Source organism: Hippopotamus amphibius, chromosome 10 (genome assembly GCF_030028045.1).
Source record: "Hippopotamus amphibius kiboko isolate mHipAmp2 chromosome 10, mHipAmp2.hap2, whole genome shotgun sequence".
NCBI classification, from domain to species: Eukaryota; Metazoa; Chordata; class Mammalia; order Artiodactyla; family Hippopotamidae; genus Hippopotamus; species Hippopotamus amphibius.
In genome coordinates, this window is record NC_080195.1 from 65,543,152 (window position 1) to 65,687,330 (window position 144,179).

Here is a 144,179-nt window from a genome sequence, read left to right on the forward strand (position 1 = left end):
CTTTTGCTGCATTTTATTGGTGCGAAGCCAGTCACAGATTTCAGCTGTACCTAGGGAGAGAGGACTATACAAGTGCATGACTGATTGGGGGTCACTTTTGGGTGTGCCTGCCATAGATGGTAATATCCACACAGCTCTTTGAGGCTTAAAAGAGATATAGACATGAAGTTCTTGGTCCATACATGTTCTCCTTATATAGGAACCACTGCTGTGTTCTGCTGACATGTCTAGTAAAGAAAGGTTCTTATGAGGCAGTAACTGATCTTTTGACCCTGCCTCATCTCCTAGACTCAATCCAGAGCAACCAGTGAATATACCATACCTGTCTTGACAGGTGTCACATGTGTTCCTTATGATGAGTTTATGTTGATATCTCAGTCTGGAGTGACTCTCACTAAAAAAACATTTAAGAACTATAAAGAGGGAATAATGACAAAGTACTTCCCCTTTCTGCTCCTGACCTCCTCCCTTAACACACACCTTGATAATGTGTGTATATATCTCTCTCCAATGTTCGGGGGCATTATGCCATTCTCTTTATACTCTGAGACCCTCTTAAGCATTTCCCTTGTGTCCATTCCCCTTAGAAAAAGAGTCTAGTAGTATATGAAACTAACAATAAACTTTGTTTCATCCCCACACCACTCCCTACTCAGGGCTTTGCACTTAGACTATTTCAAGATATTCCTTAACGTGTTACCAATGGTATTGGTAAGAAGTTGCAGACATTGTTTCCTTAGACACTAGGAGATTCAGTGCTTGTATACAGATAAAGGTAAGCAAGGAGAGACTGAGTAAGCTTGGAAACATATCTTTTCCTAGCTGAGCCTTCAGATGAGAGTGCAGCCCCGTCTCACTGGATTCCAGCCTTGTGAGAATCTGTGTTGAGGACCCAGGTAAGCCATTCCTGGACTTTTGAGCCATAGAAGCTGTTGCTTGTGATAATGTTTTAGTATTGTGCATAACCTGTGGGTCAGGATCTTCATCACAAGGAGACCTTACCACAACTCTTAAACAATAGGAAACTTTATCCTGTCTTTTTATTGTTCAATGTAGAGCTTATGTTTCAACATACAAAACAATTACGTGACTTTAAATGAAGTGTTCGGTGTCTAAGTTGACATTTCTTATGAATGCACTTTTCTGGAAAAGGAGCTGCAAATAATCACTCTTAGAAGGGTAAATCAGTGTTTTATTACACTCCACAGCTTACAAGGCACTTCAAAATGTATTCTTTCCATCCAGATACCATATATAAAAGATGTTTAATCAGTGGTTCTCTAGTTCTGTGAATTTCTCTTAAGATACTTAAGATTGTCAGATGGCAAGTATAAAAATACAAATAAAAATAGATTTCCTTAAGGTGTATTTTCCAGAGAAAATGGGTTAAATATATTTTAACCTGTAGTTTAAATTAAATTACAATGGTTGTGAGAGTAAATGCTCCATGACTATTTAGATGGTATTGGTAAGAAGATGTAGACAGTGTTTCATTTACTGAAGTGGTTCTTGTATTAGAAAGTTTAAGAAAAACTGAATTAGAATAAAGTTTCCAATGTCTCCTAAATTAAAAATATCCAGGAAATAGATGTTTAATTGGGCATATAGTGTTTTATTTCAGCATTTCAGGGACTGTGAAACACAAGTAGGTGGATTAAGCAGCTTTGGCATGTTCAGATACCAATGTAGCCCTTGGCCACCTGCAGAAGATAATCTATCAAGCATGAAGCCTCTCATCAGGTTGTGTTTCTGTGTGTGACAGGCAGTCTTCATGGCCAGAGGGGAAAATGGGCTTAGTTGAATCTTTTTTCATGGCTTGAATCAGCCTCACTGAAGTGAATCAATTTTCTGTAAAAATGAAAGTATCAGTTTGATGAAGATTAAGGTATTTCTCACCTTTAGCATACATTGGATTAAAGGGATGAAATGGGATGTAGTAAGCAGTATGGATGGCTGGACAATGAATGGTACTGTATGGACAGCTAAGGGTCCCACTTCTTACTCTCTACCCCTACCTCCATGTCTAAACTGGAATACTTAAAGTGAATAAAACTTAACAATTCAATTTAAATGAAGCAAAAAACAAATAGATAATCCATGAACTTCAAACCAAGACCCAAGACTGACTACACAATTTTGAGTGCGCATTGTAAAGTGAAAATATAGAGCCCCTTTTCCAAAAATTATTGAAATTTTCAAGATAGCACAACAGAGCATTAAAATCGCACTGCCTTTCTGAGCACGGACTCAGATCTCACACTGTGAAGCTGGCCCTGCGAAGGTCACCCCCTTCGACTCTGCAGTCTCCCAAAGGTCAGTAGCAGGGTTGTCCCTGGGGTAGAATAAACATGTACTTTCATTGCACATTACAGGAAAGATGGGACCCTGGGAGGCTTGGAGAATGCACTGTTGATGTTACCTGTTAGCTGGTTCCCCAAACACCTGAGGTTCTTATGTTGGCTCTGGCTGTCCGGCCCATACACCAAATCCACATGCACTGTTCTGTGTTTTCTTCTTTTTTACCATTTGATACTTATTTTAATCCAAATATACATGAATTAAAACACTGGCAGGCAAAATGAGTTTTTTCCCTTTCCCTTTGCTGTATCCCATATATGGCCCTGGACCTTCAAGGAAAATTCTTATTTTTGTTTGTTTCTTGAAAGAGGCTACATGGTCATATCTTTATGAAATGTCGTAAAGTGTAGTCATGAAATCACCATCTTTGGAATCAGACTTGTATAAGTTTTATGACAGGTTCTTCCACTTCCCAGTTGTTTGATATTTGGCAAATCATCTGTCTTTCCTAAGTCCCTATTTCCTGTTGTAAATGACGATAAAAATACCTACTTCGTAGGCCTGTTTTGTGTATTAAATGAGATAGTGTTTAGAAAGCCAACTGCCTAGCTTATTATAAATACTAAAAAAAAAAAATTCATTTTTGTATTATAATTTCTAATCATACTTTGCAGGAAATATCAACTAATTTTATCTTGACATAAAGAGTTTAAAATTCAGAATCATAGAATTAGAGAGAACTTCATAGATTTTCTGGTTTAGTAGCTCTTAAATTTGTTGGGCTCATAGATCCCTTTGAATTCTGATATAAGTCAGTGGACCCTCTTTCTCCCCATAAGTTACATATGCTTTGAGTATTCTATTTCAGGGGATTCTTTCTCTATCTGAAGCTCAATGTTGAAACCTTTGAATGCAGTTTTAAAAGAGTGTATCAAACCTTATAGTTAGTTTTCTATTCACAAAACAGTGGTGGGGTTATCCTCTAAATATCGAGCTCCTAATATTTAAAGCAACCCTCTTTCCTGAACATGAGTCTGTTTTTTTTTCCTTTGCCACAGAAATGCTGAGCACAGCCTAGAGATTAATGAGGACATCAGATAATAATGCGATGTTTTATTTCAAAGAAAATCACTACAATAACATTACTTTCGAATGCCTCTGTCTTCTGAGAGACCCTCAGTGCTGTGAAGTTCTCTCTTTTAAGTGACTACATCTAATGTGCCGCTGCTCACAACACTAGTGATTTTATACCTGAGCAATGGAGTAAAATAGCAGCTCAAGTTTTGAAAAGTAACCGAGCTATGTGGGCTTTTTGCTATGACCTAAGGGTTGTCACATTGATCCGTGTTCCGTTTTTCCTTTTTTGGTTAATTAATTCTATTTATCTTTGTTTATTTATTGCTTCCTTTCCTTTTCCTCTTCTCACATTAACCTTTGGGCCTACTTTGCAAGACATTTTAAAAAGTAACCTGAGTGACTAGTTCCTACCTGATTCCCAATATTTGAATTTGACTGTCCAGCATTTATTCCAGACACTTTCCTTCTCCTTGGCTACATCTACCTTCTCTTATCACACAACATACTGCTGGTAGCAGCAAATGCACTGATACTTTCAAAGAGACTGTGAAAGTAAAATAAAAAGAGAATAGAAAGGCGGAGTTCCACTGTCACTTAGGCTCACAGCCTGGTTTTCATTTTGTTCTTTGTCTGGTTTTGATTTGACCCACACAGGTTCCTTCTCATTCCTAAGCACACATTCCAAGGTTTATGTTCACTGCTGAGAGATGCATGTAGAGAGTATGCAAAGAGTAACTTCCAAAGGGTAAGCCCAAAGAGGGCTGTCAAATTTCTCTTTATGGATATTTTGGCTCCAAGTCATTCTCCCAGCTCTAGATCAAGCTGATGTTGAAAGGTAGGATATCTTGATTGTTTCCACATTTCTTGCAATGATACTGCAAGGCAAAAATCCAGGGGGAATTGAAACGTCATCCGTCATGTTCAGCCGGGATGAAGTTGTATGACATTTAAAGTGTTGGAGCAGTGAAAGTGTCTGCCAACCTGGAAGTTTTTAATCCCCATTTCTGAACACTTACGGAGTTGCCAAGCTAATCCCACAGTGCTGGTGCCCTGTCTGCTGCTGACATGCCATCTGCTCTTGTTCATATTGGATGTGATCTGATGGGAACCTCAAAGACCTTTTTGAAGTTAAGCCTTATTTGACTCCTGAATCATTAACTTTCACCCAGAGTCATCACATTTTGCCTTCTGCCCACACAGGTTTTGTTTAACAGGAAATTAATTGACATGTGGCAGGGAAGAAATGCCATACTGATGGAAAGACACTTCCAGTTAAGTGCATACTTTTGCAGGGTCATAGAACTTTGACAGAGTTGCCCAGCTTTTCATTACTTAGCATGTTTGTGTAACTTATCCATATTTATTTTTAAAAGTTGTATGTGAGCTTGCTCAAATTTTTAATTGCTTTTCCTCTTAGTAATAAAAAAGGAGAAACGCTTCTCGTATGAGAAATGTCATCCGTGGGAAGAGGCATTCACAGAAGCCTTGTCAGAGCTGACCTCAAGAGGAAGCAGAACAGGATCTGATCTAGGTTTTAGAAGTTGATGGAGTTGCCAGTAGAAATCATTGTACTAATATAAGTCCCAAAAGCTTGGCCTTTCAGCTGCAGATTCACTCCTTTGGTGTGAAAAGATTTTTAGTTTTCAAAAGTGCAGCTATTAAATCGCAAGTTACCATAGAAAATCTTAGGCAAAATCTGTTAAGCCCTTAGTAGAAAGCCAATTATTCAATCCTGTAGGGACAGGACATGGAATGGGTATCAGCATGCGGAGGGTTGGAGGGCAAAGTAGTCCTGAAATGTTGAAGGTGCAGAAAGGAAAATCATCTGCTTCCGGATTTGTTAAGATTAGACTCTACTTTTAACTGTAGTACTTCAGTCAGAGAGGGTGATGAGATGCACAGAACTGACCAACAGCTGTCTTTGCATTTAAATTACTGATAAATGCTTGAATGTTTGACTGATGCTGCTATTACTGTGTCCTAAGTAAATTAAATAATTAAAGTATTCTCAGAGCTCTCTGCAATGTACACAGCCCTTTCACAATTAAAATTTTAATTTTTGTTATCAGCCTGTATACATGGAGAACACCTGTTACTCTCATTATCATCTACAAAGGGATCATTAATATTGCACATAGCAAGTATGCATGAGCGTATGGTACTTTATAAGCAAGTAATCTTGGAGAATAAAACTTAAGTTTGAGAGCTGAACTACAAATAGATAAAGTAATTTATCCATAGTTACATCAGAGATGTCTGTGTGAAACATGCATTTTTATCTTTATTAGCTTTAATTTACGTGGCTTAAAATGTATGAATCATTTATGGCAACCCCATCGCTATGATTGTATTTGAGCATATAATTTAAAAAATTTCTAATAATATTTAAAGTCATTTGCTGGCATGGCTTTTCTATTATAAGTCAATAAGGGAGATGGAAGCATGACAATATATTATTGTTCAAATAGGGAAATAACACACATGGTATTTCATTATGGCAGAGAATTCTTCATGCTTCCCTTATAATATTGCTTCCAAGACTATATCCCTGGATAGAAGAATAATCTTAATCTTACTTAAGCCTTAGGACTATAGGGTACATCTATTTTTCCTAAATTTGTTTTTGTTGGAACATGAGGAGAGAATGATATATTCATGATTCCAACATATTCTTAATCAAAAATGTCATTACGTGACCTGGCCTACACTATTTTTTAATTATTTTTTTAAATATGAAACTTACTGCAAAATTAGAAAACCTATATCACATTTAGCTTTATATTAGTGAATCTCATTTACCAAAAAAAATGAGAAAAAGAATTTGTAGGGCAAGTGGCTGCTGTCAATTGTAATAAAGTTTTTTTAATTGTGACAGAGTGAAGCAAGTGAATTTAGAAAAATAATGAGGACAACCTAATATTACTTTCTTCCATGTTGTTTTCTTAGAAAATCAAAGCATTTTTAGAATGTAATCTTATAGCATAGAATCCAGATTCCTACCAAAAGCTCTCAATAAAATGTAATTATTCCTTTCAGATTTGCATGGTTACATAGTGAGTCTTCTGGTTTCACCAGTGGTATTTATCTGATGATGCTTAAATAATTAGCACCCTTTCCTCACAGGATTTTGACTATTCCAAACCAACAACTCTTGAATGGTCAGGACACAAAATTCTTCTTAGAAGTTGACTTAAAATTCTATGCAAAAGACTAAATTTTTATTTTTCTGTGGCCTCTCAAAGACATTTGAAGGATTCTGGTATTTGTGAAGAATTGGTAAAATAGGATTTCTACAAAGGCAATAACAATCAATTAGTAAGTCTTAACTTTTCATGAATTGGTGCTAAATAGGTTCGTCTGTTCTTTTGAATAAATTGAGGACTTAGGAGAATGTAAAAGTGAAAAATGTTGTATAAATCTCTTACTTTATCAGTGGTTGTCCATGGAAGAAGCATTTTCCTGTTTTTCATCAAAAAGCATTCACTTTAGCTCTTAGAGAAGAGTTATAAGGTTAGTGGTGTCAGCTGTTTCACTGGGCATTCCAGGAGGGGCTGCGTCTGAGAAACATCTCAGGTAAAATTCAAAGCCCTAAACATAAGCTGGTTAGAGGTTGTTCATGGCTACTAGAATGTGGTTTTCTGTTGTTTTTAAGGATAGAGTTGTAGAGATGGTATATTGTTATAGGAAGTCAGTGGGTTTAAGAATCTATGGCACTTAAAATCTAAAAGGCTACCGCTGAGGTCTAGGCTTTCTATCTCACAAATATAACCTAGAACAGTTCACTAAATCTCTCTGAGCTTCAGTTTCATCCTTTCTAAAATTCATACTTATGCTATTTCAGGCAACTCGGGTATGAGATATGCTGGAATCCAGTTACACCAGGACTGGGAATATGTTTCAGTTATTCATTTCTGCATAACAAATCACCTCAAAACTTATTGTCCTATAGCAATACAATTTATTTTTCATGATTGTGTGGGTTGACTGAATGAGTTTACTGCTAACCTGACCTAAATCATTCATGTTGCCTCTGGCTCTGGGATTGACTAGGGGCAGGGCTCAGCTGGGCTGTTAGCCAGGGTGACTCAGTTTCCTCCACAGGACCTTTCCATGGAGCTAGCTTGGGCTTTCTCACTGCCTCCTGAACTCAAGCCGTGTTCCAATAGGGAGAATTTTAAGAATGCAAGAATGTATGCTACAGTGCTCCTAAAGGATAATGTTGGAAGTCCTACAGGGTCCCTTCCACCACGTTTTATAGGCAAAGAAAGTCACAAGGCAAGCCCACATTTAAGGGGAGAAAAAAGTCAGACCCACCACAGGATAAGAGGAGTGGTCTTGCTGCAGAAGGTATATATGGAAGATATTATTGTGATCGTATTTGGAAATAGTCTATCAAAGGAGGAGAGTGCTGAAGCTGGGACTTGGACGTAGGATGGTGCTGAGGAACACAGAACCATGATACTAACCTCCCCTGCAAAGGAAACCTGGAGATTCAACTTGTAATATCCAAAGTCCATGCCTATGCAGAATTTAATGAGTCGTGTTTAAGAGCATGGATTCTAGAAGCGAAAAAACCTTTGGGGTTAAAATCTAGCTCACAGTTTCCTGACTATTTGATTAAGCTCATCTGTGCCTCAATTTCCTCATCTATAAAATGAAGATAACATTTTCTATCTCATAGAGTTATTTTGAAAATTGAATAATTACTATATGTAAACAGCTTAATATAGTGCCTGGTAGCCATAGAAACCGCAAGAATTGTTCATCCTCCTCCTCATCATCATTGCCGTAGTCTAGGTGCACTTGCTGGGGGAGGCTGGTGTGAAGTTAGCAAGAAATTTCAGTCATAGCTACAGATGGGAATTCAGGGGGCATCTGTTACTTTCAAGAAGTCAGTCTACGTTCTTCAGGGATCTAGCTGGGGAGCACGTGAGGGGACACATACCGAAAAGAAGCTGACTTCTTGGGAGGAGATCTGACAGGAGGTAGGTGATCTATCAGTGTCTGGAGTGTAAGGCAGGACCCTGATTCTGGGGTCATAAAGTAGAGCACCAAGTAAACAGGAAGAAGTAATAGAGGGGAGCCCCCTCATGTGCACACACTTGTGAACAGGGCCAACTCTTGGCTGCAGCTTTGTAAGGACAAGGGTATGTTGGGTTTTTCTCAGACTAAAAACTCCATCAAGGTACAAGTGAGTCTTGGGACACCAGGTATCTTGGCTGAATCGCTGAGTCTAATATATATAACTTAATTCCAACCTCCGATAAAAAAGACTTTTACATCCCACTACTGTTGGTTGGCTCAGGAACTAAACTCAGTCTTGGTCTGTAAGTGGGGACCATGAATGGATTCAGCCCTGGAAGCCAGGAAGAGAAAGATAAATGCGGGGGCTGTGACACAAGGCTGACATTCTATCTCACTGGATGGTTATGATTTTCAAATTTAACAGTGTATATAAAAGAACCTTGTAAATTATTATCATCAAGCATATTTCCAGGGGCAAACAATTTTTTAAAAAACAAATGTACCTGACAAATTTTCAAACTAAACATCGGAGGATATAATCCATGATATCATGTGTGAAGTCTGAGGTCCGTGTCAGGCACTCTGAGGCAGGCGGGAGAGCTGAAGCGGCAACAGTGTGTAAGGACAGAGTTCGGGACTTCAGCAATTATGAAGGAAAAGGTGACGAATGCATTGGGACTAGAAGATAAGAACCTGAATGCGTGGGCGGATCTCTCAATCGTGTGTACAGTGGAAATATGACAGCAAATCCCAGGATGAGGTTGATAATCCCTCTGCCCTGATTTTAAGCAGTCTTTCTGATGTGGATGGATGAAGGCTCACAGGTGTGTGCTGAGCCCCAGAATAAACTCTGCAGGTGCTGGTGATTGCAGTAAAGGTCTAAGTCCCTTTAGAGAGTCCTCAACGGCTGAACAAATGAAATGATTTTGAATGCTTCTGCTTGCTACAGGGAAATGTATAAAAAGATGGCATGATTTCATGCTCCTTTGGATAGCTTTTTAAAAGAGACCTGGGCCAAGAAAATTATTCTCCAAAAGCCTGCTAAATTTTTATAATGGAAACAAATTTCTTTCTTAATGTAAATAACAATTCTACTTTAAATTTTTGATATGAGAATGGAGGTTTTTAATCACCCTATGTTTTAACATTGGGGCTTTCTGTGTAGCTAGTATCCAGCAAGGATGTCACTGCTGTATTATTTTAAAATAAGAAGGTTTTAGAACTGACCTTCTGTTCATTGTATCTATTGTTTTATATTGTACTGAGAATTAGTCAAGAGTGTGGTGCCAAATTACTTATTCCATGAGAAAACACGAAGTTATTTAAGAAAATGAATTTTATGTAAAGGTGAAACTACTAAACAGTTTAGACTGGATCCAAAAGACTAATTTTCCTCTGTATTTGCTGATCTCTGCTTCTCCTTACCTCAAGTACCAAGAGAATGATTCCGCTAGCCTAATCATTCCTAGCTAAATTCAAATAATATTCTAGAAATGAGTTGAGGTGAAAAGTTAACCAGTTCCATGATTCTTTTCCCCCAAAGTGCCATTAATTCAGATAAAATCAGTTCCAATTTTGGAATTCTGCCCTGTGTTCAGAGTCATCTCTATAATTGCAGTATTTACAATGAAGTTGTTCCAAAAGTAAATTTTTTTCATAATTTTCCAACTTTATGCAGTGTCTCTAGGGGAGTAAGATGTTTAACTCCTGAAGGCCCTGGGAGATAGAAAAGCGAAATGCAAAAACCACAGACTAGCGGGCAAGAAACAGAAGTTAGTTAATGAGGTAGCAAGAGTGAACAGGGTGGGAGTTCAGAGGGATTCTGAAAGGAATCATTGAACTTTAATAAGATGATGAAAAGGCAACTTGACAGAAAAAAAAGTTTGTGAACCATTCTTCTGGGTTATACAATAGAGTAAGCCTATGAAACATTCATTTTTTTTTCTAGAAAAAAACCCTGGTACTTTTCCATTGAAATAAAATTATATTCTCCCCATCAGAATATTATTGGCCTAAAACAGGTATATTCTTTTCCTATGCCCAATGTTAAATTAGACCAAGTTTAAATTATGAAAAAATTATTTTTCGGATTTGATGACCTCCTGTGAAAAATAGTAAGCTATTTAAATGCTAAATTTCAAATCAGAATGGCCTTAACAAGATTTGTGTCTCCTATAAACCACACTGCAATCAACAGAAAGACAAATTAATAAACGTTAAGCCCTGTTCCTTATTTTTTAGAAGCACATAATTCAAGTGCTTTATCAACTCTTAAGAAAATACTTAAAAAAAAACAGAAAAAAACTTTTTCTGCCTTTATGGTATGCAATCAGTATAAAATGTAGTCATGGTATGTCTCTATACCAGGGCAAAATAATATCATATTGAAATGAATGGTTTCTCTTTGTTGCAGAAAAGAACTGATCCCACGAGAAACCAAGCACAACACTCAGAGAGTTGGAGAACTCAGGTTTATTGAGCCGGCGGACCCAGACGAGCTAACGCTCCAAAATTCGGGGGCCCCGTTTCAGGGGAGTCTTCTCCTTATATAGGTTAAAACATACAGCTCTAATTGGTACAAACTGATTGGCTACAAATTACTATAGGTCACGGGCAGTTACAGAGCGCTGGAGTTGCCATGGGTTACACACCTAGTAGGGGGTCCTAACAGGAACTTGTAGGAGCCGGACATTCCATTCCTATCAGGACTAAGGTCCCAATTTGCATTCTCACATTGGTTGCAGGTTGAAGTTAGGTCACTTAACAAGTCTATGTGCAGCAAAGGGTCTCAAACAAAGGCTTGGGGTGGGTGCCTGAGAGCTAGACATTCTTCCCTTATCTGATCACTCTTAGTCATTCATTTTACTGTTTAACTGAGAGTGGCGAGCAGGCCTTTGCAAGATAGAGAGTAAGAAATTACAAGTATGGAAGTTTCAATTTCCTCATCATCTTTGCCTTATGTAATAATAAGCACAGTGTCCTCACTATGTGCCAGGCACTGTTTTTAGTGCAGTGCTAATATAACTCCTTGAATTCTCATAATCTCCCTATGAAAACAATATCATTATTATCTCCATTTTACAGATTAAGAAACTGAGGCATAGAAAGGTTAAGCAATTGCTGGAGTTCATGCAGCCCCAAAGTAACAGAGCAAGTACAGAAATCCTGGCAGTTTGGCTTCAGAGTCTGTGTCCTTAACCCGTGATATTCTCATGCAGCTGCTCATAGAAAATATACCTTGATAGATAATACAGTCTGAAAATGCCATTGATTAGGTAGGAGTCCTAAATGCCAGAGGGAATCCCAACTATTCTTTGCCTATTTTCATTTCTACCTGTATTTTCTGTGGTCATTTTAACCTCAGAATTTCTAAACTTCAAGTCATCTTGCCACCCACATGGGTTCCTTCTGTATACCCATATTGGATGATGACTCTGTAGTTATTGACACCTGAGGTAAAATCTAGGCGTTATTCCAGAATTCTACCCAAGCCCAATGTCTACATCTAATTAGTTATCAAATTGGACTCTTCCTAAATGTTCTCAAAACCAGGCTTTTCCCTCCATACCTTTGCCATATTTATAGCCACTTTTCAGGCTTTTTTCATCTTATAATGAGACAAATCGTGACCTAAATAGTCTCTTTGTTTTTAAATTTCCTCTATTGTAGCCATCCTTCACTTTATTGCTAATGTGATCTTTAAAAGTGTTTATCTGATCATGTTTCTCTTCCAGTTAAAGAACTTCCCTCCCTCCGGCTTGCATTGCCACAAAATACAAGGCCCTTTCTGATCTGGTCCCTTTCTTATCTCCTGCTACTCCCCTAATCATACTTATGATGTATCGAATACCAAGCATCATGCATTTTTTAGCCTCCTGTCTTCACACCTGCTATTCCCCTCTGCTTGGGACATCCTGCCCACCACTTGTCCTCTTGGCAGACTTGTATAAATGTCTAATAAATGTCCATCTGAGGTGTCCAGCAAGCCTGCTGTAGCCCGGAAGAATTAGTTATGCGTTGCTGCTACATCTGTGCTTTGTACAGCCTTCTGTTGCATTTACCACAACTTATTGTAATTTTTTTTTTTACATTCTGAGTTAGACTCTCGTCTTCTTAAGGGGACAGCAATTACCAGGAGGTCAGTAAATGTCAGTGCAGTAAATTTGTTATGAATCTCTATTCTAACTCACTGTGAAAGGTTTTATGCTGCAGAAGATGTAGAAATTTGAGAAATAGTGCATTCTAACACAGAATGATGGCTAAAGGGGAAAGATGGTAAGATAAAATAGATTGGAAAATTAGGGAAGAATGTGATGTTTTATTTAGATGGAGGAGGAATCAGTCTTTATTTGAACTAAAGCCATTTTGTCTTCTAAATTGTCAAGATGTTACTTTCAGTATATTAATATCTGATTCATTAGTGTTCTACCTGGGGCCATCTTGACTTGACATTCTACTATGGAATGTCATTTGGTTATACATGTTCACACTCTGGTGTGAACAGAGTGCCAACAGTAAGTCAGTTGGGTCTCTTTTGTCAGAAATTTCAATGCTGGCATCTATTGTCCCTCAAGTTTTATCTTTGCGCTTCTGTGTGTTGCTATTTATCATCCAGAAAAATTCCTGTCATTTGGCAGATAGAAATAATTTTGTACATGCACCATATTAAAAAAAGTAAAAAGTAAAGCTAAAGATATTCGGACCCTCTGTAAGAGGTTTTTATGTTTTCCTTAAAAAACTTTTTTTTTTTTTTGTTGGTCAACGACTATCATGTTTTCATAACCACATCCTGACAGTTGGGTCCAGCAAAGAAATGGTTTTAACTTTGCTGGGCAAAATAGGATAATTACAAATATGTAGGCAAATTGCAGATTATCCCACAGTTTATAATACAAATGCTTAACTATATTTCATAGACTTCAAGGCTGGATGTGACATGATGTTTAAGAGAGTTTGTGTTGTGAATCATAATGTATTTATCAGAATTCAGAAGTACTGTATCTAAACTGTTAGTTGATCTCCCTTTGAATGTAAAAAGGCTTGATTCCATTAAGGTTAAATGTAAGCAATTTTTTTTTTTTTTAAATCTTGTGATCCCCATTAATAGATGTTTCAAGGAGTTTTAGAAAAAGAAAGGTGGGGGAAAAATTTCCCCAAATGGGAAGAATTATCTTCTTGGTAATAATTCTGTTCTATGTAATTTTCTTGGCTTCTCAGGTATTAACATTTGTCCTGATTGCTTACATACATTTAAAGATGATGATATTAGTTTTAAATTTTCTCTTCCATTTATCTATTATTGCATAAAAAATCATGCCAACACTTAGTGGCTTAAAACAACAGTCATTTCTTTTTCTCATAAATCTTCAGTTTGTTCAGGATACAGCAGGACCAACGGTCTCTGATCTACAATTTCTGGATTGACTACAACACCTACAATGGGTCTGGGCAGGCAGCCCTCCCTCCTTTTAGAGTTAGAATTTCTAAAGTGTATTTCCCTGTGTATTTTGTCCACAATGGTAGTCTCAAGGTGGTCAAACTTTTTACACTGCAGTTCAGGTCTCTATGAATGAGTGTTCCTAGAAAGCAAGATCTTTTACGACCTGGCCTCAAAAATCTGTAACTAAGTCATCTCCTCTACTATATTTTATTGGATCATACATGGTAAGCCCAAATTCATTGAAGGAGTGGTCTGCACAGGGTAAAATACCAGGGGCATAGATCACTTGAAAATAATCTTGGAACCAGGCTCACACATTTCTATAGCCTTCCTCCGCTTCCTTCTCTTCCCTTTTCTCCTCCTCTTTTTCATCCTTCTCTTTTCTTTCCCCTTTGGTATTATTTATGCACGGTAGAGTTTTGAAAAATGTTTATGGTGACATAATCACTGCTGTAATCAACATATTGAATGATTTCCTCACCCAAAACATTGCTATCTGTCTCTTTGTACTCAAACTCGTCTCCCTACTTCAAGCACCTGACAATTAGGAATCTGTTTTCTATCCTTATAGTTGTCCCTTCTCCAGAATGTCATAGAAAAGGAATCATACTGTATTTAGCTATTCGAGACTAGCTTACATCATTTAACATAATTTGAGATTCACCTTTGTTGTTGCAGGTTTCAGTAGCTTGTTCTTATTTATTGTCGAGTAGTATTCAATCATATGAATATAATTTTTATTGAAATATAGTTGACTTACAATATTATATTAGTTTCAGGGGCACAACATAGTGATTCCATATTTTTATATATTACAAAATGATCATCACTATACGTCGTTACCATCTATCACCATACAAAGTTATTACAATATTATTGACCATATTTCTATGCTGTACTTTACGTCTCTGTGACTTACTGATTTTAGGACTGGAAGTTTATACCTCTTAATCCTTTTCACCTATTTCACCAATCCCCCCACCTCCAACCCTTCTGACAAGCACTAATTTGTTCTCTGTATCTATGAGTTTGCTTCTGTTTTGTTATGTTTGTTCATTCTATATTTTTTTGGTTCCATGTATAATTAAAATCATACTGTATTTATATTTTTCAGTCTGACTTATTTTACTTAGAATAATACATTCTAGGTCCATTCATCTTGTCCCAAATGGCAAGATTTGATTTTTTCTGGCTGAGTAATATTCCTGTGTGTGTATCACAAATATATATATATATATATACACACATATATATGTATGCATGTATATCACAAATGCATAATATATAGTACATGTTCTTTATTCATTCATCTATTGGACATTTAGGTTGCTTCCATGTTTTGGCTATTGTAAATAATGCTGCAGTGAACATTGCAGTGCATATATCTTTTCAAATTAGTCTTTCCTTTTTCTTTAGATAATCCCAGGAGTGGATCATATAACAGTTCTATTTTTAATTTTTTGAGGAACCTCCACATTGTTTTCCATAGTGGCTCTACCAACTTACATTCCCACCAACAGTGCACAAGGATTCACCAACACTCCTTAGCTTTTGTCTTTTTGATAATAGCCATGCTGACAGGTGCAAGGAGGTATCTCACTGTGATTTTGATTTACGTTTCTTTAATGATGAATGATGTTGAGCATATTTTCACGTGCCTGTTGGTCACTGGTATGTCTTCTTTAGAAAAATGTCTATCAGGTCTTTTTCACTTTTTTAACTGCATTTTTTTTATATTGAGTTATATGAATTTTTTATATATTTTAGATATTAACCTCTTATTGGACATATCATTTGCAAATATATTCTCCCATTTAGTAGGTTGCCTTTTGTTTTGTTGATCATTTCCTTTGATGTGCACAGATTTTTTAGTTTGATGCAGTCCTATTTGCTTATTTTTGCCTTTGCTGCCCTGGCTTGAGGAGAAAACTACAAAAAAAAAATGTTGTGAAGACTGATATCAAAGAGCATACTGCCTGTGTTTACTTCAAGGAGTTTTATGGTGATTTTTATCCTTCATTTTGTCACACCAATTGATTTGCAAGTAGTGAACCATTCTTGCATCCCTGGAATAAATCCCACTTGACCATGGTATATGAGCCCCTTAAAGTATTGTGGAAATCAGTTTGTTAATAATTTGTGGAGAATTCCTACATCTCTCTTCATTAGAAATATTGGCCTGTAATGTTCTTTTTTTGCAGTGTCTGTGTGATTTTGGTATGAGGGTAATACTGGCCTTATAGAATGAGTTTGGAAGCATTTTTTCCTCTTTAATTTTTTGGAATATTTTGAGAAGGATAGGTATTACCTCTTTGCTAAATGTTTACTAGAATTCTGCTGTGAAACTGTATAGTCCTGATATTTTGTTTTTTGAGGAGTTTTTTGATTACTGATTCATATTCATTACCAGTAATTCATCTGTTCAGGTTTTCTATTTCTTCCTAATTCATTGGGAGAGTGTATATTTTTACAAATTTATCCATTTCATCTAGGTTGTCCAATTTATTGGTGTAAAATTATTTGTAATAGTCTCTTATGAGTATTTGTATTTCTTTTCTTTCTTTCTTTCTTTCTTTCTTTCTTTCTTTCTTTCTTTCTTTCTTTCTTTCTTTCTTTCTTTCTTTCTTTCTTTCTTTCTTTCTTTTTGGGCTGCATTGGGTCTTTGTTGTTGCGTGTGGGCTTTCTTTAGTTGCAGTGAGTGGGGGCTACTCTTGGCTGTGGTGCATGGGCTTCTCATTGCAGTGGCTTCTCTTGCTGCAGAGCATGGGCTCTGGGCACACAGGCTTCAGTAGTTGCAGCACATGGACTTAGTAGTTGTGGCACGTGGGCCCTAGAGCATGAAGGCTTCAGTTGTTGTGGTGCACAAGCTCAGTGGCTTGAGGGCTCTAGAGAGCAGGCTCAGTAGTTGTGGCACAAGGGTATATGGGATCTTCCTGGACCAGGGTTTGAACTCGTGTCCCCTGCATTGGCAGGCAGATTCTTAACCTCTGCGCCACCAGAGAAGTCCTGATTATTTGTATCTCTGTTGTTTAGGTTGTAACTTCCCTTTTATTTCTGATTCTACTTCTTTTGAGCTCTCTCTTTTTCTCTTGATGTGTCTGGATAAAGGTATATCGATTTTATTTATCTTTTCAAAGAAACATCTCTTAATTTCATTGATCTTTTCTATTTTTTTAAGTGTCTATTTCATTCATTTCCCCTCCGGTCTTTATTATTTCCTTCTTTCTCCTAACTTTGGACTTTGTTTCTATTTTTCTAGTTCCTTTGGTTGTAAAGTTAGATACTTTGAGGGCTTTTTTTGCTTGTTTGTTTGTTGCTTGAGGTTGGCCTGTAGTGCTATGAACTTCCTGTGTAGAACTTCTTTAGCTGTGTCCCATAGATTTTGGAAAGTTGTGTTGTCATTTTCATTTGTTTAAAGGATTTCCTCTTTGATTTCTTCTTTGACCCATGTTGTTTAGTTTCCACGTATTTGTGTTTTTTCCAGCTTTATTCCTGTAAAAAGATTTCTAGTTTCACATCATTGTGGTCAGACAAAAATGTTTTATATGATTTCAGTTTTCTTAAGTTTATTGATATTTATTTTGTGGCCTAGCATGTACTCTATCCTGGAGAATGTTCCTTGTGCACTTGAAAAGAATGTATTTTGTAGTTTTTGATTGCAATGTTCTGTACATATGTATTAATTCAATCTGCTGTAAAGTGTTATTTGAGGGCAATGTTTCCTTATTGATTTTCTGTTTGGATCATCTATCCATTGATGTAAGTGGTAAAAGTCCCTTGCTATTATTGTGTTACTGTCAGTTTCTCCCTTTGTGTCTGCTAATATTTGCTTTATATATCTAGGTGCTCTTATGTTGGGTGTATAAATATTTATGAACGTTATATCCTCTTCTTAGCTTGATCCCTTTGCCATTATATAATTCCCATCTTTGTCTTTTTTAATAGACTTTGTTATAAAATCTACTTTGTCTGGTATGAGTATTAATACCTCAGCTTTCTTTTCATTTTCATTTTCATGTGATATCTTTTTTGATTCTTTCACTTTCAGTCTGTGTCTGTCTTTAGAACTGAAGTGAATCTCTTGTAGGTTGCCTATAGATGGGTCTTATATTTTTATCCATGCAGTCACCCTATGTCTTTTGATTATGATATTTAGACCATTTACATTTAAAGTGATTATGGATAGGTATGTACTTATTGTCATTTTATCAATTGTCTTCTGGTTGTTTTTTACTTCTCTGTTCCTTTCTTCTTGGTTTCTTCTCTTGTAGTTTGATATTTTTAAAATGTTATGTTTGGGTTCATTTCTCTTTATTTTTTGTGTATCTATTGTAGGTTTTGTGGTTACCTTGAGGTTCATATATATTGTCTTATATATATACCAGTTTATTTTAAGCTGATAGTCACTTAAGTTTGAATGCATTGGAAAAACACTGTATATCTACTCCCCACATTGTGTTTAAAGTTTTTGACATCATATTTTACATCTTCTTACTTTGTGTACTTATTATAGTTAAAATCAATTTTATGACTTTTGTCTTAACCTTCATACTGGCTTTTCAAGAGGCTGATTGACTACCTTTCTATATATTTGCCTTTACCAGTGAGGCTTTTTCTTTCATATATTTTTTTATTTCCAGTTATGGACTTTTCTTTTCTGCTTAAAGAAAACTTTTAGTATTTTTTGTAAGGATGGTTTTGTGGTAATGAACTTTTTTGGTTTTTGCTCCTCTGGAAACTCTCTTTTTTTCTCAATTCTGAATGGTAATCTTGGTGGGTATAGTAGTCTTGATTATAAGTTTTTCCTTTTAGCACTTTGAATATATCATCCTACTCTCTTCTGGCCTGCAAAGATTCTTCTAAAGAACCATCTGACAGCCTTACATGGGTTCCCTTGTATGTGACTGGTTGTTTTTCTCTTCCTGCCTTAAAGCTTACTCTTTGTCTTTCATTTTTGCTATTTTAATTGTGACATGTCTGGTGTAGATCTCTTTGGGTTCACCTTATTTGGGATTCTCTTTGATCCTGGACTATTTCTATTTCCTTTCCCAGGTTAGAATAGTTTTTGGCCATAGTTTTTCAAATAATTTTTTTGCCCCTTTCTCTCTCTGGTCATTTCTAGGATCTCTATAATGTGAATGTTAGTGTGATGTTGTCCCAGAAGTCCCTTAAACTATCTTCATTTTTAAATTTGCTTTTTGCTTTTCTGATTGGGTGATTTCCACTATCGTGTCTTCCAGATTGCTTATGCATTCTTCTGTATCATCTAATCTGCTACTGATTCCATCTAGTGTATTTATGATTTCAACTGCTGTATTTGTCAGCTCCCTGATTGGTTTTTATATTTTTAAAATCTTTGTTGAAGTTTTCACTGTGTGCTGCCATTCTTCTCTTCAGTTCAGTGAGCATCTTTATGACCCATTACTTTGAACACTTCATCCAGTAATTTACCTATCTCCCTTACATTAGGGTTGCCCCCCACCCCCACCAAGGGATTATCTTGTTCTTTCATTTGGAACATATTCCTTTGTCTTCTCACATTGTTTGACTTCTTTGTTTCTGTGAATTAGGCAAGTCTCTCAGTCTTAAGGCTTGGCCTTGTGTAGAGGCATCCCCTATGTAGATAGAGTCTACCTGGCAGCTTTTCAGGCTGGCTGGTTCTGGGGTGAGTGCAGGCTGGTGCAGGACTCCCAGGCATGGCTGGCCCAAGGCTGCTTTTTTGGGATTACTAGAACTGGAGCATGCTAGGGTCAAATGTTGCCTGGGTGGGTTGGGGCTGCCTTGGTTGGGCTGCTGGAACTGAAGCAGATATGGGCCAAGTATGTGCTGGAGTGGCCTTTGCAGTATGACTAGCTTACCAGGTACTTTTCAGACTGCTGCCTCTGCACTGGTACTTGGAGTGAGTGTGTTTGTACCTCAACCCTTTAAGTGTGGAGTCTTAGTTTCCTATAACTCTCCAGCTGTCCCAGATATAAGCCCTGCTGGTTTTCAAAGCCAGATGGTATGGTAACTCATCTTGCTGGTGCTGTTTCCTAAAGCTGAAATGCCAAACTCCTCATTCCTTAGGGAAGACCTCATATTTGTGATATCCTGACCTGCATGTGGGTCACTGTGGTAGGAGTGTGGGTCCTGAATAGAGTGCATCTCTATCCCTTCTACCTGTCTCAATGTGTTTTTTAAGTTATATTTTTAATTGTGGAAAAGCTGTTCTGCTAGTCTTCTGGTTTTTCTCAGAAAGATGTTTTCTATATATAGTTGTACTTTGGGTTTGTCTACGGGAATAGTGAGCTCAGGATCTTCCTACTCTACCATTTTGATTCTATCCTTGGATACAATTTTTTCATTCATCCCCAGTTGAAGAACACTTGGATATTTTCCAAATATTAGTGATTGTGAAAAAAAGCTGCTGCAAGAGTGTTGCTTTAACAAATGTCTAAAAATATGGAAGTTGCTTTGGAACTGGGTGTTGTGTAGAGACTGGAAAAATTTGAAAGTGCATGGTAGAAATAACCAACATTACCTTGAAGGGAATGCTGCTAGAAATATGGATGTTAAAGGTGATTCTGGTGAGAGCTTAAAAAGGAAACAGGTGAGCTATAGAGAAAATCTTTATTGACTTAGAGAATACCTATATCATCAGCAACAGAATTTTGGTAGAAATATGGGTAGAAATATTAAAAGGCCATTCTGGCCAGGTCTCAGAAGGAAATGACAAGCATAGTATTAAAAACTGGAGGAAAGGCAGTCTTTGTTATAAAGTGGCAAGGAACTTGGCTGAATTGTGTTCTAGTATTTTTGAAAGATAGAAATTACATACAGTGAAATTGAATGTTTAGCTGAGATTTCTAAGCAGTGTGTTGAAGGAGTGGCTTTGTTTCTCCTTAACACTTTTGTAAAATGTGAGAAAGAGATAACTTGAAAGAATTGTTTTAAAAAAAAGCAACCAGAACTTGAAAATTTGGGATATTCTCAACCTATCCGCATTACAAAAAATGAGATAGCATGTTCTGAAGGGAAGACTAAGAATGTGGCTGAATGACCATTGATTAGGAAATCATGAGTGTGACTCATAGATTTAATCAGCCATCTCAACCAAAGTCAGGAATGGAGATGGGATTATACCAGCAGAGACACTGTCCATTTGAACTAAAGGAATAGAGAAAAGGAAATAAAATAAAGTCTGTCAGCTGTCAGACTTCTTGGATTCTTCCAGACAGATCAGTGGAAGTATTTAGCTGCAAATACACTTTATCCTTCAAGAAAAGTAAATAATGACCCCAAAGTTAATTCACAGATTATTAGGGTTGCCACTCACCACAGGTACAGGAAGCAAGATTGATTCCTCTTTGATTCCAGAGGGTGGAGCCCCACCTCTATTTCAGCTGACTGGGAAACTATCACAGAAGGCTGCATGGGTGGGTTTATGACAGAGAACCATGGGGGTGGGGATGCTCTAGTGAACCAAAGGAGTGGTGGGAGTAATGCTGTTACTCCAGTGCCACTGGAGGGCAGAGCATCAAACCAAAAAAGATTATTCTCAAACCTTAAGATCTAATGGAATATGACGTGCTAGGTTTGAACTTGCTTGGAACCCACTACCCCATCTTCTGATTTCTTTCTTTTGGAATTTAAGTGTCTATCTTATGCCTGTCTAACCACTGTATTTTGGAAGCACATAGCTTGTCTGGTTTTACAGGTTTACAACTAGAGTGTAATTTTGACCCAGGCTGAATTGTACCTCTCTTCTCATCCATATATGATTTAGATAGGACTATGGACTTTAATCTTTAGAGTTGATGGTGAAATGAGTCAAGACATTAGGGATGTTATGATGGAATGAATGTATTTTCAAGAAGAACATGAATTTGGGGGGCACCTGGGATGGAATGTTATGAAGTGAATGTCTGTATTCTCCTAAAATTAATGTGTTGAAGCCTTAGTCTTCAGTGTGGTTGTATTTGGAGAAAAAGACTTTAAGCAAGGACTAAGGTTAAATGAAGTCGTAAGGGTGGGGCCCTGATCCAAAAGGATTAATGTTCTTATAAGAAGAGACTAAATCTCTTTCTCTTTTTCTCCACTGCCCCCCCCCCCCCACCAACCCCAACAATAAATATGCACTGTGGAAAGGGCATATAAGGACAGAGAAAGCCAGCAGACATCTGCAGGCCAGGAAATAGACTGTCATCAGAAACTGAATTGGTTGGAAACTTGATCTTAGACTTCTAACCTCCATAGACTTGAAGGCTTAAACAATGTTCATTTCTCACAGTCCTAGAGGATGAGAAGTCTAAAATCAAGATACTGGCAGATTCAGTGCCTGAGGAGAGCCTACCTCCTGGTTCATAGATGGCCATCTTCTTGCTGTGTCTGCCCATAGCAGAACAGGTGAAGTCTACCTCTTTTATAATGGTACTGATTCCATTCATGAGGGCTCTGCCTTCCAAAAGCCCAACTTCCAGATATTATCACATTGGGGAATAGAATTTCAACATACAAATTTTGGGAGGACATAAACATTCAGTCCATAACAGATCTTGTGTTGGTATCATACATAAGAAAATTTTGACTAACCTAATATCACAAATTTTTTTTCTGTATTTTTGTTTGTTTGAGAAGCTTGTTAATTTTTTTTTAAAATTTTTTTATTTTTTTTTGGGGGGGTACACCAGGTTCAATCATCTGTTTCCATACACACATCCCCGTACTCCCTCCCTTCCCTGACCTCCCCCTTGAGTCCCCCCCACCGTCCCTGCCCCAGTCCTCCAAGGCATCTTCCATTCTCGAGCTGGACTCCCTTTGTTATACAACAACTTCCCACTGACTATTTTACAGTTGGTAGTATATATATGTCTGTGCTACTCTCTCGAGAGAAGCTTGTTAATTTTAAGTTTTACATTTAGATCAATGATCCATTTCAAGTTATTTTTTGTATATTTTACAGGATAGAAAGTAAAGGTTATTTATTTAACATATGGATGTCCAGTATTTCATGCATTATTGCTAAAATTACTAGCTTCCTCCATTGAATTATCTTTGTATCTTTGTCAGAAATCAATTTTTCTCTTATGTGTGCCTCTATTTCTGGACTCTTTGTTCTGTTTCATTGACTTTTATAGCTCATCATTTGTCAGTACTACATTTATTGATTACTTTGGCTCTATAGTATGATTTATTTATTTATTTATTTATTTATTTATTTATTTCATGTAGTTGGATTGAAAGAATAAATATTGTCAAAATGACTATACTACCCAAATAATCTAAAGATTAAATGCAATCCTTAACAAATTACTAATAGCATTTTCCACAGAATTAGAACAAAAGATTTTACAGTTTGTATGGAGACACAAAAAACCCCACATAGCCAAAGCAATCTTGAGAAAGATTAATGGAGCTGGAGGGATCAGTCTCCCTGACTTTAGACTATACTATAAAGCTACAGTAATCAAAACAGTATGATACTGGGACAAAAACAGAAATATAGATCAATGGAACAGGATAGAAAGTCCAGAGATAAACCCATGCTCCTATGCTTACCTAATCTATGCCAAAGGAGACAAGAATATACAATGAAGAAAAGACAGCTTCTTCAATAAGTGGTGCTGGAAAAAATGCACAGCACATATAAAATAAAGAAATTAGAACATTCATTTACACTGTATACAAAAAAAAAAAAAAAAAAAAAACTCAAAGTGGATTAAAGACCAGATAATGTAAGACCAGATGCAGGACCAGATACTATAAAACCCTTAGAGGAAAACATAGGCAGAAAACACTGACATAAATTGCAGCAAGATCTTTTTTGATCTACCTCCTACAGTAATGAAAATAAAAACAAAAATAAACAAATGGGACCTAATTAAACTTAAAAACTTTTACAGCGCAAAGGAAACCATAAACAAAACAAAAAGACAAACCTCAAAATGGGAGAAAATATTTGCAAATGAAGCAACTGACAGGGGATTAATCTGCAAAATACACGAACAGCTCTTGTAGCTCAATATGAAAAAAACAAACAACCCAATCAAAAAATGGGCAGAAGATCTAAATAGACATTTCTCTGAAGAATACATACAGATGGCCAAGAGGCACATGCAAAGATGCTCAACATCAGGAATTATTAGAGAAATGCAAATCAAAACTACAGTGAGATATCACATCATACCAATCAGAATGGCCATCATCAAAAAATCTACAGACAATAAATGCTGGAGAGGGTGTGGAGAAAAGGAAACCCTGCTGCAGTGTTGGTGGGAATGTGAATTGTTACAGCCACTATGGAGAAAAGTATGAAGGTTCCTTAAAAAACTAAAAATAGAGCTACCATATGATCCTCAATCCCACTCCTGGGCATATATCTGGAGAAAACCATAATTCAAAAAGATACATGCACCCCAAGGTTCATTGCAGCACTATTTACAATAGCCAGGACACAGAAGCAACCAAAATGTCCATCAACAGATGAATGGATGAAGAAGATGTGGCACGTATACACAATAGAATATTACTCAGCCATAAAAAGGAACGAAATTGAGTTATTTGTAGTGAGGTAGTTGGACCTAGAGTCTGTCATTCAGAGTGAGGTGAGTCAGAAAGAGAAAAACAAATACTGTATGCTAATGCATATGTATGGAATCTTTAAAAAATGGTAGTGATGAACCCAATGGCAGGACAAGAATAGAGATATAGAGAACATAGTTTTTTAGAATACTTGTCAGAGTGTTACAACATATGATCATCTCTTATTCTGGTTCTGCTTATTATGAAATTCTAAATTCTTAGAATTCTTTTTGTTTGGTTTTTTTTTCTTTTATTTAAAAAAAAATTTTAAGGTCTTATAATCTTTGATTAACTGCCAGACATCATGTTAGAATAATAAAAGTGAAGGTCAATATATTTTATGCCTGGAAAACTCATGCCTCTTCTATCAAGTTGTTAGTGAGGTATGGGATTGAGTGACTCTAGTCAGCATTTGAACTGGATGTGTGTTTTATTATTGCTATTATTATCCTTAATGCACCACTTGTTTTAAATTTCTTTAGTTAGGGCTGATTTTGTCTTGTTTTTAAGGTTTGGGTTATGTTGTTGACTGAGTTTTCTTGGTATAAGTACTCTATCCTTAGCTTTCAGCTATTCCTGCATACTTGTGCCTGAACTGCAGGTCGCTCTCCATGCTCTTGTCCCATCCCCTACGGCAAATTACTGTTGCTTGTTGCTGTGTACTAGGATTGTCTTGGGTCAGGATTTTCCTCTCTTTTTTTTTTCCCCTAATTCAGCCTCATGCTTGTGGAAGCCCTTTGTGCCTTGGCTTTGGGAACGTGGTTTTCTTTGCTTTCCAAGTCCTCATTTCCATGACGGTCAAAAACTGTCATATTTGTGGTTTATCTTGATAGAAGTTTCCTTTCTTTCTGCTAGCAATAAGAAATCACAGCTTGATATCAATATAGGATTCTGGGCCCAAGATGTTTTCCTGCCAGCTTGATTTCCTGATATCTTCTAGAGTACAGAGCTTGTTTTTCTATCTTTTCCCCAGCTACAAGGTCTTTGCCTGTGCTCTGGGTAGGACAGACGTTGCTGCTCTTTAGTCGGCAGGCTAAAAGCTGCTGCTTCGTAGAAGAGAAAGGTCTAGAGAAATACACAGTGTTTAGTTAGTTTCCTCCCAGCCCCAATTACCTCTTCATACCTGCATTCCTCGTTCTTGGCCCATGTCCTACCCCAAATCTTTCTTGGCTCACTTGGTAGATGCCTATGAGAAAGTTTTGCAAATGTGTGGAGATGTCCCTTTTGTCCCAGATTCAACTATTTGAAACTTGTCTACACTTGGACTTTGGCAGTTAAATAAAGTTTTGGCTATTTTTTCTTACCTGTTTAAATGGTGGGTGGTGTCTCTTTATTTTGTGCTCTACCACAGATATGACAGTTTTGGTACCTTGTTTCTTCTTGGAGGAGCTTGTCTCCCTTTGGAATTTACCTGGTTAATGGGTGCCTTATGACTTTTGCTCTCTGATTGGTTCAAGAAATTGTGATTTTGTGTTTTTTCAGCTTTTATTCATTGTGGTGGGGGAAGTAACATTCTTTGCAGGATTTTACATCTAAGCAGAGGAGCTAGTTTTATATCTATTATTTCTTGACCTATTATTGGGTGCAGATTCAGTGGCCAGAAGCTAAATCACATAATAAAATTATGGAAATATTGAAGGTAAAGAATTCATTTACTTAACTGTTTTCTAACATGATAAAATAAAAAATTTTATTTAAGAGGAGTCTATAATATACAGGTCTAAAATCATATTGATTATTACCATACAATTACATGTGTTATAAGTTCTACATTATAGATAATTGCATTTACAGGGAGGTTAAATTATTTCTTTACACCTGGTCAATGTTGGATCTTAAATTTAAATCCAGTGATAGAGTTGAAATTTCAACTTATATCTTTATAACTTGGAATTGTATGCTTTTTTTTTTTTATTATTGGCTCTGTTGGGTCTTCGTTACTGCATTCAGGCTTTCTCTAGTCGCCGTGAGCAGGGGCTACTCCATTGCAGTGTGCAGGTTCCTCATTGCTGTGGCTTCTCTTGTTGCAGAGCATGGGCTCTAGGCACACAGGCTTCAGTAGCTGCAGCACGTGGGCTCATTCATTGTGGCTCGTGGGCTCTAGAGCACAGGATCAGTTGTTGTGGTGCACAGGCTTGGTTGCTTTGTGGTATGTGGGATCCTCCTGGACCAGGGATTGAACCCATGTTCCCGGCATTGGCAGGCGGGTTCTTAACCACTGTTCCACCAGGGAAGCCCCATGGAATTGTACGCTTTTTACTTGCCATAAGACCAATAAGTTTCTATAAATGGAACTAAGTTTGTGGGACATAAATATGTAATCATTTTCATTAAAAAACAAGGAGAGAAAACATATAAGCAAATAGCAAACAATAAACATCATGAGTACTATATTAGTGATAAGAATAAAGTGCTTTGGAGATACAATTTAGAGTGCTGTTAGTAATTCTACTTGGACATGGATGAATTTACAGTGAAGGTAATATTATATTTAACCTGTGTCTTGAAGGACTAATAAAATTTTACAGAGATAAAATGTTCTGACATGCTTTTGTTTATGCCAAAACATATACATGTACAAAGTAAATGTTGCATCCAGGAGGAAGTGGAAATTTCAGTGTGGCAGGATGCAGCATGTGTAATATAATTTGGTGGATATAAGACTGGAGATGGGGCTTTCTAGGTGGCACAGTGGTTAAGAATCCGCCTGCCAATGCAGGGGACACGGGTTCGATCCCTGCTCCAGGAAGATCCCACATGCCGCGGAGCAACTAAGCCCGTGCGCCACAACTATTGAGCCTGCACTTTAGAGCTGGTGAGCCACAATTGTTGAGCCCATGTGCTGCAACTACGGAAGCCCACGCACCTAGAGCCTGTGCCCTGCAACCAGACAAGCCACGGCAATGAGGAGCCCGTGCACCACAACAAAGAGTAGCCCCCACTTACTGCAACTAAAGAAAGCCCGCGCACAGCGAAAAAAGAAAAAAAAAAAGACCCAACGCAGCCAATAAAATTAGAAAAAAAAAAAAAGTTAAAAAAAAAAAAGACTGGAGATGAAGAATGGGACCATATCACTAAGAGCTTTGATGCCAAACAAAGGTTATAATAGAAGAACATTGGAATGTGGCAAGCCAAAGGGGGACAAAATCCGTTGCATGTTTAGCAATTTGCTGATGGGATTAGTAGAAACGAAGAACAGTCATGTTAATTGACTGGAGATAGGGGGAATTACTAGCAGTCCTTGAAATATTCCAGATGAGTCCCAAGCTAAGGGAAATACAGAGGAATTGAAGTCGGAGATAAAGTTACAGGGACTTTTCTCAGGTAACATTTTAGACAAATTGTTGGATAATTCACTGAGACAGTAAGAAAAGAGGGAGTTAGTAAAACTTGGGGTCATTTACAACTTAGGAGATGAGTCAAAGGATTAACTGAGATAGCGTGTTTAATATTCAGTGGTACTAAAATGAGGATAACTTGTAGATAGCAAAATGGGGTTAATAAAAGATAGTAGATACTGTATAATTCTGAATATATTCATAAAATAGTACCAACATATACTTATTGGTCACCTGTTGAGTGCAGAGAAACCGTTCAAGGTAGTTTGAAAGACACAAACATGTCCCCACTCACAATTGTACCCTCCAAGTATACAGTTGAGTTGGGGAGCTGACAGTAATGTGTGATTAAAAGCAATACTGGGAAACAATAGAGATGATTTTCCAAGGTGGTGAATGATTAATTGCTTAATGATTTACAAGATTTAAAAGGAGAGAGGTTAATTAGCGGTGGCCAGGAAGAAAAGTAATAGAAGTTAGAGGAAGTACACAGTATGTTAGCTTTCCTCAGGGGAAAGGCAAATAGAGTAATGTGTGTGTGTGTGCGTGTGTGTGTGTGTGATTGTATAATGAAGATTGAATTTTAAAATGCTGGGTTTAAAACTGCCACTTTGGGGTTTGCTGGAAGTTCCAGTGATTGGGGCTAGAAATTGGGCTTTGTATTTCTTTACATTGACTAAGGAACTTGCTGCTCTGGTTTGCTCTTTTACTCATGCATATATAAAGCAAATAGCTACCCTTTCCTTACAGTGTAACCTTGAAGAAGAGAAGTAATCAAAATGCAGCTGCTTCCAACCAAATGTGTTCTGTTTAATGATAGAAGTTAGGTTTATCTTATGCAAACCTGTATCCCTGCTGAGATAGAGAAATGAATTTTTTCTTGAACCTGGATGTATGCTATCCCATGACTAAAACTGTTATTTGTCCTTGGGAGATAGTGTTCTTTTACATCCGAACATTTACTTGCGATTGTTGGAAGAACAGATCACTCCAGGAAAGATGTGTAAATCTGATAGTGTCTTCATCTCATAATAGAAGAAATGCTGTTAGCCAGATTGAGGCTGTCACAGTCCAACTTGTGCTGCATTATTAGTATCCCACATGCAATGCTGTGTAATATTTTAAAAGCCAGATACATATGATTTTCTTGATTCCAACATCCTATTTTATAGGTGGAAATGGGAGTTTCCCTATAAAATAATTAAAAACTCCCTCTCTTGAGAAGGGTTAAATTCTGGAGTAAGAAATGTTGATGTCTTGGATTAGAGAAGAATTTCTTTTTGTTCTAGGATGGAAGCAGCATTGTACTGTGACACTAAACTTTGATGGAGTCTGAGTTGGCTTTCCTTGTGTCAGTTTGCTGAGAGCTAGGCTGGGACATAAGCTATTCTCGCAGCTTACTTTTCTTATCCCTTTAGTGAAAGTATTTTAAAAACATTATGGCTCGATCCAGGGCATGCTTTGAGGAATGAAAAAAGCAGCTTGTTAACAATACTTGCATTGTGTGAGTGACAGGAGCTTTATTTAGGAAGCCACTTTCGAGTAGCAGGTTTGGGGAGCATCTGTGGTCCAAAACAAAAGTGATGAGTGGGAGGGATTTGAGGAGTATATGTGCATGTTTTATTAGTCTCAGAAATTTTAAGGTTTTCAGAAGTGGAGTGGAGAGCTCATTAGAAGCATGGACTTCCTGAAGTGCGATGTTGCCTCTGTGATTGAGTACTGATGGAAAATTGAAAGTCAACAACATCTAGGATATGGTTACAGAAAAATATAAAGCTTTCTTACAACTGGCCAAAAGTTCAGGAAACTCTTTTTCCACTAACGTGGCATTCATACATAAAATCATATTATAGTCAGTTTTTCTTACAAGCATCTCTTAAAATGGAGTGTGCTCAATAAACCATATGAGATGTTTGTAATTATTAAGGTTCGTGCAACCAAGCAATTAACTTCAACTCACTCCCATTTTAAAAAATGAAAAAGCAGCACATAATAAGGGATTATGGAAATGAAACAAAATACTTGAATAAATTGAAATGTCAGAACCCAGTATTTTCCAAAACCGAAGTATGTATTCTTCAGGTACTCAGGGGATTTTGTAGATGAACCCGATATTAATATTGGTCTCAGTGAGACTGTTTCAAGTGTTTGCTTTAGCACTTCAGGAGACTATCTCTGTATAGAAGTGATTTAATTAATATTCTACATCAGAGTAAATAGCATTGGAAATGAGAGATTAGTGGTGGGTGTGGTGAGTCACTGTATTGCTCTAACCCTTTAAATGGCACAAGTATATGATAGGATTATTAATGGTCCTTGAAAACTGTTCATCTCAGCCTTCCTGTTTAGTGATACTTGAGGCCACAATGTTTTGATATGTATTATTCAAACCCTTTTGTATTCATCCTGGCTTACAGCCTACTATCTGCAATGTCTAAGCTAGAGATCTTGTTGGTTAAGCAACCTCTTTGTAACTCAATTTTCCTTGATTCAAAATGGTGTAAATTCTGCTTTACCATAGTCTTAAGAAATAATGAAGTAGGGTGTTCTTTCTATGCCATGGACTTGCTTAAACAGCAGGGAAATTCTTGGGGATAAAGTTTCCCATAGCTTGTTTCTTTTACCTCAATTAATCAAACTATATGAAAACAAACATAAAATCAAAAGCAATGTTAAACTAGTATTTTTATTATTCATTAACATTAGCCAATGTGTAGAATTGTATCTAAATTAAATGAATGCTTAAAAATCAAACACAGTATTAATTTATTAATTAACTAGTCAGTAAGTAATTAAATTAAGTAGTAATATTGAGTCTACTATTCTCCAAGTGCTGGGTTGAGTCTTGAGGACATAATGGTGAACAAATGGTGATTGATCTTACAGTTTAATGGAAGAGACAAACATTGAACTAGAAATTGGAAGTGAAATGTGCTTAAAAAGTTGAAGTAAGGGATAAAATGGAAACAAAACAATAGGGTGAACCTAGTATGAGAGCTCATTTAAGGCTCCTCTGGCAAAAGTGTAGAGTATTTACAGGCAGAGAAAACATCATGGATAAAAGCCCTTAGATAAGAGGGGTGGGGAGAAGAGTAATTTCAAGAAACTGAAATAAAAACAGACATTGTATTTACAGAAAGAGTAGCATATTATACATGCTACTGTTGCTATAAATATAACACATATATTGCATTTTAATAAAAATATGGATTACATATAACATATATATATATAGAGAGAGAATGGAGAAAAAAAGGATTTGTAAATGCAGAATCATGTATATGAGGATAGGAAGGTTTTGGCCTTTATCTTATTTATTCATAGGAAGACACTGAATGATTTTTAAAATGTGAGTGACCTGATACAATTTGTATTTCAAAATATCTTTCTGGATACAATGTAAAAAGAAGATTAGAAGTAGGAGAAGTGAATACTTATTAGGAGAAATGATGGGGACTTAGACTAACACGGAGGGATGGGAAAGGAGAGGAGTGGAACATTTTGGGAAATAATTGGCAGGTGGAATTGAAAGGACTTGGTGATAATAAGTTTAGTTCTGATCATGTTGTGTTTTAAGGGCCTTTTAGTTATGCATGGGAAGGTAATAATTTAGAGTTTGTATATATAGCTCTGGAATAGAGTAGAAGGAAATGAGCTTCAGATACAGATTTATAGGTTATTAGCTTATTTTAGTTGGTTACGGAAAAATGTATAGAGTGATAAGATAAGAATGTCTAGGAGTGAATCTAAGGTACACTAACTTTGGGGTCACCTGGGAAAGAAAATCTAGCACAGGAGACTGGGAAAGAGAAGCTCGGAAGAAAACCAGAAGAATATCTCTATTGAGGGAAGAAAGCATTTTGAGAAGTTCAAGTAGTCTAAATAATGCCGTGTATAAATGCATACATACTTAGTAAAATGCTACTAGTTAGGACTGATTATTGGATGTCAACGTTAAATAAGTATCTAATAACTACCTCCTTTCCATATTTATCTAAAATTTTAATACCTGTATTTTGAAAACATCCAATCAATTGCCATAGCTACTTCCGTAATATCTATTGCATTTCTGCTCTTGCAGTTACTTCACCATCTCCAAACTAATCCAGTACTTTACTATGATTTTCCAAGAACCCCTCACCTAGTTCACTTATGTCTCATCACCCTCCGCTTTAATGTTATCCTATGTACTAAAGGATTAGTTTTTCTAATTTATCATTCTAATTTTACCAGTATCCTTCTCATAAATCTTCAATGGCTCATTTTTTGTTCAATTTATGATGAATTTCTATGTGACAGGGGCACAGGGATATATAATAAATTATAAAGTTTTAATTCCATTGCAAGTGGCTGTATTAAATAAAATGGTAGGAGAGGCCTCATTAAGAATTTGAGATCTGAGCAAATATTTGAAGAAGATGAGGTAGGTAATACAGTGGAGAGTCGGGAGAAGCACATTCAAGGAAACTCTCATAAGCAGCAGTGTGCCTAGAACATGTCAGGGTTAGTAAAATGGCCCATTTGGCTGGCAGGAGAAATGCAGTAGGATTTCAGGCTGTAAAGGTAAGGAGTTGGGTAGATGATGCGGGCATTGTAGGCCATTGTAAGAAAACTTTTCTCTGTGATGGAAGAAAGTGTGGTGAGAAATAAGATGATTTGCTGTAAGCATTAAAAAATCACTCTTGCTGCTGTGTTGAGAATAGATTAAAAGACTATGAAGGCAGGAGTAGTTAGGAAGCTTTAGAGAAGCGCGACAAAGTGGTTTATATTAAGTTGGCAGCAAGGAATGTGGTTGGAAGTAGTCAGATTTCAGATGTATTTTGAAGGAATAGCTAACAGAATTTGCTGATGGATTTTATGTGCTATATCAGAGAAGAATGAACTAAAATTTTCTTTGCTCTCTTTCTCTCCCCCTTCCCCCCGCCCCCCCCCCCTTTTTTGTTTGCTTGGGTAATTGAAAAGTTGGAATTGATATCAACTGTAATGGTAAAGGATGCAGTAGAGTAAGTCTCTGGCATGGAGCTGGGAGATTATGAGTTCAGTTTTTGATCTGCTGAGTTTAGGGTCTTTTAGATTTTAAGGTGGAGATGCCTAGTAAGCAAATGGATTTAGGAATTAGAATTGGGAATGAGATGTAGATAATATATATAGATTAGGGAGTTTTTAGCGTACACATGGTGTTTAAAGCCACAGACTAGATGAGATTACCAGAGGACTGAGCATGACAGAGAAAAGAAGATGGCCTAGAAGTGAGCCCTGCGTCATCACTACAACATTAAGTAATCTGGGAGACAAGGGAGAACCTAAAATGGATAAAGAAAAGGAGGAACCCATGAAGCAAAAAGTGAAAGAGGTTAGAGTCCTGGAAGCCAAGGAGGGGGAAATTATCAGGAATTAGGAAACAACAGCTATATGAAATGTTGCGGATTGGTCAGATAAGATTGGGACTGAGAATTGACTTTAGGATGTAGCCATGAGGAACTCATTAATGACCTTAACGTGCAGTTTCAGTGGGGTGATGGAGGTGAAAAAGTGCTCAAAGTGGGCTTAAAAGACAATAGTAGGAGATGAACTAAGGAGACCTTACTATGGCAACAATTTCAAAGAGTTTTGCTGTAAAAAAGCAAGAAATGGGAGAGCAGCCTGCAGGGATAGTGAGGTTGACATGTTTGTATGCTGGTAGGAATGATCCAGCAGAAAGCACAAACTTGATGTGACAGGAGTGGAGTAATGCTGGAGTTGTACCTCTAAATGAATGAGAAGGGATGGGTTCTAGTACCTGGATGTCCAGGTACTCTTCTGAGTGCCCTCCATGTGTCAACTCCATTCATCCTCATGCAATCCTATTGGAGAGTTATTAACTTCCCCATTTTACTCAGGGTCATAGCTAGTTAGTTAGTGGTGGAGCTGGGGTTTGAACCCGAGCAGATTTCCTTCAGATCCTGAGCTGTTAAACCCTGACAGCTGATTTCTTGTCCTGTATGCAGGACTGTAGCCCCTCTGACCCTGCAGGAGCTGAGTTCCCCGTCTGCCACTGCCTTTTCTGAACTGGAGCCCAGCGTGCTTATGCGTGGTTCACTTTGACTCAGTAATGTGTAATTTTGTTACATCTCTTGCTTACAGAGATAGTTACAGTAGTTTTAAGGTGTGTTTTTCTTTTAGGATTTCACTTTTTATTTTTATTCATTATTGCTATTTGTTTGGTGTAGAAGGATGTATAAATGAATTGACTTACTGTGCCCCAAAGCTATATGTTTAAGAAGAATCTTAATGACATTTACTAAACAATTTAGGAGATATTGTTAATTCAACTCTAAATTCTTATTCCATGTATTTGAATATATTGGCAAACTTCCGCATAGTCTCACCTTACCATTGAACTTCTATTATTTTTCTTATGTTGCCATATTTTCTCTTTTGTTTTTCATTCCTAATATTTTGCTCTACTCTAACAAAATTTGCTTAAATTTTCTTATGTTTAGCATCAGCTTTTAAAGCTTTAGAGAATGCCCTTTGTTTTCTGAGCTGATAATCCATGTTCCAACACCTTATTCAACACTTTAATCAATAAATAACTTTCTAGGAATTCTCCCTGGATTCACTCCATATACCACACATATAATGTCTTTCATTGTTATAGTAGATTGTTCTCTTCTGACTGATAAATTGTAGCTGTTCTCTAGGTATATTCAGTTTTTTTTATATCCCATGAATAACTTTTAGTTTCTTAGAGGGCTGGAATATTATATTCTGAAATTTTTAAAAAGTACATTCTTTCTTGGCAGTGATAACTATGTTTTGGGTAATAATTTCTACTCAAAAATATACATCAATAAGGTAATCCTTATTTTATCTGTAATGGGGATAAAAATTATAATAAAAACCATAAAATGAGAGGTGAATCTTTTAAGGAAGTGGCAGATAAAATTCAAGGGAATATTAAATACCTAGGACTGCATAATTTCAATTAGTCATTCATTCATTCATTCATTCATTCATTCAACAAATATTTTTCCTTGAGTCCTAGGTTCCAGGCAGTGTCCTAGGCACTATTCTAACTACTTGAACATGATTATTGAACAAATCAGAGTAAGATCCCTGTCCTCATTAAGCTCTGTATGGATCCTATGGGAAAAGAAGATGATGTAATGTCAAAATCATCTTAAGAAGTGAACCTGGAATAAATAATACACCTATCAGCAAAACAAAAAATTACTTTTTTTTTTTTTTGATAGCTAGTACTAAGCCCTAAATTTTTGGTGAAGAGTTAAGTGGTCTACTTAAAAATGTGAGGTGGTTACTGTAGGGTGGGGACCTGTACGGGGGGAAAACAAGGAGTTCAGGGATGAGGGTCAGGTATTATCACACTTTCACTGACATGTGAGATACCCAAAATGCCAACTTTAGAGAGGTGCTTTGAGGTTCAATGGGAATACAATTCTTAACTTTTATTTGGGGGTGCTTAGATCATTAAATTATACTATAGTGTTATTTACTTTCTCTTTGCTCCACCTTCGTTCCTTTTTTCTCTTTCCTGCTTCTTTAAAAATTGGCTATTTTTTGGGCTTCCTAGGTGGCGCAGTGGTTAAGAATCTGCCTGCCAATGCAGAGGTCATGGGTTCGATACCAGCTCCAGGAAGATCCCACATGCCATGGAGCAACTAAGCCCGTGTGCCAAAAAAAAAAAAAAAAAAAAAAATTGGCTATTTTTATGATTCAATTGTATCTTCTTTTTTAGCTTTTGATTAAATTCTATCATCTATCATCTATCTATCTATCTATCTATCTATCTATCATCTATCATCTATCTATCTAGTTGATCTAGGCCAGTGGATCTCTGACAATAGTGGAGATCTTTTTGTCTGTCACAACTGAGGGACACTACTGGCATCTACATGGCAGAGGTCAGGAATCCTACTAAACATACTGTAATGCAAGGGCTGTATCTGGCTCAAAAAATTATCTGGCTCAAAATGTTAATAGTGCCAAGGTTGAGAAAGTATTCTCTAGTGGTTACAGTATAGATACTTTTAAAAATAGTTTTTAAAAGTTATTTATTTTAAAATTGAAGTATAGTTGGTTTACAACATTTTAGATATATAGCAAAGTGATTCAGTTATCTATATTCTTTTTCAGATTCTTTTCCCTTATAGGTTATTATAAGATATTGAATATGGTTCCCTGTGCTACACAGTATGTCCTTGATGTTTATCTATTTTGTATGTAGTAATGTATATATGTTAATCCCAGCCTCTTAATTTACCCCCCACCTTTCCCCTTTGGTAACCATAAGTTTGTTTTCTATGTCTGTGAGTCTATTGCTGTTTTGTAAATAAGTTCATTTGTATCATTATCTTTTAGATTCCACATATAAGTGATATCATATGATTTGTCTTTCTCTGTCTGACTTACTTCACTTAGTATGATAATCTCTAGGTCCATTCATGTTGCTGCAGTTGGCATTATTTTATTCTTTCTTATGGCTGAGTAATATTCCGTTGTGTGTGTGTGTGTGTGTGTGTATATATATATATATATCTCACATCTTTTTTTTAGAACTTTTATTGAGATACAATTGACATACAATAAACTGCATATATTTAAAGTGTACAATTTGATATTTTTTTCTTATTAGTAATGTATATATGGCAACCCCAGTCTCCCAATTCATCCCCCTCCGCCCCGGCACTTTCCCCACTTGGTGTCCATATGTTTGTTCTCTACATCTGTGTCTCTATTTTTGCCTTGCAAACCGGTTGATTTGTACCATTTTTCTATATTCTGCATATATGTATATCACATCTTCATCCATTCCTCTGTTGATGGACATTTAGGTGGCTTCCATGTCCTGGCTATTGTAAATAGTGCTGCTGTGAACATTGAGGTGCACATATCGTTTTGAATTAGAGTTTTCATCTTTTCCAGATATATGCCCAGGAGTGAGATTTCTGGATCATATGGTAACTCTATTTTTAGTTTTTTAAGGAATCTTTATACTTTTACAATATACTTCTAGAATTCATAAAAGTCTACTTTCAAATATTATTATAATATTTCAAGTAAAGTGTAATGTTGAGATTTCTCATTATTCATGCTCCTCCCTTAGAGGCAAACAACCAATTCTGCCTCCTTAAAAACGTTTCCTGAACCCTTCTCTCCTCCCCCATTGCAATGAATCCTGCTTGTATCAGTGCAGGCTCTTGAGCATGTTAAGGTATCCTGCCTCTCTCCTGCTGGCAGATGGCTTTTGCCTGTTAGTACAGGCCTAACCCAGAGCTGATTGATCTTGCCAAGTGTCATGGCAAGTCTTGGTGAATGGGAAGTCTTCAGCTCCTTCCCTAATAGCAGACTTATCTTGTATGAGAGAAGTTTCCAAGATAAGGGCGGTTTCTGTGCCTGTCCCGCAGTGGCCACTGGTCACCAGTTTGTACTCATGAGAGTCTGGAAGCATGAACGGTGCCTCCAGGTGCTGCTACTCAGCTCTCAAACCAACGCCAACCCTTAATGTCCACACCACCCAGATGGCATTCACAAGTTTTCTGCTTTGCCACTAATTTCCTGCGAGGACCCCATGGAGACCTGTGAAAAAGACCTAGAGAGTGGGTGAAAATTCCCCTTGTATGTGAGGCTCCCAAGTATTCTAAACTGTTACACTAGCTCACACTGAGTCATTATTAATTTGTTAAATTTCAGTTGTTTCCTTCTTACTTGCTTTTATGGAGACTACCTTCTCCCTCTTTTCCTATCTTGTACTACCCATAATGAAACCGCGTGCTTTACTTTACAAAGGGGCTTGTTTCCTTTTGAAATACAGTTTATCAAGTTTCCTTGTGGCTTCAACTCTGTAAAGGGCTCCAAAAATTATGATTTGGTAAGTTAGTAAGACTTTTCTTGTTAGAGTTTTAAGGTCTTATTTAGCACTAAGTAACGTAGCATTGACATACATAAAGCAAGCAGGGCACAGGGTAGTACAGTCTACTCAGCCAATAATCACAGCCTATGGCAGAACTGCGGCATGCTTATGGCTGGCTGATGGTTCATTATTTAAAGGTAAAACCTTAAGATGTGAGTATTCATTGTGGTCCATGAATATGCAAACATATGCACCTATACATCAAAAGTTTCCCAGCACAGTTCTCACCATTTCTACATCTCATGAACTTTGTATTTTCCTATTTGATTCTATTTTATTATTCTATTCTATTCTATTCTATTCTATTCTATTCTATTCTATTCATGTAATGTTGATTTTTACCTGATAAATTGATTTCCCCACCCACTAATTAGTAAAATTATAGTTTATAAAACATTGTCTTAAATTATGTTTCTAGAAGTGAAATAATTGTTTCAAAAGTATACATTTGTATCGTCTCTCTTTTAATAGATAAAGAAATTTAATAAAATTTATTAAATTTTATTAAAAGAGAGATAGTATGAAAAATCTTTGCCTATTTAACAAAAATGATGACAGGAGGTACCTGAGGGAAAGGAGTAAATGCATCAGAAAGTGCTGAGATCAATGCACAAACATGGAATGTCTGTCTATCTACATCTATCTGTCTATCTATCATCTATCTATCTATCATCTATTTATCTATCTATCTATCATCTATCTCTCTCAAGTAATTCATGCATGTAACAATTAAAGACAAATAGAAATGTTTAATATAAATAGTAAACTTCTCTCTTCTCTCTTTTCTTTCCTCATCCCACTAACAAAATTAATTATTGTAATGCCTTTAATGTTTTCTTGTGTACCCTTCTTAAAGTTTTGTATGCAAGTTCAAGAAAAGGCATATACACCTTTTATATAGATAGTATCAACAACTCACTTTATTTTATATAATTTTATAACATACCTTTGTTCCCTCAGTTAATCCATCTTAGAGATACTAAACACTTATTTATTTCCTTGTAAACTTCTGCCTTTTTGATTTTAAAAATGATTTTAAAAATAAATCATTTTCCTATTTAAGGATATTTAGGTTTTGTTTTTCAGTTTTTAACTCTTACACACAGTGCCACAATCAATAACCTGTCTTGTGTATATTAGGCCATATTTTTATTTCAGTCTTCCCATCAGATAAGTATTTAATGATGGAATTACTAGATGAAAAGCATATGTATGTTAAATTTTGATATTGGTATATTGCCTTCCCAAAGGCTGTCTCAGTTTATTCCCCCTCTGACTATATGTGAGAATGCCTCATTACTCAGATCTCCATCATATTCCTAGCACTGCACTTGCTTTGCTGTGACGAAACACTCTTGTTTGTAGTATTTATTATTCTTTTAACATTTGACTTAGTCCTATTTAATAATATAGTGTGTATGTGAGAATGAGTGTATGTGTGGGCATTGTGTGTTCAGTGACTTTTCCCATCAATATTTCATGGCAGCTGAGCTGTAATATTAATTGGGGAGGTCACATTTTATCAATGTGAAAAAGTTTTAAAAATCTGAACAAGTTTCAAAATTTTTATTTTTTCTACAGTTTATATATATGTTGCAGCATAAAAATCACCCCCAAAACTTAGTGACAATATTATTTTCAATAATTCTGGGCTGACTGGTTAATAGGATAGTTCTATTACTGGTCTTTTTAGAGATTGTGTTTTGGGGGGGTGATTTAAATTTGTTGAAAGGAAGTAATGTGTACTACATATTATTAGTGGGTAGTAATGTGTACTTCTACATATTGTTAATGTAGAAGACAAAAAGGGGACAAAAACTAATGTGGAGAAAGAAAATTAATGAATGTGGATACTTTGGATACAAAACCTGATGATCAAATAAATGTTTAAAATATTTCCCCAAGTGATTTATTTTTGCTTATATTAACAACAATGTGTTACTGAATCTGCTCTTATTGACAACATGGTTTGTATAAGGTTCCCTTTGAACAGCCTGATGGCAACATCTATAAATGGTCATGTGTCTCCTTGTGTCCCACCCTAAGTACCCCAATATAGTTCTGTCTATTTAGTTATTATATCACCTACCATCTTTACTCCAAAGCACTTTGTGAACAGAACGCATTCAATCAAATGTAGGCTAGGATATGCAGCTCTGTTGACTAAGCTGATTCTTGAATTTCTCTCTAGGGCACAACCTTAACATACAACCTGAAACAACATTTTGCTATTTAATTCATCAGCAGAAAAGTAACTATGCTGAGATGAAATAAAGTTAGGACTGCCTAGGTTAACATGGACATTCAGTATTGATAGTGTTCAGAGTTTGGGTTGCTCAAATGCTCTTTTAAGTAAGGAAATGTAGGCCTGATGTTGCCAAATTCATGAATTATAATTGTAAACATACATTCTTATCCTGTGGATGGAACTTATGCTGGTGGCTACAGGGTAGGGAAAAGAAGAAAATCAACACTGGTACAGTAAGTCTTGACACCTCTTTGATGGACAAAGTTAGAAACTCAAATCAGGGTGTTCAGTATTTGAATCAACATAGCTCAGTTCTTGGATGCCCAGTCAGTGCTACTAACACTGCTTTTTGGAATTGCATTATTCCAGCTGGAGAGTCTTCATATCAGCTTAGTCAGGGGCCCATTGCCCTGACATCTGCTCTCATCCCTTCCAAGTATTTACATAGCTTTGCATTTCCCTCACTTTGGGAAGACCGAGCCAATTTTTTATTAGCTTCTATTGTTTCCAAATGTTCAGCACTGAATTTAATTGCTCAGCGAGGGTGGTTTTAATACTTGGTACTAACTACTATCAGCACTATTCTGTAATCTCTTTCTGTTTATTTGCCCCCCCATGCTCTTTATTAATAAACTTCATATCTTGCAATGAAATTATTAATTTAGTCACCACCTTAGCAGCATACCGCAAAAGAAGAGAGAGCTGGTGTTCTATATTTCAAGAAATAGATCTTGAAATGAAAGCCCTACTGTTCAACTGATATCTTGCTTCTACCCCCTGCCTTTGTACTTTGTTATAGACAAGTGGCTCTACCATATATGATTCTTCATCCTAGACCGTGTAAGCCTGCTGTAAGTAGAAGCCCACTAAAATACAGTGTGATGGCAACTTCAAAGAGAGGATTGTATCCTGCTCCCACTGAGACATAATATAAAAGAAACATATGTATATATTTGTTTCTTTTATATATACATACGTGTGTGTGTGTGTGTGTGTGTGTGTGTGTGTATGGAGAGAGAGAGACAGAGAGGGAGGGAGAGAGAACAACAGAGAGTGAGTGCACGCTGGTAAGATGATAAGACTTCGCACTGTCCTTTCTGAGGTTCTACTGGGTGTAACGGGAACCATTTAAAACTTAATGCAAGTCCATTGATTTTTTTGTTGAATATGAGACTACATGCTTACCGTCATCTCTGGCTCTAATTCCTTTCAATTTTTTACTATAGTTTTCCAGTTGAAGTGCTAGAATAAATTAGGGAGTACCAAACAGGCCCTCTTAAAGTATTCAAGGTTTAAGAGAGAGATCTGAATATGAACTAAAAACACTTATGGTGGACAATTTCTGTGTCTACCTTATCCTATGTTTATTGCTCAATCATTTAAATATCTTATTTTTCATCTGTCTCCAATACATTCCCCGATGTAGGGTAATTAAATTACACTATTTTGACCACTTCATAACTGTGGCATAACTCTGTACCTGTGGCAAAAACCTTCACTCTAGATACCTTATTCATTAGGCTTTCTATTTTGATTCTGCCCAATATTAGTATAACTTTTTAATTAAATTTCATGCTAAATGACTATCTCTATCAGATAGTTGAGAATAACAAAATTGTGATGTATCATACAATTTTGAAATTTAATAATTAAAAAACCTGGAAATGCATTTTTTTTTTTTTTTTAGATTCAAGAGAATCTAAAACCCCATTAGGAAACTTTCTTTTGTCTAACTAATGGTGTATAAGAACAATGAGAGTCATGGGTGATGGTTCCTCTTGGAAGAAATCAATTACTATCTCATCCATTCTTTCCCTGTGGGAATAGATTGAATGTCAGTACAACTCCAGTTGGCACAAAACCTTGCAAAATGTTTCCCTTTTCTGGCTAACATTTGAAAACGTTTCAAGCGAAAGAAGGCACTGACTCTGATGTTTGTGTAATTTCTTTCTGTCTTCTGGCCTTTCTCTCACTGGATTACAGAGGCAATGCAAATTATACTGGATTAATATGATTCAGTTATTATACTCTGAAATGTTTAATTTACCCTCATTTTAAGAATTTGAGAAATATTGAAATTTTTTTCTAAGCTGATTTGAAGTCCAATAAGATAACTCTGAAGTAAACTTAACATTTTTAATTTGGGTGAAAAATTTATCTCTTGCTGATGGGGTTGGTGATGAAAGAGAAATGACAAATTAATGTCTCTTATTCTTTAATTGTTATAAAAGCCAGCAACCTGTCTTCCTCAAGCTTGGCCATAGGCTAAAGCTGTAATGCTAAAATCATAAATATCCTGTTTTGGGCACAAAAATGTCCTAAAACAATGGTGGGGAGGGGCATTAACTACTCTCTTACCTTACACAACAATTTGGTGTAGGTCCAACTCAAGCAAGCTACCACCTACTTCTCCCTGGCCAAAAATATGCTCCTCAAAGACCATGAAGCTTCCCACTGAACTTCATGTGATATTTAAAACCATTCCAAGTAACGGTAAAAAGCTAAAAGGACTTTACATGTTAGAAAGATGAATGAGTAAAGGGGATGCAAACTGAAGTACTGTGAGTAGGTAAACTGGCGACTAGCTATGTTGCTGAATAAAGTCATACACACTCAACCGAAATAGATGAGACTGCTCTGGGTCATCAGTTTGCAACCTCTGGAGAGTAATCAATGTTTTTAAGGTACCTTTTAAGAAACACTCATCTTAAAAGATTCCCCAGGGAGGAGGGGAAACTTCCATTGTTACAAGTGTTGAAGAAACTCTGGACATAATACCTCTTCCTTTGCAGATTTGTAACGTATATCAAACACATTAAAACACTGGTGTCTCAATGGGGTACATTAATATCATAGGGCGCACACGATAATTCTGTAGCAGGTAGGAAGGAAACTTGAGAACATTCTTTAACACTTATTTTTTATTATCTTTTAATTTCATTTCATTTGTGTGCTTTATAATGTATATAACATTATCACAACAGTGCATTATTCAGCTTGCATGTGGATACATACACTTCTGTTACTGCAAGCGCGGCCTCTCTGTATAGAAGCTTTTTTTTCCCAGTGTGCTTCCATTTACTGTATCTGCTAACAGGGCAATGATAATGCACTGGGCTTTAGCGTGTGTTTTGCAAATTCAATTATTCCTGGAAACTCTTGATCAAAGAGGACATAACTAAAGCCAAAGTATCAAGAAGTAGAATTTTTACCTTACTTGCAAGCTAGCAAGTTAGTCTACCAAATATTAATGGATGCTGTTAAAAGATATGTAATCCCTCGGAGATGAATGATGGCCGGAGTAGCCAGAGTGTCCGCATTTTGGGGTGGGGCTGGTGGCAGTCCTCTAAGACCCGGTTCCCACAGGCAGACATGAGGAAGGCTAGATAACAGCTGCACACATCGTGAGCTGCCGTCAGGAGGGGAGTCCTGAGTGTAGGGAGTTTGGATCTTTCATAGCGGGCAGAAGCATGCTTCCACTTTGTTTTGGATAAAGACACCACCTCCGTCTTTCAAGGCTGTTCACTATCCAAACATCCTTGAAAAAGTGATCTTGAATTAAAGGCAATCAGTGCCTCTGCTTGCAAGATATGCAGAAACGTGGAAAATGCATGGAGAAATGTCTCCCATGTAAGCTGTGCTAATGGGTTTGGCTTTACAAAGAGTAAGCCCACGTACCTGCACCAGCCAATGATCTCTTTCAAATGCTTCCACACAGGATCATCTTCATGGGTCCACAACCAGTGCAAACACACAAAGCCCTATGCTCAGAAACCAGACTCTGAACTATGGTTTAATGGTCTGTGAGTGCTTCTCACTCTTGTCTTGAAACTCTTAATGATGTTCTCTGAGAGCTTATGTTTTATGAATGAAGTCCTATGAAATAATGGAACGCTTGCCAGGCCCCTGGAGTCTTGGTTTATACGTAATCCTGTCTCTTGCCACCTCCCTGCCTCTTGGGAATGGGCTCTATGCCATCTACTGTCCCTGACACCCCATAACCGTGCCCAGCCTCCCCACCCAGGAAGGCCGTTCCTCCCTGTCGGGGGCAGTGACTGGGCGGCGACTGGGTTGTGTTAGTTGGGGGGTGGTGCTTTGTTTGCGGTTGCCCTTCTCCCCACACAAAGGCCTGGGGTGGGTTGTAGCCACAGCTGTCGCACTCTAGGCTGACAGTTACATGTGCATGCCGGGGGCGGGCAGGCTGAGATTATGTGCGGGTGGGAGGAAGCCCCTAGCGCACCCTTGATCCAGTGCATCCTGAGCACTGAGGTTGCAGCCTTGTGTGCACAGGGGTTGAAAGATCCTGGATACTGCCTGTTCACCCTGCGTGGGGCAGCAGGCCTGTGGGAAGAGAAAGTGCCTGGATTGACTTTTCCAGAGAACCCCCCACCCCCACCCCCCCACCCCCGCCTTCAGGGTGCAACACATCAGTCTAGCAGCAGGTGCGAAAAGTTGCCCAGCATGTCCTGAGCCACAAGCAGGGGGCCCTAGGCACAAGTACGTGTGTGCACTGGCCCCATGAGCATCCTCGTTCCCAAGGGAGCACTCCCTCTGCTGACTCCATGCCTGGCAGGGCATCTTTTCTGCCTTCCAACCTTCCTGAGTCTAGTTTTCATTGTCTTTCCTAGTCATTTTGAGATACCCTCCAGGGATGAGCTCTGGAATACAAATTGTATAATTTTGGTAATTCTTTAAATGCTTAATGCTTTTATATTTCCGGTTAAAACTGGCATTATACAATATAAAAAGAAAGGCTTAAATTAAATGCTAGTAATTTAATATTTTAATTTTTATTAGAGTGACAGTATATAACAAAGAATATACATAATGGCAAGCTGAGAGAGAGACGGCAGAAGAAAGGAAAAGTTTATATTTAGTACCTTTAGTGCTTTTTTTTCCTGCTTTTGCAACAAAGGTCCTTGCATTTTCATTTTGCAGTTGGCCACTGCAATTTATGCATCAAGCCCTGCTCACCCAAGGTATCCCTGCTTCACCTCATCTGATGCCTTCGCCTCAGAACTCAGTGGATTTGAAAACTGTTAGAGGAGGTACCCCTACTCTGCGTATGTACCATACACTCTTTTTTCCACTTTTTACAAGGGATGAGGAGCGCCTGCTTCTTTTCTATCGAGGGGATAGTCCTGCAACCTATCCCTTTCATCCTGCATACATTACTCTTGTTCTTATCAGGGACCTGCCACTTAGATTTATCCTCTCACCTGAATCATGAAATCTTCACATTTTTCACTTCTCCTTTACGATTCATACAAACATGCACCATTAACTTTAACGTGTACAAATCACATCACATGCAAAACAGGAAAATTTCTTCACCCCACCACCCTGCTTTTAGCTGCCCTTTCATTTCTCTGCTCTCTTTGGCTACAAAAATTCTCAAGAGTGGTGCACACTCACTACTTCCCTGTCTTCCCTTCAGATTCACTCATCTTCCCATTCTACTCCTGCTACGGTCTGCATACCTACAGTGAATTTTCTTATTAAATTCCCAAATGATCCCTTAATCCCAAATTCAGTGCTCACTTATCTAGTACCCATCACACCTGACTTCTCAGCAGCATTCAACATAGCTGATGACTCCTTCCTTTTTGGAATTCTTGGTTTCTGTGACTTCTCTCTCTTGCCTCACTAGTCATCTACCTTGTTGGCTATTGATCAGTTTTCTGCTGACTCCTTCTCCTCTACCAAAACTTTAAATGTTGAAATGCATCAGAACTACATGCTACATGTCTCTCTAATCTTTTCTATTCACTCACACACCCTCTCTCTCATATATATATTCTCTAGTTTGCATCTCCAGATTATATATCTAGTGGCCTCATCTCAGATGTCTAACAGGCATTTCAGGGTTAAAATGGTCAAAATGGAACCCTTGATTTTCCCCAAGTGTGCTGTGCTGTCTGAGCTCAGTAAATGATATCATCATCTAATTCGTTACTCAACCCCTTGGTTTATCTTCCCTTTAACTTTCACATGCTGTCCAACAGCTAGTACCACTTTCAAACCTATAAACCTAGTTGGAATCTGTTCTCTTTTCTGTCTGCTCAGATAGCACCATAGCCTGAACTACTGATACCTCCTACCAGCAAGATGCTTGACTAGTCTCATTTCCATACTTGCCCTCTGCAAACCTGATAATAAGCGGAGTGATTTTTTAAAAACATATATTATATCAGTGTTTAACTGTTACAATGAGTACCTTGGCTTTGTAAGATCACATACTGCTCGGTGCCTGCCTGTGTTTCCAAGCTCATCCTGTATTATTTTTCCCAGCATTTTCCAGGCACACTGACCTCCTCATTCCTCTCACAGGCCACAGAGTTCATTTTCTTGAGAGCAGACACCTTAGAGGACTGGCTCATATCTGAAACAGTACTAGGAATATAGTATCCAATAGGTGTTAAATAAATAAATACCTTATTTATCTTTCCATTTATCTATCTTTTTCTAATATGAATTTATTAAGTACCCCCTTTGTTATTATTTGAGGATAAATTTAATGTTTTCATATTTAGAAAATACCACAAAAATCTCTATGAAACACATACTTTCACATACAATAGTGTCTGTTTTTAAAGTTGTTCATTTCATTCCCTTAAACAGAAGCACTTATTTGTTACTTTAATGTTGCGGTTTGGTTCCTTCCTTTACACTATTAGTGTAATTGATTGGTAGAATCATGGTTGTGGGAAACCATATAGCTTAATGGAATTCTCGAGGACCAGGAATTAAAATCCATCTGATGTTACACCTCTATTTTTCTTGGCCCTGTGCACATCCTTATCTAGAGAATGGTATTAGTGTAATATCTGTATCAGGAATGAGCAATTTTGTGAAGCCAGGTATTATGTAGCTCTATGACACTTCTGGTAAAATGAGGGTGAGTAGCAAATATGAATAGGCTAGAAGCCCCAGAGCGCTCAGATTTTCATCTGATCTTTTCCATTTTGGAGATTCTGATATTAAAACATTTTCTCTGAGTAAATTCGGATGCTCTCTAGAGGACCATTCAGTTCCATTAATAAGATTATCAAACTGTCTATTAATCGTCTATTGATTAGGACCACCAAACGAATGGGTAGAGGGCAGTAGAGTTTTGGGATACTTCAGAAGTTGACTGAGCTAAGTTATGCCTGACAGTGGGGCACACGGGGCAGGACTCTTTTTCTTTTTTTCTGCCAAGACTAAATGCACTCATCTTTAAGTCTGTCTCCTCTGGGAAGCCTCTCACATTGCTCAAGTCTCAAATTCTCTCATCACAGGGATTATTGTGCTGCAGCAGCTTTTCACTCCTCGATCTCCTCCATTAAGTTATAAACTCTGTGAGGACAAGAACTATATATGCCCTGATGATGGCTATTTCCCTGTTGAGTTGAATGAGTGAATGAATGAATGGATAGATGGAATTGAATAATGAATGAATGGAGTGTCAATGCAATAGTTCATGATCATCTGAAAGAGCAGCGTGAAGGTATACAGGAACCTATGAGAGGTCTTCTTTCATGTTTGACCTCTCTTATTTGAATCAGGTAAAGGGAATTTAAAACACCCTGGAATGATATTTGTTGCTTATTTGCACCCCGTATGAGGCTGTTTGCTGGGTTTGACAATAATGAAAAAGAAAGAGAGAGAAAGGAAAAAAGAAACTTCATAATGAAATTCTGGCTCTATTTCTTAATGTATGTTTATTGGTTATGGTTTATAAAATTAAGAAAATAATACCTGTCTTGAAAAATACCTAGGTATGGAGTTAGTAAAATTAGCAAAACATTAGCCATTAAATTAATAGTAGATATTATCATTATTTGCTTATACTCCTTGGATGGCAATTTGTGAAAGTTTTACAACAATATTAAATAATCAGACATTTTTTCATCCTTTTTCCAGGACTTAATTCATGCTTAAGATAAAACAATGATTTTTAGAACAATATATAGAATAAAGCAATGATTATTAGAATACTTCCAATAAATTATTAATTATCAAGCATTTGCATATTCAGATATTCTTTGGCAGGACAGTTTTGTTTTGCTTTGTTTTTTAATATCAGACTTCTAAGTTTAAGTTTCAAGGACTTGAAGTTAGAATTTTTAGTTTCAAAGGTGGTCAATATCTTACCTTTGAAAATAGAATTAAGTTGGTGTTGCTCCTTCTAAAAATCACAAAGGTATTTAAGTAATTTAGGATTCTAGACAATGGCTCATTTTAACACCTGCCTGCCTCTTGACTACATCCTTGTGGTAGATATTATCTGCCATGCTGATTACATGTCTTTTTCTAATCTCACCTCATTTCTTCCATCTCCTCAATTTGCAGACAGAGATTATGCTACATGAGGTAATCTGTTTTGAAAAAAACAAAAAGCCATTGCACTCAACCCATATGCACACCATTTCCCCCCTGGAATTAGGTCTTTCATACTTACTTGAAATAATCATATACATTAATATAAACAGTAGATTTTAAAAGAGATTAGGCTCTTGTTTCATGGATGGTTAAATGGTATTGTGATTTTTAAAACTGGCTTTTCAGAAGTGAATCACTGCTTCAAACATAGGTAAGGTAGAATTGAACAGAAGTTATTACCCTCTGAAAGTTCATTAGTGATTTTGGTTCAGTTTATAGTTTTCCTATGGACTGGTGCCCAGCCTCAAATATTACATGTAGTTTAGCACTGCTGATGGGAGCTTCCCCTGAAAGGGGACATGTGATTGGTCTCTCTAGTCTAGTACTAGAGAGCCATCCTAACTTAGGGATGAAATGCAGTTGAAAACTTTTCTTGTAACTTTTTGATAATTCCATAATACATAACCTTCTCAATTCAGTCCAGTTAGATGAAATAAATACTTCTGTATCAATAACATGCAAACCACATACAGGTTATTAAGTGTGAAGAAGTACTATTCAGAGGACACTGACCATCAAAATCACCACAGTTTTTTGTTTCGTTTTTAGGATGCTATAGTCTTCAACAGACAGTGGAGATATGTATATATATAAAATACCTCTGCCCTGATTTCTCTCCACACAGGGTAGTCTGAGCTGCAGTTAAATTTAAACAGGCAGAATTGATTTTTACTTGGACACTGGTGTGTTAATGAAGGTTCTTAAGATCTGTCAGAGTAAGTATTTCTTTTGCAAAACATATAAAAGAAATACTTGTCTTGATGTTTATCAAATTTGAATGAAGATATTTGTTCAATAATAGCACCATACAGGGGAAAGCAGAGGTCAAACATAATTGAAAGAGTTAACTTCTTTATTTAAGAGTGGGTATCATTATTGCTAAGTGTTCTCTGTGTGAATTTAATTTAGCAGGAATATCTGACACCACTCCCACCTTCCCACCCTTTACGCCTTTAAAAAGTTGGTAATCATTTGTCAGATCTGTGTTCCAGCCCATCCGTGCTTCAGGGGCTGGATTCATGATTCATGGCCGTGTGTGTGTGTGTGTGTGTGTGTGTGTGCGCCCGTGCACGCGCTCACGCTTATACATGTGCATATGTGTTTACATGTGTATGTCCTTTGGTTTTTGTTGATCCTATTGGCTGAGTTGATAATGGCGTCTTTGCAATGTCTTTATTCAGATTGTGTGTGTATTGGAGTCCCTCAGGCACCTTCAACAACGTCTCAGAGTCAAACTATAATCACTCCTGAGCTTGCTGACCTAATTACAAATCTTTATACATATCTTTGCTAATCTGTTTGGTCATTTGCTTTGTTCTGCTGCATTTTTCGCTTCCTCGTATGCCTCTAATTTTTCTCCAGTGTTCACACCCATATTTGGGCTGAAAAATCTTTATGCTGAGGTTTGTTCTTTCCCACTCTCTGAATGAGGTGAGGATATTTACCCCAAATTTGAGGAAAACCCATCTTGAGGTGGGAAAGTTTTGGCTTTATGCGGTATTACTAGGAGCAGTTATTGTTATAAAATAAAAAAGAAATTTTTGGGGTACATTTTCTTGCCCTTCGTTTTGTTGTTGCTCCTTCATTTAAAAAGCAGTATATTAATTGCAGAAAAAATTGAACATAAAAAATATAAAAGCGAAAGTGAAGATAGCCCATATACTCAACTCCTTGCAGGAACCCCTATTCACTATCTGCTATACTGCCTTCTGATCTTTTCCCAGTACATATAAGTGCTGGTTTGTATATATTTTAAAACATTTAAATAAAATGCATTTGTATATACATATACTTATGTGTACATAGACTTATACTTGTATCCTGGGATCACAGTGTATATATGAGGGTGAGTCAAAAATTATCCGCATTCTGCTTATATTAAAACTTCTGTTGGCCATACTGTCCTATCAGTGCTTTCCGTTCAAGACTATTGTCTCCCCAGTCACTGCTGTGCAGGTGTGTTACATCAGTTCATTTGTAAATGGTACAAGCAAAAATGGATACCCCACTTGTGATTTGCATGAAAGAAGAGCAGCATGCAGTGGTTCATTTTTTGTGGTCTGAGGGTGTGCATGTCCACACACTTCCACCCACACTGTTGACACTCTGCAAAAACTTGTTTTGAGGTGTTAAAGCATCCTCCCTATAGTCCTGATCTTGCTCCATCGGACTTTCACCTGTTTGGTCCCCTGAAAGCAGCCCTATGAGGAAGAATATTCACTTCTGATGAAGTGAAGACAGCGGTGCATTCATGGCTCACAGCTCAGCCTAAAACATTTTTTAATGAGGGACTATGAAAGCTTGTTGACAGATGGACAAAATGTATTGAAAAGCAAGGAGATTATGTTAAAAATGATGTATTTGTCTTTTCTAAAAGTTAATTGAAATAAATTCTACAGCCAGAGTGCGGATAATTTTTGACTCACCCTCATAAAAATTTCAAGGTAGATATTCTATCAACTATATATAAATAAATGAAAAAGTGTACAACATGTATCATATGATCTTCGTGAGTAAAAGAATGCACAAGGAATTTTTTAAAGATATAAAACAAACCACTGTAGAAAATTTTACTGTTAGTGTTTGTAAGAAATTTTATAGAAATCCTTATAGTTTGATTTACTTTTTACAATGAATATCTATTACTTTTATAGACAGAATGCATAGTAAAGTTGTTTCTATTTACAAAAACAAATCTTCACAACCACTTATGCAAATAATATTTTAAAATACTTTAAATAATTCTCAAATTCTAAATAAATATTTCTATTTCTTTATCATATTGTGAATAATTCCCATGTCATTAAGTCTTCTTTAAAAACTTTATTTTTAAAACTTCCTTACTATAAAATGAAGCATATAGTTGTAGAAGCATGGTAATTATGGTCAAACTTAAAGAAAGAAACTCAGCAGTCTTACCACCCAGAGATATCTTTCACTGTTAACATTTTCTTCTCTTTCCTTCTAGACTTTTACATACATACACAATGTTTTAAAAATAAACACTAGTATTATATGGTACAGCCCATTTTGTAACCATCTTTTAAATTTATTTTGAATATTTTTCTGTCATTATAATTTTTAATGTAAACATCATTTAAAATAACTGCATAATAATCTAATTCTTCATGTTTAAACTATTTTGCCAGCCAAGTCAAGGCAACAGTGATTAAATCTTCTATTCACCCGCTGGCAAAAATATCATCTTGCAAATCTTAACTACTTGCTGCCCATTGTGAATTTTGTAAGATCCAGAGGAAAAAGGAGAAAAAAAAATTAGAATAGATCTTTGAATATTTCCCCCTTCTCTCTGCAGTGTTGAGTGTTATACAATCTTATTGTCGTTATTTGTATTACAATATTTATTCAGCCATAAGAGTATTAAATCAATTATGGATTAGCTGGTTATATCTATTCTGTTATAATTTTATTCCTTTCCCTGTTAAAAAAGTCCTTTTTACAGAGATTTAGAGACAATAATAAAACAACATTAGAGTTGAATGACAAATTGTTAACAAGATAAAATGTGGTATGTGTTTGGAAGAAAAAGAGCTGATCATGAAACCGTAAATTCTTATTTGAACTTTAGGTTCAAGTGTTTCGAAGGGAATTAACCTATGAATGCAGTAGGGAAGTAGTGGAGGAGAGTAGCCTATAGAGGTGAGGTTGAGGGTGGGAACAGCAAAGGGGTGGTGCAGTATCTTAGGAATGTAAAGATGGGACACTGTTACCACCTGTAAGATCTGAGCCCTGAAAGGAGTTGAAGGAGGGCCAGATCCAGATTTCATGAAGATTGAATCTCCTATCATTTTGCTTGTCCTCCTTGAAAGAAAAATGATTACAAAATTATGACTATAAATTTGGATGGGAAAGTGAAGGGAGTATTTAGAGTGAGAAAACATAACAAGTTACAAATTATAAAGTGCTAAAATACACCGCAATCATCACAAAACCCAGAATACTATCCTAACATGTTTATTAATGAAATTTTTGACAGACATCTATGATCATTTTTCCTACATCTCTGGTGGCATACTCTTTGATTGCTTTTTCACGTGCTAAGTATTTTGTAATACCATCTTCTATGGAGAATAGAAAGATAATTAAATCTTTCCTCAGCAAGGTTGATACGAAATTGTTCTTTATTATTGATAAGTTTAGAAAAGTTTCTTTCTGCTTCATAATTCATTACTGATAATGTCATGCAATATTTTAGGTTTGTTGTCAAATTTGAGGAAGCCTCTGAATTTATCAAGTGTGGACAGGGAACTTAAAGTTTCTTTCGTGCAATGGCTAATCTTAGATACTCCTTGAATTACGACATTCATAAACCACTCTGCTATCAGTGTCACAGACGCCCTTCTTAGGGCATATTATGTTACCTTCATTGATGTAAGTTTTCATGTCAAGTCAGCAAGAAATTCGAATCATTTTCCGATGATTTATTTGTAGATTATTTGTAAAACTCCTCAAACCTATCTATTTTTTCTACTTGAAATGCCTCTCTTTCACTTAATGACAGCTTTGGTATAATCTAAAATTTTTCTGTTATTATAATTCACTTCCTAGAGTTAGAATAATTTTATTCATTTTCTCATTTTGTTGAGAAAGAGTATCTACATATAGTAAAATGCAAAGATCTGGACAGTCAGAATTTTGACAGACATACATCCATGTAACCAACATCTTGATTGAGATACGGTTCATTTCCATGAGCCCAAGAATTTTACTTTTGTGTCTTTTCAGTCAATCCCCACCCTCACACTCTTGTAGGCAACTATTCTCATTTCTAACATGATAGATTAGTTTTGTCTATTTTTGTATTTAACATAAATAATGTCATACAAGATTTTTTCTTTTGTTCATGATTTCTTTTACTCAAAATAATGTTTTCAAGAATCATTCATGCTGTTACATGTAACAACAATTCATTCTTTTTTTTTTAATTGATAAGTAGAATTCCATTGTACAAGACTATTTATCTGTCTTCTTTTGGTGGGGATTTGAGGTGTTTTCACATACAAACTATTATGGATATATTTATCAAGTTGTTTCAACACTATTTGTTGAGAAGTCTTTCCCCATTGAATGAACTTATCTTTTAGATAATCAATTGACTATTCATTTAATTATTTGCCTGTGCTTACACTAATTCCACATTGTCTTGATGACTGTAGCTTATAAATAGAGCTGCTATAAATATTTTTGTATACTTTTTTAATGGATGTATATATTTAGTTTCTGTCTGGTAAATAGTGGAATTCCTGTGTCATAAGATAGGTTTATGTTTAACTTTATAATAAAATATATTCACTCATTAACGCTACTAGTATTTTGTAGGTTCCTTATGATTTTCTGTACAATGTTGAGGGTACCTGTTAGTAAAGGGAATTTTACTTCGTTAAACAATACTAATAATGAGTGAAGTTAATACTTTTGCCTCATTCCCTATTTTAAAGAAAAAATATGCAATATGTCATTATTAAATATGATATTAGCTGTAAGTTTTATATAGATGTCATTTATCAGGTCAAAGTGGTTCTCTTCTATTTCTAGTTAACTAAGAATCTTTTTTTTTTCTTTTCATTAATGAATGTTGAATTTATCAAATAGTTTTTCTGCATTGATTGGGATTATCATATAGTTTTCTCCTTTATTATGTTACAGTATACTGGGTTGAATTCCACCCCCCCTCTGCCATTCATGACCATTTGGAACTGCAGGATGTGACTTTATTTGGAGATGGGGTCTTCATTGATACAATGAAATTAAAATGAGATTATACTGGATTAGGTATGCCTTAATCCAAAGACTGGCATCCTTATAAGAAGAGGGAAATTTAAACACAAAAACAGAAAAGAGCATTCCATGTGAACATGAAGCCAGAGATTAGAGTAATGTATGTGCAAGCTGAGGGATGTCAAAGATTGCCAACAATCACTAGAGGCTAGGAGAGAAGTATGGGACAGATTCTCCCTTCAATAGTAACCGACCCTACTTGACATCTTGATTTTGGATTTATAACCTCTAGAAGAACTGTAAGAGATTAAATTTCTGTTGTTTTAAGTCACTCAGTTTGCGGTACATTGTTATAGCAACTCTAGGAAACGAATACAGATTTTGGTATTAGCTTCCCACAGTATCAGTTCCCATTCCCTCGAAAGTAGACTGTGAGATGGATATTTGTGTACAGGAATTTTTTTTCTGAATCAACACTTGAGAGAGAGTAAAGGAGGCAGGATTGATCAGAGGAAGAAGTTGGACTTTGATGCAGTCACTACAAAAGCCTCACCTGAACCCACAAGTACTTCCAGAGTAGAATGACTTTTAGAATTGTCCCACATTAGGGAAAGGAGGCTGGGATTTTATAGTTTTCCTCATCAATCACTCACTTCCAGCACTTCAGGGGAACGACTGCTTCAATCCAGAGGCGGTTGGGGAATCTGAGCAGTACCCCAGCATCTACTCCTTGCACTATTTGGATCCATCTTTTTTGTATTATTTCTGGGAGCAGCTCCTTCAGAATTCTGGTGGGCCTCTCTTCCTGGGAGGAGGATTGTTTGTGGCATAAATTAAAGCCTCTGAAGCCGAAGGTAATATGAGACTAAGGTTGATATTCTTATTTCATTATTTATTTACTCGGCTCTCCGTCCTAGATGTCCCTTATGCATGGTTTGGTTTTTCAGAGCATAGTCCAGGAGAAATTTTAGCCCCTGGTTGCTGTTTTCTTCTCAGATTAAGGCTATTGTATTTGTCCATATACCATTTAAGTGGGGGCAAAGAGATAAAAAAGACACCCAGTTGGATCATGTAGCTCTAAAATATACTCTTCCCATCATCTATTGTGTATCCACAGCCCTACCTGCTCTTGATGGACAGGGTTAATTACACTTGCCATGTAGTGACTTCTTTTCTTGCATGCTGGTATTTCAGCACAGAGCCTAAAGTGCTCAGGTGATAGCCATAGCTTGAAATTTGTTTGTTTATTAATTAATTAATTAATTTATTTATTTATTTATTTTATTGGCTGTGTTGGGTCTTTTTTGCTGCACACGGGTTTTCTTTAGTTGTGGTGAGTGGAGGCTACTCTTCGTCGTGGTGCGTGGGCTCCTCATTGCCGTGGCTTCTCTTGTTGCAGAGCACGGGCTTTAGGCGCCTGGGCTTCAGTAGTTGCAGCACATGGGCTCAATAGTTGTGGCTCACGGGCTCTAAAGCACAGGCTCAATAGTTGTGGCTCACAGGCTTAGTTGCTCCACGGCATGTGGGATCTTTCCAGACCAGGGATTGAACCCATGTCCCCTGCATTGGCAGGTGGATTCTTAACCACTACACCATCTAGGAAGCCCCATAGCTTGAAATTTGATGAAATTATTATTGTGGTTTCCTGACGGAACCATTCTTCTGAATATCAAGACCTAAGCTCTAAAAACCTAGAGTTGTAGGATGGAAGTGCAAAGAGTCACTGAGAGTGGTGGTAAGTGGGACCATTTCTGATTCCACACATTGTTCTCCAGCTCCTATCTATTGCGGATACCACACCATAAAAGGATCGTTGATTAGAGTACATACTGCATCCTGGAGGAGAGTACCCATCCTTGCAATATATCATCTTCAAGCTGTGCCTTTAAATTCTGTTCCCTAGTTTAATAGGCCAGCAGCTTTGGATGTTACAATATATGATAGGATGAGTGGACACCATGGTCATATACCAGCTTCCAAACCTCCTTTGCTGTAAAGTTGTCTCTATTATTGATGCAATGTTATATTATGTGGGATCCCATGTTTTTAGCTCAAATACTCTGAAAGCTCTCCCACAGTGGTTCTGTGGGCAGGATAGGCAAATCGATATGTGGAATATATATTGAGCCTAGTAAAAAGAAATCTCTGACCCTTCTAGGATTGAAGGTGTTCAAGGAAGCCAACTTACTATGAATTGACTTAGTTGGGTTATTTTGAAGGATAGTGGTGTATCAGTGACTCAGCAATGGTCTCAGTTGCTGGCAGGTTGAACGTTAGGCAGCAGTGGTATGTAGCTCAGAATTGGTGAGTGTGAGCTCACAATGTTGGGCCCATATATAGCTTCCATACCTGCAACCAAGTGCTTATTGTGCTAGCACTACCGAAAGACAAAGGCTAACTAATGTTAACTGACCACGTAAAACCATTTAGTTGTGTTTGACTCCTCAGTGAAGGATGTTCTTTGGGTGGGAATTAATATGGCATACAAAGATCTTCACGCTTTGTGCCTATTCCAATGGGTTTTACATTAATCTATGGTAAGAGGATTATCTATTTGCTTATACCCTGAAATCTCTTATGCCCTAGAGAGCATATGGTTGAAAAGAGCACCTATGGATTGGGTGTTCAGGTATGTATGAGGACTATTGGATGAGGCTGTGGTGGCAGCATTACTAGTGAGATAACCACCTCGCCCATCTTCTTCTACTTTGTTTTTTGGAGTCCCACTTTCTGCCTGGGACGCAAACAGGAAGAACCTAGTTTATAGTGTTATTTTGTTTTCCCATTTTATAAGAAAGAATAATTATACATGGAGGGGAATAAAAGGTTACCAGGATTTCAAGTTTCGTTTTATGCTTTTTGCTTTTAAGCTTAGTGTCTGACCGATCTTTCCATGTAACTGAGTAGCATTAACTAGTAGAAAAAGTAGTCCCTCAGCTTGTGAACTGGGGAGCAATTATCACCAAGTGTAGCCAATATAAATATTATAAATTGAACCCCAAACTACTTCCAATAAGAGGAATAGTGGATGTCCTTGTTATGTCTCTGTGTGTGTCTTCAGAGGTGAAGAGCAGAAAATTTCATCTGTGTGAACTGGAAAGGACATTAACTATAACTTTCAGTTTATGTAACACCTTGCTCCTGAATTCATACTCTGAGTATTCCAGAGATTAAGAGCTGAAAAATGTTCAGAAAGTAAGCAAAAGAGACCTATTTGCATAAATACTGTTTCGTCAGAGGTAGACTTTCCAAGAGATTACTTCAGTCACATGCTCAGGTCTTCAGGAAACCTGATTTGGTTCTTGTCTGAGCAAGCCTAGAGTGACTCTTTTAAGGCTGGGTGGCCCTCAGGTATGACACATTGCACTATATCCAGACCCCTTTTACAATGTTATTATCTCCCCTACTGGTTTAATTTATGTATTGAATTTTACTTTCCAGGGTGCAATATGGCTAATTACTTGATAACTGCAGAACTTTATACATGAAATTTTTGCTTCTATAATTTGTGGCATATTAAGTATAATAATGTACATTTAATTTCCTCAAAAAAAGATAATTATGCTAATAGAATTATTTGAATAAAAATTTGTACTTTGTGCTGGATTATGATCTCTACCTACTAATTTATATTAATACAAGTCAGTAAGGAATTTTTAATAAGCCACTTCAGTCCTGGGCAGGCAGGTCTGGGAACATCGTATAAGCTCCCCCCCCTCCCTTAACATCCTGGGGAGAAAGGGGTGTCCCACAGTTCTGGAGGGCCAGAATTCCTATTAGATAAAGGTTCATGGGGAATGTTGTCTAGCTCTAAATTGTAAAACAGACAATTTGGGTGTATGGACTTTGGTGGAGGGAATAAACTAGTTTGTGGACATCTAAGAACAAAGACAGGTTCTTTGACAACAATTTTGTTTTCGTTATAAAAAGCCATCAGGAAGCGTGTGAGCGTTGTGTGGAAAGAGGTCTCAACTCTATTTCAGTATTTAAGGAAGAGTGGTTTTTAAGGTCACATTCAGGCTTCTAATAGGTTCTACATCACCATGGTAGAGTGTGGAGTTTGAGGGAGGGTGGAGATTAACATTAAGAACCAAGTACTTTGGATGGGTTGCTGCCATTTTTATTCATGTATTCTACATGAGAATTATCATTTTTTTCAAACTCCCATTGCTGTTATTTAAAAAATAAAACTACTCGTTTAGGGAAACATAGACTTCTAAGTCATCATTAGATTTGGAGTGTACAATTAATATGCTTGATTGGAAGACCAGTACTGATCACTAGTCACTGGAGCACTCATCCTCTGGAGGCAAGTTTGGTTGGATTTTATTGCTGCGTTATTAAGTGAATTTGGTTTGTGCTTAGAAACCCATGCCTATTTGTCCACTTACATGAATGCCATGACTAGGGAATGTGTAAATTTGCTCATACTTTTCTTTTTTGTTGTTGTTAATGCATTAAAATCTAGTGGTTTGGCAAATCTGCATATTATGTGCCCATTATGGAGTCTGCTAGTTGCCAGGTGCTTGTTACTTGTGATGGATTCTATGGTGGTAAAACCAGACTGGATGTCTGCCTGCATGGAGTTATTGGACATGCATTATCACAAATTTAAAGGGCTTAAAGTTGGAACTATGCACTATTTTTTCTGTCCATAAATGTAATAAGCTATTAGAACAACATCCAAACAATACAGAACTATAAAGAAAGAAAGCTTTGTATTAGGGCTACACATGGAGGTCATAACTAAGAGCAGGGATTTGAGATGTAGAATCAAAAAGATTCAGGTACACATCCTGCCTTGAACATGTATTAGTTCTGTGTCCTTGGGTAAGTCATTTTCATTCTCTAAGTCTTAGCTTCATCATCTTATAATGGAGACAGTTTTAATAGCTACCTAATAAGGTTGCTGTGGGAAGAAATGAAATTTTATATGCTTTAAGAAATGAAATTTAAAATTTTATATATGCTTATATATATATATTAGCAACACCTAGCACATAGTAGGCAAAGCATTCAATAATTAGTAGCTATTAATAATATAATAGTTGATGAACCACCTTAGTAACTCTCGTAGCAAATGTAACATACAGATACATCCTTGCATTTTTAAACAAATTATCTACCTCAACTCATTAGAAATGTATTACCCAATTTGTGGATAAAGCTCAAACCACTGCAAGAATTTGAAAAAAAGAAATTCCACCATCATGGTTCACTTTATTATGTAGAAGGTGCCACTGTGGTTCTTCAAAAGCGGACAATATGACTGGTGACTTTAAAAGCTTCAATTTTCTATAGGTAGAAATAAATTTTAGAATCAGAATGGTGATCAAAGACCTTATTTTCCAGATGAGAAAACAGGCAGAGAGATAAGAAAAGAAGGATGCTAAGACTTGTTTTGTTTTTTTCCCAATTATCTGTCCATAATTTAAAATTTGGAAGAAAAATATAATTTTCTTCAATACCCTTTAGACATTTGTTTAATTTCATTCAGTGCTCTTTAAATGCACAAAAGGTAAACCCAGGAAGAGTTGAGGTAAATCTGTGTAAACACAGTATGAATTTTAGTGACATTCTCATACCACTTGCTTGTGCTATTAAGATGTTTTAAATTTCGCCTCTTGTTCATAGGAAAACTCTTCCCTTTTACTCTTTGATGATATTTACTTTTGCTTTTTTTACACAAGATTTCCTATAAAAATCAGTGGTGGCACCAAGCCAAAATCTGAGACATTTCATGAAAGTAAGACTCATAGAATGCATTCTCAAAGTGTGTAGTCAAAATCATTGTTCTCTGATGAGGGATTTGGTGCTTTTATGTCAGCAGTGTTGGCCTTTCATCCTGCAAGTTCAATAATCTTTTTCATGAGTTTTGGCTTGTGTACCTGAGGACTGTTTGCCTATAAATTACATTATAAAATTAATACTACATTAATACTGAAGACAGTTGCTCTTGTGCTTCTGGGCCTTTGTGCTACAGTGAAAGCTAGTTATATTGTAGCTTATGGGAAATTCTGGGCTTTTAATAATATTTTCTTTGTCTAATGAGCTCACAAGAGATGTTACCTGTACTTTGGAAAATTATGGGTGTTTTATTAATTTTTCCTCTAAATTAGCCTACCTGAGGTTACTTTGTCCTTGGACAGTTAATTGTTCCTTTCTCTGTGTTGCCATAACACTCTGTTCACACCATTATTTTAGCATAGAACATTGTCTTGTAATTATATGTTTACATTATTTGTCTTCCCCACTAGACCTGGAACCAGTTTAAAGCAGAGAGCTAGCATCCTTTATTGTTAATAGACCAACATCTAATTTGGTGAGGATCCAGACTAGGCTTGGTATATGGTAGCACCATGTACTAATACATATTCCCAGAAGTTTGCTGTATTAGATATTTGTCATGAGTCTGGCTAAGGTTTTCATGGTAATAGGGTATGTCAGGAGAGATAGCAAGTTGAGAATTAGTATTTATTGAATGCCTATTGTTTGCACTATTTGTAAACTATCTCATTTAGTTGTCACACTAACACCTACAAAATAGTAGCATCTACGACTTAATTTTTAACATAGGAAGCTTTTACTCAGTACAGTTTAGAAATCTTCCCAATTTCATCAGGTCCTGAGGAATTAGGGCTTGAAAACATAACTTTAGCCCTCCAAAGCCATTATGCTATTATACAATCTTCTGGGCAGACATAAAGGATCAGGTCAAGGTTCAGGAGGGAATAAAAGAGTTAAAAACAGAGCCAAGAAACTTTCTAAAAGGACAGGGCACATCATAATCACAAGGAAGTAAAGTTTTACTCATAATATAATGGAAGGAAAAGGAATGTTCTATTTCAGGTCTTTAATGGCCATTTGTTCATTGATTGTTTGTTGCTGACTATGTGTCAAATATTATCCTGGGATATGGAGATTAATAAGAAATTGTCCCTGATTTCAAAAAGAGTTAACTACTTTCATGGAAGGAGATGGATGTTTAGTCAAATATATTTCTTGTTATAGGCATTTTAAGTATCTATGACAGCACGTGAAACAATATAGGAACGTATTTAAAAACATGAACATTGACATCAGACAGACCTGGATTCAAGTTCTGACCCCGTTATTCAAATAACTATAAAATCTTGGGCAGATTAGAAACACTTAGCATCAAATTCTTCAGTCGTAAAATCAGGAAAATAATATAAATTCACTCATATGACTATTCTTAAGCTTAATTTAAATGTATATCTTTTCACGTGAAAAGTGCCTATTATTAATTATTACTGTGTACAGAGTATACTAGGTAAACAAAGTTAAGTAGGCACTTACTAGGTAGACAAAACAGGAAAGAACTTTCAAAAGCTGCAGCTTATGAGAAAGGAAGGAGGTGGTTTTAGTTTTATTTTCTTTAAAAAAAACAAATGAAAGATTAGGAGCTTTCTGATAAGTAGCACACATTGGAATTATATAAGTTTCCCAAAGGCCAAGTCCCCTGCCAAGGAAATAGGAATGACTATGAAGACTTTTTCATATAACTAAGCTTCATATGCCTACATTTAGTTTGAGGATGACAAAGCATTTCTAGTTAAAATATTTGTAATCTTCCATGCATATAGAATTTAAATAAAATTGCCAGCAACTGTGTTGACAAATAGTATTCAGAAGAGTTTGTTTTTTTTGTTTTGTTTTGTTTTGTTTTTGCCCAGGAAAGTACAGAATGAACTAAATATTTCAAAAAAGAGTAGATAGTGGGTAGGTGGGCATACATTAGTCCAGTCATATCATGGCGTTGATGTGGCTGATTACCATGTATTCAAAATATCTATGATTAAACACATGCTTATTGAATCTATAAACTGTCTTCATTAAACACAATCCATTTTGTAGAATCCTTTAGATATGTATTTAGTACTTGATGCATGATCACACATTCACACTAATTTAAAGTTGAACTTGCAATGTAACCTAGTGCTGTTCCAAAGGCAACATGAATGTCCATCAACAGAAGAATGGATAAAGAAGATGTGGTACATATATGCAATGGAATATTACTCAGCCATAAAAAGGAATGAAATTGTGCAGAGACATGGTTGGACCTAGAGACTGTCATACAGAGTGAAGTGAGAAAGAAAAAAACAAATATTGTATAAAATTGCTTGTATGTGGAATCTAGAAAAATGATACAGATGAACTTATCTGCAAAGCAGAAATAGAGACACAGACATAGGGAACAAATGTATGGACACCAAGGGATGAGTTGGGAGATTGGGGTTGATATATATGCACTACTATGTATAAAATAGATAACTAATGAGAACCTACTGCCTAGCACAGGGAACTCTACTCAACGCTCTATGGTGACCTAAATGCGAAGGAAATTTAAAAAAGAGGAAATATATGTGTATGTGTAGTTGCTTCACTTTGCCATACAACAGAAAGTAACACAACAGTGTAAAGAATTATACTCCAATAAAAATTTTTAAAAAAGGCACCAAAAGAGTTACCATGTTTGATCAAGCAAAGCAAATATTTGGAATTCTTTTTTAGATGTCATACAATCTTTACTTGAAACAAGATGATCTTAACAACTTAGTTCTTGAATCTGGTTGATGTCTTCTCTGACCTTTCATAAGGTGTCTGTAGGAAGATCAATTCATGGACTTCCCTTAGGAGTTAGGCCTATTGTCCAATTGTTCAAAAGTATTAAAAAAATCTTTTTTCCCCCAAATGTAAGTTCAAAGTACCTTTTCTTTAGCTCTAGGGCACTGATCTTTTCCCTGCTATATTCGGAGATTGTGAATAACTCCCTGACTTCATTTATGTTTTTAACTTGAAGTTGTAGACTGTGATCAAGTGTCTACTAGTCATTTTTTGTGTGGCCTCCTAGAGAGATATGGTGCCCCCTCAGTATTTCTCTACTTTTATCAATCAACCTTTTTTGTCAGTTCTGCTACCTTTTCCCCTCCAGGTTTTTCTGTCCCTTTCATTAACCCGCAGGAGTTTGGTCTGTACCACAATATCCTTTCTGATTGTCACGCTAGGACTCGGTGGCTCTTGCTATTCATCTGCCACGCGGTCCCTTTGTCACGTAGCACTTGTATTGTAGCTCTACCAGCCGCATGTTTTTCTTTCTCTGTAATGCTAGTGATACTCAGGAGTTGGTTTAAGTGCTCACAGTCACATTCCAGAGCTACTCAGAATTACGTCTTTTCCTCAGGCTAAAATTCCGTTTGACCGGAGAAGGGAAATAGAGGTGATTTCATGCTTCTAAACTTGTTCCTTAGGTTTTATCGGGGCTGAGTTTGGAGGACCAGCAGGTTTCATTACACATTAATTGAAAGGGGAGATTTTTAAAATGATCATAGATTATTCTTTATGAATTCTCTCTTAGACTGTCATACATTCTGAATTTAGTAGATATTTGTGCAGCAGTTTATGTTCATGTAGTGTGTATAAGGCATTGGGTCAAATGCTGCAAGAATTAAAATTATTGGTAGGAAAACTGTTTTTCCATTTATTTATTAATTGTTTTTCTAGGGATGAAAATGTATTTGGGCTGATGGAGCCACATTCCTTCCCTAGTCAACTATGTAACCAATGCTACATTTGTTTGAGAGGTGGTATGTGAAATGGATAGTAGTCCAATTTAAGGCTCTATACCTGTTCAAATCCTGAATTCCCCACTTGTCTGACTTGCTTAAATCTTTTATTTTTCCTCTGTAAAACTGAGTATAATAATAATACCTATCTCATGATATTATTGAAGGTTTTTTAATGAGGTCATCTTTGTAAAACACTTAGTGCTTCCACAAAGGAAACACTCAGTAATGCTTGCTTTATTTATTTTGTGCTTGTAGGGGACACCTGCTATTTTGGCTGCCCAGAAATCATATATTCTTCTTACATGGAGGAGATCCCCAAATAAAAAAAAGCACAGAGGCCAAAAAGTCTGGCCCAGAGTGGAAAGAAGGGGGAAATAATCGCTTTTCTCACCTCCGGAAGTACAACCCTGTCTCCTGGGATTGACACAAAAGCACATAATAGGTTATAGATTGGTATCTGTAGTCACAGCGGAGATTATGAGACAGCAAAGTGAAATACCCAGGCCTGGCGGGGGATACTGTAGGGTTACACCTTTGTAGGCAGATGATTTCTTGGCTTCCTCAGACTCTCAACTGCCTCTTCAATTCAGAGAGACCCCCTGGTTCTGTCTGAGTTTCCTGTACCTTCATGGAAACTCTGAACAGACAGTAAGCCGGTGCAATGACAGGACTCATCTCATTCTTTGTTTTGTCTCTAAGGAATTGTTGTCCTTTGTTGCCTGCTGTCTAGTGTCTTGAATACCCATTATTTTTTCATATATCTTGTCTGTGTATTTTAGATGTTTCAGGTGGGAGGGTAAATCTGTTCTCTGATAGTTTTTCTTGACTGAAGTGGAAGTCTTAATCTAGTTTGACTCGAACACACAGATCCAAATCAAGGAACTTGGGTGAGACTAGGTTGTATACTGATGCCCTTTGTTTCTATCCATGTTCTGCAATATACTCACAAAAAATGACATTTTTGCACGAGCAGAATAGGTTTCTGTTGTATAACTCAGGTAACGGGAGGTTTTAAAAACTGGTGAGTATGGCCTCAGTTCTAATTGTGGGGCTGTATTTGGGTCTGTATTCCCCACTTAAATGTTGGGGAACTAGATTTGAAGTTGATTTAATAAATATTTCTTTCCAAATATTCATCTGGCATTCTGCCCTCCTTCCTTTACTGAAGAGGGTAGCTAGGTGATAATTTTAACTAATATATTTATTATTAAACATTTTATTTATACCTTTTCATAGTGATATGTTGACTCTATAAAATTGTGACAATACTTTGAGCTATTGATATGGGACATGAAGGGGGAACGTAGTTAATGTCATGGGTGCCACTGGAGGTTTCAATGAACATGACTTGACCTGAAATACAAAGTCATCAAGATGCTGACTGTGGTGTTATACCTGGTGTAGCATTCTCACTCTTCCGCTCTCAGACTATGAGGATTTTGTTAATCATTCTGTCTCTCACGTTCCTTATGTGTTTAATGGGGATCATAAGATTATGGTGAAGATGACATAAAGCTCAATAAATGGTATCTGTTATTATTTTCCACTCCTATTCCATTCTTATTTAGGAAAAATTATAAATCTTTCCACAATGTCACTCCATGGCATATCAAAGTATGGCTGCAAATTCCTTACAACAGCTTTGAGGTATTGCTGCAGTATCAAGATTACAGTGCAAAACAAGACCATGATCTTGATACTCCTCACTTATTTCTTTTTCTTTCTTATTTCTTATGTAGAAATTCTACCACACTAACGAATATTTGCTCTGTGTTGCCTTCATTTATTCATCGCATGCCTATTTCAAAGGCTCTTCAAACTTCGTTTCTCTAGCAGACACTCTTTCCTCACAGCTCACCAAAATATATCTCTTCTTTCATTCAGCTACTTCCTAAAATTGTATATTTTACCAAATACTTCACCAGCCTCTGCTAAGTTGAGACCTAGTAAATGATAAAGTTATCTCATCATTCATCACTTTTAATAATGTGAACGTCACTGATTTTTATATGCCTACCATTTGGTCTCCATATTTTAGTATTTTGCTTAATTATTTGGTTTGTTTTATTTCTTTAAAAATTTTTATTGAAGTATAGTTGATTTACAATGTTGTGTTACTTTCTGCTGTATAGCAAAGTGAATCAGTTATACATATACATGTGTCCACTTTTGTTTTAGATTTTATTCCCATATAGGTCATTACAGAGTATTGAGTAGAGTTTCCTATGCTATACAGTAGGTCCTTTTTAGTTATCTATTTTATATATAGTAGTGTGTATATGTCAATCTCAGACTCCCAATTTAGCCGTCCCCTCTTCCCCCCCGCCGATAACCATACATTTGTTTTTTACATCTGTGACTCTACTTCTGTTCTGTAAATAAGTTCACTTGTACCACTTTTTTAGATTCCACATATAAGCGACATCATGCAATATTTGTTCTTCTCTGTCTGACTTACTTCACTCCGTATGACAGTCTCTAGGTCCATCCATGTTGCTGCTCAGCCATAAAAAAGAATGAAATAATGCTATTTGATTTATTTTAAACACAGATTACTAAATATGTGTTTGTATAGTGCTATTTTAAAATAGGATTACAGGCTTTGGTAATTTTATTTAAGAAAAGCATTCTAGTTTAAAAATTCCATTATGATTTCCTTCTGTGTCTACCTCTATATCAGAAGATGAATAACAGTGAAAAAAAAAAGGCTGTGATGGAGCTTATCCCACTTACTTATTTAACTATTTTTTTGTTCTTTATTTAAGGAAATCTAGTTTGAAGAGAAACTGCATTTTCATTGAAAAATAATATTGAATGCCTATTGCTTGCTGTAGTTTCCCATGTTTTTTGTCATCACTCAGATTCTATAGGGTAATATATTATTTATATATTCATAAAAATAAAAAAATATATATTTTATTAGTCTAACCCAGTCTCTCCAAATAAATAAAGCAGCAATTAGAGCAAGAACAACAGAGCTGTCTAAGCGCTACCAGAAAGTAATATAGAGTCAATTGGTGTACACTCAAATCAAAACCAATGCATATTTGGAAATCTGAAACAGTACAAACTTGAAAATACATAAATTTGAATGTTTAATTGACTTACATTTATGCTACTTTTGTACTTCCATCTTATGTGAATTACGGGTTTTCAAAACATAGTGTTCCCATACTCTATTTTCTGTCATTCAATGAGGAGTCTTGGCTAAACCTACTAACCAGTATTCCTGACTAGCTCTCATTATGCATCTACAGTGATATGTGTTTATGGGCCATCAGCTATTCTACCGAATAATATTTTATGAAAGGTTGTATTTAAATAGACATTCTTGGTATTGGAATGTACTATAGCATAGTTCTTCAGAGTTCTCTATCAAAAACTAAGTATTACTGAACCTTTATTGTAGTATTTAAGACATTGGCCTAGGTGCCAGAGCAAGATGAAACATGACCATTGCCTTTGGGAATGGAAAGTCTAGTTGCAGAGGTATGGAGACACGTCTAAACAAGTGAAAAATCATTCTTAAGTTATTCAGTATCTACTACGTGCCAGCCACTATTCCAAGTATATAAGATATAATAGTAAATAAAATAAAGTCCATAGAATTATATTGAATGGAAGATAATATCCTCAGAAAGAGTTTAACTGGTTATTTGGAAATGAATTAAGTGATTATCAACACAAATGTATAATTAAGAAATGCAATGTATGGATTCACATGTATGTTCAACAAAAATATAATAAAATGCCGTCCTAGGACAAGTGTACTTTAAAATCTGAGATTTTAATTATCTACTATAACTATTTTGACTATGTGTGATTTTCAACTTAAATAGATCTTAAATTTAGATAAGGAAACAAAGTTGATATAAAACAAACAGTAGAATGTTTTCTTTAAATAGTCATTGGCTTTTGAATGTTTAATTTGATCATTTAAAAAATATATCCATTCAGAGATTCTCTGAGTCCAGCAGCCTTACCCAGGAAGTAGAGTGTATCAAATTTGAGAGTCAGACTGATATTGGCATTTAATCTAACAAAAATTGATTTTTCTCATTTGTAAAATGGAGATAATGAATACCTAGGTCATTGGGGGATATTCAATGAGATAGTGTAATTTATCAGTTTTATATATTATATACTATGAGTTGTAATCCATACATAAAATACCTATTAATATTATTAAGATCTTACATGTCTGTCTTGTAATTTGAAGATCTTAAGGTCATTTTTATAATGCTGATCAAAGCCACTCTAGGTCACATGAGTCTGTACCATTTTTCCCAAGAGATGAGTATTAGGAAGAAATTGTTATTTGTCATATACAAAGTAAGAAAAACAGAATCTCATCCATTAAAAGACTAATTATTAGCTCACATCCCTAATAGGTACTATTAATTAAACTTTTTTTATGAACTATGCATTCGTACTTAAATAATTCTATGAGGTAAGTACTATTGACCTTGGTTTAAAGGTGAAGAAACTGAGGTTCATAGTGCTTAGATGAATTTTGTCCAAAGTCACATCGCTAATAATGAGAAAACAAATATTTCAATCTAGTTTTAATTATCTCCAAAGATTATACATAAAGTTCCGAATTGGAGAGTGTGATGGATACAGAAATGCACTACCTTAGTTCTTCTGATGAGCAATATGTTGTACCAGCTGCTCCTTAAAGGATCCTTCAGTGGCGGAGAACTCTGATCAGGGCAGAGAAAGTTCCAGGATGGCCCACATTCATTGACTGATGGGGCAAAAATTATTCCACTATTTTGACCCAACTGGAGACAACTCAGATGGGCTATTTTAATCTCAAAGCTTCTTGTGTGCATGGTTGAGGTTCTCAGTCTGCCCATATTATAAACTGAATTTCTTCTCAGCCTGATCTTGATTCCTCCCTCACTTCCTGCACTAGTGTTGATTCCAAGAATCCTCCCTAAGATATTCTAAACACTAAAGTCAATCTCAGGTTTGTTTCCTGAAGAATCTAACCTGCAACTTGGAAGGTCAGTTAAAGAATGGTCTTTTGGATCCCTTGGACTATCTCATAGTATCCCAACTAATTTTATTTTATTTTTTCATTTTGGAAGAGATGCTTTAATGCTAAACCGTCAAATCACATTTATAAATTCCTTCTGACTACTTTCTTTCTATAGATTTTGATCTGATAAAACAAGTGACAAAATTGAAAATTTTTTATTTATGGTTAAAAGTAAGTGAAATAAATTTTGTACTCTGAAATAGATATCTTACAAAAAAGTCTCTTGGTGATAACATACTTTCAAAATGAACAGTATCTGTCTGTTTTGGTGTAATAGATGGACTTTTAAACTAGGGGTTGGAAAGGCTGAGTTTTTGCTCTACCCATTAAGATAACTAGCTGAATAACATAGGGCAACTCTACCTTAGCATCTAATCTCCAAAAATAGAATGTTTTTGTCTGATTCTTTAGGTACCTTCCAATTCCAAGAATATTTTGGTTTTTTATTTCTGGTTGATCTTCAGAATTTTTTAGCATTAAGCCTCTCTATTTCCTCTAGTCTTTCTATGAAGCAGTTAATGAACTATATAAACAATTACTTAAAATTACTAGTAGAATTTTAAAGGAAGCCTGCAGTGAATCATTTACAGTGTAAATAATCACCTCCTAATTTATGTGTTTTGTGAACTCAGATTTATCTAATGGAATATGTTACTTATTCTAAGAAAATTTGACCTTTGCCAGTGGGGTAGAGGTAACTTCTAAAAACTGTCACTCTTTGGAATGTAATTTTAAAGGTGAAAAATGGCACCATATTGAGGTCACATTTTTAACATTTTAACATTCCTCACCAATAAAAATTCTCCAGTTTTTGTCACTGAGAACACTATTTCTTAGTAAACTAAAATCTTTAGAACTTCTGAGCCGTATTCAACAGCAGTTAGTTATACATGTCCTTAAAAATAGCCTTGATATCCTTAATACCCTCTGAGAACACAGAGGTACACAGAGGTTTTATTTTCATAGCTTTGGGAATAATGTACACTCTGCTTCATTTCTCCAAATAAAACTATGTTAAAATTACTTATTTTGCCAAGTTATGTTGGAGGAAATATTTATCCTACCTACTAATCTGGGCTCATGCTAAAATATCAAAACCGATGATGCATTATGAAACATAAAAGTTTAACCAAAGAAAGAAAGAACAGATAATGCAAGAGAGACGCCTCTGAAGGAAATGTGTTGTGTATTATGGATTATGTATAAATTCCAAATCTTAAAAATTATAATTTCCAGTGTGTCTCTTGAGTACAGTGGTAGAGTATAAAAATTGCTTGTTAAGTTGTAAGTCATCTATCTAGATAGTCTCAAAAATCAACTCTAATAGTTTCTGAACCTGGCTACCTCATTTTCTTGAAGTTCCTAGATTGTCCTCATCAAAATTCATTGTTTCTCTTTTTCTCTCTCATGGAACTTTGTTTTCATGTCTGTTGCACTCAATTTCTTCTCTTTCTATTACATGTAGTTGTTTATATTTTCTCTTCCCTTATTAGATTATAAACTTTCGAGATAAGTTTATTCACCTCTGAATCCATGAACATCTTATTGTACAATGATGAGAGTAAGCAAGTATTAGTTGAAAATGGGTTAAATGTAGTCTGAACATTTCCATATTCTGCATTAATTTTTTATTTTTAACTGTAACCTTATATAAACAGACAATCAGAAAGAATGTAACACCACTTGGCGATGGAACATTTATAGCAATGAAACTTGTTCTAAAGAATGGAGAATGTTTTAAAAGTTAGAACCCAAACTAAATATGAGTATGATGTTGGAGAAGTAAGAGGCAGAACCATTTTATTGTAATTGTTATTATCACATTGTAGATGATTTAATTCTTTATCTATAATTTTTAGAAACAAAATCTCTGAAAGTGAAAACATATTTTCAAAATCCCAGTAGAACTCTTTGGAATTTGGCATATTGATTCTGTGATTCACCTGGAAGTATGAAGAGGCAGAAAATAAACATAACTGTTATTTTACCTGTTCACTGAACAGGCTAAAATCGGAAGGATACAATTAGGAGTATCTCCTTTCTCAATGTTTTCAATAGCTTCTCTTGTATTTTCCTTTTCCATCCTGTAGCAGAACATCTTGTAGAGCTCTGTACTTCAACATCAATTGCAGAGCCAAAACCATCTCATTCATATGTAGTCTTATATAAGTAAAAAATCTTACAAAGTGTCTTATTAAAGAAATCTAGTCTTATATAAGTAAAAACTTCTACTCCTTTCACCAATTTCACCTTGTTTTACCCTACCCTCCCGCTCAGAATAGTGTAAGGGGTATTATCTGTTCTGCTTTTGTCCACTTCTGCTAGACTGCTTCTGACTCCTGCAGGACTGGGAAGGAATAGGAGTATTAGCAGAAAAAGGCAATATTGGTGGTATTGGAATTTTGTGCTGGGCACCCTTTGTGTGGCAGGTGCTGGTACACTGTGTGTCTTTGATGTATTTTTGTTGACTCTTCTGAGGGCCCCCTTATTAGGAACTCCCATGGTGCATCCTTTACATGGGTGATAGGACTTCTTGATTAAATTTCTGCTATGGCCCTCAGCTCCTACACTCAGACTGTATGCCCTGAAGAAACTATCTCCTGGGGTCCTCTTGACTCAGCAGTCAGCCTCCTTTAGCAGGGTTATTGCCAGATTGCTTATATCCTGTTGAAGTTTATAGTATAGTATAGTAATTATGACATTGAAAACTACATATTTTTGTGATAAAATAGAATGATACTTAGTATAACATGATTTATTTTGTGAAAAATATGCCCAGTATGACTTTAAACTTGTTAAAAATCCATGTGGATGTTTGCACAAACCAGTAAAAACTTTTCCTTAAATATATTAAGAATCTTTAGCACTGAGCTTACAAATGGCTTTTATTTTCTTCCTTGTGGTTTTCCACATTTTCCAAATTTTCTTCGATGAACATTTATTGTTTTGGTAAAAAAGAACAAGAATAAATGTCTTTTTTAAAATAGCTCTGTAGAGGATTCTGAAGTGAAAAACAAAGGCTATTTTGAAAGTTAAAGTTGCTGCAGTGTCTGATAGAGGCAACAACAGCACCAGAAGGAAAAAAGAATAGGTGATGCTAAATCATAGTTTAGAGGCAATTTCTATAGTGGGTGTAGTGGGTTGAATACTGTCTCCCCCAAATTCACATCCATCCAGAACCTTACAATATGACAGTTGGAATAAAGGTCTTTGTGTATGTCATTAAGGTAAAGATCTTGAGATGAGATCATCCTGGATTCAGGTGGGCCCCAAATTCAGTGATTGGGGTCCTTATAAAATAAAAGAGAAGCAGATTTGAAGCTCATAGAGCCATGGACAGAAGTCATGTGACGATGGAGGCAGACATTGGCGATATGCAGCTGCAAGCCAAGAAACACCAAGGGTTGTCCTCAACCACCAGAAACTAGGATATAGGCAGGAAACAGACACTCCCTCAGAGCCTCCAGAGGGAACCAACCCCACTGACACCTTGATTTTGGCCTCTGGCCTCCAGAACTGTGAGATAATAAATTTCTGGTCTTCTAAACCTTTAAGTTTATGAAGATTTGTTGCAGCAGCCATAGGAAACAAATATAGCAAGAACCAGGAGCACATCCATTGGTTGATCAGTTTCTACTTTGGATTTACTTCACAACATCTAAGGTAGTATTCAAGAATATGAATATAAACTCTAAAAAACATGGTGACTGAAAAATTATGACTAAGAGAGAAGTATAAAAAGGTTTGCTTTATGTTCTTTGTGTTGGATATGCAGAAATAAATACGGGAGAAATGTAATATGTGAATGATATTTCCAGAAGCTGTCTTCTGCTCTCTTATTATGCCCTCACATACTGTGTAGCAAATGTTGTGGGTGGAGTGGGTGGATTTTTTTGTTTTTTGGGTTTTTTATCATTGAAATTTTATTTTTTTCTTTTCTTAAATCCAAAAAGGCAAGTTATATTTTTTTCAAGTGTTTCCTAAAAATGTGAATTGGACTCTATATAAAATACTTAAATCAGGGAGCTGCTTAAAAAAAAAAAATTACTGCTTTCCACAACATTTGCAATGGAGAAGCAGAGGATGGTAATAAATACCTGCTACTTTAGAGCATTTCGATGTATTGGATGGAGTAACAAAATATATTATGAGCCATAATGATTATTTCAAATAAATTGTTCTCCACATCTAATTTTTAGTTTATAAACAAGCTTTGGTTTTCTAAATCTTGGCCCTGGTAAATGATCCTTAGGGTCCATCCAAATCAAGGTGCACAGTGATTAATCATGAAGTCCAGGGTCTATTGTCTGGAAAAACTAGAGTTCTGCAGCTTGAAATAAGATTTGTGCTGAATGAGGGGTGTGAAGAGATATAATGTTGATATTTAAGATGTAGTATATGAAATCCTGGGTCTCTGTTTATTTCTTTGCCCTGTCATTGCCCGCTTTTAACTGAAAAAGAAGGAAGAGAAAAATAGTATAAATGAAACTTTAATTTATTAATGTGATTTGAGTTTAATGAGACCTTAATAAGTTATTGATATTATTTAGTTATATATTTGATATGATATTCATGATATTACTTATTATTGGAATATATCCTTTTTATATAAGTATTCTTTATTTTATTAATGTTGGAATTAATTTGTAATTTATACCTTGTTTTTTGCTAAAGAAGTTCTAAATGACTTTACGAGATTAAAAATCACTACTGTGAAGTTAAAAAAAAAATCAGAAACCCTTTAAAAGAGGAGTTTGTAACCTAGTGTTCATAGTTATGATATTTGAAGTCCCTGAGTGTTTATGTTTAATTTTATATGTATGTGCTCATTAATCAGGGGAGAGGCTTCATAACTTTGATCATGTTCTCAAGGTATTAGTAGGCCCAGAAATGTTAGGGACCACCACTTTGGAAAGGGAACAAAGATCATTGTACCAATAACCCAGAATGGTTAGCTACAAGTCATTGAATTTTGCTTTCAAAATGCTTGTAAACAAAGTAAAACACACACAAAAACGTAAATGCTATATATAGTTCATGTATAATAAAGAGGTACAATTTCATTTGTAGAATTTTTTCTAATACTAAGTTTCAAAGGACATCAATCATATGGCTGGTTCTGTAATAAACATAACAGAATTTAATTTCCAAATATCTTTGACAGCAGGATTGCAAAAGATATGAACACTTTAAATTGATGTTTCTAGTGAAATAGAATGAAAGAAAAGCTGAAGACATAGCTTTATATCTTAACTGTGAAGGCATGGCTATGTGCTGGGGCACAGGGGAGTAAGTAATACAGACCAGATGTAATAATATAGGAATATAGCTCCAGCCTGGAGAAATGGAAGTGTAACATATATTTTAGATGAGCTTCCTCAGATATCAGAGAGAGCATGTGGTGAACGTCAGTCATTGCATTGTTGAATTCTTTGGCACTGGCCTAAAGAGAAATTAGTTAAAGAGGGATCATTTATTCTAAGAACTTGATATTAAAATGACATTATTTATTGCTTTATGTCATGACGAAGAGATCATCTAAATATGCATAGGTATGGGCAAGAGATGTACCCTAAAACAAGATCAAACTTTTCTCAAAAGTGAATGTTTTATCTCAAACACTTGGACAGTGACTCAGTGCAGATGTTAGACTTTATATTTGGGACTTACTAAGCTGCCTTAAACCATTTAAATCATAATTATGGGCCTATAGGATATTTACTTTTCACAGAACAACATATTGATGGGTCCCCCAGTATATTTTTAATGATTTTATCTATATAATTGATTTAGGCAATTGCAAATATTTAACGAAGGTGATATAGGTTTAGCATAGTTGTAGCAAGCATGTTTTTCTTACAGTGTTTTATTAAGGATACACTTAGTTTTTAGTAAATTTTTTCAGAATAAATGACATTCAATCTTTGTTCTCTTAGAGGTGGATGTGTATCCAATTCATCCGATAACCATGCCAACAGTTATATTCATATACTTATTCATCACTGTTTCATTCCAGAGAGATACAAGAGAATTTACAAAGAGCTCTTTGTATATTGTTTTAAAAGGTGGTAGGGGAGTCTCTAATATGTGCTACTTCTCCCTCTCCAATGAGAAAGCCACGAACAAAATAATTCTGAAAGCTGTTAGGATTTTAAAAATATATCTTTCTCTGCATTTGGTATTTTTATCTTCAAAACCTCTTTTGTTTTGTTCATTAAGATATTATAAAGAAAACATAGGGAAAAGCTCCCTGATGTTGGCCTCGGCAATGATATTTTTGGATATGTCACCCGAATCTCAGGCAATAAAAGCAGAAAATAAACACACAGGACATCAAACTAAAAGCTTTCTCCACAGCAAAGGAAACAACACAATGAAATGGCAACCTATAGAATAGGAGAAAATATTTGCAAACCATATATCTGATAAAGGGTTAATATCCAAAGTATATAGAGAACTCATACAAGTCAACATCAAACAAACCAAAAAACTTGATTTAAAAATAGGCAAAGGACCTAAATAGACATTTTTCCAAAGAAAACGTACAAATGACCCACAGGTACATGAAAAGATGCTCAATATCACTAATCATCAGGGAAATGCAAATTAAAACCACAGTGAGATATTACCTCACATCTATTAGGGTGGCTATTATCAAAAAAAAGCAAGAAATAACAAGTGTTGGCAAGAAAGTTGGTAAAAGGAACTCGTGTACACTTTTGCTGGGAACATAAGCTGCTACAGCTACTATGGAAAACAGTATGGAAGTTCTTCAGGAAATTAAAAATGGAACTACCATATGATCCAGTAATCCCACTTTTGGGTGTATACACAAAGGAAATAAAGTCACTACCTCAAAGAGATATCTTCACCTTCATGTTCATTGTAACATTATTCACAATTGCCAAGATATGGAAACAACCTGTTTATTCCAATGTACAGTGGAATATTATTCAGCTATAAAAAAGAATAAATCTTGCCATTTGTTACAAGGATGAAACCAGAAAACATTATGCTAAAGAAAGAAGCCAGAGAGAGAAAGACAAACACAGTTTGATGTCACTTACATATGGAATCTTTAAAAGTTGAACTTAGAACCAGAGAATAAAATGATGGTTGCGAGGCACTGAAGAGTGGGGAAAATGAGAAGAGGTTGGTCACAGAGGACAAAATTTCAGTTCTAAGATTGAAAAGTCCTGGGAATGTAATGTATAGTATGGTGACAATGGTTAATGATACTGTATTGTATATTTGAAATTTGTTGAGAGTAAATCTTGTATTCTCACCAAACCAAAAAACAAAAACAAAACCAGAAACAAAAACAAAAACCAAATAGGTAACTATGTCAGGTGCTGGTGGATGTGTTCATTGGCTTGATTGTGGCAGTCATTTCACAATGTATATGTATTTCAAACCATCACTTGTCTACCTTCAATATATATAATTTTTATTTGTCAGTGATACCTCAACAAATCTGGAAAAAAGATATTATACAAAATTATATATACATATAAATGTATTCAGGCCAAATAACTGTTTTACCCTATATATATGTATATATATATACACACACACATCTATGCAAATGGGTAGATATTGAGTATTTATTTACATGGTTATATTGAGCACATACCATGTTTTATAATCAAGATCAAAGTTGTGCCTCACTATGAATGTCAAAGATAGAATTATGAGAAAAATATAATTTAAAAAATCAGTACATTGACAATGCCAATACTAATTATAATTTTGTCCCATTTAGTTGGATGATCTTTAACCAATGTTTTACTTTCCTTTTATGTCAATTTCAAAAGCAATAGATTCAAATGTCCATAGGTTAGTTAAATGAACCAGAAATGAAGAAAATTATGTGAACCTTTTAAAAATATTTCCAAATATATACAGTTTGTTATGTGCTGTGTGAACACACAGAGAACAAATGGGAATATATTTATCCCATAACATGAAAACCTAAGTATCATTACATGAAAATGTCTAAATATTGTGCAGAGCACATGTAACAGAAATCAGAACACATACAAAGTATTACTACTCAAAAATTCATAAAACTGCTAACAGAAAGTTCTTTTCCATCTTCATCTAAAATGCGACTCCCTGATGACTCCTAATAGCTGCAGGTAGTGTTTGGAAAACAATATTTGCATCTCTCAGCTGGCTGCCATGACAATGTGCAGAAGTTCCAACTAGTATTGTGTGCTAATGACTTTGTCACCCACTGGTTACCATGGCATCAGAACCTTGAAGTGCGTATGTAAGTAGTCGCACAGATTACTGCAGTGGGATGAATAGATTCCTCATGGACCCTGACAGGACAAAGGTTAAGATGCCAAGCAGCCATACACCCCTGCTGATCCACTAACAAGAGTGAGTGGATCAGCAGGGACCCCATGGTAGAGTGTTGATGAGCCTAATTGGCAACAGATGCTAGATTCTTGGACACAGAGGATGGAAACAAGTAAAAGAGAAGGAAATGAAGACTTGAAGGTACACGTCATCCCAATTACACCTTCATGCTGATGAACCCACCGCCCCCAACAACCCCTGAACACTTGCTATTGAGGGACCAGATTGGCGGTCAAAAGGTGTTACCTTATCCTTCATATCTTTTGATCTTCTAATTCTTCAGCCACACAAAGAGATATATGGATTAGTTAATTTCCAAGATTCCTTTCAATTTCGCATTCAATGTTCACTCCTGATTTTATTGATTCTTGTTGAAGTTGGCCAAAGTCCTGAAATTTGAATCTTGAATAATGCTTTTTGTTTGTTTGTTTGTTTGCTTGTTTAGAAGAAAGAATGTTGTAATAGAAAAAGCCTGCTTGTTGGAATCAGAAAGACAAGGATTTTAGCCTTCATTCTGTCTATTGGTATGTATCTTGAACAAGTCTCTTCAGTTTCTTCATTTGTAAAGTTAAGAGAATAACATCTAACTTGCAAGACAATGGTGGAATAACTTAATATTCCTACAATACAGCAAAATTTCCATGAACCTATTTGCAAATGGAAGGAGGGAAATTTAAGTATAAGTCAGAAAATATATATATTTACATGTTACACAAAGAAGATTCTTTACTTAAATGACTAAAAATACTATAATTTCCTTAATTGTACCTTACCTCTTTGGATCTTTGATGGTATATCCAAGCTTTCATACCTATGCTTTAATTTTCTTCTTTTAATTCACATTTAAATCCACATTTGACAAGCTTAAGTCTTCTGACTGAAGTTTTTTCACACCTAATGATTTTCACATTTGGCATATCTGATGATTGCAATCATTACCTCAATTATATTAAGTTTAAGAGACATACCCTTTATCACTAGCACAACACATTCTTTTCTGTTGTTTTATGGTTGCTTACAGATAATATAGCAAAATACAAGGATGGTAAATACTGAAATGTTTGTTTGTCTGCTGGCACAAAATCCTGAATTCCTTGTGCAGAAGACATAGGGATGCGAGTTATAACATGGGAAAGTTGAATGGTATAAAAACCAAACTTAACAAATATCAAGTACCTATAAATATGACATATTGCTTATATTGTGAGTCACTTTTTGATAAAATAATTTTCCAGTTTTTTACTTTGCAATCTTTGAGTAAATTTGAAGTATTTAAATTTCTTCATTTACCAGGCTATGAAAAATGTCATAAGCTAGTGGAAAACCTAAGGAGATTTAATATGTATTTACCTGCTTCCTGTTTTCTAAAGTATATATCAAAATCATTAGTTTCTCTTAGGCTATATTAATGTGGAGATGACTAGAAGAATTTTAAATTTTTCTTATTTATAAGTCTTCAGTTTAGAAACAAACAAGAAACAATAGAGAAAGCACAGACAAGTAATCTAGAAACAATTCCTATTAACATTTTGGCATGTAACTCTCCATTTTTTTTTCTTTATAACCATGCAGTAACTTGTTGAGAAAGTATGTGACTAAACAATATTGTCACATTTGTGAATTACGTGACACAGGATATCCAGTGACAAATGCTACTTTTTAAAGTTATTATTTATTTTGGCCATACTGTGTAGCATGTGGGATCTTAATTCCCTAACCAGGGATGGAACTCGTGCTCCCTGCAGTGGAAGCACAGAGTCTTAACCACTGCACCACCAGGGAGGTCCTGACAAATGCTGTTTTGAACCCTTTCAAAGAAGATGCTGGTAAAAGAGGATCACTGACCCAAGATTAGGAACTCATCTTTTACCTCCATTGATTCTGTTCAGTAATCTATGTAGTTTTTAGGCAAAAAATAATAATTTCTATAACTTCATAATAATGTTTCTAAAGCTTCAGAGTTAATAAATTATTTTATAGTAGTTGATCCAAGTATGAACCATCCAATTTAGAACTTTTTTAAGTGCTAAAGATACCATCAGATATCTTCTGTAGCTATCAGTATGGAATTAAAATTAGCTTTGTACATGAAAAAGTATACAGTCATGATTGTAAGAAATAAACAGAAGATTTCATGAACAACAAATGTGTCCCATAATTTAACATTTAGATGAGTTAACATTAAATGAATCAGAATCACAGATGGGGCCTTTATCCCTTTTGAAAGTATGTTTTAGTTAAAACCTTAAGAGTAGAAATATTTGGCAAGAAATTGGTTGTTACTTTATCAATCCAAACCATACAATCATTTGTGATGCTTGATAAAGACATAATTCTATCATCTCTAATGAGGTAGAATTTTTAAAAGTGGAGCTTTTGAGGTTGAAAAGGCAGCTGCTATGTATCTCTTACGAATCTTTACTGTGAATTCATTATAATGGATTATTATGAAGTGACTGGATGAAAGCAGCAATCTAACTGGGATGAAAGCAGCAATCTGGCTTGTTGAGAAGCTCCCTCCTCCTATAATCATCCTATGGAATTTAAACCATAGAGGAGGGCTAATGTCTCATTCAAGTGCAGATTTAAGTACTCCTGAGTGATGGCATTTGGTGACATCTAATGCTGGCTGTACCTCCGTATTTAGATTTTCAAAGGGAGTGTAAACTGTGGTACTCATTTGCTTTTACTATTTCCCCTTCTCTTCTCATTATCAACACAGTAAATATTTTGTAGGAGTAAACAGAGCCCAGATGACAACAGCTGGGGATAGGATTTTAGGTGATACTTGGAACTGAACTAAGTATATGCTAGGATTTAAAATATGGTTATTTTTAATCATGTGAAGTCAACAGGATCATTATTTTAGCCTCTTCACTGACTCTTTGAGACAGAATAATTTAGTTAGTAAAAAAATATATGTATACATATTTTTAAACTAGGGACACTCAAATATCTTAAATACTTTAAAATTTCCCCATTTAAAATTCTTTTTAACAGAAGGATTAAAAGCCAAATGAATTGAAAAGGAAAACAAGAGTTTTCATAGTTTTCTAGTTAAATTGACATCTCCCTATTAAAATGTATTACAGAGTCTGCAAATGCTTATGTGGTCTAATCACTTAGAAACATTTCCTTTGTAAAAGTGTAATAGTGTAGGACAGGCACAAAACATCAGTTCTTGATTATTCAGTTCAATGGGGAAAAAAAGAATATAGAATGCAAAACATTAAAATATATTCCGTAATCTTTTAAAAATGCTATAGTCACATTTTTTTTTTCTTTTTAGGTTATCTTCCCTATTATTGTAATCCCTATATACACTGTAGCCTACTGTCTTAAGGAAATCACTTTGAAGAGGAAATTCATAACAATTAAAAAAAAAGTATCTTCACATTTTATTTACATTTCTAGAAAAACTTTGTAAAATCTATTTGTTCCTCTCCCTGTAGGTGAGTCAGTCTCTAACCACTCTCCCCAAATCTGTCTCTGATCTCAGCCTACCCAACTTTAGTTATTTCTCTCTGCCCTTTTCTTTTGCCTCTACTTCTCTTTCCATCTTTCAATCAGTCTCAGCTCTTTCTAACGCAATTTCCCAAATCCAAATCCATGCCTAGGGCTCCCTTCCTTTAGCCACTCTTCCTGACTTGACTGTGTCTGTGTGTGCACACATACACACATGTGCACATTTAGAGGAAATATTTGGTCATTGTCTGTGAGGTAATGATAAAATTTCCTTTAGCAGATATTAAAGAAAATGAGGCTCTGAATATTCCTATCTTAATCATCTTCTCCATTTCAAAAAATACATTTTTCAAGGAAATATGGGTAGGTACATACCTAATATTTTGATATGGTCTCTTTGCTCACAGTTGTTTTTCTCCCTTTAAAAAAATCTGGCTTATTTAAGTTGGGTTTAAAATCAAACTATAAACTTCAGGTCTAATAAAAAGCAATGCCAAATAAACTATGTATTAGATGCCTCTGTTTGACAATGATAGACATTCAAAAATAGCTGTTGGATACATAAAAAAGTGAATGAACAGATGACATTCCCTCTCTATTTTTGAGATTAACTCCAATTCCCAACCTGTTTTCTGATTATTCCCATTCCTGGTCTATTATTCATTTTAGAGATAAGACCAACATAATCAACTCTGTTTGCATACATTTTCAATGATTAAAACAAGTATGTTTACATTTTGTTCTGCATCAAATAGCTATACAAAGATGTCTAACTATATGAGTGTCACAGTTAGCTTTGCATCTGGCCTTTTAAATCAGGCCAATCCACTTATATATCATATGTAAATTTACCTTTAAGTAAAAGCTGCAGGATAGGTGAGATCTTAGCCTTTTGTTTAATGTCCACTCTTCACCATTTTCTCCCAACCTCTTGGTTGAAATATTTCACTGATTACAGAGGTACTATCCTGAATATGAATCCTGGAATCTCTTTTCTCAAATTTAGTGACTACATGAATTTCCTCCTGGCATTTTAGACTCTAGATTTTTTGAAATAACTTGTGGATTTACCTAATCATTTGAACTTGAGGTCTTCTCTTGTCTACACTTGAGTTGTATTCCAGTGCCAAATACCTTCAAGTTAACTCCTGGCCTAAGTTTCCAGGGACTGAGTTTATACAGATATAAATAGAGGAGGGAGAAATAAGCAAATAAACTCTGTTTCTCTAGAAATAATAGGGATGGTTAAAGGTCTAAAATTCACTCCATATTATGTTCAAGGTGGAGTAACCACATAAGGGCAAATGTGAGTTGAGTATACTTAGCTTTTATTGGCAAAAGTGCCAATAGTGGTGATGTAATGATCAGGATGGAGAATAAATCCATATTGAGGAAAGAGGTAGTAATAATATTACTTTCCATTCTTCCATGCCAACATAACAAACATAGTGAGATTAAATGATTAACCAGGAAACAAACCGAGGACTGTTACATGTAGCAGAATTGTTTAATAGCGTGTGACATAGAACCTATCAGTAATAATTTCTGATCAATGAGCAAGACTAAGTAACGTTACTTGACTAGAAGCTTTAGTTTTCCAACCCCAAACTCCAGAGTATTTTAGAACTCACTACCTCCAGCCCTTAAGCCACAGCAGGCGACATTTTGCAGCCACTCTTAAGAAAATAAACAGGTACAATGTATATTTTCCAGTATTAAGTTACAAAAGATACCTCCCTGAGATAGAATCTAAGACACTGCCTGTATGTGTACAGTAGAAAGTTAGCCTTGGTAGCAGCCAAGTTATAGGAACTCAGTTAATAAAACTCTAAGTTTAATATATAAACTATAAAGATGTAAAGAATAGATTCCTGAGCATCTACTGTAACTTCTATTGTGCTTCAACTGTATGTATTCAACTGTTGGTGGTTACATTTTTAGTCCCCGAATATAAAAAGTTCTTTGTCACTTTCTTCATGATTGAAGGAAGACTGACTTTTTAAAATACAGTTTCTCACCCCACCCCAAGTAATTTCAGGAACCCCAAGTGCCCAGTGTTCTCTTCTAATTGTCGCTCTTTGCTTTTGAGTGTAGATAGTTATGTCAGAAGTTCCTAACATTTCCACAGTGGTGTCCGCTCAGCTAGAACACTGCTGCCTTCAACATTGCCAGTATTGCCAAATACGTCCTCACCTTGTACATATGCATGTCACTTGAAATAAACCATGCCCAGTGCCAGTGGAACCAGAAGCAGGTTCTTGTGCTTCTGTCACGTATGTTTGTGATTGGTGCTGCTGAGAAGTGAAAAGGAGAATTGCCTTCTTTGTTACTCTTCCTTGAGAGCTGGAACAGAAAACTGTGGGAGGCTCAGTGTGGCCAGTGGTTAGGTGATGGAGGTTCTTCAGGTACTTTCACAGTTAGTCAGGTGTGCTGCAGTCTCAGTTCCGCAGAGGTGTAGTTCCCAGCCATAGCACTGCTGTCTTGATGAGCCCAAACTCAAGTGGTAGTGGAGTACAAATCTGCTGCATTCTTTGAGAGCTGGTGTTGCTAGAGGATAAATTCAGTCCCCATCATTGTCACTAGATGTCATCCGTGGACACGAAGGCCTGACTTGTACATAAGTGCTCTAATGAAGTAAGGGGAAGGCTTCAACTTTCAAAGTCTCATAAGTGCTCCAAGTGTTACAGATACAAGTATGTCGGGGCTCTTTTAACAGCTCTTTTGTTTTGTTTTTGTTTTTGATAAATTTATTTATTTATTTATTTATTTATTGGCTGTGTTGGGTTGCTGCACATGGGCTTTCTCTATTTGCGGCGAGCGGGGGCTGCTCTTCATTGTGGTGCACGGGCTCTTCATTGCGTGGCTTCTCTTGATTGGAAGCACAGGCTCTAGGTGCGTAGGCTTCTGTAGTTGTGGCACATGGGCTCAATAGTGTGGCTCACGGGCTCTAAAGTGCAGGCTCAATAGTTGCTGCACACGGGCTTAGTTGCTCCGTGGCATGTGGGATCCTCCTGGACCGGGGCTCCAACCTATGTCCCCTGTATTGGCAGGCAGACTCTCAACCACTGCACCCCCTAGGAAGCCCCATAACAACTCTTTTCAACATCTTTTACAACAAAATAATGCTACCTGTTTTCCCAAAGGTGTGGATTTCATGCTGGAACAGGACTGCCTTTCACGGTTAGTCTCAATCTTTGGCCTTGTCCTCAGGCTTTGTCACTGTATCCCTCCTGATAAATGAAATTTCTCTCAGTACATTTTGCAATTTTTCCTCTTCAGAGTATCCCAGTCTGGTAAACATATGTGTATATGTCTGGATATCATTGTGGAAAGCCTTCAGGCCCCGTCTCCTCTGCCTACCCCTTCAGAAGGAAGCTCAGTTTTTATTTGATTTAAGTCAGTTCATCCATTCAGTGTATTTATTCATTGTTCACTTTGTGCCTGGCAATGATGGAGGCATAAAGAATATAAGAATTTATAAAAAGAGAAATTTGTTAACTCATATAGCTTTCTCTCTACAGTGATAATAGAATAAACAAATAAAAAATAATGTCAGACGGCAGTAAGTAGTAAAGAGATAAATAAAACAAGTAGGACTACACGTTGCACTAGGAGTAAGGATGATTATAAGTTTTACATAGAGTGATCAGGGATAGCCTGTATGTGAAGGGTGCATTCGAACCAAGATGTGAAGAAAATGAGGAAGTGGGCCAAGATATCTGGGAGGAGATCATTCCAGGCAGAGAGTACAAAAAGTATACAGTCCCTCAGGAGGAAGTGTCCTGGGTGGCTAGAGAAGGAATAGACATAGACCTGAGATCTAAATTCCACAGAACAGCGACTTTTATGTTCCATCGCCAGCGCAGTCAAGATATCCATTTATAATGAAAGAAAAAAGAACAGTTGACATAATCAATCTACTGCAAATTAATGTGGGACATAGATGGTAATCAGCACAACACGAAGAGCCAAAATAAAGAAAAGATGCTGAGACAACAAGGTAAAATCTGGTGTCTTACCATATCTGGCAAGATTAAAAGATCATGCAGCACTAACATATATTTACATTTGAAAGCATTGGCCCAAGTTCTCTGCTTAATAAGCATTGTATGCAGTACATGGAGTAGCAGTCTTAGAAGAAGTAAATAATTCTCAATTGATTTGGTGTTTTACTTAAGTAAACAAGTTTTATCAAAGATAGGAACTTTTAGCAATGAAAATCCATGATAAGTACATTCAAACTTTGCTGCTTTTAGTAAATAACTAGAACAAAATAAAACCTGGCAACATTTTCAAAAGTGGTTTTAAACAATGTGTTACATTTTGATGTGGCCACTTTAGCACACCTCTCTTGAAGTGGAGTCATAGTTCTTCATTTACCATATATCTCATAGGTGTCTATTATGTGCAAGGCTTTGTTATAGGTGCTAGGGATATAGCAATGAACCAAATTATATCCCTACCACATGTGCTTGTGGGCAAGGCAGACACATGTCCAGTACTAAATTCTATAAAGAAAAAACTGGGTAAATGGGTAGGTAATTTCCATGGAAAATTCTTTGGGAAGGCATACCTATTAGAATATGCTATAGTAACAATCAAACCTCCAAAGTGTAGTGGTTTTAAAAAACATAAGTTTCCTGCTCATATTATATGTACATTGTGGGTTGGCACCAAACTCTGCTTATTGAAATCATTCAATGATCCAGACTAAAGAATCAGGCACCATCTTGCATGCTGTTTGTCATTATGCTAAAGGAAAAAGAGTCCTGGAGGGGCTTGATCTAGGAAGAGGCATGACACAGCTCTCTTCTGCTTGTAACTCATTGTCCAGGACTAATCTCATGGCCCACCCAATCACAGGTAGCCAGAAAAGGGCAGACCTAACTATGTATTCAATAGTGCTAATAACTACCAGAAGGGATGTCAGACAAAGAACTTTTTGAGAAGGCGACATTTGAATTGAGACCTGAAGGAAATGAGGAAATGAGCGCTAAAGAAGAAGAGTCATAGCTAAAAGAAGAGTGAGGAAATTAGAGAATATTTGGTTTGCTCAGAAAAAGAGTTAAGACTTCATCAAAATGAAAAATACAAAATGAAAAGACAAGCTACATGTGAGGAGAAAATAATGCATATCTAGTAAAGGACATAACATCCGGAGTATACAAACAGCACTTATAAGTTAAAAATAAGAAGCCAACCCACATTTTTTAAAATGTGCAAAAGATTTGAGACACTTCACCAAAGTAGATGTAGCAATGGTGAATGAACACATAAAAATATTTTAAGCATAATTAACCGTTAGAGAAATGCAAATTAATGTACAATGAGATCACGTATACACTAGAATGGCCCTAAAAACAACAACAACAACAACAACTAACAATACCAAGTGTTGCTAGGTTATGGAGAAACAAGACCCTTATATTGTTGCTTGTGGGAATGTAAATTGGTAGAGTTGCTTTGGAAAACAGTTTGGCAGTTTCTTAGGTGAACATAACACTTATCTTATGACCCAGTCATTTCATTCCTAGTTTCTACCAAAGAGAAATGAAGAACCATGACCTTACACAAAGACTTGGATGTTAATAATCATATCAGCATTATCCATAAGAGTTGAAAGTTAGGGAAAATTCAGATGTCCATGAAGTGGTGAATGGAAACAAAAAATGTAAAGTATAGCCATAAAATGCATGCTAATCAGCAGGAAGAAGGAACAGACTGTTATGTGCTACAGTATTGGTAGGCCTCAAAAACCTCAGGCTAAATAAAAGAGGCCAGGTACAAAAGTTGATATAGTGTATGTTTACATTTATCTTCAGTTACCAGAAAGGGCAAAACTATAGATGCAGAAACTAAATTAGTGGTCTCTTTGGAACTGTGAGTGGGAGTAGGAATTGACAACAAACGGGCACAAGATAACATTTTTCTGGGGTGAAGAAATGTTCTAGGACTAGGCTGAGTTGCACAGTATAAATTTACTAAAATTGTCAAAATGTCTACTTAAAGTCAAAAAGAAATGAAAAGGAAGGGAAAGGAGAGGAGAGGAAAGGAAAGGAAAAGAAATTTAAAAAAAGAAAAAAGAAAAGAAGAAAATAATTATGTTTTTTTTTTTAATAGGTAAGCAGTGGATTTATTTAGAGAGATACACATTCCATAGACAGAATGAAGTCTGTCTCAAAAGGCAAGAGCGACCCCAGGACATGGGGTCGTCTTGGAAAGTGAGAGCAGCTAAGCGAGAAACACGCTCCACAGACAGAGTGCGGACCATCTCAGAAGGTGAGAGGCCCCGAAATAGGGTGTGGTTAATTTTTATGGACTGGGTAACTTCATAGGCTAATGACTGGGAGGATTATTCCAACTATTTTGGGGAAGGGGCAGGGAATTCCAAGAACTGGGCCACTGTCCACTTTTTGCCTTTTATGGTTGGCCTCTGAACTGTCATGGTGCCTGTAGGTATGTCATTTAGTATATGGTCATGTGTTATGATGAGCACATGATGAGGCTCAAGGTCCACTGGAAGTCGAATCTTTCACCATCTTGGACCTAGCTGATTCTAAGCAATTTATGTCATATCCTCAAGGGCTGTGTCATTCTTTCAGAGGTTGTGCCCATCCACTTTCCCTCCTGTTTCAATCGCCCCCTCGGAGATTTTACTCCCATATTCTTATGGGAAGTAGCCGGGTCAGAGTCCATCTTCTGTAACTGCTTCAAGGCTAAGTAGGGGCATTGACCCTGCCTGTCAGGGAGTACAAATCTCTGGATGCCTGATTCAGGGGCCCCAGGGGCAGAACAGCTCCTTATTTCAAGTCTGTATGGGCTGTAATCTTCGCATAGCCATCATCTTTATGTGGAACTGTTGTAACTGCTTCCACGGCCTTCCTATGAATCTTCTTGGTGAAGTTCTTTTTAACAGCATCACAGTACAACAGTCACTGTCTATAAATGACAAAAGACTTAAAAGGCATGGTTCGATGTCTGATTACAGTGTAAGCAGATAAAGAAATTTGGTTACAATAACCAGAATTATGAATGATTATATTTAACTTAACACACCAAATAATCCTAGTAAAATATTTCTCTTAGAGACAACCCAGGGGCCCTCTAAAGCATCCCAAAGTTAGCTGGAAATCAAAAGAATTTTAATTAAAATTTGATATTTGGGAAGTTTGTCAAAAATGTTTAAAACACTTGGTCAAATAAGATCATAGGTCACTGTGAGACAGTACTTATTCCTTAACATGTAGCTAATTTTTTTTAAGTATCAATAAAGCTGCATTAAAATGGTCATGTAAAGTTTCCTTATTCATCCTTAAAATGTATTCTTACTTGGGACTATAAACTGTTACCCCATACCTTCATGATAGCCATGCAAAACATGTGAGCAGTATTACGCAAATGGACCTTAATTTTTATAATGTATGATGTATAATTTGGTTAACAGTTTAGTACTCAAATACACACTGAAGTCTCTGAGTAAACTTTCCCTTCTCAAATTTGAAGTATGATTTTCTATTACAATAAGGCATTTTATTTTTGAGGTATAATTTCAAAGTAATTTTAGGTAATTAAAATATTGAATGGTAATTTTGAAAATTGTGTTAAAGAAATAGTTATATCAATTTATCTTTGCTTTTTATAGCTTAAACTTATAAAGCTAAACATCAAATCTTTAAATTTGGGGGAAACAAATTTAGGAAGAAACAAATTGTAAAACTGGCTTTAAGTGTTTTCAAATTAGAGTTTTTACAATCTCTTCTATTCAGGAAATTAAGGTGATAGAAAAGTTCGTATCACTAGCAATTACTACAAGTAAGAAATTTTATTTGAAAGTTTTTCCAAGAACTTTAAACTATCAACTCCATATCTAAATGTTCAACTATTTGTTTATGTCCATGTAGTAAATGCTCAGTGGTACTTTTATGACTATCCAGAAAGTCAGTTTCATTCTTTATAGAATACAAACTCTGTTACCTAAAGCAAAATAATTGTCCCCATGACATTCTTCTGATTATTTTGCTTTTCTCATAATTGGTTTGCTAATTTTTGGAATTCATCTAGCAAGAATAGTTTTGTAATTAAATAAAAAAACACTCTCTGGAGTAACAGATATACCTCACCATCTCAGAGGCAGAAGATAACATTTTGTTTCTTATTTAAATACCAAAGCAGTTGTTAATGATGAGTCTGGAGAAGCTCTCTTCTAGTAACTGTTTCATTGAGCCAGTCTCTTTTCTTGTATCTATGCCATTTTTCTTCTTGCTTGTCAGGTAAGCGGATGAATCAGAAAGGCTATGGAGGACTTCCCATGAGAGGTTTATCTGGGCCAGATTGAGAAAATGTGCATGTCATTACTTTCCTTTCCATAACTGGTCAGAACTCACTCATATGGTCACAAATAATGATAATTTGGTTCTTTGTCCAAAAGTAAAAGGAAATGAGCCTGGTAAACAGCCAGGCTCTACCACAATTAATAAAAGAGATGGTATGTTACTTTTAGATATCTAGAGAGAGAATCCACATTTAAAAATTACTCTGTTCAATGCTGGATCAGGATGGGATTCAAAATAGTCAATAGTCTTTCACCCTATCATATCTTTCCTCTGTCCTTTTTTTTTTTTAAAAAAAACAATAGCTTTATTGAGGTATAATTCACATACCATAAAATTCACCCTTTTAAAGTATGCAATTCAGTGGCTTTTGTTATATTCACAATATACTAAATGTATCCAATACCACTATCTAATTCCAGAACAAATTCATAATTTCAAAAAGAAGCCCTGTACCCATTAGTAGTCACTCTCCTGCTTGTCCCTGTTCCCAGCTGCTAGAAACCACTAACTTACATTTTGTCTATATGGAATTGCCTATTCAGAACATTTCATATAAATGGAATCATACTTATGTGGACTTTTGTGTAAGGCTCCTTTCACTTAGCATGTTTTCGAGTTTGATCCATGTTGTAGCATGTATCAGTACTACGTTTCTTTTTATGGCTTAATAAAATTCCACGGTATGGACATACAACATTTTTTGTATGCATTCATCAATTTATGAATAGTTTCCATTTTTTGACTATTTTGCATAATGCTGCCATGGACATTTGTGTTCAAGATTTTGGGTACACATATGTTTTCATTTCTCTTGGGTGCATATTTAAGAGTGGAATTACTAGGTTACATAGTAACTCCATATTTAACTTTTAGAGTTTTATGGAAAACTCTAAACTGTTTTCCATAACTGTTGCAACATTCTGCATTTCCATCACCAATGTACAAGTGTTCCAATTTCTCCATGTTCTTGTCAACACTTATCATTCATCTTTACGGAGTTAGGTATCCCAGAGGGTTAAAGGCATATTTCATTATGCTGTTTATTTCCATTTCCCTCATGCCTAATGATGTTTTGCATGTTTTCATATCCTTAGTAGCCATTTGTATACTTTCACTGAAGAAATGTCTAAGTCCTATATATATTTAAAATTGGGTTACCTATTTTTTTACTATTGAGTTTTAATGGTTTTTAAAAATATATTCTGAATATGTCTCTTATCAGATATGATTTGTAAATATCGTCATCCATTCTGTGAGTTGTCTTTTTGTTTATTTTATACAATTTTTAAAGGGTACACTCCATTTACAGTTATTCCAAGACATTTGCTATATTCCCTGTGTTGTACAATGCATCCTTGTAGCCTATTTTACACCCAATAGTTTGTACCTCCCACTTCCCCACCTCTATATTGCCCCCTCCCCCACACTGGTAGCCACTAGTTTGTTCTCTATATCTGTGAGTCTGCTTCCTTTTTGCTATATTCACTAGTTTGTTGTATTTTTTAGATTCCACATATAGGTGATATAGTATAGTATTTGTCTCTCGCTATCATACTTATTTCTTTTTATTTTCTTGATGGGTCCTTTGAAGCACAAAAGTTTTTAATTTTGATAGAGCCCAATTTATCTAAGATTTCTTTCTGTCACTTATGATTTTTGTGTCATATCAAAGAAACTATTTCCTAATCCAAGGTCAGGAAAATTTAATCCAGTATCTTCTAAGAGTTATATATTTTTAGCTCTTACACTTAGATGTGTATGAATATGAATCTATTTTAAGTTAATTTTTATGTAGAGTCTGAGGTCAGGTCAGTTTCATTCTTCTGCATGTGAATATCCTTTAGTCTTAGCACCATTTGTTGAAAAGATTATTCTTTCCCCATTGGATAACTTAGTACCCTTGTTGAAAATCAACTGAACATAAATTTAAGGGTTATTTCTAGACTCTTAATTCTACTTCATTGGTCAATATATCTATCCTTATGCTAGTACCATACAGTCTTGATTACTATAGCTTTGTCATAAATTTTGAAATCAAGAAGTGTGACTTCTCTAGGTTTGTTGTCCCTCTCCAAGGTTGTTTTAGGTATTTGGTGTCTCTTGCATTTTTACGTGAATTTTAAGCTGGTCAATATCTGCAAAATATTAGCTGATATTTTTATAGTAACTTTTTTGAATCTGTAGATCAAATTGAAAAGTATTGCCATCTCAACAACATTGGTTTGCTACCCATGAATATCAAATGTGTTTTCATTGATTTTGGTTCTCTTTAATTTCTTTCTATTGTGTTTTATAGTTTTTGTACTTTTGTGAAATTTACTCCTGAGTTTTATTTTTTTGATGCTATTGTAAATGAAATTGTTTTTTTAATTTTAGTTTCAGAACATTCCTTGCTAGAATATAGAAATATAATTGAAATATGTGTATTGATTATATATTCTTCAACTTTGCCAATCTCATTATTAGTTCTAATTGTGTGTGTGTATATGTATGTATGTATTCCTTAGGATTTTCTATATATAAGATTATAGGTAGAGATCATTTTACTTCTACTGTTGCAATCTGTCTTTTATTTCTTTTTCTTGCATAATTTCCTTGGTTGAAGCCGCCATTGCAATGTTGAATGGAACTGGTGAGAGCAAGCATCCTTGTTTTGATCCCAATGTTAGGGGAATGTGTACAGTTATTCATAACTAAATGTGATAGCTGTAGGTTTTCCATAGATGACATTTATTGGGCTGGGGAAGTTCTCTTCTATTCCTAGTTTGATGAGTTTTTTCTCTATTTTTATGTTTTATTTGTTTTGGTTGAAGACAAAAAAAAATTCTATGAAAACCACAGTTTGCTGAGCTCTAAAAGGAAGTTAAACTTTGGGTTCACTTTTTAAAAGACTATATATGCCTTAATATACAGTACTTTGTCCGCTGTGTGGCTGTGTCACCATAGCCATGGCAACACTGACTTTCCCAGTTACTCTACCAACTTCTGTGCTTAATTCACAATGTCACAACATGCTAAGCACTGTGCTCTGAAGAAAACTTATCATGGTACATAAAAAATTTTAACTAGAGTGAGGGGGTTCAAAATGGTGGCTAGGAAAACACTGAACACACCTCTCCCCCCCACCCCCAACATGGTAATGTGCAGTAGGGAGGGTATCACAGAGGCCCCCCCGTGCAGATTTGCCTCCCCTGAGGCACAGCAAAAAACCACTGGTTTAAAGGGCACCTAGACTATATGTGAAGGAAATCCATTCACTAACCCTAGAGTATTTGCCAAATGGACAAAGGACTACTAGTACTCTCTCTGAGGTTGGAGGTGCCGAAGAGTGGATTTGTGTGTGTGTTCCTTCTCCATCTTGATAGCAAGAGTCAGAACACGGTCCAGGTGCTCTAGCTGACCTGACAAGGCTGCCTCAGTGCACCCAGGGCCCTGATCCACACCGCCACAGCTATCCCCCTCCGGTGGCCCTGGCATAGCGTGCCCCAAGCCCTCCAGCCTGTACCCGCTCCAGCTCCATCTGGCCAGCCAAAGCTGCCTGGCACATGCAGTCTACACAGGAGACATTCCTACACAAAGCCATGCCTTCAATACCAGGAGGGGTAGCTGTTTTACCTAATTAATAGAAACAAATCAAAAGTGTCAAACAAATGAGGAGTCAGAGGAATATGTTCTAAACAAAAGAAATAGATAAAACCCCAGAAAAAATAGCCCTAATTAATTGGAAATAAGTAATTACTTGATGAAGTGTTCAAAGTAATAGTCACAATATTTGTCAGACTCAGGAGAAGAATAGAGGAAAACAATGAGAACTTCAACAAGCAGTTAGAAAATATAAGAAAGGACCAATCAGAGCTGGTGAATATGGTAATTGAGAAAATGAAAAATACACTAGAAGGAATGCACAACAGATTAGATGGTATAGAAGAACAGCTTGACGAGCTGAAAAACAGAATAGTGGAAATTACCCAAACAGAACAGAAAAAAAAAAAAAAAAAATGAGAGAGAGAGAGAAAGAAAAAAGAAAAATAAGAATAGTCTAAGGCACCACTGGGACAATATCAAGCATATTAACATTTGTATTATATAAGTCCCAGAAGGAGGCAAGAGATAGAAAGGGGAAGAAAACTTATTTGAAGAAATAATGGCTGAAAGCTTCCTTAACCTGGGAAAGAAAACAAATACAGTAAGTCCCCTACATATGAACAAGTTCCATTCTGACAGTGCATTTGTAAGTCCAAGTTGTTTGTAAGTCCAGCAAAGTTAGCCTAGGTACCCAGCTAACACAATTGGCTGTGTAGTACTGTACTTTAATTAAAGTTTATAATATTTTTCACACAAGTAATACATAAAAAACAAACGCAAAAATAAAACATTTTTAATCTTACAGTACAGCACCTTGAAAAGTACTGTAGTACCAGCTACATCACCACTGTTTTTATGCTTGCTTCCGGACATCCTGGGCTTGAAATAAAGATACTGTACTACTGTACTCTATACAGTACTATACAGTAAAGCACAACCACTTGTAGAGGAGTCACACATGTGACAGTGTATGCCAGAGAAGTGAAGTAACTTATGTGATGGGACACGCAAACCCACGTTTGAATCTTTGAAAGTTTGCAATTCGAAGGGTTTGTATGTAGGGAAATTATTGTACTGAAGCCCAGGAAGCACAGACATCCCAAACAAGTTGATCCCAAGAGATCCACAGAAAGACATATCAAAATTGAAATGGTAAGCGTTAAAGATAATTTAAAGGGAGCAAGAGAAAAACAAGTAGTCGCATACAAGGAAACTCCATAATACTTTCAGGTGATTTTTCATTAGAAACTTTGTAGTTCAGAAGAGAGTGGCATGATACATTTAAATTGCTGACGAGGAAAACTTACAACCAAGGATACTATACCCAGAAAAGTTATCATTCAGAATTGAAGGAGATTTAAAGAGTTTCTGAGAAGAGCAAATACTAAAGTAGTTCATCACCACTAAACCAGCTTACAAGAAATCTTAAAGGGTCTGTAAGCAAAAATGAAAAGGCAGTAACCAGAAATAAGAAAATATACGAAATAAAAAATCTCATTGGTAAAGGCAAATATACAGTAAAGGCAGTGAAAAAGCGACTTAAAAAAGCTAGTATGAATTTTAAAAAATAAAAGTGGTGAAGGCATATAACTATATATATGTGTATATGTTTATATATATATATATAGCTTAAATATAGTATTTAAGGAATACAAAAAAATTCTTAAATGTAAAATGTAACATCAAAAACATAAAACTTGCGGGGGAGTAAAAATGTAGTGCTTTTATAATGTATTTTAACTTAAGTGACTGTCAACCTAAACTGCTATATATGTAGATTGATATGTTTGAACCTCAGTTTGGGTTATTTACCAATCTTTTAATCAGTAGATATAGTCAGGGGATTAGAGAAATTTGATTAACCTGTCTTTGACATATAGTTTCTATAGTTTCTGGAAAATAAATTCAGCTTTGACTTAAAGAGGTCTGAGAATATGATGGAGTAGTTCCCCAAAAGAAGTATTTTATAGTAGAAATAAAAAGAAAATAATAGATAACCATTATTTTGTGATAGGAAAGCAATAATTACGTTTTTGTTGTTTTTTAAAGTCTTAAGATAATGAAAATGTAAAACCAAGTATCTTATATAGTTATTCTTGCTGAGGTCACCTAGAGAGTTGGACCATATAATGAAAAAATGATCAAGACCTGCTTTCAGGAATGAAGATTAAATCATTCCAGAAGACCTTCCCCTGGAGGAAACAACTAACACACTAGACATAGTGCAAAAGCAATACCTGAAGTTACCAGAGATGAAGAGAAGCAGTTGGACTCTGGTGGGGGATTCACACTGGCTTAGAAAAAATAGAAACAGAGAACTTTGCAAGAGAGAAAGAAAATCTGCCGCCAGCAGTCCTGCCCAGTAAGAAATTCTAATGGAAGTTCTTTAGGATGAAGGAAAATCATATTAGATTAAAAAGTACAAGCAAAACAAAGCCTGTAAGACAAAGAGAAAAATCTGAGATGAGACCAGAGCTGTTGCCCTGTGTACACAGGCACATGAACAAAGGCTGGCAGACTCTGATGGGGAGTGCACATATCCTTGGAGGAATTGAAACGTGGGCTATCGAGTAAGTTCTCTGCCCTAGAACTTTTAGTCTAGGGATGATCACACTCTTCGTAACATGCACAAGAGTGGATATAACAATAATAATGTGTGTATTTTCAATGACAAAGCTTCAAAATATATCGAGCAAGTTTTGACAGAATTAAAAGGAGAAAGAAAGAATTCCACATAGTTGCTCTCTTAGCAATTGAAAGAACTAGTCAAAAAATCTGGAAAGACTAAGATGTTTTCAACAGTACTACCGACAACAGTGATTCAATTGATATTTATATTTAAAAAAATACACTATACGACAAAAGAACACACATTTTCTTTAAGTGCACATTATATGTTACCCAAGGTACAAACATGCGTAAACTTACCATAATACTTTTCTAAAGTTTGAAATTATACAAAAAATTTTTACTTACAACAATGGAATTTAACTAGAAACAGTAATAAGAAGATAACAAGAAAATGTCAAATATTTGGAAGCTAACCATATACTTTAATTATGGAGTCCACAAAGAAATCATAATTTAGATTTGAAAGATCAGAAATAGAAAGCATTAATTAGAATACTGTGATATAAATAATAATGAAAATATGATGTCAAAATTTGTGGGATAGAGATAAAGTAGTGCTTTGGAAGAAGTTAATGCTTTTATTTTTTAATTAATTTTTATTAGAGTATAGTTTATTTACAATGCTGTGTTAGTTTCTGCTGTACAGCAAAGTGAATCAGTTATACATATTCATATACCTACTCTTTTTTAGATTCTCTTCCCATATGTATAGGTCATTACAGAGTATTGAGTAGAGTTCCCTGTGCTATATAGTAGGTTCTTATTATATGTTTTATATATAGTAATGTGTATATGTCAGTGCCAATCTCCCAATTTATCCCTCCCCCCTCTTTCCCCTTGGTAACCATAAGTTTGTTTTCTACATCTGTGACTCTATTCTGTTTTGTAAATAAGTTCATTTGTACCATTTTTTAAAATTCCACGTGTAAGTGATATCATACTATATTTGTCTTTCTCCATCAGATTTACTTCACTCAGTATGACAATCTCTAGGTCCATCCATGTTTTTGCAAATGGCATTATTTATTTCTTTTTCATGACTGAGTAATACTCCATTGTGTATATGTACCACATGTTCTTTATCTTTATCATCTGTTAATGGACATTTAGGTTGCTTCCATGTCCTGGCTATTGTAATTAGTGCTGGAGTGAACATTGAGGTGGATGTATCTTTTTGAATTGTTATTTTCTCTGGATATATGTCCTGGAGTGGGGTTGCTGGATCATATTGTAGCTCTATTTTTAGCTTTTTAAGGAAGCTCCATGCTGTTCTCCATAATGGCTACACCAATTTACATTCCCACCAACAATGTAGGAGGGTTCTCTTTTCTCCACACCCTCTCCAGCATTTATTGTTTGTAGATTTTTTTATGATGAAGTTGATGCTTTTAAGTGCCATTGATAGAAAGAACAATCTCAAATCCATGATTTAATCTACTACCTTAAGAAACTGGAAACAAAATAGCAAGTGAAACCCAAAATGAACAGAGGAAAGTAAACAATAACAAAAAAAGCAGAAACCAATGAAATAGAAAAAAGGAAACAATAGGGGGAAATTAACGAAACCAAATTCTGGTTCTTTAAAAAGTCAATATAATTCATAAATCTCTAGCCAAATTGATTAAAAAGAGAAGACACAAATTACTAATACCAGAAAAGAGAGAGGGGATATCACTATAATCTCTTCAAACTTTAAAATGATAAGAAAATATTATGAGCAACTTTATGCTAATAAATTTGGAAACACATATTAAACATAAATTTCTGGAAAGATGTAAATTAAGAATGACTCAAGATGGGGTTGAGGTGGGATGAATTGGGAGATTGGGATTGCCATATATACATTACTAATAAGAATAAAAATATCAAATTGTATACTTTAAATATATGCAGTTTATTGTATGTCAATTATATCTCAATAAAAGTCCTTAAAGAAAAAGAATGACAAGAATAAATATTAACTCAAAATGGAATTTTAAGGTAAGAGTTAAAATAAACTTCTCATAGAAAACAGAGAAAAATGTTTATAACATTGAGTTAGGCAAAGATTTCTTTGACAAGAAACAGAAAGCACCCAGGAATACAAGGAAAGAAAGAAAGAGAATTAAATAAAGGTAGGACAAATTGAAAGGAAATTATAATACAATAGATTTAAACCCAAATATATCAGTAATTATATATCAGAGTGTATCAGTGAGATCAAAGTTATAAGTATTAGAAAGGTAAGAATTCTGAGACTACTTAAGCAATATGATTGTGTGTATAGAAAATACAGAAGAATATATGGATACATTATTAGAATTAATAATAGTTTTACAAGGCTGCTGGATATTGTCAGTATACAAATATCAGCTAGTATATTTCTATGAGCAACAGTAAACAGAAAATAAAATGTAAATATGTCACCTGACAGCATAAATTATGACACACCTATAAATTATCCCCACCAAATATATTAAAGGTCTTTACAAGGAAAAATTATTTTATTATGTTTCTATAATATTGTAGAGAATAATGAAATAAAAACCTAACCAAATGTAGAGATATGCCATATTTATAGATTTGAGACATCAATCCTATAAAGAAGTCAGTTATTCTGAACTTGATCTATAGTTTCACATCAATCTTAATTGCTTTGTGTGTGTGAATGTGCATGTGAGTTTGTATACATGTTCAAGCTGTTCAAGCTAATGCTAAAATTCATTTAAAAATTCTAAAACTAAGCAAGACATTCTTAAAGGAAAATAAACAGGAGGTAGAACTTGCTAAACAAGATTTCAAGACTTGTTTTAAAGGTACAATTATATAGCCAATGTGGCACTCGTTTCAGATTAGACCAATAGAGCAACAGAAGACAGTACTGATTTTAGATGTAGACCTATAAATTTTAGACACTTCTTTATTAAGAGGGGAAGGGTAGTCTTTTCAATAAATGATCTGTGGAAAAATTATAAAATTTATTTTTTTTAGAAAGTCTGCATCATTTCATATGCAAAAATCAACTTCAGATAGACTGGAGACTTAAATCACTTCTATAAGGTAGTACTGGAGAACATGTTCATGTCTTCAGGATAAGGTTATTTCTTCAACAGGTGACATAAGGAAATGATTGGCAGTTAATTTATTCAAACTTCTTTTTGTAAAATGCTGTAGTATGGGAGATGATATTGGAAACATACATATAAATAACCAAAGTTTCATATAAAGAATATATAAAGTACTCCTACAAATTATAAGGAAAAATAGACAACCTAATAAAGAAATGTGCAAGAGACTTGAACAAGCACTTCACAAAAGATAATTTCCAAATAGAATATATGAAAAAGTATTCAACACAATAACTAATCAGGAAAATGGAAATTAAAAGCCCAATAGAGTACTACTAGGTACCCTCTGTCATGGTCCGAGCACAGGTTGGAGAAGAATTTCCAGGCCCAAGGCAGAATGCAAGGAAGATAGAGTTTATTAGAGAGAAGGGACACTTCAAGAACAGTGGGCCAACTTCCTGGTAGTCAGGGAAAGTCGACCCTGAGCAGGGGTTGCTTGCCTGTGTTTATAGCCAGGGAACCTGCAGTTATCTTCTGACTGGGCAGAGTATGTATACTTTTAGTGTTCTGAGCAGGAGAAAAATGGGGCAAATATCTTTCCTTATATGGGATGGGCAAGGGACGTGGCATGTTGCTTGGGAAAGTTTTGGGACATTGCGATTGTTGCATTGTACAGAGTGATAGGAGTCCTGTAGCTCTTTGTTCTGGCAATATTGGCCCTGTGAGTCTATCTTGTTCTCTGTCCTTGGAGCACACCACACCCTCTACAAGGGCCAATGTTAAGGCTAACAATACCCAAATTGGGAAACAATGCAAGACTCTGCCAACTCTCACAAACCACTGCTAGAAGTGTAAATGTTTGCAACCACTTGGAGCAGTTGGTATCATCTACTAAAAATGAAGATTATTCATACCTAGAAGCTAGCAATTTATCACTCAGTATAGCACAACAATAATATGTACACTTGGGCAGCAAGAGACATGCAAAAATTTTCATTGCAGAATTTTTTCTGTTAACCACAAATTGGAAACAATCTAAAAGTTTATTATCACTGAAATGATGACATAAATTTTTGTTCTATGTGGTAATGAATAACCACTACACATAGCATTATAAATATCACATCCATAAAATTGAGCAAAAGATGTCAGATACACAAAAAACAAATAAAGTTTGACAAGTTTTGTAAAAACTCAAGAAGCATGAAGTGTACTAGTAGTGTTTAGAAATTTATAGGGATATATGCTTGGTAGTTAAAGACATGAATATACCACACAAGTGGTTATCATTAAAATCAGGATAGTGGTTTACTTTGGAAGGAAATGAGTAGTGTTTGGGAGAAGACATAAGGTAGGTTTATGAGGTACTGATGAGATCTACTTCATGGCCAGTTTGACAGTAGCACAACTAAGATAATCCTTTAAGAGGTGTGCATCTGTATTTTGTGCACTTTTCATACAATGCTATATTTCACAGTAAAGTGACTAATATATATTATATTATGTTGTATTTTATAAATTTTGTTAAACCTAAATTTAAGAAACAGAGGCCTGATTGAAATAAAGACGTGTTTACTTGGGGTTTGTTAGGACTGCAGCCCTGGAGACACAAATTCAAGAAGAACTTGAATTATGTTCTGCCAGACTACAAAATGGGGAGGCCTATAGAGGCAAAAAAAATAGCAAGGTTACATAAATTGTTTATCAAGAATTAGGATTGGAGACGGCAAGAAGTAAAGGTGCTTGTTAAGCAAGAATTGATTGGAGTTTGGAATGATTGAACAGTTGCAAAGGGGGTTGGGGGGGGTCTTTCAGACTATAAGGATGCTGCTAGCAGCCGTTAGCAGTTATTATTTTGACAATGGTTGGTGGTGCCCTTGAGTTTCATACAGTTCAGAGGAAATTCAGGTTCTCACTGATGCAGGAATGTGTCTGAAGCTGTATCCACAGTGGTTACCTGGCTCCATTTTGGATCATAGTTACTCCATTTTCATTTTTTAATGATCTTAAATATGCCATCAACTTCAACGGTTCAGCCTATATTTTAGTAGAGTTGGGAAATAAATGGTAATTCTTTAAATCTGCCAAGGTATGTGACAGTATGACAAGAGGGTGTTTGAAGCCAAGTGATATTTGTGATACCACTTTTACTTGAAGTCTGGAAATGGAAAGGGAGAATTTTTGTCACTAAAAATAAACCATGATTTTATATTAAAATGATCACAAATATAGTATAGAATGCAAGGTTGCATGACTTTGAAAGCTAACTTTGGGTCTTAAATATTTTTCACCTTCAAGGCGTATTTTATTTGCCTTGTGCTACATCAAGCTATATTCCTCCAAAACCCACCCAAAATATCCCAGCAAGATTCCCCCACTGAACATACAAACACAAATACAAACACACATATACACACTACACACACACACCTGGTTTGCCTGGAACTTTCTGGGGTTCACTACTAAAAGTCACTGCTGAAAAATCCTCCAGTCTCAGACAAACTGAGATGGTTAGTCAGAGGTACTTCAGAAGCAAGGTTTCACAATCTCTTTTTTACACCACTGTTTAATGCTTTGAACACTAACAATTTTGAAACAAAGAAAACAAATCATAATTTCAGAATCTAGAAATATACTAAAACCAAACAGATTTTGAAGTCAAATTGTGTCACTTTATAAATCAAACATGAATATTTTCTGCTATTTTACCCAAATGAACTTTCTCCTCATGCTCAATGGTAATGGTAAACCTTACCCTAAACCAGGCTTCCTTTACCTTATCCGAGATGAGACAAAGCTGAGTTAATTTTAGCCAGAGGCAGGCCTGCGGCAAGGTAAAGAAATGACTGAATTTTGAAGGATATATAACCATAAAATAAGAGAGAAGAACAAGACATCTGAAAAAGAATGATAGAATAAGTTGTTGGAAGAATATGATGTGATTTATGGCCAAAAAATAAGGATGAGAATTAATGATTGTGGCATTAAAACTTTTAATATATAACATTTTTAGATGAGATGAGATGAGAAAATTTAGCATTAATGCATTAGATTTTGAATCACTGACTCACATGAAGATATTTTATTCTCCTTTATTTCCAATATTTTAAAATTCATTTTTATCATACTCATATCTCTAAATTATGTCCCCTCTACCATTTGACATATACCAGTATGGCCACTAAGAAAGTCATTCTGATTTGGAAATCTTAACTCTATTTCCTGCTTTTCTAATTTGAACAGTCATAATTTAGTGGGTGGTTTTTTTTTTTTTTTACTGTATTGTAGCATAAGGACATTAATTCCCCAGACAGACATGACTATGAAATTGGTAAGGCACAGAATTTAGCAAAAATGGGTTTATTTTATATTAAATTTCTATATAAGGAAACTATATCTCCTGAAAGTATTGATGAATTCCCATGAACTACATGCCCTTGCAATTTGCTGAAATGTGCCAACGTCACTTTGCCTTTTGGTGAAATAAAACCAAACAAATGGAATTATGTTCAACTGACTGACAGAGTCTATTGAATCTATCATTAGGTATGGTGAACAAGTTCATTTTGGAAACCAGCAGTGTGCAAAAGTGGCAGCCAGAGCGCCTACATTCTGCTTTGGAGTATGCTTAAAATCTGTGAAGACCTATTTTATCCCCTTATCTTTCCAAGAAAGAATATTTCCATGAAGTTTTTAGGGTTTTATGCTATTAAATCTTACCTTTTTTTACAGCATTGCTTTCAGTCCCACACCTAAGAATGTCATTTTAGATAGCAAGGATTTTATGAGCCTTCTTGTGTCTTTTTGTGAGTAACTTTGGGAGCTGCTAAGACAGACAAGCCACCCTGTTTTCAACCCAAAGGGGCAGAAAGTTGGAAACATGTTTTATAACACTCTCAGCTCTTTTTAACTTAAGAGGCATGCTTTCTGGCCTTGTGCCCATGGAAAGAGACAAATGAGATGACACCTGCTCTTATTCCTGTTCCCAAGGCTTTCCCATCTAAGGATGAAAAAGAAGTAAACTGTCTTGTTGGAAAGAGGCCCTACTTCCTTCACCAGGTCAGAAGTTTAAGGGAAAATAATAGTACACAATTTTTAAACTGAGCATTTGCTTACGAACAACTTGACTGCTGTTTTGGTATTTATTGTGATGAAATAAAGAATCTATGGAGGGGTTTGAAAACTAAAATAAAGGAATTTTTGAAAGAAAAGTCCTATTGTTTGCTTTCCAATATCATCACTATATTATAGTACAAAGAATAAAACAATGAGTAAAAATTTTCACTCTTTATTTGTCTGCAATATCTAGCATGGTCTTCCCTGATTTCTATTGGCCACCAGGAAATATTTATCCTTCAATTTCAAAAGTTATAGGAAATTAGATACACGGCAAAGGCAATATTGTGAAATATGGAGAAGTATGAAGAACATTTGTGAGAAGTTGTTTTCCTTCGGGTGTCTCAAGTGTAATGATGTTAGGTTTCAAAGTTGTCATGATAGGAGAAAAAGGGAAAATCAGGTAGAAATATTTAATTTATTGGTGTCTCTTCAGTAGAACCTACTTACCTCTGATGATCTTTCCAGGATTAATTGAACCTTATACATTGGAGTCCAAATTGGAGTGGACAAAAAAACTCATATTGGTTTATTTCCATTTGAAAGACGTCTGAGTAGATTCGTTCCTTTTTTCTTACCTTTAATTTTATTGAGACAATTTTTTAAAAGCAGTTTAAGGTTCATAGCAAAATGGAGGGGAAAGGTACAGAGATTTCCCATATAGCCTCTGCCATGCACATGCATAGCTTCTCCCATTATCTACCTCCCCCACCAGAGTGGTACATTTAGTACAACTGATAAACCTACATCAACATCATAATCACTCAAAGTCCATAGTTTACTTTAGGATTCACTTCTGGTGTTGTACATTTTGTTGGTTTGGACAGATGTATAATGACTTGTATCACTTATTATGGTATCATTCAGAGTATTTTCACTGCCCTAAAAATCCTCTGTGCTCTACCTATTCATCCTTCCCCACCTCCAACACCAATTGGATTTTGTTAAGAGTTAATTTTGATTCTGTAAGATGACAGGCACAGCAATGCAGGTGCCCATAAAATTTGACCCGGACTCCGGGGTAGAAAGACCTTTAATTCATTCAGTCTCCACTATCCTTGTGATTCCCAATTATCTATGTCCCATCTCTTTTGGATTTTTTCATCTAAACATAAAGTATAATATGCCCAAACCTATTTCCAGTTTTCCCCAGCCTTTTTTTCATTTGAAGAATTTTATTGAGATTTAATTGACATACAGTAAACTGCATATAAAGTGTGCAATTTGATATTTTTTTCTTATTAGTAATGCATATATGCCATTCCCAATCTTCAATTTCATCCCACCACAATCTCCCCCCACCCCTGCTTTATCCCCTTGTGTCCATACATTTTGTTCTCTACATCTGTGTTTCTGTTTCTGCCTTGCAAACCTGTTGATCTGTACCGTTTTTCTAGATTCCACATATGTGCTTTAATATACGATATTTGTTTTCCTCTTTCTGACTTACTTCACTCTGTATGACAGTCTCTAGGTCCATCCACGTCTCTACAAATGACCCAATTTCGTTCCTTTTTATAGCTGAGTAATGTTCCATTGTATATATGTACCATATCTTCTTTATCCATTCATCTGTTAATAGACATTTAGGTTGCTTTCATGACCTGGCTATTGTAAATAGTGCTACAATGAGCATTGGGGTGCATGTGTCTTTTTGAATTATGGTTTTCTCTGGGTATATGCCTAATAGTGGGATTAGTGGGTCATATGGTAATTCCATGTTTTGTTTTTTAAGGAACTTCATACTGTTCTCCATAGTGGCTGTATCAAATTACATTCCCACCAACGGTGCAAGAGAGTTCCCTTTCCTCCATACCCTCTCCAGCATTTATTGTTTGTAGATTTTCTGATGATGCCCATTCTAACCGGTGTGAGGTGATACCTCATTATAGTTTTGATTTGCATTTCTGTAATAATTAGTGATTTTGAGCAGCTTTTCATGTGCCTCTTGGCCATCTGTATGTCTTCTTTGGAGAAATGCCGATTTAGGTCTTCTGCCCATTTTTTGATCGAGTTGTTTGTTTTTTTGATATTGAGCTGCATGAACTGTTTATGTATTTTGGAGATTAATCCTTTGTTGATTCATTTGCAAATATTTTCTCCCATTCTGAGGGTTGTTTTTTGATCTTGTTTATAGTTTCCTTGGCTGTGCAAAAGCTTTTAAGTTTCATTAGGTCCCACTTGTTTATTTTTGTTTTTATTTCCATTACTCTAGGAGGTGGGTCAAAAAAATATCTTCCTGTGATTTATGTCAAAGAGTGTTCTTCCTATGTTTTCCTCTAAGAGTTTTCTAGTGTCTGGCCTTACATTTAAGTCTTTAATGCATTCTGAGCTTATTTTTGTGTATGGTGTTAGGGAGTGTTCTAATTTCATTCTTTTACATATAGCTGTCCAATTTTCCTAGCACCACTTATTGAAGAGACTCTCTTTTGTCCATTGTGTATCCTTGCCTCCTTTGTCATAGACTAGTTGACCACAGTTTATCTTTGGGCTTTCTATCCTGTTCCACTGATCTATATTTCTGTTTTTGTGGCAGTATCATATTGTCTTGATTACTGTACCTTTGCAGTAGAGTCTGAAATCAGGGAGTCTGATTCTTCCAGCTCTATTTTTTTCCTCAAGATTGCTTTGGCTATTCAGGGTCTTTTGTGTCTCCATACAAATTTTAAGATTTTTTTGTTCTAGTTCTGTAAAAAATGCCATTGGTAATTTGATAGGGATTCCAATGAATCTGTAGATTGCTTTGGGTAGTATAGTTATTTTCACAATGTTGATTCTGCCAATCCAAGAACATGATATGTCTCTCCATTTATGTCATCTTTGATTTCCATCAGTGTCTTATAGTTTTCTGAGTGGAAGTCATTTACCTCCTTAGGTAGGTTTATTCCTAGGTATTTTATTCTTTTTGTTGCAATGGTAAATGGAAGTGTTTCCTTAATTTCTCTTTCTGAGCTTTCATTGTTAGTGTATAGGAATGCAAGAGATTTCTGTGTGTTAATTTTGTATCCTGCAACTTTACCAAATTCATTGATTAGCTCTAGTAGTTTTCTGGTGGAATCTTTAGGATTTTCTATGTCGGTATCATGGCATCTACAAAAAGTGACAGTTTTACTTCTTTTCCAATTTGGATTCTCTTCTCTGATTGCTGTGGCAAAGACTTCCAAAACTATGTTGAATAGTAGTGGAGAGAGTGGACATCTTTGTCTTGTTCCTGATCTTAGAGGGAATCTTAGAGGGAATGCTTTCAGTTTTTCACCATTGAGAATAATGTTTGATGTGGGTTTCTCATATATGGCCTTTATTATGTTGAGGTAGGTTCCCTCTATGCCCATATTCTGGAGAGTCTTTTTTTATAAATCAGTATTGAATTTTGTCAAAAGCTTTTTCTGTATCTATTGGGATGATCATATGGTTTTTATTCTTCAGTTTATTAATATGATGTATCATATTGATTGATTTGCATACACTGAAGAATCCTTGCATCCCTGGGATAAATGCCACTTGATCATGGTGTATGATCTTTTTAACATGTTGTTGGATTCTGTTTGCTAGTATTTTGTTGAGATTTTTGTTCTATGTTCATCAGTGATGTTGGTCTGTAATTTTCTTTTTTTTCGTGTGTGATATCTTTGTCTGGTTTTGGTATCAGGGTGATGGTGGCCTCATAAAATGAGCTTGGAAGTGTTCCTTCCTCTGAACTTTTTTTGAAAGAGTTTGAGAAGGAATGGTGTTAGCTCTTCTCTAAATGTTTGATAGAATTCACCTGTGAAGCCATCTGGTCTTGGACTTTTGTTTCTTGGAAGATTTTTAATCACAGTTTTAATTTCATTCCTTGTGATTGGTCTGTTCATATTTTCTATTTCTTCTTGATTCAGTCTTGGAAGGTTATACTTTTCTAAGAATTTGTCCATTTCTTTCAGTTCATCCATTTTATTGGCATACAGTTGCTTGTGGCAGTCTTTTATGGTGCTTTTTATTTCTGCGGTATCTGTCGTAACTTCTCCTGTTTCATTTCTAATTTTATTGATTTGAGTCCTCTCCCTCTTTTTCTTGATGAGTCTGGCTAGAGGTTTATTAATTTTGTTTATCTTCTCAAAGAACCAGCTTTTAGTTTTATTGAGTTTTGCTATTGTTTTCTTTGTTTCTATTTTCCTTTATTTCTGCTCTGATCTTTATGATTTCTTTCCTACTACTAACTTTGGGTTTTGTTTGTTCTTCTTTCTCTAGTTTCTTTAGGTGTAAGGTTAAATTGTTTATTTGGGGTTTTTCTTGTTTCCTGAGGTAGGATTTTATTGCTATAAACTTCCCTCTTAGAATTGCTTTTGCTGCATCCCATAGATTTTGGATCGTTGTGTTTTCATTGTCATTTGACTCTAGGTATTTTTTGATTTCCTCTTTGATTTCTTCAGTGATCTCTTGGTTATTTAGTAGCGTATTGTTTAGCTTCTGTGTGTTTGTGTTTTTTACAGTTTTTTTCTTTCCTGTAATTGATTTCTAACCTCATAGCAGTGTGGTTGGAAAAGATGCTTAATACAATTTCGATTTTCTTAAATTTACCAAGGCTTGATTTATGAGCCAAGATATGATCTATCCTGGAGAATGTTCTGCATGCACTTGAGAAGAAAGTGTAATCTGCTGTTTTCGGATGGAATGTCCTATAAATATCAATTAAATCTATCTGGTCTGTTATATCTCTTAAAGCTTGTGTTTCCTTATTAATTTTCTGTCTGCATGATCTATCGGTGTAAGCGGGGTGTTAAAGTCCCCCACTATTATTGTGTTACTGTTGATTTCCTCTTTTTTTTTTCAATTTCCTTTTTTATAGTCGTTAGCATTCGCCTTATGTATTGAGGTGCTCTGTTGGGTGTATACATATTTACTATTGTTATATCCTCCTACAGGCTCTTTGGTGGGGCTAATGGTGGACTCTAGGAGGGTTCACACCAATGAGAACTTCCCAGAACTTCTGCTGCTGGTATCCCTCTCCCCGTGGTGAGCCTCTGCAGGAGACCCTCCAACACTAGCAGATAGGTCTGGTTCAGTCTCCTATGGGGTCACTGCTCCTTCCTCCTGGATCCTGGTGTGCACACTACTTTGTGTGTGCCCTCCAAGAGTGGAGTCTCTCTTTCCCCAAGTCCTGTGGAAGTCCCACAATCAAATCCCCCTAGCCTTCAAAGTCTGATTTTCTGCAGATTCCTCCTCCTGTTGCTGGACCCCCAGGCTGGGAAGCCTGATGTGGGGCTCAGCACCCTCACTGCAGTGGGTGGACTTCTGTGGTATAATTGTCCAGTCTGTGAGTCACCCACCCAGTGGTTATGGGATTGGATTTTATCGCGATTGTGCCCCTTCTATCGTCTCACTGTCTTCTCCTCTGTCTTTGGATGTGAGGTGTCTTTTTTGGTGAGTTTCAATGTCTTCCTGTTGATGATTGTTCAGCAGTTAGTTGTGATTCCAGTGCTCCTGCAAGAGTGAGTCCCCAGCCTTCTAAAATAACCTTTTTCTTCAACCACATTTTACAAAGAAGATAGGAATAGTGTCAGTTAACTTTTTCATCTGGTGTTATGACCAAATATTTTGTGAAGAGTCTATCAGGTTGTTAGAAAAAGGCAGTGATGATCTACAATATTAAATAATTTTTGGAATTCTATAATGATATTTCACTCAGAGGAATAGATATCACATTTTCAGAAATTTTGATTTTAAAAATACATTTTTGAAATGGTAATTTAGGAAAAGTTAAAATGCATATATATTTTTTTGAAATGCATATTTTTTAATATCACCTTTCAATGATGTTATTATGATTTTATCAGTTTTGGTATTTATAAATACATCACATATGTTCATATATTTATATAATAGTACTGATTAATATCACCATAATGAATTTTTGAATAGGTCAAAATGAAAGGAAATAGAAAAATAAACTATTGGAAAACTTCCCCCATTCTACTGTCTTTGTTGAGACAAAATCAAAATAATTTACAAAGGAAAATTATCTTCATCTCTCTGTAACAAGCAGGATGGAGGTGTGAGGCCTTGTCATTTTTGCTTTACGTATTTATTTACTTACTGAAATAATTATTCTAGATATGTAGACATAATTAGCTGGTCACTGGCTTTCTTATCATAACAATTGCCTACTGAGCCTATAGTGTAACTACTGACCATATATACCAAAGCAAAATTTAAGATGACATCGTAATTCCACAGGGAACAGCAAGGATTCAGTTAGCCACATACAGTTACTTTATATTAGCAATAACACGTTATGACTAAATGACACTTTTTAAGCTTAAAATTACAAGAAAACGAATGATGATATAATAAGCATTTTGATATGTTTTCAGTTCAAAGACAACTTCAAGTGTTCTCTGTAATTGGAATGTTATGGTTTTTTAATATCTTCTGCATTTTATATTTTCAAAATTATTTATGCTGAACAATACATTCTTCACAATTTGCCCTATAGTTGTTATTTACTTTAACATGAAGAAATAATCCACTTTGATAAAAATCGTATTTTATTTGCAACATCAGTAAGGTCCTAGGTGAACTGAAGCAGTGTGACATAATAGTTAAGGACATGCCTTATTGAAGTATAATTGACAGATTTAAAAAACTGGAAAACATTAGAATCTGGAGCCACAGTAATTGAATGTAAATCCTGGATACATCATTTCTATCTGTGTATATTGGGATGAATTACCTGATCTCTGAGACTGAGTTTGCTTAAGTGTAAATGTGAAAAATGGCTAATAATCTCTACTTTACAGAGTAGAGGTTAGTGCTGAGAGATAGGAGCCATAACTGACTCATGAGAATTACTCCATAAATGTTTAATTAATAAAATCTTTATAAGCTTGGACTTTTCCAAAATAGAATCAATAGAGCAGAGAGAATTGTCATTCTTAGAGATTTGTAACAATTTTTCCATAGTGTAGATGATTCAATTTCATTTTTAATAATATACAGTTACAATTGCATTGCCAATGATTTGATATCATTTAATTTTTTTCATTTGCATTATAGCTTTTTCAATGTAGTCTTCTATTTTATTTATCTGTGTTAGTAGACAAACATAAAATGATTAGCAACTTCGCTCTTGAAATTTAGATAGATTAAATGATAAAAATTGGTGAACAATAATCACATCCTCTAATCAGCTACCAAAGACCAGAACTATTGTATTGGTTCTCAGCATATCAAGAAGCTGAAGCAAATTTTTAAAATATCTTCCTATTTGACGGAGAGTGTTTTTTTTTGTATGAAAAATGTGATAATGAACACTTCTTCATAAAATTTTTAAGACAGTGACATTATCCTTGCAAAAATATAATTACAAAAATACTTTTAGAGTTTGTCATTTAAACAGGCACCAAACATCAAAAATAATCTGTTACCCTGGCACATCTTTGCATTATACCAATTATACTGAAGACACAGTGTATGTGTGTGTAAGTAATTTAGTCTTTAAAATGTTTAGCTAATTACAGATTTGAAGGATGCCTCATGTACAATTGAGCAACAATTGAATTATTTAATTTCTATGGGTCACTTGAATAGAATTTAGATACATTAAACTATCATGAATTTCATCTGTTCTACTGTAATGGAGTCTCAGCCCCAAATTAAATAGTTACAATTCCATATTATTTTAGCCCAGTTTTTAGGAAACTTGAGCCAAAGCTTAATTTTATACAACCTCTCAAACTGTGTTTCTTCCCTTGTGATGACATACCGATTTTACTAGCTTTTCAATAGTTTTGAAACTTTCACATTAGCTAGCTTTAACACAAACGCATGGCCTCTACCTGCTTACTCTGTCCATTGAGCTGAATTCTTCTGAAATGAACACATTAGATAATGATAGACACACCTCAGAGAATTAAGCTTTTACAAAATCTGGAGGCTTAGGCTATCCACTAGCTGGGTTGGTGACCTAAACTTTTTCATTGAAGACACCAAAAACAATATAATTTAGTGTTTTCTATAGAAACATTTCTTCCATGCATTAAGATGATATAGTTACGTGTAAATAGGCATTTACTAAAGGGACAGATTTAGAAGGAATGGTATAATAAATATTCAGATATATTTCAGTAAAACATGGGACTATTAGGGAATTTATTTCTGGTTGTTATACATATTTTAAAAAATCATATAAAATCTCAATCACTTAAAAAGACTCATCAAAAATAAAATATATGGAAAAAGTGAAAAAAATTTCGATAATCGAGTCTTTTATTTAGGATTCAAACATTTGGAAGTAGAGTGGTTTAGAGGTGATATTTATCATGGAATAAGATGTTAGATAAACACATTATTCTCCTTGGTTGTGTCTTCTTTGAAGTTACATAAGTATGAAGTTACTGAAGGTAAACAAACAATTAGGATGGCATAGTATGTCAGTTTCTGTATATTATGTGAGTCACTAGTGTGTGTATGGTCTTTGTGTTTATGTGTGTTTGTGTATGTGTGTGGGGGAGGGGCGGGGGAGAGGGAGAAAGAGAGAGAGAGAGAGAAGATAGAGAACTCCAGAGAAAGAGAATGAGAAAATTCGAGGTCAACAAGACAAGATTCTTAGTATTTTTTTTGCTGTATTGATACATTATTATAAGCTAAATACCACACTCCCTTGTTTTAACCTGTTCTCCTTTTTCTGTTCCAGGATCACATCCTGGGTACCATATTACATTTAATCATCATGTCTCCTTAGATTTCTATTGGCTGTGACATTTTCTCAGACTTTTCTTGTTTTTGATAATCTTGTTTGTGAGGAGTATTGATAAATTATTTTGCAAAATATCCCTCAACTGATATTTATCTTATTTTTCCCTTATGATTATAGTGGGGTGATGTGTTTTGGGGAGAAAAATCACAGAATTAAAAAGCCATTCTCATCACATCATATACTATCTATATGACATCTCTATTAATTTTAACTTTGGTCACATAGACGTATAATTATTTTCCCTTGTTTTTTCCACACTCTTAGGAAGGAAGTCACTATGTGTAGCCCATATTTAGGGTGTGAGGAGTTCTCCTCTACTTCCGTAGAGGTGAAATATATATAAATTTTTTTTTGCTTATGAAATTTGCTTTTTCTCTCCTTTTTATTTATGTATAATTTTTATATTGGTATATACTCATAAAACCTTATTTTATACTTCAGGTTATAACAATACCTCATTTTGTTGTTTAAATTGCTCCAGCTTTGGACATTGGGAGTTCATTTGGTTTTCTCCTTTTGACATACATTGTAGTTTTCTTTTCCTTTCTTTTCTTTTCTTTTCTTTTCTTTTTTTTCTTTACTTTCCCTTCCTTCCTTCCTTCCTTCCTTCTTTCTTTTTCTTTCTTTCTTCCTTTCTTTCTTTCCTTCTTCCTTCTTTCCTTCCTTCCTTTATTCTTTCTTGTTTTTAGTACTTTCTTCTCTTCTGGCAATGTAAGATATTCCAGGCTCATCTTGTATATTTCCTGCCCCAAACTTCGAGTCAGCCATTTTTCTGAGGAGCACTAGTTTATTTCATTGGAGAATGGTATTAGAAACCAAGATCTGAGCACAAGATGTGCTCATGGTTACTGGGGTGTCATTAATTCTAGGCCCTCTCAACTGGCAGAGCAATGACTTATATGTTTGTATACTAACCCACATGTTTATACACATATCTATAAATATTTCTAAATGTAACCACCTGTATCTATAATAAATGGTAAACATGTGTTCATATTGATGCTTCTGAGTCTTTTCCATCACCAAATGGATCATTCTAGCCTTCTCTTCCTTATTTGTGACCTCTTACTTCAACAGTGAGAAACCTGGCTCCTATCATTGACTATTCATTTATTTAGTTGTTTAATTACAATATAAATTTATGCAGTTTAAAAATTAACCTGTACTTCCATGGGAAAGAAACTTTCTCTACCAGAGTGTAGTGCTTGTGTGCAGTTTCTTTGTCTTTAGTCTTAGAGGTTCCACTCATTTCTATAGTTACTTAGGTCAACACCTTTTTTCTATCCCTTTCGCTGAGGTTGTTTCTTACATATGCAGTATACTTTGATTCTTCTGTCACATTCTGTATGCCATCCTCCAGCATCTCCCAACCTCCCAAATGATTTTTTAAAGCTTTGCATATTAAGGTTTGCATTTTTTGCTGCAAAGTTCTATAGGTTTTAAGAAGACAGTGTCATGTGTCTACCATGATAGTACCATTCAGAGTAGTAAAGGTCACTTAAAAAATTGTCTGTTCAATGCTCCTCCCCCAGTTTCCTGAAAACCACTGCTCTGTTTACTGCTTCTGTAATTTTGCCTTTTCTAGGATATCATATGAATGCAATCATATAGTATGTAGCCTTTTAATACTGGCTTCTTTATCTTAGTAATATGCTTTTAAAATTTATTCATCAAGGTGTGATTTGATGTCTCATTGCCTTTTATTGTTGAATTATATCTCATTGTATAAATGTACCACAGTTTGTTTATCCATTCACTTATTGAAGGACATCTTCATTGCTTCCAGTTTTGGGGAATTATGAATAAAGCTGTTATAAACATGTATGTGCAGGTTTTTGTGTGGACATAAGTTTTCAAATCTATCTATTTTCATCTGATAAAAAGAAGATAACTATTTGTTATATCTGACAAAATGAGATAAATATATACTCTTGAATTAATTGCAACATAATTTTTACTAATGTATGATCATTTAATAAGTGGTTTATTAATCACTTCCAAAGCTCTTCAATGTTTCCATAGTATCTAATTTAAAAACTGGTAAGTGATATATACAGTAATGTTTCCTAAGGAATATTTAGCTTTGATCACCAATAGAAAAGTATGTATATTTGAATAACTTGGGGCTTGACAATTGTGTCAGCAACATGAGTTGATATTAAGAAATACTCTTGGCAGGATAATTGTAGGTTTTAATCAGAAGAAAGCTGTAAGATAGGTTCCCCTTACCAATGAACTTTTGAATATAAAATAACGTACTTAGAATAGTTCTTACTGACAAACAAACTGTGAGAAAATAGTATCCAAACATATATCCTTCAATCATTTTTATTACTTAGAACATGTCAAAAATTTGTTTTCCAGTATGGTATATAATTTTCAAATACTAAAATGAACAAATATGATCCCTGCCTTACACAGATTAGATAATGTCACAGACATGTCAACAGTCACTTAACAATGTGACATGGACTGTAATAGAGGTATGTAGGATATTTTTCAGAAGTGTATAGGAAGAAACTTGTCCTGGAAGGAACATTTAAATACTGTTTATATTATGTGGAAGTATATTGGGCAGGGAAATGAAAGAGAAGTGCAAGGGGGTGAGTGGCAAAGGCATTCTAACAGAAGGAACAATATTTTGAAATGAATGATTTATTTGGAGATTAACTAATCATTTGATATGACTGTAACAGTGTGGTGGAATTAGAAAAAACAGATGAGGGCAGATACTGAAAGGCCTGATATAATTTTATCAAGGGATATATTTTGACTTTATCTGGTGGGCTATGGCAAAAAATGATATTTGTTTTAAAAATATCAAATGTTTCACTGTTTGGAATTCTGTGATGTACTATACGTAATTCATTTGACATATTGGATCATATCCTTGTTGGAAATCATGTTTTGCCATTCTTTTTAATATTTTTTGTGTATATTTGTTTTGTTATGTTTTATTTTGCTTTGCCTCACTTTCTCTTATCTTACATAATCCCTGACCTCTCTCTGTCTCTGTTCAAGCTGTATCCAAGTTAAATTTTATATGGAAAGAACACTCTTTACACATAAAGAAACAGTCTTTCTTATTAGATAGCTACCACGTGTCACTCTTTCAGGTACAATATCTTAGTGAGGGAAGTACTTTGTGTCTAGATCCCGAAAGCTCTGTTTATCCATGGATCTCACTCACGGGACCACCACATTCTTGCAGTACCTGAAAACTCACTTGACTCTTGTCAGTTATTTTTGGACCATTTATACTCATTCACAATGCCTATCTTTGTTACTATAGATTCAGATCTATGAAACCACAGTGGCTTTCTTATTTTATACGGAACACAGAGCGAGAGGTGAAAGAGACTCGGTCACCAAATAAATGATTCACTGGTATTTGTTGTCTCAAGAGATTGAAATTCTCTTGGTTTATTTATACCCTTAGCTTGATGTTTCCCAGGGGAAGGAGTGGCTGCCTCCTCGCTGAGGAAACATTCCCTGGGCTTGGCCTGGGGTGAATAGTGGTCTCAGGAGCTGTTCCAGGAACTCCGTTTGCTTTGTTAGTTAAAAGTACATAGCAAACAGAGAACATCAACCATAAGCTGTGCACTTTTTAGAAAAAGTGCTAATCATAGAAGAGAGGAAAGAGAGGTGAACAGAATAGTAACTGACAATGAAGCCAGTGTGGTTTTGATAAGGATTACTAGATTATGAACACATTTATATCTGATGAAATATGCTTTCTTAAGAAGATTGCTTTGTTTTGTGAGGAGATAAAGGTTTTTTCACCTTTGAATTATGAGTATTAAATATGACTTCTGAAACTGCTGAATTCTACATTTTGGACAATTTAAGCTCAATGAATAAGTTTTTTTTTTTCCCAAAGGGAAAAAAAAAATAACATGCCCGAAACCCAAAAATGTGTGAGTAGTAACTGAGAACATAAATAATCTAACTACAAGAAGTAAATTCCTTCTCACTCAGGACATTATTATTAACAATTGAAACTATGCAGCTCCCCTATGGGTATTATTATAACTGACTTAGAAAATGCAAGTGAAATAGATGTTTGCACTCTACAAGCAAGAAACAATAACTAAGGGTAAAAATTAAATTGATGCCTGAAGAGGTCAATGAGCAATGTGTCCACTTCTCAGAGTCAGTGAATAACAAACAATGGTACAAACAAGAAAAAGTTATTTTTTTTTTCTGACCCATGAACTGATTGCAAAAGATATTCTGGAAAGACAAATGGTTTAACTTTAACAACTTGCACCTATAAGACTGAGCATTTAAGGATTCACTGACTGGGTAGAATTACAGGGATAATATTTTCTCAGTAACAAATTGCAGTTGAACAAAGTAACTGGCACAAATAGACTGTTTAGGAGGGTGTAGCTTTGATCCTGAACAGAAATGTTTGTATGCAGCCAGTCTGTGGAAACAGACCCTGCTAGTATTTGAACTTCTTTCTACTTGCCAGAAATGTCCAAGGATACATACTGAGGACAGGATCTTGTTTCTATCCTGCTGGGCTTATTTGGTACATAGTGAAATACTTTCAACACTCCAATGTGGGTGGCAGTTGGGAGTGACCACCTTTGCAGTCTTTCACAATTAGAAAGGAAAGTGGTTTTAAGCTTGGGTGTCAAAAAACATGTATTTTCTGATAATACTTTAGAGAAAAAAGCACAACATACATATGCTACAATAAGAAACGAAAGTCACTCTGTTTCTTGAATACTAAACAGAAACCATATTTGCTGAGTAAAATCAATCACAAAGGTAATCTTAACCAACCACTTACCAGTTGTTTGCATTTCCTAAAGTCTTCTGAGCTGCTATTACACCTGTGGTCTAAATTAACATTTATGTCTTAAGTTTGGAGCTACTTGTGAAGGGTTAAAATATTTTTTTTAATTTGTTTTTCCTTTACATTTGCAAAAACACTACTATAATAATAAAGAAAAGTTTAGAAAAAAGAAAAAATACACGAATCACCTATCATTTCACTACCCTAACCCAACAATCTTCATAGACATTTATCTTTTATACCTTAAAAACTTAAACTATTGATTTGTTTTCCTTTGTACCTTACCTCTAGGGCTCTTATACTGGCATAAAAACACACTGATATTTTTAATAAAACTCTACTTTTTTAGCTTCAAAAACACTTCAGCATTCTTCATCATACAAAACTGGCATCGTAGGTTATTTTTCTAAATATAGATTTTTAATAGGAATTTAAGTAGCTGAATCAGCTCTTCATTTGCTAAAGTGAGCCTATCTTTTTAGTTGTAAAACTGCACTTAACTAAGTAAATTATCATGCCAGATGAAACCCTTTCCAAAACTAAGAATGAAAATAAAATTCTAATTCTCTGTATACAGAATAATGACTCTAAAATTAATGAATGCACACTACAGCGTAATTACATCTAATTTGTTCAAAGGGCAACGTTACTCTACGAAAGCTAAAAACATCAAGGTAATTTTCCCTTTTAAATTTATCAAAATTCTAAATATGTTTCCAACAATTTTGTAGCTTTTAAAAATTGCACGAGAGAATTTACCATCTAGACTAAGACATTTTTTAAAAATGGCAAAACATTTAAAATGCCATGTTTACCAAGAGCAAAGTGCACAGAATGAGGAAAACAGAACATCTTTTGATTTTTTTAAATGTTTAGAACGATATGCACAATATTCATGAAGCATGGCTGTTTTATGTATTCTAAGCACACAATCTAAGGCATCTTTAGCAACTATAATGCAATCATAATCCAACTTGGAAAGTACATTTAATGAGGCCAATAGAGACATCTCAAAACTAAAGTGCTTCATTTGTGGTGTTTCTCCTAAGATATTCACATAGAGATTGGTATCTATATTATTTTACATGATTTTATTTATTATGTTTTTCTTCCTTTTCATGTTCCTCATCTTCTTCCTTTACCGCATGCGTTGCTTTTAGGTGCTTTCTTGGGATATTTGAAACTTTCTGTAAACTTCCGTTGCAACACCTTTTATACGATTCTTAATTGCCTGCTTTACTATTTAAAGAGTGTCTCTAAATATTATTTAAATTGTTCCACAGTTAAGCACATGTCCCCTTCTCCTAACAGACATGTCTGGATGTGTAGCATCGTGGTGAGGCAGAGATTCTGAACCAAACAGGAAGAACCTAAGATAGTTTGAGGCAATGGGATCCCTTTTCTTCAGCTTTCTTTTAGCTGTTCCATAATATTTCCTATTCTGTCATGTCAAAGCTTATCAGCCTTTGCCATTTTATCGAAGTTGGGTTTCTTTTCCCTCTTTTCTTTTTTTTTTTGTTGTTGTTGTTTATGAAGTCTATCTTATTTCTGAAAACCTCTTAGAAATTTTTGCAAAGTTGAAAGGAAATTTTGGATTCCTTTTTATTTCCCTCATGTACTATCTTTACAGAAAAGGCATTTGCATACATCCGTTAGGTCTTTTTAGAATATCTTTTGACTTGAGTTTCTTATAGTGTTCTCTAGTTTCTATTTGATGTGTATCTTCTTTTAACAACTACGTAAGCAGCTTGGGTATAATTAGCTTTCTTTATAAGTATTTGCATGTTCCTCTGTGTTTCTCTCTGTCTCTGTCTCTCTCTCTGTCTCTCTCACACACACACACGCACACGCACACACACAGGTGTGAACATATAGCTCACCTCCCATTAACATCCAATTTTTTTTAACGGTATGAGGAAATAGAACACTTGAGGAAATTAATGTTTGTTTAGTTTTAAGGAAAGTGAAATTGGATTTTGTAGCAGGACATTAAAAGAAAATATCATTTCTACCGTTCTATTTTGTATAGCTGTTGCCTGAATCATTGCTTAATGGTAAAATTTGTGTGTTTTACCCTCCTCTTGCATTCCCATCTTGTGATAGAATATAGGCAAAATCATTAACATCTAAAAGTTGCCTGTATTTTCACATATATCTTTTTGTTATTGCTAGTTGCTAACAGTAATATGCTATTTGATCACTTTAAAGCCATTGTGACCAGTAATCATGAAAATATTTAAATAAGATTTTTTTTAAAAAATTGCAGGTAGTCTCTACTTGCATTGCATTTTTAACTTCATAACATTAGAGAAAATAGCTTAAACCTGTTGTCTAACTCAAACTGGATACCTATCATATTTTAAAGTTTTGACTAAAATTAATCATTTAAGAATTGAATAAAACTTCTGTATAATGTTAATGAAATTAACCAGCATATTGGAGTCAGAACTAAAGCAGCCGAGAGTGTGAAGAAGACCATGAGAAAGTTCTCATTTTGAGGTCACAATGAACCATGTATATTCTTGATGGTGCTAATTAACAGATGTACCCTAAATACTGGTAACCAACTCTGAAATCTCTTTTTCTGAATTAAAAATCACTGTATCATTTTAGATCCATTGTAATTATGTGACAGCCTTCATCCCTCCCTCTTCTTTCAGCAACTCAAACCTCATTATTAGATTTTCTGATGTAGTGATAAAATAAATCATAAATATCAGCACACATTTTTATCCACAAATTTACTCAGTATCTCTCATTAATAGATGTCAACTAGCACTATGTAAAAAACATAATTCTTATTTTATATTTAATTATAGTTATAAATGATTAAATATGCTTTAGTAAATGTCTAATACTAAAAATGTAATTTCTACTAATATTTTCACTGACTTAATTATTATAACAGTTTTATGTACTCTAAAATTATATTTATATTATATATAAAAACATCAATGATGTTATCTAACGCTAATCCCATCATAACTGCTAATTTGTAATAGAGTCCTTGGGATTCTCCTATTGCTCTGAGATACTTAGTAATTCACTTAGCATAGATATATCACTTATATCCATAAAAAAGGTATAACTCATAACTCTCCTTCAATCAGTATGATTTTGAACCCTACTCTTGTCATTTAAAGGCAGGAATGCATTTTATATGTAACTCAAGAATAACAATTAAAAAATTTGCTGATGAATCAGGTAATACTATTGTAAACTGTATTATAAAGTTTACAATGTACTTTAGTTTTGCAATAAAATCTATAAAAGATGACATTTATATTCTGGTTTCATAAAAGTGGGGCTGAATGGCTTAATGGAGAATTATTTTTAAAAAACCCTATTAAAGTGGAATGAAAAAAATGATTAAAACTAGCTATTGTAGTCCAAATCAAGTCACAATTATATTTTCACATTCCTCTGGAATGTAGCAGAATTGTGGTGGATTTTTAGGTGGTGGATTTTTAAATTATTAAATAGAAGAATTTGATGTGACCCTGGCATCTCTTGGTAATGCATCATTGTTTTTCCTTGCTAATTGCTCTGTTCTCCTCTACTTACCTTCAGCACAAATCTCTCTGATAGTTTATATATTCGTTATGGTTTAGTTTATGATACCAGCACTTTAGTTTTTAACAGGACTGTATATATATATATATATATATATATATATGTATGTGTGTGTGTGTATATATATATTTTCTCATTGAAAAATAAAGTTTTATATATACATAACCTAAAAACTAAAGTTTTTATGCATACACACACACACACACACACTCTCACACTGAAGAATGGGTCTGAGCACACATCTTTATCTCCTCTGATTTAATGCTACCCTTTTCCATGTGAGGTCCGAGGATAGAGCTCTTTGAATGCCTGCCTCCATCTGCCTCCTCCACTTTTCTTTTGAGAGTCTCCAATTTGAAAACTTTTGAAAATTTGGTCTTGATGTCTCTAAGTAAACAGAATTGTTGGGAATATTTTTTGAGTCTAAAAAACTCAGTGAGTCAAATGTATTCATACTCAACTTCTACCAAGAAGGATTTGAAATCCAAGCCCTCAAAGTAACTTCTCTCAGAAGAGCTAATTCCCAGAACTGGAGGAACAAACATCTTTGTGGTAAGAGATGAGATGGAGAGATCTGCTCAGGCTACTCAGAGGGAACAACTTTGACAGGAAACACTATTTAGCGAGAAATCTATAAAAGATGAGATACATATTCTGGTTTCATAAAAGTGGGGCTGAATGGGTTAGTGGAGAATTAAAAAAAAAAACCCTATTAAAGTAGAGTGAAAAAAATGACTAAAACTAGCCATTGTAATCCCAATCAAGTCGCCATTATATGTTCACATTCCTCTGGAATATAGTAGAATTGTGGTGGATTTTTATGCATTAACTTGGGAGGAAAACCACTAAATTGAAATATGGAATAGATGTGATTTGAATAAATGTGAGCAAGTTACTTAATCATGGAGCATGTTACTTTATTTTTTATGGAGTAAGTTGATTTATCCATACATTTCAAAAGTTGGAATGTAAGGACCTTAATATGCTTTAAAAATTTTTAAATATGAATTTGGATGTTTTGGAATTCTTTTCTTCCAATTTTCAGCTGTCTCATCCACAGTTTGTAGCATAGTGATGTTTGATTTCTTTTTCATTAAATTTATTTATTTTTGTTTATTTATTGGCTGTGTTGGGTCTTTGTTGCTGCGCATGGGCTTTCCCTAGCTGTGGTGAGAGGGGGCTACTCTTCATTGCAGTACACAGGATTCTTATTGCAGTGGCTTCTCTTGTTGTGGAGCACGGGCTCTAGGTATGCGGGCTTCAGTAATTGCAGCACGAGGGCTCAGTAGTTGTGGCTCGTGGACTCTAGCTTGCAGACTCAGTAGTTGTGGCACACGGGCTTAGGTGGTCTGTGGCATATGGGATCTTCCCAGACCAGGGCTGGAACCCGTGTGCCCTGCATTGGCAGGTAGATTCTTAACCACTGTGCCACTAAGGAAGTCCTGATTTCTTTTTCAATACTTCTAAGAGTGGTGCTGGTAAAATATGCATATTTATGTCAATCAATAATGGAGTTTTTAAAAAAAATTTAGTTTGCTTGTACAAGTCATAGTTAGGTTTTTCATGCACCATTATACTCCATTTTTTCTTTAATGGGAAGGAGGTATATACATACAAAATAGGACTGGCCTTAAGCATAGGAAGATTTAAGGACAGCCTGTAATTTCATCATTAGTGGTTCATTCCCCAGTGTTAAGACATTACATATCCATTAAGACTCTGGTTAAACTATAGACACTTATGGGAGATACTGAACATGGAATGATTAAGGTCTATAATAAATTAATTTATGAGAGTAATAAGCAGGTTCCTAAAGACATGCCCATGGAATACATAGATTTTAATATGACGTGGTTTCTTGGGATATACCTGGAGACAAGACTCGGCTACAGACCAGTAGAAAGCAAAGCTTATACATGTCAAAAAAAATGGAGGGGAATTTGGTCACCGCTTCCCAGTGTTCTTGCTTTTGTTTCTGTATATGCTTCTCTATCACAACTATCATTGCTCTCATGATCTCACGTTTGTGTTATTACCAGAGTATCTTAACTTGTTCTCCTCATCTTGCCTCCCTTCAATACTGCCTCCCTGCAACTTCCAGAATGCTCTTTCTAAAACATAGATCTTCTCATGTTATTACAGAGAGTATGTGAATTTCTTAGTTTCACAGAGAATCTTCCTAGCGCAGCCTAGCTCCATTCACTGTCTTGCCACTTTTCCCTTCTACACCAACCATCTTGATTTATGTGAATTTTCTCAAACAGAATCTCCTCCTTGCTGCCTCTGTGCCTTTTTACTTGGTATTGTTGCCTGTGTTACTCTTGTCACTTTCTTTTTCTAACTCATGAACTCCTTACTAATTTTTGCAGTCAGAGCTGAAAATATCCTCTCCTATATCAGGATTCCTTAGACTCACCAAACAGAATAATTACTCTTCCTTTGTTTTATTGCTTTAGCCAGTGCATACCTCTGTTTGTTTATTGCCATGCTTTATTACAAATACTTGATTAAATATATGTTCCTTGAAGCCAAGACTGTGTCATTTTTGTCTTAACAGTCTTAGTTTCTTGCATTATGTGGGGCATATGGTGGAGACTCAATAAATCTTTTTCTAATACAAGTGATTGTTTTCTGAAACTAGGCTTTGTCTAACTTTCAACCATAAGAAAACGGATAATTCATGATTTAATGCAAAGAATAATTGATTAGGACTTTGAGTTTGTTACTTTATCATTTTCTTTAATATTCTGACCTGTAAAATGTTATTAAAGAATCAGACACTTTAGAATATCCATAAGCTTCTGACACTGGTAATTAGACAACTGTTAAATTAGTCCAACTCTGTGCCATAGACTGGATTCCCTGGGAAACAAACTCTGAGGTGGGAATTTGTATGCAGAATATTTGTTGGAGAATTCTGTTGGGAACAATTCCCGGGGGGAATGAGAGAAACAAGATTGTGTAGAGAGAAAACTTGAATTGTGCAATTGCACCAAAGGCCTTAGCCAGTCTCACGCAGAGTTCTGGATCTGGTATGAACATTCAGAGATGTCTTACACTGAGGTGAGGGGGCCAAATCTCCTCATAGACCAGTCCTTTGATGTGGGATGTTCCTGAGAAGACGTGTAATCCTGGGTGAGACAGCACCCTTACTCTAAGGGCAATTCGTAAATATGTCTCAGTTGTGACTTCTCAGCAGCCAATACTCCCAGGAGCTGGAGGAATGAGGGTCTTAGGTGTGGAAGGCAGATCTGGGTAGTAAACCACAGCTCTGCAGTTCTTAGAGTTCTTCTAATTGATGAATGCTTTGGTTAGTCTTTTACCTGGGCCTCAGTCTCTAACTGAGGTTGGTGATTTTCTAGGTAGAACTAACTGGTATCTACAGTTCTTTCCATTCCTCTGACAATGAAATTCTATGCTTTTCTTAATGTACTCTCCACCTCTTCGCTGCTGTAGCCACAGGCTTTTATCTTCTTTTTATGAGCAGCAGCTTCACAAAAATAATTAGAAAAGGTAATCATTTAGAACCAAACTAAAACAGATAGCTCACAAATAAGTACAATTAAGCTATTGTGTTTATTTACAGGGCTGCTGTTATGATAATTAAAGAGAGAAAGTAATATTGTGTTTAGACAGAAATGGTGGGAGGAAGAGGTTGGGCTTGTAGAACAAATTAAGCCACAAGAATATGCTTTACTGAAAAATATGACTCTTATCAACATATGTTTTCACTTAACTGCACTGAATAAAGTCATTTTCAGTGATAGTGACTCCTCCTGGCTCTTTATATCCATCACTCTCTTGTTCTCACTGCAACATTTTTAATAAGCAGATGCTGTCGGACGATGACTTTAGGAAAACATAATGGGGAAGCCAAGGAGAACAACAAGCTGAGGTGAAGGAAGTCATACTACAGTCGCTAGAATTATGAGCTTTGGATTATAATTTATTGTAAATGGTACATTTGGGGCCTCAGGATTTTTTCACATGAAGGGTCAAATTGGTAGCCAGGGAGACGTAAAAGGGAATAATTCCTCTATGAACACTCCCCTCTTTCAAAAGAAGGGAAAATAAGATTAAAGGCAAGTTTCATGATACTGTCATAGGAGGTAGGCTTTTTTGTAATTTGGTTTATTTATTTTTCTCTAGGTATTATTTGTTCCATTTACCCCTGCCTTCTTATTAGAAACACTACTATAACTGTCCTAGACTGTCGGTGCCAAACTCTGATTGGAGATCATAGGATATCTCAGTGGAATTAAAATATATGGTGCCTCTAAAGTTGTTGTTTCAATTATAGGTCTGTTTTCCTTTCTCCAAAATCATAACTTTCCACTACTGCTAAACTTTGTGTGTGTGCGTGTGTGTGTGTAGAAATATAAATTTAAGTATCCCTGTATAGATAACTCTACATTCACTCACCTTCATTACCTCATGACCTGTCTCAGCAGAGTGTCATCTATAAAAGAAAATGCAAGTCAAACATTACAAATAAAAGGCTTGAAAGGAAAAGCATGTCTTACACAAAACAGGAAAAATAGAGAAATACTTTGCATGACATAGCAAAATGTCCTAATTTCTCCTTTCTCATCTGAGTCCCCTAAACCTCATTTGTCACTGAATCTGCTCCTCAGGTAACTGTCAACCCCCCTTTTCCAAAGTCTTCTCCATTCTAGTCTCTGTTGATTCTTCTGTCTCTTCCCACTTCTCCCTCCTAATTGTGGGTTCTATTCCATTCTGATGTACACATGCCAACCCATTCAACTGGGCCTCTCTCTTTTTGTTGCAACTCTCTCCATCAAACATTGCACTAAAAGACAAAGAAGCCTGCTAATGAAATCCACAGTCCACCACAAACGGAGTGCTCTAAACAGGGTTTTGGATATTCAAATGTCATCACTTTGGTATCTATTACATATAATTTTGCCTATCATTAGATTTCTACTGTTTTACACTGATCAGACATTCAGTATAAAGGCCAAGACAGGATAAAGGGCAACATAATATAAAGGCCAATACTTTAAGAATATATGCTAGAAAAAAGATGGTGTGTTAGAACATCTTATTGCTTGCCTATAATAAGGTAATGTAATTTCTAGAAGGCACCCATATGAAAGGGGATTGCTAAGGATTGCTAAGGATTCTGGATGGTTCGGTTAATGTGAAAGAGATGACCACAGTACTTTTCCACCAAGGAAGCTGGTGCTCATAATTGATTCTACTTCCTCCAGAACTGACTTTCCTGAGCTCATTAGTTGAGATGTACATATTTAAAATTCACGAAGCACTCACATATATTTTATATAATTCTTTAGACAATATTGGGATAAATTTCTGCCGTTTTTGTTTTGTCTTCACTGAGTCCATCTTTTGTTTTCTTTAAATATGTGTCATTTGTCTCTCTTCTCTGTCATAAAATTCATTTAATTTGTTTCTGTCTCAGTGTTCCTTGTACAGTTATCCTGTCTCATAGATTGAAACAATGAGGCTCAAAAAGTTAAAGGGCACAGCAAAGAATACACATTAGAAAGCTAAGCAAAGATACTAAATCCCTTCTTTCATCTCTAAATCTAGTACATTACTCATTACACCTCAGAATCCCATTCACAAGGGCATAACTGGGACATAAGGTATGAGAATAGGCTGTGGCTAAGTGTTTCACATAAAGAAAGTGTAACAGTTGATAGAATGGGTGTGAGAGGTGGGGATGCTGAATATAAAATCTTATCAAACCAGCAAACTATATAGATTGCATTTCTCCTTGCAGCAGGGATGGTCTTTGAGGTGTGGACAGCCTTTAACATAAAAGAAAAAGAAGGTTTATATAACATTTATTTCTAATGTAAATGTATCAAACACTTTGTCCAAGGACAATTGGGTGGAGGGAAAGGGCTCATTTAATTCAACACTGCTGGCCTAGTTATGACTATTAAATACATATGTTCTCATATTTCCTGCTTTGAGAACTGTGTCTAGTTGTATGGCAGGAATTTTGGAAGCATATGCGTATACCATCAAATGCTTTTTGTATCTCAGAAATTTTGTATACCCAACATCCTTTAAAATTTTACATCTGCTTGTAGCCAGAAAATATATTTCAAGAAATATTTGTCTCCATTGCTTCCCATTCCCTCAGTTCTCTGACATGAATTCTCCCTTCTTTCCATGGTGCTTTTCCATCAGATAGGATCAAAAGCCTTTTCCTTTATTGCTCTTGGCATCTGGAAGAAACTTCTTGCATTTCTCTGCATCACTGACGCTATCTCTTCTTTTTTTTCATATAGTTCTTGAAAGTCTCTTCTCTCTTGCCTAAAGCTCTCTTAATTTTCTTCTCCCTTTGTGATTATTTAACTGTGTAATTGTATTATTTAACTTTATAAATCATTTTGAGATTCTGTATATGTAAGTCACAGTGTGAATAAAGTACTCCTTGAATTGGGTTTGTGAGTTCAATGGAAAGTTTTGCTTAAACAGCAGTTGCAATAAGTTGGATTCTTTAGTGATCTTTACTTTTTGCAATTTAAACCAGTATGATTCAGGAAAGGAGAAATTGCTTCTACATAATCAACTTAAGCTTTTTTATTTTGCATATATAATTGGTTCTGCATTAAACACGTTAACCTCCCCCCTCCCAATTTTAGTGAATTCCCCGAAACACGACAATACATTTTATGTTATTTGGAAACTAGTTGTTATTATATTACATAAATAGGCAAGGTAACATTGGCAAGGTTCAGACTTCCTAAGCTATGTGTAATCCACAGTAAGAATGATAAATATTCTTGTTGTTTATTTTGGTTGTGTGTGTAGGGCAATTTTCTATTGTAGATGCTATGAGTTGCCTTCCCATTATGTGATTCCTCTGGTTTCCTAACAGAACCTTGAGGGAGCAAAGCAACAGGAGTTAGGTATGCCATAGGAATTGGTTCTGGTCAATGAGATAGAACCAGAAATTTTTTGGAAGAGGTGTTTGGAAAACATTTTAAAGGGGATAAAGTCACTTGACTTCTACTTGCTGCAGTTTATCCTTTGACTTTCTCCATTCTCCATCTTTTTCATTCTTCCCATGAAGAAATAAAAACAATGCCTTTGAATTTAGTAATTATGCTGTGAGCTTAAGGAAAACAGTCACATACTACGAATGGTAGAGCTGAAATAGAGGAAAATTCTGAGTCACTGGTGACGTTATAGATCTGCCATGCCGACTTTGGACTACCTATCTGAAACCTTTTTGATGGATGACAAAAATAATGCCTTATTCTTTTAAGTAAACACGGTTCAGTTTTAGTTCCATATATCTGCATGTGAAACTTAATGACTGTATTATCAGAATTGGAATGGGTTAGAGGTTCCATTCTAGTTGGGCAACGTGAAAGATGGATAATATTATCTTACGAGGAAGTCTGTCCCTACCCCTCCTCTTAGCAGCTCTACAACCTATTGGGTCTGGGTTGAATGCACTTACTATGATGCTTCAGTGACACTGTTGCTTACTTCTGTCATATCTTCTATTGTACAGATATGACAATAGTTATATTGTTTTACTATATAACTATTAAATAGTTATAGTTTAATAGTGTAATAGTTTTATGGTTGCTTGTTTGACTTTCATCACTTCTTAGATCAGGTTGCCTGGGAAATAAACAATGAGACAGATTTGCTTGGAGAATGTTTATTGTGGTGTGTCTTCCAGATCAACACTTAAGGGAGACTAAAGGAAGAGAGAATGGGAAGAGGGAAATTTTAATCTGTGATGTAGTCACAACAAAGACCTCAGACAAAACTGGGGCAGGGGGGTTGGTGTGCTTCTGGGGTAGTGCTTCATAATGGACACTTTTGAGGTCCCTTATGGACCATTAAGAGGACTGCAATATTACATTCCCTCCTTTCCTCTATATAGCCAATCTTTGCATGAGCTTTTCTCAGGGAGGGAATGTGAATTTTAGCAAGGAGGCTTTCTTGGGTTGGGGGCAATTCTCAAAGGGACTTCCAGCTCATGGCCATCAGCAACTAACACTTTAGCTGCTGGAGGAATGAGTGCTACCGTCCTGAAAAGGGGATGTGCGCTGTGGTAGACATGGAGATGTTCTGCCCAAACTCCCTGTAAAAAAGCAATTGCTGTCCAGCTGCTGGGAATGTAGTCACCAGATACTCGTCATCAATCAGCCCCTTCAAGGTTGGGCTCAGCTGCAAAGAGCTGACTTCACCAAATTCTAAGGAAGCTCATGCAGTGACTGATCAAGGTCGAGTGTAAAGGCCTACCCATTTTGGCCCAAAACATGAAAACTCCAATGGGTTATTTCAGTTCCAGAGTTCCCCCTGGAGTAGACTGAGGCTGTCCAGGTCTACATCACAGCTTGACTTCTGCACCTGCCCAATCCTACTTCCTCCATCTACCTTGGTCATAAGGGCAAGCCCTAATAGATATCCTGCACAGTAAACTCTATTTCAGAGTGTGCTCTCTGGAGAACATACCTGCAAACTCACTTGACTTTCAAGCTGAGAATTATTTTTGTACATCTCTTCCCAACTCCATGTTCAGCTACATTAGCCATGTATGAGAGTACTTACATTATAGCATCCACCATAGTCCAATGCTTGTGCTGGTTGGATGCACTTGCTTTATTTAATAATTTATGGAAATAACGACTTCAGAATCCTGGTGATTTCTTTTACTGCAGAAACTTAGAGAAAAAAGTTAGTAGAGGGAAAAGCAGCCCCATTGTTGCAATTGATTTTGAGGCTGCAGTTGATTCTTTTTTTTTAATGGAAGTAAAATTGACTTACAATTTTATATTAATTTCAAGTGTACAATATTGTGATTCAGTATTTGTATACATTACAAAGTGATCACCATGGTAAGTCTTGTTACCATCTGTCACCAACATTGTTGCAATATAATTGACTATATCCCCAATGCTGTACATTATATCCCCATGACATTTGTTTTGTAACTGGAAGTTTCTACTGCTTAATCTCCCTTACCTATTTCACCCATCCCACCATTCCCTTCCCTCTGGCAACCACCAGTTCTCTATATATATGGGTTTGCTTCTGGTTTTTTCTTTTTTGTAATGTTTATTAATTTGGTTTTTTTTTTTTTTTTAGATACCATATATGAGTGAAATCATACAGTATTTGTCTTTGTCTGACTTATTTTGCCTAGCATAATACTCTCTAGGTCCTTCCATGTTGTTGCAAATGACAAGATTTAATTCTTTTTATGGCTGAATAATATTCCATTGTGGTATATATTTATATCACATCTTCTTCATTCATTCATCTATTGATGGACACAGGTTGCTTCCACATCTTGACTATTATAAGTCATGCTGAAATGAACATAGGGGTGCATGTATCTTTTCAAATTAGTGTGTTTGTTTTATTCACATAAATATCAAGAAGTATTATAGTTCTATCTTTAATTTTGTGAGGAACCTCCATACTGTTTTCCGTAGTAGCTGTACCAATTTATGTTCCCAACAACAGTACACAAGGTTTCCATTTTTCCACATCCTCTCCAACACTTGTTATTTGTTGTCTTTTTTTTTTTTTTTTTTTCAAGACATATACTTGCTCTCCTGGTACTTGTGGAACTAGACCTTTGGCAAATCATAATACCAGGCTAGACTTCCCCCCTGCAGACTCACCCAGCAGGACCAGTTTGCACTGGCATAGTTCGCTGGCCTGGGACTGCCCTTTGGTCCTGGCTGTGCTTCTGCTAGTCATGGCTAGATTATCAGAGTGGGAAAGGGTGGAGGGAGGGGGATACCACAAAGCAGCAGAGGGGGCAGGGGGAGGGGAGGGAACTTGCAGGCTTCAAGAGTCCTGGGGCTCCATCTCCCAGGTCTGGCCCACGCCTGTGCCGAGTAGACAAACAGCTACAGCTCAACCGAACCCTCCTGCCCTTCCTTCCCTTCCTCCTTGCCCCTATTTGTTGTCTTTTTGACAACAGGCATTCTGACAGGAGTGAGATTGTGGCTTTTCTTTGCATTATCCTCATGATGTGCAGTGTGAAGCATCTTTTCCTGTCTGTCAGCTATCTGTATGTCTTCTTTGGAAGAATTGCCTGTTCAAGTCCTCTGTCCTCTCATCAGTGTCTTACAGTTTTTCACGTACAATTCTTTACCTCCTTGGTTAGATTTATTCCTAGGTATTTTTTTTTTGATGCAATTCTAAATGGGGTTGTTTTCTTAATTTCTCTTTCTGATATTTTGTTGTTAGTATATAGGAATGCAACAGATTTCTGTATATTATTCTTGTATCCCATAACTTTAATGAATTCACTTATTGGTATTAATATTTCTGGTGGCATTTTTAGTATTTTCTGCATATAGTATCATGTCATCCCATATAGTAAAATAGGGACAGTTTTACTTCTTTCCAATTTGGATTCCTTTTATTTTATTTATTAATTTTTTGTCTGATTGCGGTGGCTGGGACTTACAATGCTATGTTGAAAAACAGTGGAGAAAGTGAGCATCTTTGCCTTATCCCTAGTCTTAGAGGAAATGATTTCAGCTTTTCATTGCTGAGTATATGTAGGCTTTAGGTTTGTCACATATGGGCATTATTATGTTGAGGTATGTTCCCTCTATACCCATATTGTTGGGAATTTTCATCACAAATGGAAGTTGAGTTTTGTGAAAACCTTTTCTTCATCTGTTGAGATGATCATATGATTTTTATTCTTTAATTTGTTAATATAGTGTATGACGTTGACTGACTTGTGAAAATTGAACCATCCTTGTATCTCTGGGATAAATCTCACTTGATGCTGTACAATCCTTTTAATGTATTGTTGAATTCAGTTTGCTAATATTTGGTTGAGAATTTTTGCATCTATATTCATCAGTGATATTGACCTGTAATTTTCTTTTTCTGTAGTGACTTTGTCTGGTTTTTATGCTAGCCTCACAAAATGAATTTAGAAGCATTCCTTCCTCTTCAATTATTTGTAGTAGTTTGAGAGAAGGATATTTTAAATATTTGGTAGAATTCCCCTGTGAAGTAATCTGGTCCTGGATTTTTGTTGGGAGTGTTTTGAATAATGATTCAATTTCATTACTGATAATTGGTCTGTTCGTATTTTATGTTTCTTCCTGATTTGATCCTGAGAGATTGTATGTTTCTAGGGATTTATTTATTTCTTCTAGGTTGTCCATTTTATTGATGTGTAATTGTTCATAGTAATCTCTCATGGTCCTTTACATTTTGTGGTATTGACTGTAACTTCTCTTTCCTTTCTAATTTTATTTATTTGGGCCCTATCTTTGTTCCTTGATGTGTCTCTACAGGTTTGTCATTTTCGTTTATCTTTTCAAAGAAGCAGCTCTTTGTTTCATTGATGTTTTCTATTTTTTTTTCAGTCTCTTTCCTTTATTTCTGCTCTAATATTTATTATTTTCTTCCTTCTACTAATTTTAGGCATACTTTGTTCTTTTTTTTTTTTCTTTACACCTAGCTCCTTTAGGTATAAAGTTATATGGTTTATTTGAGATCTTTCTTATTTCTTGAGGTAGACCTGTGTCCCTATGAACTTTCCTCTTAGGACTGCTGTTGCTGTGTCCCATAGATTTTGGAAAGTTGCGTTTCCATTTTCATTTGTTTTTTTTCCCCATGTAGTTGATTTCTAGTCTCATAGAGTTGTGGTTAGAAAATGTGCTTGACGTGATTTCAGTCTTCTTAAGTTTACTGAGACTTGCTTCGTGACCTAGCATGATGTATCCCAGGGAATGTTTCGTGTGCACTTGAAAAGAATGTGTATTCTACTGCTTTTCAATGGAATGTCTCACATATATATAAAATATATATACATACATGTATATATATAATTAAGTTGCTGATCTCTTAATTCCAAATGCATTTGTACTCCCCTTCCCCCCATGATCATTGTTTTTGATATCATATTTTACATCTTGTTTTGTGTGTGTATCTCTTAAGTACTTATTGAGGATTTAGATGCTTTTATTACTTCTGTCTTTTAACTGTCCTACAGGTTTTATACATGGCTGATTTACTACCTTTACTGTATATTTGTCTTTGCCAATGATTTTTTTTCCTTTCATAATTTTCATATTTCTAATTGTGGTCTTTTCTTTCCACTTAGAGAAGGCCCTTTAACATTTCTTATAAAGCTGGTTTAGTGGTTCTGAACTTTTTTAGCTTTTGCTTGTCTGTAAAACTTTTTATCTTTCCTTCAAATTTGAATGATAACCTTGCTAGGTAGTACACTTGATTATTACCTTCTCCCTTCTCTCCTATACATCCTAGGTCCCACTTATCCAATGATTAATTCTGCTGGCTCAGGTAGCTTATCTGGCAGACAGTCCAGATCCACATGTGCTGGCAAACAAACAACAAACACAGAATTAAATACCCTTATGTCTAGCATTCGCCAGATTCTATGGTGTAAATACTTTCACATGGCTCATTTCAAGCCACAAATGTTATATCACTGAACATGGAGCTTGGAAAAGATGTATAAAAATATGCATACTTGAAAGCCAGCCTGAATTGGCCAGTGCACCACTGGTATGGATCCTCTTCCCTGGGTAGTCTGAACACCTGGTAACTATGCTCTTTTTGGGCCAAGGCTTTCACTCAACCACTTACCTTCAAAATGAGGAAATCAAATACCAAAAGGCATCTCAGTAGACCAGAAAGTTGCAAACACATTCTTCCTGCCCTACTGTGTTACGGCAGCTCCACCTCCTGCTGCTAACCAGAGCCCATTACCATTGCCAGGATGGTGACTCCTTTCCTTGACTTCTTCCTGACATAAGGAGCCCAAACAGATTGGGTAGCAGGTGTACCAGAAAATTTATTGAAACTGTTGCCTTGTTTCCTGGTCTAAGTGTATCCCATTTGCTAATCAGGGTTTCTTAACTGGCAGAACCCAGACTTGTGGGGACAGGAAGCACATATAACCTATTTAGTCATGGAAGTAATAATAAGATGAGTCATTTCTATATGGACCTTTTGGTTCCTAAATCCATGTATTCTCTCTGTTGGAAATAGCCCTACATAGCATCTGTTGATTTGATGTAAAGGGTATCCTGTAATACTTTCTGGATTATGGTGCCTCATTCTCGCAGAGTATCATCTCAAAGCTAGTGCCTCATTGCAATTTTAAAGGGCCATTCCTTTTTTGTGGTGTCTTCTGGATGATGTAGTATGTGATAGAATTGGTAGACTCCATAGTCCTGGGTCTTTTGATTTAGCTTCCTTTCCCTAAAGTGAGTTTTTGGTTTAATGCTATGTTATGTGGAACTCCATGTCAGTAGACCTGATCACTCATTTAGATATTTGCACTGGCTAAAATCTTGTAACAGGAAAGGTCTCATACCTGGAATATAGATCAATTTCAGTTATGATGAATTGTTGCCACCTTCAGGGTAGAAAATATCCAGTGTAAACAACTTGATACCCAATTGCTGTTTGATATCCTTTAGGAAGAATGCTGTAGCATATGCTCAGTATTGGTGTCTTTTGCTGCAAAAGTATTGGTAGTAGTAATAGCTAGTCTGGCTCTGGTTTGTAGGAGCGCACGCACTTGGGCCCACACATAACCCTCAATAGTGCCAACTTGGTCTTATTTGGCTGACACTGGGTTAGATGATGACCCAAGTGTGATGATGTCAGTGAGTTGGTAGTTTATTGCCTGGTGGATGCTCTCGAGTGTGCATTAAAATGCAGTTTTTATAATTGTTACACTTTGTTCCTACTCCCAAAGATCCATTAACATTCCTCTTCCCTAGAAGTCTTGTCCTCAATTTTATAAACTTTTTTCTTCCACACTCCTGTTCCATCAACCCAACCATTTTCTATTGTTCATCATGCTGATATGTATCTATATCTTCCCTTAAACCATTTTTATTTACATAAAAAATTGATAAGCAGGTACATTGCCTGAAGTTCTGTCCATTGGGAGGAGTTCCCTCATTCATGTCTTTCATGGAGACTCTTGGTGAGACTGTGCTTTAGCAACAGTATATTATACTTTTGGGTCATACTCACATACTGAGCCAATTCACTTATGAACCAAGTTTGACTATGTTTAGTCTTTATCACTAGATCATAAAAATCCCCCCTTCTACATATGACTGTAGCTGTGAGTTAAGGAAGAGGCCTCAAATTAAACAGAGATGGATGGTATAGCAGATTAGGTCATCTGCTTTTGCAGTTTACTTGGGATCTCTGGTGTACCACTTCCACTATACAGTGGATTGCTGTTGAACTTATTATGACTTCATGTATCTGATAGAACCTGGCTGTTGATGGGCAGTTGTCAGGTGTTTTATATCAGGGCCTAGTAGTAGACCATCTGCTCCATATGGCATGGCTTTGATCCAGAGCTTTAGGAGTCTAGGTTGTGTTTTCTTACTACAGTTTGTCATAAACTCTGTACAGCATTTTCCCTAGTATTCCTATACCATAGGATCTGCAGCAGCAGGGCTCCTTGCATTATACCTTGATCTGGCTATATTACCTTTTTTACTCTGGTTCCCACTCAAAGCTTGCAGCCTTCTGTGTCACTTGGTAATTGGGCTGGAGCAATATATTTCCAAGTTGGAATATATTGCCTACAGGACCCAAATAGGCATAATAGGCATTATGCTTTTTTCTTAGTAATATAAAGTACAAGTGGCAATAATTTGTCCTTTCCTTTGTCCTGTCATACCCAGGAGTGCTGGACTCCTAAAAATTATACTTTTCTCCTTCAATCAGTGGATCATAGGTCCAAAAACTGACTCAGTATCAGAAACCTGGCGAGGGATTATGGCTTTTTTGGGAAGTGGCGATCCTCACCCTTCTAATCATCTATTATTGGTTTGTTTTATTTTATACATTGAGCAATATCCTTTTTGATTGCCCATCTATTGTGACTGTGGAGTATAGTGTTCTTTTACTTATCTCGACAGTTTTCTTGGATCTGAGTTCCCATGGTTCCCGTCTAGAATTCAAGATATTCTAGAGCTCCAGTGCTTTGAATACATCTTCGTAGATATACTCAATTCCAAATTTCAGAGTTCTATTCCTTCCCCACCAGGGCCATGATCTTAACATAGCATACTTGCTGGGACAGGGACTTCAACTTTCCCTAGAGCTAAGTAACTCTTGTAATTAAGTCCTCAGGTTTTTCAGCCCATGGTTGCAGGAGATGAGTTTTATTATGCTGCCAAAGAGGTACTCTGGTTGTCACACTTTATCTTCATTTGTTGATTCAATAACCTAAAACTTTTCAGTCTTTCTCAATATACCTACTCAATATACCTACACCATTCAACAGGGTAACCAGGTTCCTATTAACTCTATAATTAATATTTTGTGTATCCTCTTAAAAGCCTGAGCTATTGTACTTGCCTATGCTTTCCCTTCTATTAGTATCCCATCCCAGTTTACCACTTGTGAAAATTCCAACAATTGCACTCCTCAGGCATTCTAGGAGCAATTATTGATTCATTTACATTTGTGATGGCATCTTCATCGCCCTATAGCTGGCTCCAAAATTCCATTTTCTCAGTCCTGACAACCTCCTGGCATCAACTCTCTTAGTCCATATTTTCCATGGAACGGACTCAGAGGTGGAGATTTTCATTCAGGAATGGTATCAGAGGCAGCCTAGGGAACAATACCCATTGGGAATGACAGATATGGGTTTTGGTGAAGGGAGGAGCCACAGTGCAAATCAGTTGCAACACAGGCTTCAGCCAAATCACCAGGAAGCTCTAGAAATCCTGGGATGTTGCTTCACAGTTATTCTCCTTGAGGCAGGGGAGCCAGAATTTTATTCACTCATAGCAACTAGTCATTGGATGTGAATTGCCTCTGGGGAAGAGGTATGATATTATATCAAATAGATCTCTTCAGCTAAGGGACATTCTCAGAGAGGGACCCAGCTGGGAGTCATTAACCCTCCCAGTGGCTGGGGGAATGAATGCCTTGTGCATGAAGGAAGGATCTGCGCATAGCATTTTTTGCACTCAGTCTGGACTCTGAGCTACTTTCAAAGAATATGACTGATTAATCTTCACATACTCGGAGTGTGAGATGATGCTGGCATGTAGTAGGAGATCAAGAACTTCTTACTGAATAAATATAATACTAGCATTTATTAACAGTAACACTAACATTTATTAATAGACTGGTACAGCTGTTTGTTATGCAGACATTTGAGATAATTATTTACCATTTTTATCTAAATAGAAGAAAATACGAAGAGTTCTTTTAAGTTTGAGGTTATTAATAGGAAAACCTATTCACTTGTTTTTCATTATCTCAACACTTGTTGAGTGCTTTAACATATGCGAGGCATGATGTAACCCATTAAGGCAAATGATTTCTCTTAATGGAACATATATTTTAGCTTTCTCATTTTGTTGAAGAAAACGGCTAGCTCCCCTTATCTTTTTTATAGCCTTGTTTGAAAAGGCAGCATGGAAATTGATGCTGTCTCCTGCCCTTTGAGTCTCCACTAGCCATTATAATGATAATCTCCTCTACTCTTGAAAGGCTAACATTTGTTGTAGAGGGGAAAATGATGATAATTGTTGTAGCAGCCACGCCCATTACACCTATGTGTTTAGAGACTTCATTCTATTTGGAGCTGAATACAGACTAGATATAGGAACAAGAGCAATCTTGTCACAGATTCTGGTTCAGGAGGTCTGGGACAGGACCTAAGGATCTACATTTCTAACAAGTTTCAGATGATGTCAATGCTGCTAATCTATGGAACATACTTCGGTAGCAAAGGTCTAGTTGATATGTTCTCCCACTGATAAATTATAATTATAAAAATATAAGCAACTTGCCTGTGAGAAATTAAACCATTATAAAACACTCACGCCTAATAAAGAAAAAGGAAACTAGGAAAATAGTCTAGTTTGCATCCAATATTAATAACTGTGTAATTGAAAATGTGTAATTGAAAATAACATATAAGGGAAAATAAGAGAAAATAAAAGTTCAAGATTGTGAGATCTCTCTTGAAACTGTTTTTATTTCTTGGAAATGGTGCATCTGGGCGTCTTTACTGGTATCATTTTGACATTCTTTCTGAGATGCTTAGTGATAGCTAGAAGTATATCATAGAAACAGTGGGAGGTTAAATAAGAGGAGTTGGAGCAAAGCTTTCTGTTTTGAGTTTAAAAGAAGAGATATTTGATATTTGGATAAAGTTAGGTTAAATTCTTATTCAAACTACTACAAATATACTTATCCCTGGGGAAATCACTACATTTCTATGTCTATCATTTTTAATATGAAATATGGAAATGTTGTATTAAATATTCTCAAAAATTTCTTCCAACTTTAATATCCTATGATGTTAGGATTCTGGTATATATTCATGGAACGATTTTACAGCCTACTTCCTGAACTCTCACAAATTTTTTTTCTGAGCTATTGAGATTGATGCCAGCCAACACCAGCATATGGCAAAACATCTCAGATTCCTCTTTCTAATCCCTTTTCAAACTCTAAAGCTCCATTTTATTTCCTTAATAAATAACCAATTCTCTTTATCCATATTTTTCCTTCCAACTTCACCCACCTATTGAATCCCAAATTGCTTGTTCTGACATGCTCAGCTAGATGTTAGTATTTAAGGTCAACCTTAATTCAAACTTCTCAAGCTTACTCCTGAACTTCTGGAGATAATCATGAAACCCAGATCATCTATTAGGGTTTCTTAGAGTTAAACAATCAGAATAATGAATATTTTAGGTTTGAAATAAATGCAACAATGATTATAATAATAATAACCTAATGTAAATTAAAAGTACAGATATAATTGAAAATTCCTGAACTTCATTACAAACCAGTAAATTAAGAAAACATAAAATGATGATTCAGTTCACACACACATGTACTTCTTTAAATGCTTTAAAAATATGGAATTTATGTATTTAAAATATAGTTGAATCTTAAAGGACTAGCCTATACCTGAAGTTTCAGAAACCCATCATTATATAAAGTAAAGCAACATTTGTATAATAAAAAAGAGGCTGTCTTCCTGAGAGGCAGAGATAAGTAATAGAAACTCTGAATTAATGGAGGATACAAGCAAGGGAATACATTGAAGCTTAGCATTTAGGGATTAAATGAGCGAGCATGATGTAACATGCTAACAATCAGCTTTCAAATAGGCTGATCAATGAATTAAATTCTTACTGTAGTAATTTAAATTTTGAGGGTAAAATACTCAATGTATTGTAATAGAATGAGTATAATAGGCTATAAATCCTACCCAAGATATTTAAGTTTACATTTGATAAAGCTAATGCTGATATACTGACAATTATTTACTTATTGCTATTAATTATTACTATAAGATAAGTTTTCTTATTTATAAACTTACATTCCAGAAGGCACTGGGTTTTCTTTCAAAAAATATTTAGGTATTTAAAAATAAAGGTGAAACCTAAAAATGTAAGACATGTAAAGAAAGGAGTGATATATAGAAACAAGCTAAATGTCCATTAACTGTTCAATTGGTAAAGAAATATTTTATATATACATATATATGAATATAAAGATATTCATAAAAAGAAAGAAAGAAATCATGTCATTTGTTGTCATTGCGACAATTAGGATGAGCCAGAACCTGGGAGGGCATTATGCTAAGTGAAATAAGCAAACAGAGAAAATCATTCTGTTGCACACTTTAAATATCTCACAGTTTTACATGTCAGTTATTCCTCAATGAAGTTGAAAACAAATCTGGAAATGTGTATCCAAGATAAATACGTAACCAAGAGATTATTTTTAAAATTGGCAATGATTGAAGGATAATACAGAAGAAGGATTAAAGACATTAATTACACAACAGATAAAGAATAAGCAGACCTTGCTTAAAGTGTAGTATAAAGCTATCCTGATAGAGAAGAAAGATATTTTTATTTCATTAAGAGAATAAAAGAAAGGGATGATACAAAACAGTGACTTAAACATGAAATAATTATGCAATCATTTCAGTCCCAAGCTTTCTGGCAACTAATGCACAAATAAGACTAAATAGGTTGTAAGATCTCCTCTAAGCACAGAGAGCATACTGATACTTCAAGAGAAATAAATATTTTCCTGACAATAAAATACCGAACATTTATCATATAGTTTTCTCTATAATGGTTATTGAGGAATATAATGGAAAATTCTGAAGAAGCTAGAAATGTCTTTCTTATAGTTGTTTTTTATAACCTATCCTTACCAGTTTTAAGATGAGTAGGTTATGGGCATCTAATGACAGCATAGTGACTATAGTTAACAATACTGTTTTATATACTTGAAAGTTGCCAAGAGAATGCATCTTAAATGTTCTCACCACAAAACAGAATGTGGTGGTAGTAAATAGTAAAGTGACAAAGTTATTAATTTGTGTATCAAATCATCATGTTGTACACCTTAAACCTATACAGTATTATAGCTCAATAAAACAGAAAAAAAGAAAGATCTCAAATTAGCAACCTAACTTTATAACTTAAGAAATTAGGAAAAGAAAAGCAAATGGAAACCAAAGCTAGTAGAAGAAAGAAATAATAAAAAGTAGAGAAGATAGATATAAAATAGAGAATAGAAAAAGTGAGTGAAATATTTTAAAAGTTGATTCTTTGTCAAGATCAACAAAGTTGACAAAACTTTCGCTAGCTAAACTAGGAAAAAAGAAAGAAGACAATTATTATAATCAGAAGTTAGAGTGGGGACATTACTACTGATTCTACAGAAATAAAAAAAATTATGAGAGTATTATGAATAACTGTACACCAAAGAATTGGATAACCTAGATGAATTGAGGAAAATCCTAGAAGCACACAGCCTACCAAGAACAATAAACTAACAAAAGCTGAATAGACCTATAACTAGTAAGGAGATTGAATCAGTAATCAAAAATCTTCCATCAAAGAACAGAGCTGGATGTGATAGCTTTACCAGCAAATTCTACCAAATATTTAAAGAAAAACTACCAACTATTCCTCTGAATTTTCTTCAAAAACTGAAAAGGAATGAACCCCCTACCTCATTTTATGAGGCCCATATTACCCTCATACTAAAGACAGAGATACTACCAGGATAAAAAACAAAAATGAAAACAAAAACGAAAACAAAAACTGCATACCAGTATCCATAATGAGAATCCATGGAAAAAAAAAAAATACTAGCTTATCTAATTTAGTAGCATATTGAAAGTTTACATACCGTGACGAAATAGCATTTATTCCTGGAACTGAAGGATGGTTCAGCATATCAAAATCAATCAATGTAATATACCAGGTCAGCAGAATATAGAGAAAAAAGCTACATGATCATCTCAATTGATGCAAAAAGCGTTTAATAAAGTTCAACACACAGCATGATAAAATCACTCAACAAACTAGAAATAGAAGGACACTGTCTCAAGTAATAAAAACCATATATGAAAACACCACAGCATACAACATGCTCAGTGTTAAAAGACTGAAAACTCTTCCTCAAGGATGCCTGCTGTGCCTACTTCGTCAATATATTATTGGAAGTCCTAGTCAGAGCAAGCAGACAAGTAAAAGAAATTCAAGATATCCAAGTTTGAAAGGAAGAAATAAAATTACCTGAGTTCACAGATGATTTGATCTTATATGTGGAAAACCTTAAGTACAGAGAAAAAGTCTCTTAGAACTAATAAAAGAATTCATTAAACTTGCAGGATACAAAGCCAACACAAAAATCAGTTGCATTTATATTCAGTAATGATGAACAATCTGAAAAGGAAATTAAGAAAACAATTCCATTTACATTAGCATCAGGAAGAATGGAATACTTAGGAATTAACTTAACAAAGGAGGTGAAAGACTTGTACCAAAAAATTTATAGAATATTTCCAAATAAATTGAAGAAAGCATAAATAAATGGAAAGTCATCCCATGTTCACGGGCTGAAAGATTTAATATTGCTAAGATATTAATACTATGAAAATGATCTCCAGCTTTAATGCAATTACTGTCAAAATCCCAATGAGATTTTTTTTTTTTTGTGGAAAGAGGAAAATCCATCCTAAAATTCATATGGAATCCCTAGTGACCTTGAATAGACAAAGTAATTCTGAAAAATAAGAACAAAACCAGAGGACTCACATTTCTTGACTTCTAAACTTACTATACAAAACTACAGTGATCACATTTGTGTGTTTGGCATAAAGACAGACATATAGACCAATGGAACAGAATAGATTCCAGAAATAAATCTTCATATATATAATCAAATGATTTTTTGAGTAGAGTACCAAGACCGTTCAATGGGGAAAGGACAATCTTTTCAACAAATAGTCTTGGGAAAACTAGATACCTATATGCAAAAGAATAAGTTGGATCCTGACCTTACACCATATACAAAAATTAACTCAAAATGGATGCATAACCTAGATCTATAAAACTCTTAGAAGAAAGCATAGGTGAAAAGCTTCATGACATTTTATTTGGCAATAATTTCTTGGATATAACACTAAAGACACAGGCAACAACAATAAAACAGACAAATTAGATTTCATGAAAATTTTTAAAATTTGTACATCAAAGGACACTATGAACAGAGTAAAGGCAACCCACAGATTAGGAAAAAATATTGCAAATCTTATATCTGATGAGGGATTAATATCAAGAATATATACAGAACTCCTAAAACTCAACAACAGAAAAACAAACCACCTGGTCAAAAAATGGGCAAAGGATTTCAGCAGACATTTCTACAAAGAAAATATGCAAATGGCCAATAAGCACATGAAAAATTGTTAAATATTACTAATCATTAGAGAAATGCAAATCAAAATTGCAATGAGATACCACTTCATACATACTAGGATGGCTAATATCAAAAAAGTAAAAAATGGAAAACAAGTGTTGGCAAGGATGTGGAGAAATCAGAACGCTTTTGCACCATCGGTAAAATGGCAGAGCTACTGTGGAAAATAGTATGGTGGTTCCTGAAAAAATTAAAAACAGAATTGCCATATCCAGGAATCCTATTTCTGAGTAGAAGAAATTGAGAACTGAAAAAGTCTCAAAGAGATATTGTGCACCCATGTTTATAGCAGCATTATTCACCTACAGTTGATTCTTAGATGATATCCTAGGCAATGATAAGCCTTATAGACAGTCGCCAAGGCTTGTCTAAGCATGAAAGTCCTCCCCAAACCCTCTGACATCTCCCGTACTTTATTGCCATATGAAAGAACATCTGCAGGTTTTTCTGCCGCTTGGAAAGGATTGTAGAAGTTGGCTGGTGGAGAGATGATGGTTTGAGGATTACTCCACTGAGTAAGCCAGGGTGTTTAGGACCAGTTCTAGAAAAGAGAGTTTGAACATAGCAGAAAGTGACTGTGTTTTAAACCTGAGTGAGATAACTGATAATCATTAACTTGACAGAGTTTTCTATGAGCAACTAGATTAAGTTTTCTGTATCAGACAAAAATGGAGGCTCAGCATAGACATTTTAGTTCAGCCATATAAAGTAAGTGCAATTGACCCTTGAACAACACAGGTTTGAACAGCATGGTTCCAGTTATAAGTGGATATTCCTCAGTAGTAAATACTACAGTGTTACACAGTCCTGGGTTGGTAGAGTCCGAGGATATGGAGGGCTCACTATAAATTCTACTCCGATTTACCCCTGAGTTATTCAAGGGTCAACTGTTTAGTGAAGTTTCAGCACATTCAAGTGTGTGGTCTACCAAATGTATGCCCACCACAAGGACATAAAGTGAAAAGGAGAAACCACAAAAGTAAACATAGCTATCTTGCTTGTTACTGTATTTGTTTGACACCTTTGGCTCAAATTAAAAAAGCAGACCTGTGCCCTATCATCAGGAGATTTCCAGGCTATAGATAAATTACACTGGTCTTTTCCGGATGTACCCGCATTGCTGTATTAATGTCAGCAAGGGGACAACACTACATCTGATTATATGGTACATTTCCTTCTACTTTCTCAGTCAGACATTTGTTATACATAATGTTGTAGTTAGAGACATTGAGGCATAGAGCTGCTAAGAACCCTTTCCTGAAATTTACTCATGTAACCTTAGAGCCCCTACAACTAACTGAATGATTTATCCTGTCAAGCTCTGCTTCCCATTTGATTATTTTCTAGTTAGAAAAAAAAAAAAAAAAGATTCTGGTCACTAACAGGCTAATACTGGGTTTATATTGGGAGCTGTCCACACATTTGTTAAAAAACACCTTAGGCATATAGTCCAGGATAAGTCCTAGGCAAGGTATTGGAACAAAAAAAAATGTATTCTTCATAACTTTCTACATCCATCTAGGCTTATTAGTAAGCCTTAGGGAAGAAATATTCTTATTTAGAATGACTTTTTAAATTGTTGGGAGAATTTGCTAACCTGGTTTCTCTACATTAGGGAACATTTGTGAGTTGAATTCTCAGTCATATAACTATCTTCATTATGTCTGAAAGGTTGTTTAATGTAGGTCTTTTTTTTCAAAGTGAAAACAAACTTTTTTGAGAATATTTTAACTTCTACTACTGAATAATAACTGTATAGATTTTACTGAACAATGAACTGTGTTTGGTTACAAATAACATACTACAAATAGCATTAAGAACTAGGATGCTTTCAGTGTTAATTTGTCTACTCCAATTAATTGAAACTTAATCTGATGAGGCTAAAAGAAATGTCTCTTTCTTTACAAGAGCCATATTCTCTTCTTTGCCTAATCATCTTTAGTTTCTCAGGTTAATAACTTCCTATTATCCATGTTCAAACCTATTAGAGAAATTGTGAGCCCTTTGTTCTACAATGGCTCAAAATCCATGTTTTAGTACAGTTGTATTCATATAATTCTAACTTTTATTGTTGCTATTTGTGAGGTACTAACTTTTCACTATTGGTGATTTGCTCTCTTTCAGTGTTTTCTCACAGAAATGCTTGCTGTAACTGCTCATGGTCTTAAAAAGGGAAGCAGGTGTCATTACTGTTTTCTCATGGCCTGTGGGGTCTGTCTCTTTACCTTCTGCTTTGAGTCCGTGGTCCATATATTTTTTTAAGCTCTTTATTGGAATACAATTGCTTTACACTCTTGTACCAGCTTTTGAGGTACACCAAAGTAAATCAGCTGTATTTATACATATACCCCCATATCCCCTCCCTCCCGCGACTTCCTCCCACCCTCCCTGTCCTGGCCCTCTAAGGCAGCACCCATCATTGAGTTGATCTCCCTTTGTTATACAGCAGCTTCCCACTAGCTATCTATTTTACAGTTGGTAGTGTATATATGTATATATATGCTGCTCTCTCACTTCGTCTCAGCTTCCCCTTACGCTCCCACCCCCCCAACCCCGTGTCCTCCAGTCCATTCTCTGCATCTGCATCGTTATTCTTGCCCTTTCACTGGGTTCATCAGTCGTGGTCCTTATTTTGATGATGGGCAACACTACCCACCAGATGCTCAAGCTGAAACTTAGAAGTCATTCCAGAAAGCTTCCTTTTCCCTCTCTCCTCCACCAAATTATTTGTGTCTTGTTGCTTCTACTGCCTATATTTTTCTGTTGTTTTCTATCTTTTTGCCCCAATTCAGGGTCTCATCAATTAGCTGAAGTTTTGTAATATTATTTTGACTTAATTCAGAGTGTCAGCAGAATGACCTTTCCAATAAGCAAATCTAATAGTGTTACTGCCCTGCTCTGAATAATCTGTAGTTCCCCATTGCCTCTTTGTTTATATTATGTCTCCCGCATCTCAGGCTCCAGCCATATTAAATTCCTTGATGACTCCAGGCTCGTTCACACCTTCTAGCCTTTGCTTGATGTTTTCCTTGCCTGAAGTTCACAGCTCAG